Below are 134878 nucleotides of genomic sequence, written 5' to 3'. Positions count from 1 at the left end.
TCCTTCCTCTCTTGTGGAGCATTGCTCAGCCCCTCAGGCAGCTCTGGCCTCCTTTCTGCCTGCAGAGCACTTCCAGTTAAAGGTTGTGTAACTGAGCTGCTGCTCTGCCATCTCAAACTAAATTTAACCCCGCTTCACTTCCAAGATATTTATAAACGCTTTTCTGCTTCGTGTTATCCCAGTGCTTCTCTTCAGTGCAGGAGCCTTGGCTTTCCCTGCTCCACAGCTATTGTGACTCACTGATAGGTAATTAGTAATTTGTAATTATGCAACTGTCTCTTCTGGAATATGGAACAGTGACAGCTCCGAGCAGCTTTTCTTCTTTCTATGGGAAGCAAAAAGAACTAATTGGTGGCTAATTGGTGAAAGCACAAGTTCCAACTCATTAGTGCTCTGGAATGCTTGGAGCCATGGGCCCTAGGTAGGGTGAATGGGACTTTTTACTTCTTAATTCAGTCACAGGCATTAACCTCAAGTCTTGGGATTGTTACCATAAGCCTTTAATATCACTCTAACTGAACTGTTAGACCTTTGAGGATTGTCGTTGTGTAGCCACTCTCACTTTTGGAAAATTGGTGGCCTGACGTGGAGAAGAAAGGCCTCTTTCACTTCTTAATGCACATATGGAAACTTGCTATAGATCCTTAGAAGTTAAGAAACGAAAATCACCACTTAGGTACAATGTTCTGGGGTGTAGAGTGAGCATTAGATCTTAAATTGCCTTTGCCCCTCCTGGTAGGAGTTCCTGTTGTGTCCTTTGTGTAGGAACAGCAGTCCAGTCCACCAGCAGCAGAAAGGAGCTCTGCTATTCCTGTGTTCATCAGCAAACATCTGATTTGCCACCTCTGTGAAAATTATTCAGTACTTAGACACTGTTAACTTTTGTATGTCAGCCTTAATCCATATTCAACATGGCATAATAGAATTGAATTATTTTTATCTTTATGAAACTCAGCTGCTCATCCTTTCCTTCATTCCTGATGAAATTATCCCAGAACTGGATGTCCAGGACACAAATAGTTGTGCTTGCTGTTTTAGGCACCTACTTGGGTGGAATTCAAGAATCTAAAGCCAGGAGACTTGACTTCCTCTAGTATACAGCTTTCTCAGTATGATTCAGAATCATAAGGCAAATGCTTAAAATAAGCAGAGACTTTGCAAAAGCAGTCTCATTGTGGGGTGGGAGAGACCTGTGGAAACAAAAGGAAATGGTTAAATTAAGGGAGAAGGAGGCTGAATATGGCTAATATTTGTTCTCATGTATTCTCCAGCTGTGTGAAATCACCTTTACTTTGAGAGAGACTGATGGGGGTTTTTTTGCCTCCATCTTTGAAATCAATCTTACCTTTCCTGTTTCATAAAGGTTCTCCCAGATTAGGTCAGAAACCTGCATGAGGCACACAGCACATAGGTTCAGAATCTTGTGCTTAGTAACTAAGGCAAGGATTCAAGGGAACTTCAGGCCAGATTTATGTAGGACTCACAATAATCACCTTTTTCCTCTGTTTCACTTTGCAACACTGACAATCCACTAGGCAGCTTCCGTGTTCAGGTCTTGGGTTCCATGTCCTATTGCTGAAGAAGCTTTTCAAAAAGGAAAACCTGAGCTCTGGATTTAAATATGCTTCAGTAAGTCCTGGTACTGATGTATTTTATGGAGTGAACCAACTCTTCAAAACTCTTGGCTCCTTTGTTTTGCTTGCCCACCCCAGGTGCTGCCATTGGTGCCTCTGCTCTTTCCACCCACTCAGCTGACTTGAGACAAAAAGATTGGATGCTCTTGGCTGTCAAAGCTTCACTAATGCCAGGCACTGTAGGTAAAATGCCACTTTGGAGTTTTATTATTTTCAAATTCTACTTATTGGAAACAAATGAAAGGCTTCTAATTTGCCTGGGCTAACACACATGCACTTTTAAGGTTACTTAGCAAGCAGAGCATGTCTCACCACTTTTCAATCCAGGTGTGTGGTTTTAAGTCACAGCTAATCTCTCCTTGTCAGTGACACCCGTGGTTTTCCTCTGATAAATATTTGATTTGGAAAGAAATGCATGCAAGGTAACTCCCACTCTGGTGACTCTAATTGAAAACCAAGTCCATCCATTTTTAATAGGAATGTGCTGCACTTAGCCCATTAAGTCCCCTTTGGATAGAGCAGCTGCTGCTTTGCTGCTTCCTGCATTTCAGGAGTCCAAACAGCAGGAAATGTGACTTGAAATTCCATGGGACATGAGGTGGCTGAAGATACTGTAGGGATACTTCTACTCTGTGAAGGCTTTTTTGTAGCAGTCCTCTGGTTAGAGAGACAGAGAGCAGTTCCATGTTTGCAAGTGTTAAGTGGTCTCCCTGTTTTATCAGTCTCTGCCATGACTGCAGGGGAAGTACTGATAGGAGTTAACCTGTTGGTAGAAAATACTGGTTTTGTCTGAATTAATGAGCTGAAATATTTTTAATATGGCTTGGTAAAAAGAGGAATGCTCTGAAAACTCAGAGACACAGAATATGGAAGCAATTGGTGATTTTCTCCTTAAAGGTTGTCCTAACACCTATCAAATAACTTTGCTTCTAATTAGAAATGAACTTTTTAAACTTAGTGCAAAAACATCTGCCAATTCTTCATGGCACTTCTTGTTTTTCTTCATTTCAAACTCATGCAGTCTTGCCACTTTAGCCATCCTGGTGGAAACTTGGGGGTTTTGCTTTCTGTCTTGTTTAAATGTTGTTATCCTGGGAGCCAGAATGATCAGCATTGCTGTCATGAAAGCTGAATGAACAACTTGGAAAAAGAAGCTCCTCTCACTTGCGGGAGCTTTCCAGGTGCTTGGCATGCAAGTTTAGCAATGAACCCTTTTCTGGCAGTCTTCTTTTGGGGTTAAGCTGGGAGTGTGGTGGCATGGTAAGATAACTTTCATGAAGGAGCCATCTCTTCAGGCACTTCAGAGCCAGAAAAACTCTGGAGTGTTTTTCCACTTTCCAAGTGCAAAGCCAGTGACACCTGCACACTCCCAGTAACACCCTCATAATCCTGAGGGGTTGTTGCCACCGCACTGAAATGTTTTTTGCATTTGCTGTCATAAAGCTGTTGAAACATGACAAGTGAAGATGATGACTTGCATCCCGAGGGATGATGAAAGCATGAAATCTTTGTGCAGGTCACCTTTCTCTTGATTCCTCTCCCCACCTATGCCACATGGGCTGGCTCCTGCATTGAGATCACTTTGTTATTTTTAGAAGCCCGGGTGGGAGAGTTTAGAGCAGGTAATTATTAGCAGGTGGTGCTGCCAAAAGACACAGGTGTTGCACAGTAACTGCCTGGGGCTTTAGAGCAGAGCCAGGAGGAGTTCAGCTGTGCCTCAAGTGATGCTGAAGGAAGGGCTGCCACCACCTGAAACTGAGGGTTCCTGCTGCCAGCCCTGCTGCCCAGGGTGTCTCCTGTTCCATTCTGGGCTTTTGGGAGCTGGTGGCTGCTGCATCTTCTCAGAAAGTGCTGCTGCATCTTCTCAGAAAGTGCTGCTGGTTCCCTTCAGCAGCAGCAGCAGTTTCACAGGATCCTGTAGGAAGTCAGGCAGAGATGGAGATGGACACAGAATGCAGGTGGGAGATGCTGGAAGATGGGAGGAAAAATTTCAGCCTTTTTGCAGAAATTGCTGCTTGAGGCTTGTCTAAAGCCTTCTGCCCTGGTGCCTTATGATAGCAAGAAACACTTGTGCTTAAAGGAATGGGACAGTGCCAAAAAAGTGTCTGATTTTATACAACTGCATTAAATGAAGCTTGCAGGGTTTGTTGGGAGTATTTGCATCTGGCTGAAAGAAGAATGGAAAATGAAAGTTAAAAAAGAAGGTAGATGGTAAATCGCTGCTCTTAAAATCTTTTTACTGCTGTCCTTTTCTTTAGGGTGGAAATTGTAACTGCCTTCGAGATTGTGGTTGGGAAGTAAACACTTTAATGAACTATTGCAAACACTGATCTTTGCTCCTGCAGGAATTGGTTTTAGTTAAATGTAAAATTGCTGTGGGGTGATGTCTCAGGCTGTTGAATTCTCTTCTGCCAAAATTAACTATCTGGGGGAAGATAAAAAGCACAAAGGCTGTGAGTGAAATTTGATTGTATTGCAGGTTTTGAACAACAGACTCCTGGCCACTGTCTGGGATGTCTTTGGGCTAAAATAATTTGAATACACGTGATGTGGGTTGTTAGGCTCTGCTTGGATTTCAGTGCACTAACATTTGGAGCTGTTTATTAAGCTTTGAGCATTTATTAAGCTTACTAGAAAAGCAATATTCACTATTCTAAGGAAGTGACATGCAATTACCCTTGATATGCACTCAGACTGTAGCATCATCAGAGCAGATTTTCTGACACTGCTGTGCTTTCACTTCTTTTTTCTTGGAGAAGAACGACTGAAGAACAGTTGTTTGTTGGGAACTGAGAAGCAGAGCCCAGGTCAGTCTCACCTGGTAATTAACTTCTTAAGCAGAGTTTTGCCTCAGGGGGCTGTTTGTAAGTGCTGCCTGCTACCAGTGTTGTGCTTTAAAAGTACGTGAGAAAACAATCTATACAGGCAATAATTTTCACACTCATTGAAGTTTAACAGTTTGCAGACTACATGATACATTGTGATATTTAGCCTGTAATAAAATTAAATATTTTCTAACTCATTGTTAAATAGCAGATTAAAATGCTAGTGCCAACTTCCAGATAAAAACCATCCCCTCTAAATTACATCATTTGCTCTTTTCTGGGTGTAAGTTCCACAAGCATATATGTGTACACGCATACATACATATATATATATATATATATATATATATATACACACATACACAAATGTATGAGTGTTTCCAATGGCCATCTTTGTAGCAAAAGCTTAAATTTCTAAATTTCACCTTTAAAGCACAAGCAGTGCAAGGTGAACAAGAGGATTTGCACTGCTCCAAGAAGCTGGAAGGTTTTTCATCTCCATTTCACCCTTACCAGGTGGACTGAATGCACTTTGGAGCCTTACAGCCCTGGTCTGCTTTAGTTACTAACAGCATGAGTTGTCAATAAGTTCTGCTCCAGGGCAATTGAGTTGTGAATAGAAAGGATTAGCAAAGAGTGTGAAAAACTACGCCATAAGAGCTATTTTTGTGGCTCCAGTAAGAGGTGTGCGCTGTAGTTTCTTTCCTGTTGGGGCTGAAAGCTTGGAAAATTGGAAAGTGATTTTGCTGAGAGAGGCAATGTCAGAGCTTGAAAGTGCTTTTTGCCCATGCTTGAGCAGGTAGCAAGAAATGGAGAGGTGAAAGTACAGGAGTAGCTTCAGTTGCATTGCACGACAGGCACTCTCCTCCTGCCAGTTAATGAAAACAGCCTGGGACCTTGTAACTGCACACATTGGAGGGCACAAAAAAGTCTTTTAGTTTCCCTTTTCCCACAGCTCTGCTCTAGAGTTAATTTTTAAAGCCAGCTGGAATGCAGAGCTAAGCAGCGGTCGAGGGAATGTGCTGGTACCCTGTTCACAGGAGTATTGCAGATGCTGTTGCTGTGGTGTGGTTTTTTTTGGAGTGACAACTCACTGGCACGGGGAGGATGAGCCAAAAGAGGAGGTGTCCCCACGGTGGGCAGAGCTTTGGGTGAGCAGTGATGGGCAGGGAGCTCTGCTGGTGGTAGCTGCTCCTGGAAACTGAATTATTATTATTATTATTATTATTATTATTATTATTATTATTATTATTATTATTATTATTAGCGTGAGGGAAGCAGTAAAGGGGATCTCCTGTGGGAACACATGTTGTGCCAAGGGGAATTTGAATGGCAAAACCAACTCCTGCCACTGACTCAAGGCCGGGCTGGATGGACCTTTGAGCAAATTGGTGGAGTGGGATCATCCCTGAGCTCCCTCTCCATCCAAACCTTTCTTTCACCCTTGTGAACTGCTACATTCCACATTTTGTTGGGTATGAGGAGCGTTCTGGTTAAAGGGAAGTTTCCTGAAAGGAAAAAAAGGTGTCTAAACAGGCAAACCACCCAGCTCAGCTGCCATTTGAGGCTGGCCAATTAAAGCTACACAGCAGCAGATGATTTAATTTAGGCTTTAATTCCAAAAGCTGCACTTTTTGCTCATAAGTTCACTATAGGAGAGAACTTTGCACGAGTGAAGTCTGCAGAGCTTGCTGGAATGTCTGAGTGCCCACAGCAATCAAATTATGGCAAAATGGAGCTTCCTCTGGTCTCATTGCCCTGGCCAAGAAGTCAAGATCATTGAGCCTCAGCTGGACTTCTCAAACTCCTGTGTAACTCCTCTGTAGCACCTCAGCTGCAGTTGTACTTACTGAAGTTTTTGAGTGTCCAGATGGCCAAAAATATCCGTAAAACACGCAACAGAAGAGTGGCATCTCAGGGGTTCTGAACTGATTTTTTTTGTTTGTTTGTCTTTCTTGTTTTTAATTATTTCAGCCTTTCTGCTATTCTAACCTTTGCAGCGGCCACTCATGCACCACTAAGTGATGCAAAATCCTAGTTTTGCTTATTTAATTGTATCACTTTAATAACAGAATCTTGTATGGGGGATTTCAGAGCGAGGAACAAATGAGTATAATGAAAAAAAAATAAAGTTTCAAGTTTGAGAAGTTTTAAGCTAAAGTTAAATTAGCTAAAAGTTAAAACCCAAATTCTTTAGTCGAGGTTTATCCACTTTCATTAAGTCCAGACAGTTGCTCTGTGTGTGTCAATTTTATGTTTAACTCAATCAGGGCAGGAGAACCTTGCCTGGACGCAGCACACAAGTGACAAAAGCTCAGAAAATCAGGCTGCAACCAGAATCTTCCTGAGCTCAGTGGTGAATCCCGGCCTGTGGCAGGGCTCTGGGGCCCTGCAGCCTGTGACTGACTCTGCTGTTTGAAAAGTGACTCACACCGAGCACACCTAGGCAGTAACCACTCCTTTCCTGCCTCCTCTCTCCTGCTGTCACAGTGGCAATATTGGAGATTAACTCCTCACAGTTCTGAGCTCAGCATCCTTTTCCTGCAGGCTCAGAGGGGCTCTGAAGCTGCAGGAATGTTTGGCTTGGCTCTCCTGCTGCCAAAGACCCTGCTAAGCCCACAGAGAACATCTAGCATTGCAGGTAGAAATATTGGAGTGTGAAAATTTGAATTTTTTTTTTCTTTTTTTTTTTTTTTTTCCTGTGGTAGATTACTCTGGAGGAAAGGATGTGCCTCACTGAAGTTTGCTGTGCTGTTTTTCTATCCTACCCCATTTCCACTCATCCACCTGCCCAGACACAAATGTACCAACTCAAGCTTTCTGTGCTGAGGCTTTTGGTTTGGTTTGGTTGCTTGTTTGTTTGGTTTTTTTGCATGAAAAGATACCAAAAACTACAGTTTACCCCTGACCCTTGCTCTAGAGAAAGTAGAGAGTTCCTAAACCATGAATTAGTGATGGAACCCCATACATATTACATTAGGGCAAGGAACAGGGCAGAAAGTGGTGTGTGCTAATTCAATATAAACCAGCACAGAGTGGCACAAAATTCTGCACTATTTGTGAGCTGCAGTTCTGAGGGCTTGACATGGCACTTTCCTGCATAAAAAGGGTTGCATTGTGCACAAAGTTGTGAAAGAAACGCTGCTGTTCAGTGTGTTTCAGCTGTTTTTTCTGCAGGGAGTTAGTATTTGCTGTCTACTTTGTTGTGTGGCTGTTTTTTTGGGGCTTTTTGATTTTTTTCAGAACTGGCCAAAGCTCTTGCACCATCAGCACAGGGCAGTTCACCACCCCCATGGCCACAAAGTCTTGAGCTTGCGCAGAATTTGTAGTGGTGCGATTCTGTCTCCTGTTGACACCAAACTGAGAGCAAAGCTTGTCCAGTTTACCTGAACACCGTGCCTGCCTTGGTGGAACTCACCTTGGTGTTTTTGGGCCAGGAATAAACGTGGTGGCCAAATCTCCCTGTGCCGCTCTGGCAGGAATGGGTGTCCCCAAGAAAGAGGGCTGGCATTGGAGCTCACCTGCCTGCCTTGGGAGGAATCCATTGCAAAGAATCTGATGGTTTCAGCTGCTGCTGATGGTGTGAATGCCTCACATCTGCTGGTGAGAGGCCAAAGCCTTCCTGTCTCTGAGCACGGTGTGGTTTCTGTGGTGCTCTGTGACGCTCCTCAGAGGCCTGCAGCTCTTGGCTGGATTGCTCAAGAGACTCAAGCAGTGGCACAGTTCACTTTTCCACCCACTGCAGTTTCACCCTGGAACTCCTTTGGCTTCATCTTCTTTAAGCTTTTAAGACTCTTCTGTGGTGGTTTTGTTGCAACGTGCAGCAGGGGCCTGGCTCTGCCCTGTCCCTGCAGGCCTGACAGGAGGAACCTGCACCCTAAAGCTCTCCCAGCTTTGCCAAATATTGCTGAGACAGCTGAAATTCATCCCTTCCAAGGCAGGCGTGTGCTGGGATGGCTGCACATCCACGACTCTGCTTCACAGCTTGCATGATCACATTTCTTACAGACAATCCAAGGGTGTTTCAGGGTTTTTTTGTAGCTCCACTATTCAGCATTTTTGCTATTGCTTTTTGCCTCTTCCCTTCCCAATTCTTTTTTCAGTCATGCTTGCACATTCAAAGTACTGAATATTTTTAAGGCAGAGTTCTCATTTCCTCCTCATTATTTACAGCTACACCGACGGTTGCAGAGACAGGGAATCCCCTTGGCTTCAAGACCAACATTTTCTACTTCCCCTTGCTCGTCCTGCTGTGGCATTTACTGCAGCACAAAGTCTGTTCCCTAAAGGAAAAAAACAGAGTTTCATTGCTGGTAATACCTGAGCCACAAGTCTCCTGTGGCAGAAGCTGCTTATGATCAGGAGTCTGGTGATGAAAATGAAAAAATAGGAATATGGATCCAGCTAGACAATTCTAAGTCAGCTTAAACCCAGATGACTTTGTGTCAGTGCATTCCACAAGGGTGAATCCTGCTCAGGTTTGCTGTGGGACAGAAAGGGTTTGAAATTCCTGCCCCTCGTACCCTCACCTCATTGAGAATGGCCACAAAATGGGCAAAACCAGGCAAAACCAAAACCCCTGCAGCCAGATGTGTGCTGGCTGTGTATCACTGATGTGCCTCATGTGGCTCCTCATTATGGTCAGAGAACTTTGCAGGTGCCTCAGCTTTCCTTGAGCTTTCTCTGCAACCACGAAAACCAGGCTGAAATGAATTTCTACAGAGCCTTGAAAGGAGGGTGAACCAAACCTCCTGACATGGCTTTAAACATCTCACTGTGTTTGAATGAGTTTTGCCTTGCAGTGCCAAGGGAAATGATACATTTTTATCAAAAATATTTATTTTAATGGGAAACGATCAATTTTTATGTTGATTTTTACAGCAGGCTGTTACTGAAGCAGACCATGGGAAGTTAATCCACCCACCTCGGTGCTGTTCTGCCATCTGATGGCAGAGCTGGGACAGAACAGGGCTCCTGCCTTTCCCAGTGCTGGTTACTGAGGGTGTATCCCACCAGCAGGACACATGTCAGCGCAGGAGATCCTGCTGCTGCCTGTATTTTAATTGGAAATGAGGAAATAGCCCATCCTTGCTCATTTATCCTGTCTGGCCTGGCTTTCCCCATCTCTCTGGAATGGCTTGCTCCTTGTGCTTCCCACAGTCTCACATCACCCTGGGAGCATCAGGAGCAGGAGACAAAGTTCTGATTTTAACTTTTTTGCCGTTCCCCCCTCTGTCTCTCTTGTTCTGTGTCTCCATCTCCATGTTTAAAACTGGGAACTGTGTATCTGGAAGTCTTTTACAATCCCAACCCACTCCCTAGATTTCAGCCTGAAAATACCCCAAATTTGAAGAGTTTTAAATCCACCTTTCCACAGTTTTGGCACAACATAAATAACTTTATGAGCATTATACTTCTTGACTTTGTTCTTTCCTCCTTTCTGGCTTCATCTCCCAGCAGCTGAGGGCTGTGAACCTGCTCTTGGTTGCATTTGATTGTGTGATTGAAAATGAGTGGTTTAGCCATGGAGACCCAGCATGGAATAGAGCAAAACAGAATCCTGTAAAAGGGGAAGCTGCTCTCGCTTGGCTGATCAGCAGCAAATACATGGATTACTCCTGGACTTCCTTCTCATGGACTTTAAAGCTTGTTTGACAGATCATCCATCTCTTTCTACTCTTTGGGCTCAGTACTATCTCCCAGCAAGGCAGGGAGATGTGAACCAGGCTGGGCAGGGATACCTGGAGCCACCTGCAGTTCTCTCCTTTCACCTCCTGGTCTTGATCTGATGTGAAGTGCGGACACAACTGACAGCATAGCCAGGCTGATGTAATACTTTTTTTATTTTATTTTTTTTTTTTTTTTATTTCCTATTTTTTCATTTTTATTTTATATATTTTATTTTATTTTAGTATGTTTCTGAAAAAATCTGCAAGGATTCATCTCACTGCTGCCTGCCTGAGATGGCGTATTTCTGTATTTTGAGCATATTCTGTCATACTGTAAATCTTTACCCATGTTAAAAGCATTGAAATGTATCCACTGTGCTCTCCAAAAATCAGGTGATGCACTGGATTTTTTTTTTTTTTTTTGTTTCTATTTACCTTGAGCAGCTGCCACTGTGCTGTTTAGAGTTTTGCATTTCACAAAACATTCCCAAGGGGACTAAGCTGGGAGTTAAGTGACCAACCTGCTTCTGACTGCTGCTGATTTGTTTAATCCATATGCCAAATATTAGCTGAAAAGCATTAGTATTGATCTCTCCTTACAAAGCATTTTGAGACATTCAGGGCAAATACTTAAGCTAAGCACAATTTTGTTCCCTCTCTCTTCCTTCATTTGTCCTTTCCTAATTAATCAGTGTAAGGCTGGGCTCCACCCAAGGGAAGCTTTGGCTGATATCAATGCATTGTGCTCTCCATAGCCTGCAGTAGTTCTGCATTTGTTGGCCTTGTTTGGTTTTGGTCTTGTTTGCTTTGAAAGGTAAAAATTCTGTCTGGGAGGAGACTTAGCTGCAAAAAGGAAAATTGCTCATCACAGGTGTAAGTAACTGAGCCTGTATCTGTAATTCTCATTTGCTGGAAAATGGAAAAATGCAGCTGCAGTGAAAAGTGGGAAAAGGCCAGAAGCTGCTGTTTCTTTTAATTCCTGGTCACCAGTGACTTTGGCTGGTACGTCAACTATCGAGCATTGCAGGACGTAAAAATGCATTTTGTGTTAAAATTGTGGTCCTTTTTTATTGCCCAGGAGACTCAAATAGATCTTGACGCATATCCAAAATCCTGAATTAAAGAACAAATGTTCTGGAGGGGTTTCTGTGGGTTCTTCTTGCCACAAGCTCTCCTTTGAGCATTCTTGCCATTGTGCACTTTGTTCTGTGCCCTGATGGGCCAGCTGGAGAATTTAGGAGAGTGAAGTCAAAACATTATCAAGATCCAACCCTTCAGCTTTACTACTCCGAGTCCTTGCTGGAGCTGATTGGAGGCAATAAAACACCACTCAGGGTCTCTCTGAGGCAAGAACCCTCATCCTTTTCAGTTTGGGGTGGCAGAGATGGGAACAGTGAGGGAGGAAGTTTTCAGTGCCTCCCCTCTGCATCCAGGGCAGCCTGAGCTGTGGGGCTCACTCACACTTGGGAGGATGTAGAGCACACCCAAGCTGTGCAGGGCTGGCAGCAACTTTTCCTCTTCAAACCCCAGAGCTACTGGGTGACTTTTAACTCCTGCTGTGCTGCTGAAAGCCTACAAAGCTACTCTGCCCTTTGGGGATCTTCAGCCCTGGGGAAAACGGGGATTTCATCATGCCTGGAGTGTGATAGGGTGGTACCTCAACATTTCAGGATACTTGGCTGAGACTCATTCACCAGGAGCAGGAGCTTGGAGCACAAGCTTGGAGCAGAACTGGAAATTCTGGATCTGCTCTGAGGACAGGGCTGTGTCTAGAACAGCCCAGCTGAATTTCATGATGGGTTTTGATGCTTTAAATTGTGACTGGGGGCGCTACATGTGGAAGGAACAGGCTGGGTTCTGTCTAGGGCATGTATTCATTCCTTGGCATCGGCACTGGCATTCAATTTTTGGTAAAAAGCTTTGGTCAAGAAACCAATCCAGCTGCAAGAGCAAATCCAGCTCCATAAAACCAGCTCGGGTCTCCACAGAGCCTGGCCAGGGCTGAGCGTGGCATGAGGAGAATGAGCAGAATGCCCTCTTGGTAGCAGCCTAATTTTGGTGTGCTTTAAAGCCATCAGGGATCAGCAAGCACTGCCAGGACCCTCATCAGACGTTTTGGATCACTTGGGAGGGATTTGCCTGGTGGTTTTTGGCTGTCAGTTTGTCTTTGGTAGAGAAACAGGCACCTGTCAGCACTGTTTTTATTAATAGATGGAATCACATAGGTTCAAAATTATACTGGCTTTTAGCTTTTGTCTCTGACCTTTTTATAAATACTTATTTTCTAAATTTTCAGACAAACAATCTGCTCCCCAAAAAAGGCTTGGTTGGGTGACTGAAAAATTGTGGATATGATTTTTTTCTGGAAAATGAATTGATAGCACAGCGAGCATTGCAAACTTTTTGTTTGTAGGTCTTTTTTTGCAGTTTTTACCCCAAACTAGCTATAATCCTAAACTAGAAGACCAGATTAACTAGGATTCACGTGGGAATACTGAACTGAAATCTTGTAGTTTGTCTTTTGCTAGTCAGGTATATTTATCAGTGATCTCTGATGGTCCAAAAAAAGTACATGAATCCCAAACCCACGAATCCCAAGTGAAGGTGTAGCATGGTTTGGCTTTGATATGTGACTTTATTTGCACAGAGGGAGAGAGAAAAAACATGGCTGGGAATTGCAGAGGTACTTAATGTTGTGATTTTAAGAACTGAGAATCCCTAATTCCCTCAGCTTTTCAACTTATTGGTCTTTGAAGTAACATGAAGGTTCTGATTAAAAAAGGTGAATGCCAAGCTCCCCTCCCTCAATGTGAGGGTAGATGGTGGCTTTTAAAGCATAATAAAACTGAGGTGAGTGTTTTGCTGGTGCCATTCAGGATCTTTCATAAGCTTTTGGGGAAAAGGCAGGCAATAATGGTCTTACCTTGAGAATTAGATTTGATTTTTTTGTTGTTGTTGTTACAGCAAACTTGGAGTAATTGGAATTATAATAGATTAAAACTGCTGAAAAATAAGTTTGTTGGAAAATCAAAATTCCTGCTCAACTATCCAAATATAAATGCATTAATTTCATGTTAAAACTAATCTGTTTTCAGTTAAGAACAATTGGATCCAGAAGAATAGTACATGAATTATAAGATTTACGAAGTTTCATATTTCAAGACATTATATCTTGTTTAGAATATGACACCATGAATTTTATTGAGCTTAGAGATTTTCCAGTTTTCCTGTAGTGACCTAGCAAACTGTTAGGATGTGACCCTCGAAAGCACAGCTCATTGTATTTAAAAAAACCAAAGCACAAAAAAAAAAAAAAAGCAAACCCCAAAAAACCAATCCCATTTAAATTTTGGTTTTTTCTACTGATTTCTACAGCACTGAGCACACTTTGGTTTACGAGCATTTCATTCTCCCAGTGCACAGCAAAAGCAGGGGCAGCCCAGGCCGACTAACATTGATTAATGCCATCATTTTGGGGTCAGCAGGAACAGGCTCTGCCTGCTAAAACAGTTTGGGACAGTTAGTGATTCCATGGCTTTGTTTTTCTCGCTACAAAGCTTTGGGACACAGAGCCAGCTCTGCATTGGGATTCAGAGCAAAGGAGATCAGTGGTGCTGTGGTGGATTTGACCTTGGCCTGTGGTCTGTTGGAAGCTGGGTTGGTAATTTTGCTGCTGGTTGTCTTCATCGTTTTGTGTCTCCCCTGTCTGCTTGGATTTTGGCAAGGGCCCTGCAAAGTCCTTTGCAGTTGTGTTTGTGGCTAAAATACAAAAAAAAGGGGAATTGTGGAGGAGGTTTTACAGTGACTGCTGTGAGCCAGAGAGAAGTTTGATAAGAGGATTCATGTTTACTCCAAAAGAATTTCCTACCAAGGTCATTGACAAAGAAACCAAGAAAGAAGGATAAATAGAGAAACCTGCAACTGCCTATTCCAATGAGCACTTTGATTGTTTCTTGTGACTGAACTGTAAACTTAGGAGTTTTGTGAGAAAGTATACAATTTGGATTGTTTTTCCATCTGCCCATTGTTTCTCCATCTTCTATTCCACATCAGTGGCTCGTGTATCATCACTCATAACCAGAGGGATTGTTTATTCTTGTTTTTATGCCCTCCTGTTATGGTGGGTGAGCTCAGAGCTCTGCTGTACATGGAACTGGTTTAGGGGTCTGGAGGGTTTGTTTTGTCCCTGTAAAATACAAATGAATCCCAGAAGAAAAGCAGCTTTAAAAAGTTTTTGATTAGTGCTGGAATCATGTTGGTCATACGGGTTTCAGAAGTGGCAGAAATGGAGATTACCTCAGGACTAGTAGGAAAACTCCACTCAATAATTTCTGCATCTATGCCAGAAAAAAAACCAAAGCAACTGCAATTCAAAGTTTCTAGGACAGGGTTTATATTCAATTCTTATAAAACTGCATATTCAGAATAAAAGCTGGGGTTTGTTATCCTTTGACTGGCAGGGGAAAAATGAAAAACTAGAATTGCATAAATACATAAATGATTGTTGTGGTGGTCACTGATAGCGGATTGGGGGGGTAGTTATTGGGAAGCCTTTGGCCAAAAAATAAAACACTGAGCATGCTGCCAACAACATTATAAACTTGTGCGTTTCTCAGGTCTGTAATATTGGCTAAGTATAAAGTTTGCAGGAAGTATAAAGTTTTGCCTCCTCAAAAAGCTGTAGAAATTGTTGGGGTAAATAGCAACTGATATTCACTCCATGTGAGCTCTATTTCCATGTGTAGATCTGCCTGGGTAAGTTGCTAGCAAAGCATGCCGTGGTAAATTCATTTTGCCTCAAAAAAAAAAAGTTCCAGAGAGGTTTCAGTATTTTACAGCAAAGACTTCAGTGACGGCGTGTGGAAGAACCATGCTCTATTAAATTTGGTGTGTTAGGCTGGAAACAGGGGTGTGTATTCTATTCCCACCTGTCCGAGGTGGGGCAGTTCTCTGCTGTTCATGGGGAAGTTTTTTCTTTATCTCTCCCACAGCCAACCCTCCCTCCAGGAGATCTCTGCTGTCCATGGCCACTGAGTGTCCCTGCATGGCTGATCCAATTCCACCATCCCATGGGGAGCTGCTCCACCCAGGGGAGGAGCCAAGCATTCCTACCTGGATCCAATCTGAGCTTTGGGACATTCCTGCCTGGATACAATCTGAGGTTTGGGACATTCCTACCTGGATCCAGTCTGAGCTTTGGGACACCCCAGCAGCCTTTGCCCCCTGCATTCCCAGAGGAGCAGCTTTCTGCTGCCCTGCATGGCCAGAGAGAGCCCAGGCCCATCTCCAGCAGCCCTGGAGCTGCAGAGGAAAACTCCCCCCTTGTGCAGGATCCACAGAACCACAGCTGGCACTGTAAACAAAGTAAACAAATTCACTCTAAACTGGGAGGTTTGGATGTAGGAATTCTTTCAAAAGTCCCCTATGGGGCAACGCACTTAATGACATGATTCCTTTTTAATTATTGTATGGGTTGTAGGACAGGTTCCTGAGAGCAATTTTGCAATGTACCCCAGTGCAATAATGCTTAGGGCTTTCTAACTTAAGAACACTTGATAAATTAATTAATGTTGGAAAGAACTGGATTACAGGAAGGAAAAAAAGTGGGATAAAGATTAAGTGATTGTTCCTCACTCCTTTTTTACATGCTCAAGCACATCAGAGATGAACCCATGAGGAAATTATTCTGTCTCTCCCCTTCTTGACAATCCTGACTGAACACCCCAAAAATGAGTGTGTCTTTTAAAACCCACTGTCCCCAGTGTTGCAGGTTCTCAGTAAGGCACAAAAGAGACCCCAACAAGCTCTTTAAGGCTTCCTCAGCCGTACAAGGGCTGGCTCCTGGGATTTTGCTGGGCTTGTTTTCTAGGGAGACCCCTTTTGTGTCAAGGCAAGCCTGGGGGCTGGACTGGAGCCTTGCTGGTGTCATCTCCTGGGGATGGGATGTGCCTGCAGCTGGAGAGGGAATGAGAAGAACAAACATTACAACAGAGGATCCCTGGGAATGTTCCCAGACCTCAGCATGCTGCTGTGCTGGTAATGCAGTCCCCGCAGTAATGCTTGTGGCAAATCCTCTCTCTTGGAGCATTTTATTTAATTTTATCTTTTCTCAGGATACAGCACTTACATGATTTCCTGTCAAAGCACTGCAGCATTTCACAGTCCCTTGGAGTGTTACTGACAGGCAGCTGTCAAAACCAAATTGAGAGCACTGTAAATGCACTTTACCTCCTACTTGGACTTTTTTTTTTTTTTTTTTTTTTTTAAGAATGATCCTTTTATGCAGCTAGCCAGTTAGCATGTTTATTGGAACTTTTTTTTTTTAAGTGGAAATTCACCAGTTGAAAGTATCAGAGATTCATATGCACTTCTTTGAAGCCACTTGCCATTTTTCTCAACTAAAACATGTTGGATCACTCATCTGACAACAACATGGGGACAAGTCATGCTCAGAAGTGCTTTTGTTTGCTTTTCCCAAAAGGCCATGAATTCCCTCTGTGGTGAGTAACAGTGTGTGACCATCCGACACCACTGCCAAAGTCATGGAGCTGGAGATATAAATGGCAGGGGTGAGCTTTACTTAGAGTTATGAGAAACTGAATTGACATTTTCTTCTAATTTGGGCTAATTTCCTCAAAGGGATTTGAAGACTGTGTTAAAACTTAAACAGAGAATTGAAAAACTGAGGGAGGGTTATTTACGAGGTTTAGTCAATGGGAAGAGAAGCAAATGGGAGGAGAAAAATAAAATTTCCTATTAGAAGCCATCTTCAATTGATGATTCAAAGAAGGAACCCCCATAATGTCAGAGAAAAATGAAAAGGGTTTAGCTTCTGAAAAAGTGCTGCTCAGACTGAGTGGTGGCCTGTCAAAGCATGGTTCCTTCTGGTAGTGGCTACTCCAGAAATGTTTATTTCAATGTCAGCATTCCCTGAACTTGCAAATTTGTTTTGATTCCAAGCCCTAGTTTATTGTAGGGCTGGGATTATTTATTTATTGTAGCACTGGGTGTTGCCTCAGTGCCATTTCACATGGACAAAAGTAAATTGTGAATATGAAACTGCAGTAATTTATTCTTCTTTTTCCTCCCCCTTCCCTATCCCTCCTTCATTAGATCTGAAAGTGAACAGCTGCACAGAAGAGTACATTACTTTCCCCCAATATCTTTTATTTGTGTTAAAGCATAAAAAGCCCGCCCCAAAATAGCTGGAATTCATAAAGGAAGAAACCTTTTTGAAAACATTTTTACCAGCTTTTGTTGGTCTTCTCAGGATGCTGCAGGTGCAATAATCTAATAAGTACTTGACTCCTTAAATTTGTTTGTGTTTACAGAGTTGTTGATAAATGCTGCTCTCACTGGGTTACCTTGCAAGGAGAAGGAAGGGCAAGAGGAGATGATTTTTGTGGTGTTGAGTTTCTGCTGACACTTGACCAAAGAGGAAAGCTTCTGCTTCCTTTATTAAAGTAATTTTTTACAGCACATTGAACTGTTGCAAAAGTCTCCTGCTGTAACATAACCAAGGGCATTATTTCACATGGGCTGCCATGAACACTTTTGTTATGCTCTGGGGTATCCATTTTTCCTCGCTGAAAATTATTTCTACTGAAATCTTCATGTTGCCAAGAGTTTCTTTAAGGTAAGAAATAAGCACTGCCATTTACAAAAGAAATGAGAGTCCATTGGCAGGGCTTTATTCTTGCTCCCAGATGATGGGGTTTAAAGCTGATTTACCAGAATTCCAAATAAAAGAGTGAAAGGAGAAAACACAGCATCAGTCTGCCAGCAGAAACAAAGTGCAACTCAGCAACCCTGTCTCACAATATCCTTCAGGTGTGAGATTTTTGTGGAACAGCTGATTGCATATGTGTCAAACCTAATTCCTTCCATTATGATTTAACTCACAGCGTTTTGTAGTGTTCAGGATGGAAAACACTGCAGTAATGAAGGGGAATTACATTTTCCTGGAAGGCCTGAACAGTTCTATCAAAACCATCAGTAAGCAGAAAAAACAGTGTCTTCCCCCAGAGAATATTCCCCATGCAAGTGTAGGTTTTGGTTGCATTTTTATGAATGGGAACTGATTTCTTATTCCAGATTGTGTGTATGGACTCTATTTGTAATTCCAGAAGGGAATTACACATGGCTTTGTTTCTCCCCCTTTTTCTGTGACTATGATTCTTTATCAGTCTGTTCAAAGGATGACAGACTTGTGGGTGAGTTTTTGTCCCCTTGTTTTTTGAAGCAGTCATCCAGGCTGGAAAAGACCTTTGAGCTCTATAACCTGTCAGAGCACTCCTTATTCCAACAGCAAGGGCACCCAGTGAGGTGGTGGCTGATTGTTTCACTTGCTTTATCATTGAGATGTAGGATCTGAAATAAAAGAAAAAGAGTGTGGGAGCAGAAGAGGCTGGAAAGTGCCTGGTAGGGAACTGCATCACATTTCTGGTGTCAATGATTTTCAATTTTTAATAGTGTGAATCTATCTGGGTTAACGGATTAATAAGGAAAGTAGAAGGATGAATAGGAAACTTCTCTTTAATCCTAAAATTTGATAGCTAAGTATTAAAAATGGTACATGCAAGTTTTCTCAAGTAACTGAAGGCTTTGAACAGTGATTATTCTCTAATGTTATGTTTCAGGGAAATTCTGTGGAGGAGATCTTGCATTACCTCTTTTGATTGGCTTCAATAGCATCAGGCTGAAATTTGTTCCTAATGATGAGGATTATGGAACTAGATTTTCCATTACCTACAAAGCTCTTACACCAGATATTCTTCCTGGTAAGTTTAAGCCAAATAATGTGCAAGATCAAGCAACATGAGCATGAATGATGCTGCTGGATGCAGTAAAGAGGAATCACTATCCACCCCAGATAAGTTTGGATTTGTCCTTTAGGTTAAGGTAAAATAGGATTTCCTGGGTTAAATTTCATCATGACAGATTCTTCTAGAAAATTTAATATTTATGTATCATCTGTGAGAGGTCTGAATGTCCGAACCTTGCAGGAATCACTCACAATCCTAAAGACCCTGCACATCTTTGAATTTTTTCCATATGACTTTCAAAACAAGGTTCACTCTTTCATTTTTAAATTTAAAGCTTACATACCAGCCTTTTGAAGTAGAAGAGAGTGAAGATTGGTCCTATGATGCCATGACTGTGTATGAAGATGTGGGAAAAGAAGAGAAAATTGGTTTGACTTTTGATTTTTTATTTTGGGGATGTTCTATTTATTTTATGACTTTCACTAGCCCTGTTGACCAAGGTAAACTTGCTTGTAGAGTCTGAGGTAATATTATGGTACTAGTTTCAGTACCTTGAAAAATGCTTGCAGGTATTGCTAATTCTTCTCAGCTTAGAGAGGCAAAGCCACATTGAAGTGAACAATTGAGTGTTTAAATTCTGTGTGAAATGCAGTTCTGAATTGGTTCCAGTGAAGAAAATACATAGCACAGTAATTTGGGTCTATAGGAATGATCACACATAAAGCACCCAAGACATCTTCTTTTCAGAGTCTGTTCATCACTCCAGAGCATTATTCATGTAATTTTAAATTTTTTTCCCACTTGGCTTATAGTGAATGAGAGGAAATCCTATCCCAAAAAACTGTTCTCAGCACTTGCTTGAAGCTGGTGCTCAGATTAGGGAAAATCAGATAGCTGGGGTGTTTCATTTGTAAGGAAGTTTGTGGGTGCTGGAACAGACTGTTGTGAAATGATGCCAGAGACTCCTTGTTCTGATGAGGAAACTTCTGAACAGGCTGCCAGGAACAGGTCAGCCCTTCAGCCTCAGCCTGCCTATCTCTTGGTCATGGTTGCTTTTTACCTTCCTGTCTGGAATACACAGAAAAAATTGTGCACCCACTGTTGAAAGAGAGAAGGGTTAAAAAGCACCTGTTAATTATTTAGTGAGCCTTTGCTTCCTCATTTTTAGTTGAGTCTTGTGGATTTGCCCTACCAGCATGTGCTCCAAGCTTCCTCCACTGTGATGCTGGTTGTCTTCCACCCTGATGAGACAGAGACCTTTGCAGGATTCAGAGCTACAGTCTCCTTTGTTCATCTAACAGGGAACAGAAAACTAAATAGAAACTTGGGAAAATGCCTCCTTGGGGCAGCACAAAGGCCTCTTCAGTGGACTGGATATTCAGAATTATTTTGCTCTAGGAGATTCTCATCTAACAAATTATTTCAGTGAAAAAAAAAGGATTGTGAACCTCTTCAGGTATTAAACAAAGACCTAATGAATGGTGAAGACAAACAATGAATCTGGCTAAAAGCTGGAAGTTGTGTTTGTGGCACATTTTAAATAGCACTTTAATGCTGTAATAGCACACATCCCTACAAGAGAAATCTGCTTCTTCTACAAAAATAAATAAGGAAATAAAAGTTATTCTATAATACAAATATTACTCAAGACATCCTGCTAACACACTGACCACCCTCATTTGCTAGATTCAAATATTTTGAATTCAACTAAAGACTAAGATTTTGAAAATATGAATGTTACTAAAGAAGAAATAAAGGTTATAACAGGTAAGACAACCTCAGTTATGCTTCCTTCATGGGAATAGAGAGTACCTTTTGGACTATAAATTCTCAAAATACCTAATGGTTGCAGTTGGGCCAGACTTTTTTAGGAAGATATTTTGAGGAAATAAAAATATGCACAGTGACATTTACATGCTTTGACTTTAGCAGAACCTAATTTTTCTTGTTTCCCTCAGATTGCTAAGTGATGTACAGCTATTCAATAACATTTCAGCTTTTATGTCAGTTTATACCTACTTCCCTTGGTGAAAACAATTGCAAAGACTACAGAGTAATTGAAAATAACAATCAGCATTTTAGAGCTGCCCTTTCCCCCTCTAGTAGTCTATAGAAAACTGGATGAGTCCCTGTTCATTGTAGGTTTGAGGCTAAAACTTCTGAAGGTAAATGCTAGCTTTCATCTTGGTGAAGCTCTGTTTTTGCTAGGATCATCTCCTCGTGGTGGTCTAAACATTTGGATCCTATTAAATGAGAGAAATTGGAAGATTTAGTAAAAAAGGCAGCTTGAAACACTGTGGGGTTGCCCTTAACTGGAATGTTCTTTACTTCTCCCAGTGTTAACCCAACCTCTAAAGACTCCTTGGAACATCAGTGCTTTCTGTTTCAGAGGATGCTTGTGGAATGCCTTCAAATCAGCACAGGTTCCTCTTCAGGAGGAAAACTGGAGGTGAAGAAGCTGTGCCCTCCTCGTGGCCTTTGCACACTTTACAATTTGCAGCCCAGTGTGCAAACTGCAGATGAGCACATCTGTGGAGGAGCAGTCCTTGCCCAAGGATGGGCTGTCACAGCTGCTCGCTTTTTCAAAATAGTTTTTAATGTAAATGCGATTCCCAAATCCCCCGTGATGAAGCAATCCAGCAGCCTGATCCTAATCTGCATTTACACAACAGCTTTTGTGTGCCTGTCAGCACAGATCTGTGCCTTCACTGAGTTCCAGAGCTCAGAATTCCAGAGGATGTGAATGAGAGGTGCATTGTCTCTGTGCTCACTGGTCACTGTCACCAAGACAGAAAGATTAGGGCACAAGTTGCCACTTGGCTCGCACTGGATAAATGTTTTTTCCAAGGCTCTCCTCCTACCCTTGCTGGATAGAATTTTCTGCATGTTCCCTGTTCCATGTCACAGATGCAAAATCTTGACTTGTTAATATCAGAAAGCTGGTGGTTTCTGGAGCTGCTTTTAAATGTGTTCCCTTCTTAAGGCATCTTGGAAATTTATAAAACCAAAGTTACTTAAAGCCTCACACTCCCAAGTCTTTCAGAAAATGTCAATGTCTTTGGTTTCCTAGAAAAGGTCCATCAAGCAGAATTTTATACACTCAAACTTTAACTCTGACACTGCAGCCCTGCTGCAACTGGCTGAGCTCTTGGAATTCACCCCCTGTGTGAATTGGAATTCACCCCCATCCAGGGAGGAGGTGCTGGAGCCCTCGAGGATGTGTGTGGTCACAGGGTGGGGTCACCTGAAGCAGGTATGCAGTCTTTGCTGCTTGGGCATGTTGTGGCTGTGTTTTAAATACCACATTCTGTGCTGGAACAGTCCTTTTGTCTATATGTTAGCTTTTGGAGAACAGACATGTTAAAAAGTTTTCACTCTCTAGCTCAGTTTTATGAAGATCCTCTAGCAGAAATATGGGCTTTGGAGGGAAATACTCAGTTGCCAGGCTGTCCATTCAAATTTTAGATTTGTTCAACAGAAATAAATGGCTGCACATATCCCGATCTAGACAACAACAACAACAACAAAAAAAACTTTCCAGGAAAAACCAACAGGGCGAAAAAGGAGGGAGAAAGAAATCTGAAATGAAGAAAACCATAAGGGGAAAAAAGTGAAACCCACTTACACTAGAAATATTTTTCTGCTTGAACAACAGATGTTGGAGTGATATGGCATGTTAATCCTGCTTTCAGTTCATTAAAAAAAGTACTGAATTTCTTTATTTTTCAACCTGTAGCTCAAGGCAATTACTTCTCATATACTGCAGGGGAAATTTAGAGCTGGTCTTTAATACTGCATTATTTTAAACTACTTTGTAATATAAAGGTGTGTATTTATAAATACACACATATGAGGATGTGATTCTTATTTTCTTGTGTTTCTCTCAAGAAACATGAATTCCTTCTCTATCTGCCGTAGAACGTTAGATTTCATTTTACGTATGTTTCCCACTCCGGATACAATTTTCCAGGTACTTTGTCTAAAAGTTAATATTATTGATATTTTTTGCTTCCAGGAATTTTTTTTTTCTTTTGTAACTATGTCAGCAACCAAAGAACACATTTGTACAGGCTAATGGACAGCACAGCTGTATCTATTGCAAAATAGATATATGGGTGGGAGGAGAGAAATCAGGTAATTTAGATTGAGACCATTTGACAAGGAGAGGGGTAAAGCTTCCTTCTGGAACCACTAATTCATGCCTCTACTGGATGATGGCTTTTAACTCAAGACAGAGAAAAGGGGAAAAAACTGCAGCAGCTGGAAGTCCCCATCCTGGGGCCTGACATATTACATAAACCTTCCCAGGAAAGTGACCCTGGGCATGATCTGTGCAGGATTCCCTCTGCAGGAAGGCAAGGACCAAGTTAGCCCTGGGCCAGGTGAGTTCCAGAAAGGGAAGCGTAAAACCTCCCGAAACTGTTTTCTTGCAAACAGGCTGTGGTGATTTACAGTGAAAGACTCCTTAGCAGTCAAATATTAATTACCCATATTGCAAAAAGAGTTACTTCCCTTCAACAAAGGTTGTACCTTTCTTTGTCTTTTAAAAATGGAAAACCCCAAGCACGTTAGCAGCTGGGATCTCTCCTTGCTGAACTGAGATTTTAAAAACAGCAGGAGTGATGGTGGCTCAGGACAAGGTTCCTTTGTCCTTGTGCAGGGTTGTAAAAAATATGTATTTTATGACTGGCTTTTTGCAAATATTAAAATGAATATTATAGATGTTATGTTAGACAGTTATGCTGTATTGATTATCTTAAGTAGTGTGTTAAATATAGTTTTAGGTTATAACAAAATGTTAAAATAGAAATTATTCTGTGCAAGATACATTTTTTTAAAGAGAGGACTCGCACTGAGATAGCAGCCACAGGACACCTGAATCTTTAAGAAAAAAGAATTTATTGCTCCCTTATCAGAAGAAATGAACTTCTTCCTGCTTTGCTCAGCCCTGAAGATGCCATCAGGATTCAGAAGCTGACACTGCCCAGACAGAATCCTGTGTTTGAATGGAATTTATGCATCATGCATGAGGTGTATGAATATGCAGCAGGCTGTTGCTGTTAAGGGTTAATCCTCTGTTAATGTGGGTCCCTTTTCTGGGCTTATTTTGCCCAGAAAAAGGTATCTGGCCTGTCCCTAACTCTTTGTTTCTATTGTCTCATATTGTCCTAATCCAAATTGTCCAAATTATTATTACTCTAATTATATTGCTATTTTTATAACCATTTTCTTGTTTTTATTAAACTTTAAAAATTTTAAAAACAAGTGATTGGCATTTTTCACGGGGTGATTGTGGAGGCCCATTAGCTTGTCCTTCAGGAGACAACTCGGGGTTTTACACTCTCCATGGAATCACTGGCTGGGGCTTGGCATGTGGAAGGAAGAACTACCCAGGAGAATACACCAATGTTTTTTTTTGACTGGGTCAAGAAGAATATTAATAGTAGTGGTATGTATGAAAAAAAAAAAAAAACAACAAAAACAACCATTAAATGAATCCTTTAGCTATTGTTAGATGATTAATTTGAGGTCTTTTCCAGGGTGTCATTTTTATATTTGGGTGTCCAGCACTCCCTGAGATCTTGGCTGTTTAAAATATCCCCAGCTGAATGCCCAAAAAAGAAACAAACTTAAATCAGCAGTAACTTCTGAAAATAATATTTCTTCCAGTTGTATTATTGTTATTATCCCACTCTCTAATGCATTTCATGTGTGGATGAATGTTTTCCCTGCTGTGGCTTTGCAGCTTCATTTCTCAGGGTTGGGAGGAAGCAGAGGAGCAGGAACTGACACGTGGTGGCAGCTGAGTCCACTTTGACAAGTTTATAGCCTGTCTTCATTGATGGTCTTTGCAGAGTTTACCCTGTTTTATTCTGTTTTTTTCAGAGCTCCTCATTTTCATTGTGTGACTGCAAAAAGAACAGCTCTGATGGATCCCATTGTAAAACATTCCCAAAGCACAAATATCATTAAAAACAAAATTTGGTGGGAGCATGCAGGTTTCTTGGACTGATGAACAGATCCCAGAGTAGCTGATACTTACTCTGGGGAATTTACTGCTGATTTACCTGAACTGAGACTCTGGCTTTTCACATGTGTGTTGGAGCAGTCACGAGTTACCTGCAGCCTTCTGACACTCTGTTAATCCATTTTCAAAAGGAAAAGAGGGAAAATGAGCCACATGAGCCAAGCATGTTCTTGAATGTAGTGCTGGAGACTCGAAAAATACTGCAGCATATTTTTAAGACAGTTTCTGGTTTTACAAATTGTTTGGTGTTTAAACAAAAGTGTTTGAAAAGACAGGTGTTACAGGCCAAGGGAGCACACAAGAACTGATAGCTATCCTAATTAATCTATGCATTAACTTGTAACTAGCAGTTTAATTAATGTCCAAAAGGCTGCTTATGCAGAAATCTGTGGTGACAGGCTCCAATTAGCTTTGCAGACCCTTCTGCTCTCAGCTGTAGTGTTTAAAACTAGATTAGTAGGATAGTACACCAGGTAGCAAAAGAATAATCCTTCTTTGACTCAATGGTCCAGATAATAACTAGATATCTCACTTGGTTTTTGTTGATATTAGTGGGAAAACTAATATTGTTGATATTTAGAGAGTTTTTCCCATACAAGCATTTGATACCAGCAAACATCCCTTTTTTATTTTATTAGTTTTGAACTTTAGTTCTTTAGGTTTTTTAAACTTTCAGTTTTATTCTGTAGCTGGGAAAACAATAATCTCACTGATTTTATTCTCCAATGAATAAGGTAAACATATTTCTCCACTTTCTTCTCTTCACCGTAAAGTTTGAGGCAAAAGCCCACAAAATCTTGAGCATGAGGTTTTTTGTGAAGCTATGAAAATACTTAACAGTGGAAGGATTATGGGGAAATTGAGATTCAGTGACTCAGATTAACCGCTGTGTTACATTATTGATAGAGTATGTGTGCTCTATCTTTGCTAAGCTCTCTGAAAAGATCTTTAGAGAGAAATAGAGGGAAAATATCCTTTGTAAATTTTTATCATAGAAGCCTGTTAATGTTTGGTTGTGGTGGAAATTGCCATTAGCTGACTGTATCAGTTTATGCTGGGAGCAGATGTGGATTATCTCTTGGCTGCTGTTCTGTTTTGCATGACAGGAACACAGTGACTTTCATCTGTTTATTAATTTAAGACAAGGATTTCAAGTGGATGTGTTCAGAATAGAAAAAATTGTGTGGGAAGAACTACAGGTGATGTCAGCTGTGATGATATTGAATGCAGCAATAAATTGGTACCTCTTATGAAAATTCTTATCTTAAATTCTATCTTAAAATGTCTGCTTTTGATTCGATTGTTATGGCACTAACTTTTTGCTTGGCGGCTTGTTGTTGGCCTTTTGTGTTTTTCCTAGTAAAAAAAAAAACCCAAACATTACTTTCAACAGGGTTCATATTTCTTTCCTGATCCTTGTCCCACTGTGGGTCTGCCCAAGAGAACAAAAAAAACCCCATTCTCATTGGATCTTCCCTGTATTCTTTTATCCTCACTTTACTTCCCTTGCACTTTTCCAGAAGTGGCACGAGGGCAGGTTTATTTCTCATTTAGGAATCCATTAATTGCCACGTGTTGGGTGCACAGAAATGCTGCTATTTCTTCATCTGAACTGACCAGCTCGACTTTGTTGCCCTCTGTGAAAAACGCCAATCACTTGTTTTTAAAATTTTAAAAGTTTAATAGTAATAAAATGCTTATAAAAATAGTAATACAATTAGAGTAATAACAATTTGGACAAATTGAATTAGGACAATACCAGACAATAAATACAAAGAGTTTTGGACATACGGGTACCTTTTTCTGGGCAGCATGAGCCCGAAAAAGGACCCACGTCAACAGAGGATTAACCCTTAAAAACAATAACCTGTTGCATATTCATACACCTCATACATGATGCATAAATTCCATTCAAACACAGGATTCTGTCTGGTCTTCATCAACTTCCTCTGAATCCTAACAAGCACCTTCAAGGCGGGCGGGAAGAAGTTCATTTCTTCTGATAAAGGAGCAATAAATTCTCTTTCTCTGAGAGATTCAGGTGTCCTGTGGCTTCTATCTCACTGCAAGTCCTCTCTTTAGAAAAAAGTATCTTACTTAACATAGTTTCTATTTTAACATTATGTTATAACCTAAAACTATATTTAACACAGTACTTAAGAGCCTTAATACAGCATTACTTTCTACGACAACACATATAATATTCATTTTAATATTTGCGAAAAGCCAATCATAAAACACATGCATTTTTCACACCCTCCTTTTCTATTTCTTGGTAGAAAGAACTGTGAAGCACTGGAAGGGGCTGCCCGCGGGGTCCCTGTCCCCGCAGGTGTTTAAGGAAAGGCCAGACATGGCACTCAGTGCCACGGGCTGCTTGACACGGCGGTGTCCGGTCACACTTTGGCCTCGGTGGTCCCAGAGCTCTTTCCCAATCTCATCGATTCTGTGACACCAAGAACGCGGCTCCCGGGGCAGCCTGACCCGCCCGGGCTGAGGGCGGAGCGGGGCTCCCCTCACGGCCCGGGCTCGGCCCCGCCCGGCCCCAGGCGGGACACGAGGAGGAACCGGGAGGAGGAACCCGAGGAAGGATCAGGAGGCGGAACCGGGAGGAGGAACCCGAGGGAGGATCAGGAGGCGGAACCGGGAGGAGGAACCCGAGGAAGGATCAGGAGGCGGAATCTGAGCGGGCCCGGCGCCGCGGGAGCTGCGGGCGAGGCCGCCATGGAGGCATTTGCGGTAAGGGCTGGGCTGGGGCTGGGGAGAGCCGTGCCGTGCCGTGCCCCTCAGGGCCGTGCCGTGCCCCTCACAGCCGCCGTGCCCTCACCGCCTGCCCTTCTTCTCCTGCCAGGGAGCGCCTGTGGCCATCGCCGTGGCCGTGGTGGCGGCGTCGGCGCTGCTGCTGCTGCTGCTCCGAGGGACGGCGCGGAGGCCGAGCGGCCCCGTCACCCTGCAGGACCCGCTGGCCAAGTACCCGCTGCGGCTGCTGGACAAGGAGGTGCCCGGGGCTCTGGGGACATGGGGCGTCGGGGCTCCGAGGGCAGTGGATGCGCTGGTCTGGGAGGCTCTTGGCCCTGGGCTACCCCAGGGATCGAATCCCCAGAGCAGGGCGCGGAGCCGTCCGAGGATGGCTGTGCCCCCCGCAGCCACGCTGTGATGCCCCCAGGGTAGAGCAGGGTGTGTAAAAGCGTTTATGGCGTGCTGCGAGCTCCTGTTTCCCGCTGCTTTGCATGTTCGCATGCTGGCTGTGTTCCTCCCTCGGATCCTGGCCTGGGTGCACCGTGAGAAGCGAGCCCGGAGCTGCTGCACGGCTGTGTTGCCTGATCTTTGTCCGCAAATATGCAATGTGCTCACTTGCCTTGGGCACAGAGTTTCCTGGTTTTATCTATGTAAAGAGGCTGTAGGGATTGTGCAGGCAGGCAAAAGTCACTCCTTGTGGAAGTAAGGACTGCTTCTGAGACTCCTGGTTATTTCTACTTTGTTTTTCAAAGCTGTTTCTGTGTTCTTTCCCAGCGTTTGGCTTGCATGCTAACAAAGAGCAGGCTTGCTGAAGCATATTGTGTTGAGTAGAGTTTGAAATTCAAAGTAGTGGTGATACTGACCTTATTCTAACCTTGGATTTTTTAGGAAATCAGTCACGATACTAAGAAATTCAGATTCGGGCTACCCTCAACAAATCATGTATTAGGATTACCTGTAGGTAAGTACTGTAAACAATTACTTTTATTTCTGGTTTCTCACAGTTCTTGGACTTCTGACTGTGAATTTAAGGCTCAGCAAAGCAGAGAGTTGAAAGCTGCATCTGAATGCTGCTGTCTCAGAGAGAAATGTCAGGTTTCCTAGAGGGCTTGTATTTCTGATCTTTTGTGGGTGCTTTGTCCAATTGTGTGGTGTAGGCTGGAAACAGAGCAGTGAGATGGAACTGAGCCTGATGGAATTTGTCACCAGTCAGGATATAAGCAGGAGTAGTAGTAAATGTCAAAGTTTTTTCATATTTCTTATTTGCATTTTACTTCCATCTGGTCCCCTCAGTCTATTGGCAATTGCCCTCATGGTTTTGGCAAATACAGATACTTGTAAAGGAGAAAGGGGGCAACTCTGGAATATTCAGAGCCTTTCCTGTGCATGCATTTCCCTTTGAATTACACACATTTCCATGCACCTTTATCTGGAGTTCTGTAGCATGAATTTCAGCCTAGGATTGGCCTTCTTTCCTGTACCCTGGAACACTGATAGCACTGAACCTTGGACCTTGAATCAGTGAAAATCTTTGTGGGGGAAAGTCTCTCTCTGATCTGCAGATGTGGCTCTGTTTGTTCTGCACTGTTTGGCAGTTCCCTGAGCTGGATGGCAGGTGTCAGGGTCATCCCATTCCATGCTCTGAGCATGTCCTTGCATGCTGCCTGTTTTTCTCCAAACTCTCTTCTGGCTTGTATGGAAAAGAGTAATGGAATCAGCTAGAGAAATGGTAAACCAGCTGAGATGTGCTCTGCAGTGCATGTGTTTATCCAGGTTCATTCTTAAGAATTTATGAATAAGATCCTGAAACTGCATTACTTCCTGGGAGATTCCTGCTCTGTGCTGAAAAAGGAAAAGAAACTGAATGATTGGTGCAGCATTTGTATGGCAAAGATTTTCTCTGTCATTGCATGTGTTACACAAGCAGGTTACAATACCTGCCTGTCTCTCTTGTCCTCCAGGGGTGAAAAAGATAATCAGATTGTAATTCTTTCTCCCCAGGCCAGCATGTTTACCTTTCTGCAAAAATTGATGGGAATCTGGTGGTTCGAGCCTATACCCCTGTTTCCAGTGATGAGGCAAAAGGTTATGTTGATTTAATTATAAAGGTAAATTTTGGTTTCCTTTATGAGAGATGAGTTGCTAACTGGAAGGAGAGCAAGCACTTCATTTTAGTGAAATAGTTGGTTTTGATTTAGTAATCAAATTTCGTTGTCTTTAATTCAAATTTTATTAAATTTCGTTTTCATCAAATCTCCTATTTTTCAAATAGGGTGACTGCATGGCAAACACCTCATTGCCCTTGAATAGTAAGTTGTGTCCTGTGTATCTGCTGTGTGGCACTGAGGGATGGCAGAGGAAGAGTAGAGGGAGGAGAGAATTGCTTCCCTGGCAATACTTTGGGAGTTTCCCTAATATCTTTTACTAAGCAGTGCATGGATACTGATCTCTCTCCCTCTAGATGCCTGTGCTGCTGCTACTGCTTAATGCAAACAGCTCTAAGCAGAAAACAAGTCACACAAGGGAAATCCTTTAAGCCAGGGGATGCAGGATTATCTGATCCCAGCACTTCTGGATTTCCTAATTCTCTTCTATGATAGCATTTGTCCTTAGGCAAAAATCCAGGCTTTTTTAAAATTATTTTTTGCATGTTCTCTTCTTTGTGTTACAAGGGTGGTGAATTGTTATGAGCTGCTTAATGCTTCTTACATGCTTTGAAAGCTGAAAAAGCTGTTGTATGGCTTGTTGTGTGGCTGACTAGGAAAGGTTTAGAAGGAAAAGATGCAGCAGTGCTGTTTTCAGAAGGAACAGCCACAAAAATGGGGTGGCATAATAGTGAAATGAGAGCAGCAGTGCATAATCTGCCTGCCACCCATCCCTGTTATCCCTGTTTGCGGGGAGCAGAGGGACACGTGCCCAATAGCACATTTTACTTTTTTTGGCTGCTTCCTGTTGCAAGGCTCAAGAGATAACTGAGAGCAAAGAATTGCCTGGATTTATTTCTCAGGTGTTGAATTTCAGACTTGCAGAATTATGTTCTACAGATAACTGTCTGCAGCAAAGGTAGTGGTTGATAATGTGCAAATAATTGTTCTTACAGATCTACCACAAAAATGTGAACCCCAAGTTTCCAGAAGGTGGGAAGATGTCCCAGTATCTAGATAACATGAAGATTGGAGATACCATTGATTTCAGAGGGCCAAATGGACTCCTGGTCTATAAGGGGACAGGTACTGTGACACAAAGGTGGGAGAGCAAAAGGGAGGTATTGGTTATTTTCAGAGGTGTTTTTTAAAACTTGACAGCTGTAGAGAATATTGTTTTAAGTGGAAAAGAGGAAAAATCACCTTTCCTAGACTTGACCATGAGCCTGTGCCGAGTTGGTATGATGGGAAATAGTACTTTGTGTATGGAATACTGATGAGTGTCTCACTCCTGGGACTATAAATCTGAAAAAAAATTGCTATTGCATTATGTGACTGAGAAGTCTGCACTGGAAATAAAATACTTCAGCTTTACATATGGAGGGAGATGCTCCAGATGCTTCTTAGCAAGTGGGGTTGTGGCCTAAAATGTCCTCTGAGAATCTCTGTGCTGTTACTGAATAACCAGCTGACTGAGAGCCAGCTCCATTTCATAATTAAAATCAAGTCTGAGTTGACTGTGAGGAAATAAGCTCAGAGAAGTAATCCTCTTGTAGGATACACATGAAAGATTTTGCACTGATCTTGACTGAGAGGAGCTGTGCACTTCAGTCTCACCTCAGAATGCTCAGCACTTCTCTGGATGCTGACCTCTCTCCTGGTGACTCTTATCTCAGCAGAAGGGAGGGATTTCCAGAATATTTTTTTTTTATTAATTGATCACCTGTGGTAATTTATTCCCATGGAATTTGTGTCCATGTTTGTTTGGAAGCTTATGTACCTATAGGTTTGGAATATGTCTTCTAGGTACCTTTCTTATCAAGCCTAATAAGAAGTCTGAAGCAGAGAAGTTGTTTGCAAAGCACCTTGGGATGATAGCTGGAGGAACAGGTAAAACTAATCCCATCATGTGGGGTGTCTAGAGAATGAAAATGTCTTTTGGGTGTATGTGAGGACTACCAGAGTATTTACACCTGCATTTCTTTTCATTAATTTCTTTTCATGGTGGCAACACTGAGGCATTCCAGTGGTTTGAGCTCAGTCCTGGGGAGTGGCAACCTGAGGGTTTGAATCCTAATTTACCTTGTGACCTCAGAGAACTCACTTCATCAGTGACAAAAAGAATTTTAAGAGAATGTCTTGAGGGGTAAAATTATGTGATGGAGAATCCTGAAGAGAAAAGCACTGCGTACAAGAATTCTGGGCTTGTGCTGGAACTGTTTGTCAGAATAGAAACCCCCAATCTCTGCACTCCATGTGGATAAGAAATCCTGAGGTGTTTAACCTTGTGCAGACTGAGATCCCATTGAAGACTGAAAAGAGGCAGGATTAACAGTGAAACTGGAGCCATGGACAGAAATACCCACTTTAACATTTTGGTTTTTAACAGGAATAACTCCTATGTTGCAGCTGATCCGTCAGATCACAAATGATCCTAGGGACTCCACAAAATGTTACCTCCTTTTTGCTAATCAGGTGAGTGTCCTGAGCCATCTGTTTGTTCTTCTTTAGTAGCCTACTTGGTTTTGCTGGCCTCTGAGCTTTTTAAACTGATGGCCCATGTTTCATACTCCTTCACACTTAGCTGTCTCCTCACAGTTTCACTGAATTCCTACATTAGGGAGTAAATATAGCAACCAGATCCTCATCCCTCTGCTCATCTTAGTCCTTCACTGATTTCAAGGAAACAGGATTTGTTTCCACTAATCTTTTTGTACAGCTAACCTTCACCAACCTTCACCATGCTGGTCCAGGGACATTTGCCAGGGTCAGGAACAAATCCAGCTCGTGATTTTAGCCTGGATTAAAAAGTTGTTCTAATTGCCATCTTTAGGACTGTGTTTAGGTAGCTGTAAGTCTCACATTTGTTGTTCTTTACAGAAGCCTGTATTGATGATAGCTGCCATGGAGGGGACAAAATACCAATTACTTTATTGATTTACATAGTTTTTATCATTGCATTTGTCGTGAGCTCCCAGCAGAGGGCTCCTGGGATGGTTTGGACCTAACCAGCACTCTCATTTTGCAGACAGAAAATGATATATTGCTGAGAGCTGAGCTGGAAGACATTGCCAAGAGGCATCCTGAGCAGTTTGTGCTGTGGTACACCCTGGACAGACCTCCAAAAGGTAGGGACACATGGACATGCCTTTGCTTATCCCTGTCAGAGCTTCACTTGTGCTCAAGGGGACAGCAGAGTAATGTCAAGTGTTCTTGTCTTACACTTTGAAACTCCTCCTTTGAAACAAACCTTACCCCACACCCTGTTTTAAAAAGGGATCTAAGCCAGGTGGGATTTAAAAAGTAGGAGCTCATAATTAACCTCATTTGGGTCAGATGTGTTACTCAGTGCATCTTTTCATGTATTCAGTTTCTAGGGGTTTTCATCCAAAGTTCAGCTCTGATTTGGGCTGTCTCCCAAATGAAGTTATGTTAGCATGCTGTTGGCACTAAATTGTTTAATACCTGTAAATATTATGTTCATATCTTTGTTTTGTAGCAGCTCCAGATTAGATTCTGGTGAAACAGCTGCCATGTGTATGGATGAAGCATCATTTTCCTTCTTGGCTCACTTCAAATGGCAAATGCATTCAATAATACTACTGCTTGAAATAGTTTAGCATTTCCTCTTTTAATTTGTTTTCTCTTATCACTAAACGACATGGCAGAGCTTTTGTTGACATTAAACTTTGTCACCTCACCACTCTATCTCAAAAAAAAAAAAAGTACAGGTCTCAATACCTCTCCCTGCCACTGGGTGACCCCTCTTCACTAGAAAAGCTGATTCACTCTTCCTTTTTATTGCTACCTGCTCATTTCTTTTAAATTTTATAATTTATTATTTTAAGATCTCCGTATCTTATCAATCAAATCCTTGTTATCCTGTGGAAGGGGATCACTAGGTTTGAGCTGAGTGAGAGATTTAACCCTTTCCTGGCTTGCAGTGATGGTGCCATAACTTGATTCTCCAGCTACTTAATGAGGTTTAAAGAGGTTTCAGCCTGTACAGAGATTCGGAGTAACTGAATTAATTTCTTTGTTGCAGACTGGAAGTACAGCTCTGGCTTTGTCACTGCAGACATGCTGAAAGCCCACCTGCCTCCCCCTGGCAGTGAGACGCTCATTCTCATGTGTGGGCCCCCACCAATGATTCAGTTTGCCTGTCAGCCCAACCTGGACAAGCTGGGCTATCCCAAGAGCAGCACATTTGCTTACTAACACTGATGGCACCTGGTACCATTTTTGGAAGTACTGCATCTTTTTCTACAGGAACAGTTGATGTGCAAACTGTGTAGCAATTGTGTGTGTGTGTGTGTGTGTGTGTTTTTTAACACCTTGATATAACTTCTATGGTTTATAACTTCATAATTACATTGTGTGTTTTAATACTAAGAAGTTGAGAAGTCATCTTGAATTGTATGGGAGTTACTTAGTCTTACCTCTGGAATTAGTATAAAGTATTAATTCTGAGGGGGGAAAAAATAAAGATGAAATGTCATCCACATGGATTTGTGTTAACTCATTCCACAGTCAGCAAAAGAGAGGGGAACATTCAGAATTTATTCATAACAGTCAAAAATAAGCATTTATACCAGCGTTATGCTAATTAGGATTTCTTACTACGTATATTTAAAAGAAGAATCAACTGTTTTGTGGATTGACTATTCACAGCCAAGTTAGCACAACAACACACTGAGTTGCAAATACAGCATTGAAAGAAAATAGGAAGTATTGTGTTTGGAATATCCCAGGGCAGCTGGAGCAGCCAATCCCATTTGCAGTGCTGTAATAAGTCTGTTGGCTGATTGACCTGACAAAGTATTTTAAATGACCACGGTACCTGAGCTGGTCACTAGCACTGACTGCATTGCCAGACTGGTACATTTCATAGCTTTTATTAAACATCAGTAATTTAAAAGACATCAGTAATTTGAAAGATTTAAAGACTTCTCATTTTTCTGAATATTCCTTTTTTTCAGTTGGCAGTGATTGAAAAGAATTTGCCTTGATTTTACCCCTGTGGACAATCAAATCGTGTTTATCTTCTTCCACCTGACCATACAGTGCAAGGTCTGCCATGAGAGGCTGGTGAAGTGAGGACAGGGTGGCTCATGTGTAAAAACCACCCCAGGCAGTTCTCAAAGAGCCCTTGCTGCATCCTGTGGCCAGCCCTGGAGTTTCCCTCTTTCTTTGGGAGGGTTGTGGCTGGCAGTGACTGCCCTGAGGCTACACTGCAATCTACAGCAGCACCTGCAGCCAGCAAGGAGAAAGTAATGCAAACCAGCCCTGTACAAAGTACTTTTCCTTACAATTAAGGAGATTTTTTTTCCTGGCATACATGTGTTTACTAAGAGAGCTTGTTAATGGCTTATTAGTACAGGAGATGTCCATGTAAATAAATGCCACAAGTAATTGGTGCTGTAGAGGGGACAACTTCACCCTGGGCCCCTCAGAAAGTGAGAGGCCATACTTCCCTCTGATGCAGTCTTGTCTAGCTCAGTACAGCAGTAAAAGATTTATTTTGTCAGGTGTTTTAAAGAAATAAATCTTTGTTTTGTTCTGGTAATTTCCTGGTAGTCTCAGAGTTACAATTTCCTGCTGCAGTTGTTTTTGCCTTAGGTAAAGATATGTGAACAAGGCAGCTTGTCATCCTAATAAAAGCAAGGGCTGGATGCACAGTACTATGTTCCATTCTTCCCATCCTACAGTGCACTGACTTGGATAAAGAGAGGGCAGGACAGGTGCCAGTGACAGGGAGGAGAGATTGAAATCCTTTCTGGGGACCAGTCTGGCACGACCACAGAAGTGGTGAGTGAGCCATTTCTGCTGCTCTCACCAACATTCAGCTCTGATTAGCCCCAGTGGTACAATTATGTGTTAATGATTCCTGCACTACAAGTTAATTAGAAAAATAAAAAATTACAAAAGGTCTTTCACGTAACAGTACATCAACATAGCATGTAAAAGTCAAGTGAATGAAAGGACGAAGCATTGCCAAGTCTTGGCTTTCCAGACTCTGGATCTGAGTCCCCCTCCTCTCCCAACTCCTGTTTCCTGTTACATGATGTGGGAAAACAGCACAGAGGAGAGTTACCTGTAAGCTGTGGCTACACTGACAGTAGGAAATGCTAGGTGGGAGGTGGCAGTGGCAGAAAAAGGCAAAGCTTTCCTGCTCCACGGCATCCAGCTGCTCCTGGCCACTCCTGCAGGCGTGAGGTACCAGCAGTGATCTTGGTCCTGCTGAAGCATCATCTCCAGTCTTCAAAGGTGGGTGTTAAAAACCTGCTGTCATTCAGCATTTCATCCTGGCTCAGCAATGTCTGAAAGAGCAAGATGGGAAGGACTGAGGGGGTTTCATGAGAGGCCTGTGCTCCCAGAGACCCAGTTGCCAAGAGCTCAGGCTCACAACACCAGAGGTGAGAGCCACACACAGTCAAAAGGAATTTCTTCAATACAGCTTTAAATAAACTTTTTTTGTGTGGGGAAACTTGTAGAGATTATGTGTCTGGCATGCAACTCAACTATATTTCATAATTCTTCATTATGTCTTCCAATCACTTATTTTTTTTAATACATTGGCTTCTGTGGAATGAAGAAGCAAAAGTGAGGTGTTTGGTTTTGCACAGAGTTTTAGCTGATGTAAATTTTCAAAAGTCTGTACCTCGTTCCTAGCTGCTGTGACTGAGGTGGTGGTTACCTGTAAAATCTTTGAAGAATTGTTTTCATGTAAGGGGATGAATATCTGTCATTTTGTCAAAGAGACATCAGAGTTCATGAAAACTTAGGAGGCCTAAATAAAGCTTAATTTCTAGAGCAATTTAAAAGCAGGGATTGTTTTTTTTGACTGAATGTGTCACCAGACTGCAAAGAGATACTTAAGAAGAACAGAGACCCACTTGCTGTTCATTACCACCAGCAATGACCAACTTTCAGTGAGTTTTAGCAGAGCACAAGGGTGACTTTGGAGCAAGAGAGGAACTGGTACTCACCGTGAGGTGGGTTATGCCTTGGGAAAGAGCCCCTATTTGCATTACTGTGCCTTCTGAGTGTTCCATCTGTAAAAGCAGTCAGCAACTAGTTCAAATCAGACAGCATGTGCAATTTTATTCACTCTACATGCAGCTTTGGGAGGGATCTGTGCCTGGACAAATGAAGTTGGGGTAAGTTGAATAGCTCTTTAACAAAAATGCCTCTCTGCTACAAGGTATGTGAAAATGCATTTAATGATAGGAAGACTGGATCCTGATTAAGAGACATTGATTCCATTAAACTTGTCCTTTAATTCATGGAAAAAAGAAAAAGCTTAATTGATACTATCAGTCAAAAATAATTTCTAAATGGTCTGACACTACTTATTTCTGGTAGGCTTTCACAGGCAAGAAGTCCTTGATACAATCCTACCTCTTTTTTCATAGGAATGTCACCAGTTCTAGGGCATTGTGATTTCCTGCTCAGAAGTCATGCTCAATAGACAGACCATGCTCCTAGAGAAAAATTCAGTCTTTCTGTCACACTTGAACAACTGCACAGTGCAATTCTTGGCTCAAAGTTAATGCTTTCCCTCACAACTCCTAGCTGAGCAAGTGGACATCCACACTCATAGTCAGGGTTTGGTATTCTCCTGTTTAGAAGCAGTACATGGAAAAAGACCACGGTTAGCCAGTGAACACAAATGGGATGTTAGATGCACTGAACCATGCAAATGAAAAGATTACCTGCACAATTAGTCTTTTCAAGGTTGTGACCATTCTCTTATTAGGCTTAAACTGTTTTTATGTCACTGGAGAAAGGCCAGTTTACTCCAGCTGCCTCTGTGTGGCTCTTGTGTGTTGCCGAAGTTCACACAAGGCTCCAGGAGCGCTCCGTTTTTCAGGGTTTACATCTCTTTACACAACAGCAAAGTTGAAATAAAATTTGATGGGTTTTATCATCATTTCTTTGTATGATGTCTGGACAGTTTCATTCACAAGTTCACTACTACATTACAAAAGTGAATTAACTATTGGTTTATTAATAATTTGTTCATTGTTGATGCATTGTCTTCATGTATATTATCTAAGCAGAACTACTCCCCACTGTACACCATGAAAGAAAAATTCAGTTGGATTCTCTGATTACTGTCTGTTAAAAAATACAATCCAGTTGTACTTTAATATAACTCAATAGCTTTGTACAAGTTTGTCCAAATGAATTTATTACATTAAAAACCACCCATAAAGATAATGAAAAAAAATAGCGTGCCATACTAAAATTATGAAAGCTAAAAGTACAAAAGTCTTATGTTTCCTGCAACCACACCCTTGATTGACAAAATACCTCGATCTTCAGAGTGTAAAGGTGTCATAGTCCTGAAAAAGGGCTTGAGGGTGGATGAGCTTATTATGATGTTGATTAAAAAAACCCCAACATTCTTAGTCTGGAACTCTTTCCAGTGTCCACAGCCAATACTTTTCTCTGTGAGTTCATGCGGATGTAGCAAAGAGTTTGTTATAGGGGAACATTTGGTTATTTGCAAGCTTTGGAATGCATGGAGAGGATGAGATGAGCATGGCATCAGTCTGTCTGTCCCACCTGATCCAGTTCCCTGTCAGTGAAAGGACTAAGTCCTTTGTAGCCACCGTAGTTTTTCGAAGTACCATTTGTAGCAGCTGGGCTTGTATCCATAGGACAAACGTAGTCTGTTGATTCATCAAACTTCTTTTTCCTTAAGTTTCCAAAATGCGAAAATCCAAGTTTCTTTGGCTAAAATAAGGAGTCAACACAAGTAGTTTGAGTAAAATAAGTCAAGTTGCTCTGTAAACATTTAAAATCCTCCCCTTTTTCAATTACTGCTATACCCTGGTCATTCAAGAATGTAGATTCTGAATTAACTACATTTGTTCTCAAATTGGAGTTCCAGTGGATGTTAAATGCATTTGCATGATGCTCCTTCTAAGGAAAGGCAGAACAGATTGCTTGGTTGTTTTCAGGACCTGATTGAAACAGGTACATAGCAAAAGGTCTGGTATCTAAAATTAAGGGAAATGTAGCACTTCTAGAATTCACCTCTCCCTGTCCACCTTTGTTCCTTACTTTCTTTGTAATTCAGAGTGGAGAAGTCTGACACTGACATCTCCTTTTTGACAGCAGTACCTACCCGAACTTTGGCAGTGGTGGTCAGAGGTGTGTATGCTGTTGACTCCATGGTTTCTCTTTTTTCTTGCTGTGCCTCTGGCCCAATTAACACGTTAAAGTTGGTGGTGAGGTGGCGGCGCAGGAGGGTCTTTTGGGGTGGGATGTTCAGGAGCATGGCCAGCGTGTCTCCGTTGAAGCGAGGTTCCAGGATCTGGAAAAAAGGCAGGATGTTTACTTTTTATATAAATATTTGCAATAAAAAACCACTACAGTGCTTAGCAGGGGATTTCTCACTAAGTACCTGCTCACATTAGACCTTTTATAGCTCACTCATGATACTGGGGTTTGAATGGGAAATACCTGAAAGGAGCCAAGAAAAAAATGCTGAGCGCGATCAGGCAAATATGTGTTTATATTTATTATCAAACCCATCAATATGTGTTTATATTTATCATCAAACCATACCTTTGTTTGGGTTGAACATGTTTCTTTTCAGAATTTTCTGCTCTGCTCAGGGTAAAAACTTAATCTTAGTAGGATTTCTACCATTGCATTTTTGCAAAAATTCTACAGCAGTAGAATCATGGTATTTCAGAACCCTGACATTACTCACCTGCAAATAGTTCTGAATGTTTTGAATTAAAAAAATGTCGTTCCTGACTGCTGTGATTTCAGGGTGGTTCAGAGTTCTGGTAAATCACTCAAAGAAACACCCAGGGATGCTTTATCAAAAAGCAACTTTTGCACAGCACAGTTGAGGTTTCCTTTTCTGTGCTGCTGTCACACACTTGTGCAGAGCTCAGCTTTGATTACAGAAAGTGTTTTAGCTGCTCCTTTTTTATTTTAGCTTTCCTTTGTGGAATGAAGATGCGTGGATCAGTCAAAGAGGCTCCTTAGAAGGCCCGATCACACTGCCACATTGCAGATGTGCCTGCTTCTTTCAGCTTGATGAACATCAGACAAAGGATGGTTTATATTACAGCCTGAATTTTCAACATTACAGTCAATTTTTTAGTAGTGAAATGGTAAATTCTTACGATCAGGCCCCCGTGCACTCCGCTGCCTCGAAGGTTGGGTGCATATTCTGCCAGATCCACTGATCTGAGCCATTCCATCACCCTGTGGTTGGACCACTGCACCACGTCGGAAGGAGAGACGTTGTTCTGTGGGAGGAACCACAGAAGGTGATGACACCACAGCCTGCACTGATTGTGCACAGCTCAGAGCTCAGCTCAGCTAAAAACAGCCTCCCTCCTCTTCCTCCAAGGGCATTGTTCTTCCCTGGCTGAGGGATTGTTTCTCTGCAGGCCCCTTTCAAGCAGTCTCTGATGAGATGGCAGACCTGGTCTCATACTGATGAAACCCCCACGTGTTGCATCAGGAAGTACAACAGCAGAGATTGCAGATTACAGGGATAAAAAGGGAATGTTTGACAACAGGAAGTACAACAGCAGGGATTGCAGGTTACAGGGATAAAAAGGGAATGTTTGACAACAGGGCTATTGACAGCGTTTAATGCTAAGAAAAAACTGTGCTGATCGAGTAAAACCTTACAGATTTTAAATATTAGGTCAGGTGAAGACAAATCATTCCAAATCATTCTCTTGGAAGATTAATTAACTTTTTTCCCACTATGCAAGTAACTTCTGAAGATACACACATGAGATTCAACTAATAAGTGGCATAACTGCTGCTTTTGGTGCAAGTCCCTAGAAACAACGATTCTGCTGTATCATTGTACACTGCTGACTTTCTATCCCTTTTGGCTGGGTCCAGGTAATTTGTACTTGCTTAAATTAATTTATTTCAACATTCTTTTACCTCCTCAACGGGCCTCCTGCGCAGACAGTGGGGATTGAAGCTGTTGACGTGCAGCACGTGAATGGCACATTTAATACTCAGGTGATGCAGCTGACTGGTGACTTTCAGGAAGAGAAGGTCATTCTGTGAAGGAGAATGCCGTCACATTTAGCTGCCACAGAACACACACCAAAACAAATATTCTCGCCAAGAAGAAAGAGTTTAAATTTGCTGTGTAGTTTTATATAACACTGCAGTAACTGTGGTTTAGGGAAGATGAAAGTTTATACTTTAAAGAAGGTTTGGGTTTTGTTAGGGTGGAAGTTTGGAGGGGGTTCTGTTGTTGGTTGGTTTTTTGGGGTTTTTTTTAAACATTGCACCCCATCATGACCTGGCTAAAAAAATGAAGGTAGAAGTGTAGCCTGTTAAGGCAAATCCAGGCCTTAATTATCCAGATTTAGACAGGAGAATGGGAAGAAAACGGTGGCTGTGTGTGGCTCATGGTGTGCTGTGAATGTGGTCAGGGCTGTACAAATCACTGGATTTTCTACTATTACTTTGCTGAATACTGTTGCCAACTTGGTGTGGAGAACAACGGGCTCCAGAGGTTACACATAAAACAGGTAATTTTACTTTTAATTGTGGTGGGCTACATGACATTGAAAGAAGGACTTTGCAGAAGTTAGCCCTAACATGTGACTTTTTTTTATGGACCTTAGGAACAAATTCCATGCACTAGGCAGCACAAAGGAGATTTCTATCTCTGTCTTGCAAAAAATTTTTAACTGCTCACATTCAAAGGAAAAATTTAAAAGTTTTTGCTTATTCGGAAAACTGAGGAAAAGGGACTGTACTTACCACAGTTAAGTACTGCAACATCCTCCCATCTACTCTGGATTCATGAAACTGGTCTTTGTACTGAGGCAAGCCAATGTCATCAAGCCACCCTGCAGATATGAGAACAATGGGGAACCAAATCCAGATTGGTGAGGATAAAGCCCTTCTCCCCTCTTGCCTGGCTTCTTTTGAGGCATTCAGGTGACTCATGCTACCTGTTCCCTTTCCTGAGGGAAGCCTCTTGCCAGCAGCCTGAAAGCAATTCCCACCAACCAGCTTTGTCCACAGCAGCAGTCCTGTGATATTTGATTTTACAACACCTGATGGAGCACATCCTCTGCAGTACAGTGGAGCTCTCCCCAGCCTGAGCCCACCCATTTGATTTCCTGATGTCTGACAGGGCTCCCCATGGAAGAACACACCACAAGCTGTATGTCTGGATGTCAAGAACAACACAGAAATCCTCAGTTCTTCTTTGGGGAAACTTGGTGCTTTTTCAAAGGTGCTTGCTAAGTGTTTAGACATGAATCAGGCTGTCCTGTCATAGAGGTGGGAGAAATTCCCTCCCAACAAATCCGGGAGAGTCCAAACACTTACGTGTCACCCAGATATGATCAAGTTGTGCAGACTTCTCATCTTGCTTTGCATTTATAGCTTTAATGGCCAAAACCAATTTCTTCCTGTGCAGTGGATGCTTTATTCCCATTTCCTGGAACAACAAAAGAAAAAAAACATTAACAAAAAGTTTGCCCTGCCTCTGGCTCCTTTCCTCACGTGAGGTAACTCTGAAAATTGACACTGTGGATTTCAGAAAGGTAGAGCCAATGGTTTGGAGGGGCCTGGTGGGACAGAATCAGCCGTGATTACCTTTTCCATGTCCTGAGGAGTGGCAGTTAACAGCGTGTGGCCTGATGTCACCCACTGCCGGGCAAAAATCACGTACTGGCCCAGGCCAAAGTCCTCCAGCCAGTTACAAACTCTTTCAGTGCTCCACTGAGCAAAGGGGGCATTGTGGTCGCTGAAAAGCACAAGAAACATTGGGAAAACCTTAAAGGAAAGAAGGAATGTCCATATTGGAAAGCTCAGGGTGTGCCAGGGGCAGCACAGCAGCAGATCTGTTGGTGTGCTGTGTTCTGAGGCCTCCTGGGAATTTTTGCAGCCCAGCCACAACGTGTGAACAGCTGCAGGGCAAATAAGAATTCTCCATCTTCTGCTTGAAAAGAGGGAAAAGAGGATAGCTGAATCCTCATCATTATGCAGATGAGGAGGTAATTATTATCCTTGCTCTTTAATAAGGTGAAATTTCTGACACTCCACCAAGCAGCTGCAACTTGCAGCTGGAGGAGCGCAGGCTGGGGATGGATTTTTGCTACCAGGGAAAATTCTTTCCAGCTGCTGTGGAATTCTACGCGGACCTTGGGCAAAGCCCCCAAGAGGAGGGATTGGCTGTTGGGCACATTGAACAGCAGCAGGGAGGGGAGGAGGAGCTGTTACCTCTTCTGGCCTTTGGTGTCCTTGGATCGGGATAAGCGCGGTCCAGCTGTTGCCCGCAGACCTCCCCTCCGGAACTCGGCCAGCCCCAGGTCGTCTGCAGGGAAGTTACCTGACTGAGTCCTTCGAATTCTTGCAAGACAAGAGTGCCACGACAGGACTGTTAGCTGCTGACAGAGGATTTGTTTGTTCTGCATGGAAACTACAGTGACAGCTGACAGCTCGGGGGATCTCCCTGGGAACTGCAATTGCCAAATTCCAGAGGCAGCTGAAGGAGTTCTAGGAAATTCAGCCTGGATCTAACTCTGGGGGAAAATAAAGGAGCTCCACAGAGCACTTTGATCCAATTAATAATGCAGACTTGGAAATGGCTGCTGTTGCTGAAGCAGATCAACACAGTGACACAGTGCTCCTTCTGTTTCCCCCCTTTTTTTTACCTAGTGTCATTCATAATAAGCAAATTGCTACAATTTAATTTTTCATGGCTAATAAAACTGCTGGCATGCTAAATTAATAGCATTAAGATGACAGCAGTGCCTTATTTCTTTCACCAGCATGATGCTGTGAACACTCCCAACATTTTTTCCACCCCCCTGTGTACAAAAGGACACGCCTGTGCAATCCCAGAGCTGTTTTTGCTCCCCAAATTTTATTTTATTCTTGCTATAGATAATTGTAGATAATTCTCAGCTGAAATGCTTTGACAGTGAATAATAATAACAATAAAAAAAGACCTTACTTTCCCCAGATTTTCTTGATCCCTTTTGGACTCTTTCTGTTTTCTGGAGCCCATGGAGATTGTGGACCTGAATCTGTTCCCGAAGGTGAGAGGTCATCCGAGACCACTGTACCATCCATGTTCTCTGTTTCCCCTGGGTTAAGAACAACATTATAGTCACATTTTATACTCATTATTGATAAAGCTGTTGTCTGGGAGGCTGATGTTTAAATGCAGGACATGACAAGAAAGTAGAGATACCTATAAAATCATTCTTTTTTTAAAAAAAGCCAAACATGCTCAGAAGGTGAAAAAACAGCTGGACATTTGATTAGAATTAAAAAAAAATAATAAAACATTGGGTAAAATAATTCTGTTATTTCAGTCTTTTCTATTTAACTACGTTATTTAAATTAATTGAAAGTCTTCCTGCCTGCTCTTAATACCTCAGCTCCTCCATCAAAATCAGTGGGAATTTTTCAAAATTCAGTGAAAATAGAATGAAACCAGGAATAAGTGCCATAAAAAAGAAACCCCATGTGAATGCCACACAGCAGGAGCTATTACTTCATTTCAGTACTTCATGTAAGGAGTTCAGTCTAGAGGGCCCAGCTGGGATTAGTATTTCACAGGGACAGGGAGAGGGAAAGGAATAAAACCAAAGTAAGCAGCAAACTGAGTGTTAAAATTGCATCTTGTTTGGGTACAGTACCTAGCACGGGTGCACTGACACTCCTGCCGCGATCTTCAGTCATCCCAAGAAGCAGAAAGCCAGATGGAGAAGCAAAGAAGATACAAAACACCAGCAAAATAAAGTTACAGAAGGGCAAAGTAGTTAAGCTAAGCACTTAGAGCAGAAACAAAAAGCAAAAGAAGCAGTTATACATGGAAGTGAATATGCATTGGTGTGCACAAGCCCCAAGAACTCTGTACAGATCATCTGAAACAGGTAGGGATGGAAATGGATCTGTTTGGGCTTTCCTAACTATTCTTGGAAAGTTTCAGCTCTTTAAGCAAAGTCTACAGAGCTCTACAAAGCTGCAGAGTATCTGAAATGAAGCAGTGGCTGAGATTGCATCAAAAAATTGTTCTGAAATACAGAATTGGAGGTGGAATGAATTCACTGCACATGCAAGAGACAAACCAGCCTGCAGAAAAAAATTCTCTTAACTTGGTGTATTTAAGAAGCCATTGCTTGTTTCTAGAAAAAGAACATTTTCTTTTTCAAGCTCACCCACCCTTGGATAATCCTGCAGTTAAAGACACTTCAGCATGGCTCATGCGTTGCCTGCAAAGTTGCTCTTTAAAATCCCCTAAACAACCAAAACCTATTGCAACCTTGAAACTGCAGTGTGCCAGCAGCTTTAGGGACCACAAGGCCTTAAAATTTACCAACCCCCATCAAAGAAAAAAACCACTACAGCCAAACAAAAAAACCCTACTGTAACTTTTAAAGTGCAGGAAGACTTCAGAATCACAAGGGTTACTCTTGTGCTCCTTCAGTCCTAAAAATACCTGGTGCTGTGCCTCACTCTTAACACCTTTCTGTCAACAAATCTGTGCTTAAGGTGCCACTGGAAAGAAATTAATTCAGGATTCCACAGGGCTGTGGCATGGAAATATATTTGTAGTTCCAGAGTCCACAGATGTTTTTCTGCATGTAGTAAATTAAATTTTCACTAGTGTTAAATTTTCCCCCACAGCTAAGCAACCAACAGTGCTGATAGAGAGATTTTTACCCAAAATTTGCATGTTTTTGATGGTTGTACTATGAAGTTTCAAGTGGTATTGTCAGGTGCAACAGAAAAAAAAACCACCCTCAAAATTAAACCCATCCCTCATTCTGCCATGAGTTATGGGAGAAGGAAAGGAAAGGAGAGGAAAGGAGAAAGGAGAGGAAAAGAGAAAGGAGAGGAAAGGAGAAAGGAGAAAGGAGAAAGGAGAAAGGAGAAAGGAGAAAGGAGAAAGGAGAAAGGAGAAAGGAGAAAGGAGAAAGGAGAAAGGAGAAAGGAGAAAGGAGAGGAAAGGAGAAAGGAGAGGAAAGGAGAAAGGAGAGGAAAGGAGAAAGGAGAGGAAAGGAGAAAGGAGAGGAAAGGAGAAAGGAGAGGAAAGGAGAAAGGAGAGGAAAGGAGAAAGGAGAGGAAAGGAGAAAGGAGAGGAAAGGAGAAAGGAGAGGAAAGGAGAAAGGAGAGGAAAGGAGAAAGGAGAGGAAAGGAGAAAGGAGAAAGGAGAGGAGGGGGGAAAAGGAAAGGGGGGAAAAACGAAAGGGGGAAAAAGGAAAAGGAAAGGGAAAAGGGAAAAGGAAAGGGAAAAGGGAAAAGGAAAAGGGAAAGGAAAAAGAAAAAGAAGTAGCAGGACATTTCCTAAGTGAACCACGCGAACATCGCAGTGCAATGTTCTGGCACAGCAGATCCCATCCCACGCCATCCCAGCCCCTCAAACAGTTTGGGTGCTCCCTCTGGGGAGGCACAGGTACATACTCAGGCCAGGGACGCTGCTGTCATCGTTGTCACTGGTGCCACATCCCTCTGGGGAGCTGTACATTCCCTGCTCCCCGTTCTGCAGGGCTCGGGGCAGCTTTCCTGGCAGCGTCTGGTACTTGCTGCCTTTCCCCACTGGCTTACTCTGTTGTTTTTAAAAGAGGGAAAGATAAAATAAGTACAAAATTCAAACTGCTCACAGCGTCTGCAATCTGCTACACAATGTTCTTAAAGGTGAGAAAAAAGTATGGTACAAAATGACTCCACTCCCTGCATGTTCCTGCTTACAGACAACTCAATTTAAACCCATCCAGCAGCTGACAGTTTCCTAGCTAAGACACAGCCCTGCCTTCCCTCATCTGCTCCTCCCACTTCATCCACTCTGCATTGCTTTAAAATATATGTTAAATATTACCTGGTTTTGCCATAAGAATTTTTCTAGCTGTCTTCCTTTCCTCCAGGACCCTGTCACTAATTAATTGTTTGATCTTTCCAAGGTCAACTTTGATAATACCAAAAATGTGTTTAGTTACTTCTCAGATAATTTTTTCTCCCCCATTTTCCACCAGACTTTCTCTGTTTCTGCCTCACAATTTTATCTCACTGGAATTCAACCCAAAAGTAATTGTACACCTCAAATTTCCACAAATGTATTTCCTACCACCGTTAATAACAGTATAAGAATCAAAGCCAAAGTTAGGGTACAGAAATTTAACTTTTGTAAGGACAAAAATCTCTTTGCATAGACAGAATTGTAAATGTGTTTTTTTTTTTTTTTTAAGAATTACAGCTAAATATAATTGCCAGTTCTATCACAGAACCTAATTTTCCTTGCATTCAAGTGATATCTACTTGGGCACCTTGCTCCTTTTACAAGGGTAGATGAAATGTTCCCATAAATCTGATGGCTTTGAGCCTAATAAGTTAATTTTCCAGGCAGAGCACATGTTTCAGGGGAGTACTTTTGCCTACAGTTTTGGAAATGGTCTGTTGAAATTTCTTTAACACTGAATCCAGAGGAAAAGATGGACAAAACAACCCTGTGGGTGAAAGCTGCAGGACAGGGATGCTTTTTGAGACATCAGTGAACCTGCAGCTCCAGCTGCCATTATTAGGGGGAGAGGTGTACATCCAATATGTGTTTTGGAATAAACTCCCATCGGGAAAGGTTTCAGTGTCAGAATGGAGGTTTCACAGGAAAACTTTGCACTGGAAATAGGCAAACCATATTTAGCACGCAGGAAAGTACAGCGTGCTTCTATTCAGTATCCCCACTCCAACAAAATTTTTTCAAAACATTGTCTGTGAAGGATGATACATTAAAAATTCTATGAGATAACCACTGCTTTATCTGTTCTGATTCCAAGGCCTAGAGGATTCTTTGGATACTACAAATGCAGGCCAGATTGCTCAGGTCTTCAACTCCTGCTCCTTTTTGGCAGCTGCAGGAGCACATCCTGAGTACATCCAAAAAGAGTAGAGAAATTGTGTCTTACATCAGCAGTGTCTATTCTGAGACTGACTGACCTCAGCTTCATGTAACAAGCTTCTAGATAAAAAAACCCAAAACATTTCCCTCTCAAATCTTTACCCCTTGTGTTGTTTGTCAGCACTGGAACTATGCAAACATTTTGAAGAGAAAAGGAATATAAAATGCAAACCAGCCATACGATCACAGCACATCACACCACACCAGAGAATTGTTAGGGAAGGATGCAGTTAATATACCTCTTGTTCTACAACAGGCTGTGCTGGTTTTCCATCTACATACTATGGAGTTTCAGGGAGGGCAATTTCAAAGTTTTGTGGAAAAAAGCAACAGACAAATGTTAGTATTAACATACATACATGGAACATCAAATGTAGTCTTATTGCTATAGAAATGGTGCTTAATGTAGGGACAATATATTACAAGGACCTCTTAATTTCATCTCAATCCAATATTTAATACTAATTGTGTTTGTTCATTCCCCACTCTACAAAATTCCTGTTTACATTCTGTTGTGATCAAAGGAATTTTGCTATTTTCAGGTTTCTGGGTGGTCCCTTTAGAGTTGCTTTGAGCTGGGAACACAGCAGCTGTTTAACAGACCAATATGAAAACAAGTGACATTAAATAATACACACAATCCTGTATGGATCCAGCTGAAATCATAAAGAGCTCTGACAGAAACCAAGCGATAAAAATTCCACCACAGTTAGGTCAGGGACACTGATGTGGTTTATTATTTTATTATTATTATTATTGCTGGAAGCATGGGGACTTTGAGCTTTGAGCAAGGCAGAATAACTCCAGCACAAATGTGTAGGTCCAGCCTTATCACAGCACATCACAGAGACAAATTCAGATTTTTGGTTTAAGACAAGAAAATAACTAAAATTTATGACAGGAAAACCTTCATCAGTTCTCCATGGAATGAAATGCGAGTTCTGATTTGTCACATGTGTGACTACAATCAAATCAATGCAGCACAAATTTCACAGAATTCCTTCTACTTGGTCACTACCCTGTCCAACAATTCAAGAAATATATGAAAGCATTTAAGAAATTTTTTTTAAAATGTAAAAACTGGAACAATCATTTGACTGGTATCTGGTTTCAATGGCATTACTGGGTCTAATATTAAGCTGATATTAGGCCTAATTTGGGTACAGAAAAAAACAACAGTCTCACAAAGCAGAATTTAAAAAGTGTAGAAAAATGTCAGTGTACATAATGACAAAACAAGACTGTGGACCACAATGTAACAAGACTTTGCAAACTGGGAAGATTTATTCTGGAGTGGAATTAAAGCCCTTGAGGTGTTCCTGCTGCTGCCAATTTCAGGAATGCCTTTTGTATCAGAAAGCTCAGGGAAAACACTGCTACATGCACACACCCAAAAAGGAATCCTGTGTGGAAATACCCAGTCCCAACATTTAGCTACTTCCAGGATTAGCAGCCTAAATATTTTTGGTGATTTGGAAGTAAAATAAATTAAAAAAAAAAAAACCCTATAAACAAAATAATACTGCAGTTTAACAAAATGACTCCTCATTATTTCTTGTATTTCACTTAAATATTTTTCTCTCAGGGCAAAAACTGAATTTGAAGGTGTGTCCACATGGGTGTGTCAACCAGCTTAGAAATGGCAGGGGGGGGAAAGAACCTGAGCTGTTTTAGGGCTCTTTCCTCACATACAGAGTTAGTGATGGTTAAAGTTACTGTGTGCATAACAAAAAAAATATGTTTATACTTGATCTTTGTCTTTTAGTTGTGACATTAAACACCAGAAGCTGTGATTACAAATGAACCAACCTTTTCCAAGGATTCACTCTGCAAGTCTTCCAAACTACTGGATTTTTTTTTCTGTGGAGCCCTTAAAAAAGGCACAGGCAAAGAAGCAGCAGTCAATAAAACACGGTTTGTTTGCATCTCACCCCTGTCTTGTGCAAAAGTCACACAGTGTCCACATGAAACATAGCTCAGAATTAATATACTTGTTTATTTTATAGTGCTTTTAGTCTGAAAATCATGGCACTGAGAACAGCAATGGATGAAGGCAGAAAGAGCAACAAGGCATCCTCTGGCCAGCAGTGAAAGGCAGCCAGGCCCAGTGGGCAGCTGCAGCCTTGTTACTCTAGATGATTTTAGAAACTCTTAACAAGCACAGCAGTAACTCTCTGTGAGCAATGTGCAACCTTTAGGGATTTTAGAAAGGGAGATTGTTTCACATTTTGATGAAAGTTACTTATTCTTACCTATTTGTGACTTCCAAAGAGTCTTCCTGCTGAGAGGTTAAATTACTTGAAGGTACTGGACTGCTTCCACTTTAAATAGAAATAAATTTATATATAAATATATTAAAATATTTTATATAGACATACATATAAAACATATTTTATATAAATAAATATAAACATAAATATATAGCATAACATAATAGAACATATAGTATATATATTTTCATAAATATTATATATTTATAATATTAATATATTCATTCTATATAATATTAATATACTACTATATTCATTATAAGAAGAATATATTAATTCATATTCAAAATATATATTATATAAATATATAACGTATGAGATATAAAAATGCTGAATTATTCCTATAATTTAAAACTTAAACATCCAAGCATTGCCAACCTCCACAACAAGCAGAGCTTTCAGAAGTGCCCCAAACTGCAGCAAAGCCAAGAACAGTCCAGAGAAGATGCCAACAGTTAAACAGTGTAAATAATACAATTTAGCACCACAGGAGAGAGAAAGGTCTTGCCTGATTTCCATGTTTTTGTGTGGCACTGGAGGGAGCACAGCTGGTGACAACTCTCCTGCAGAGGCCTGGGGAAGACACAAGAGTTTCAATACTGTGGCTTTGGTGTCTTCTGCTGAATCTACTGTGCCCATGCCAATGAAAACAAAAATTCTGCCAGGGCTGAACCCTCACCCACATTACTACAGAGAAACCAACAGCAAAAAATCATCTGTGCAGCAGAACCTGCTTGTAAAACATCTGTACCTCTGTTTTCAGTAATTCCCCTTGAGAGTTATTCAGAAGATTCCACTTCATTAAAGTTGCCTCTAGTTCCTCTTCACAGCCACCAGAGACAGGGGAGCCTGAAAGCATTGGAGAGTAGAAAGGGAGAGGAACAGGTAAAGCTTGCTCTCTGCAGTATCAGCTCAGCAATCCAGAGCATCATGGCTTGCTCCTTGCTTCTTTTTATTTATTTACTTAATGAATGTTCACAGAGAGATTTACTCTCATTCTCTATTTTGTGTGTTAATTACATTCAGTCTCATTCCTAATGTTTGTGTGTTAAACACAAGTTCCCATTCTGCCATGCAAGGCCTAAAAATATTGTTATTGCTTGTTAATGTGATGGTGTGCATGGAACAAAACTGTCCTTTCAGAAGGTCAAGTGTCCCAGATTCAATCCAGTGCTGAAAATTGTGGTGGCAACTTAAAATGAGATAATCCTAAAACCCATTCAACTTCCTACACTGTATAGGAGAAATGGGACACAGATTTATTTCCCCCCTCCTCAGATTTTGAAGTTAAAACCACAGAACTGTGTGCAGCAAAGCAATGTGGGTTTTCAGTTTTGCCTTTTGTCAGTTGTCAGGGTTTTCCTCAGTGGAAGGAAAATGAGTTCTCCCTCTTTAGGATCATTTTATGCTGTGAAACATGGCTGGTGGTCACAGGTCAAAATGGTCACAGGACACACCACATAAACTAAAAATAAAAGCAGGAAATTATTCCCAAGCCATTTTACCATGAGCTGCAATCATGATGTCCTTGACCCTCCTGTACTGGCTTAGCAGTAGTGTCAGCTCCTCTATCCGACGGTCCTGTGGAAAACATGAAATAAATTAAATTACATTTTAAATCCTTCATTTTTAACTGCAGAAACACTGAACTACATCTCTGTGATTTTAATGAAAACAGGCTCAGTCCTTCACACACCTTGTAAGGAATGTTTTTTGCCTTTGTGCACAATATTTGCTGGACAATGTGAAATAACAGTTGTAAGGAAACCAGAGGAGTTTGACATTACAGCTTTTTTTGAGAAATAAATGTTATGAGCTACATTAATGTTCTCCAGAACTAGTGTTTCCCTGTCTGGATTCCCTACTTGCTAAAGGAACTTTTCAGGGATGTAAATTATTGTCTATGTGATCATATATGGGCATGCCACCATCCAGAAAAATCCCATGGCTTGATTTGTTACCACAAAAATGACAATCTCCTGAAGAATGAATCCCCTTTCTCATTTAGTCCTTACAGAAAGTGTGTTATTTGGAACATTTCAGAGATTCAAAACCATAGTTTCATTCTTAGCACATAGAACGAGGATTATTTTCTCACCTTTTCTTCATTTGCAGCCAATAATGTCTCCATTCCTATCTTCAACCTCTGAACTTCTTGGTCTGAAAATGTTTTAAAATGTTGTAAGAGAAATAAGGCTTGTTCTGTTTACTGTAAATAGATGTTTTGTGATACTTTCCCTGTGTTCTTACTAATAACCAAAACCATGTCAGTGGGGTGGCCATATCTACATTTAGTGTAGATTTTTACAGAAGCTGAACTATAAAAAGTACAACACAAACATCCTGGTTTTGCTTACAAAAGATTGCATAAAACTATTTTTAACTATGACAATCAAGCAATGGAAAAGAAAAAACCACAGAAGCTCATTTTGCAAAAAAGATGAGAGTGTGTTTGCTGTTATGTTCTTAAGGAAATAATTTAAAGTAGGATTGAAAATGTATTCCATCTGAGAAGTAGCTAAAGTACATTCAAGAATTTGGGAATGAAAAATAACAAAAACCTGCTTTGATAGAAGGAAATTCTGTAAAATGTTATTTACTTAAATGTGTCAGTATGGGCACCTTGGTTTAAATCTACATCGGGAGCTAATGGAGAATTTCCTCACACACAACTTAGTGATAGAGGCTATCCAGTGATGTTAAAATCAAGTCAATTAAAACACCCTCTCTGAAACTGATGAGGTTGTCAATCACATCCTAACTTTGCTGAACCAACTCTCTCATTTTCCCCTACAACAATAGTCCCAGCAAACCTTCCTGAGCAAACCAAGTGCGATGGAGACAGAAACTGAGATAGTTCCTGTGTTGTAACTCCCACCTCCAGATATTCATGCTTTGACATTACACCAGACACAACTGTTCCCAAAAAACCATGAAAACAGATGCAGGAAGGGAGAGAGGGGAAAGAAAATCAACATTGCCAAAGAGCATCTGTGAATAAAGGTTTTACAAATGAAAGTTGAAAACACAATGTCATAGCTAAACTATTTGAAAAAGCTGTAATTAGTTTTTATTGCAGGGATTCTGGAAAAGTGCACGCCTTGCAATGAGTAAGTTTAAAAGATGTACATGAACCTCACAGGTGGTTTCTCAAAGAAGAGACACAGGACATGCACAGGCACAGCCAAATCAAAAACTAAAGCCAGCAGGCAGTGGGCAAGCAACTGGGAGACTTTTTTAAAAAAATCACAGTCCTACTAATTTCTTTTTATAAATGTTAGACTTCAAAAAGGACTGGTGTCAAGGTACATTTAGGCACACTAAAGCAAATTTTACTGACAGTATTCATTAACATCATCAAGTATGGGGACATTTATTCAGACTTTTAAAAAAATGCAATGATTTTTTTTGATGCAACGATTTAAAAAATAAAAAAGCCTAAATCCTCCCCTCCAAAGAGAAAGGCTTTCAATTAAAGCTGTCTTTTCTGTTATTAAATGGGGTTTACATACGTGCAAATAAAAGCGAGCAATTGTTACGTTTTGGCTCTGTTAACCTTGACAACATCCCTTTGAAGCCCAACAATTTGATTTGTGCACCTCTGACCTTTATTTCTGCAGTGAAATCTCCCTGAGCAGGGAAAGGAGCTGTCTGCTTGCTGCAGGCAGTGAAAGCAGCGTCTCGTGTGTGTTACAATTAGACAGCCAAATCTAAACAAACACGGAATTATTGCTGCAGGAGGCATCTGAGTTAACATTGGTGTGAAAGGAACAGTGAGGTAAAGCCAAAAAGGGAATTGCAAGGCTTACGTTTTTCTTTTAGCCTTCTCCTATAAACTTCCTCTACGATGGGAAGTGGTGAGAGTCAAGTAAAGTATGTAGAAAAAGCACACATTAGATCAATCCTGCAATTTAATTAGGATATGCATTCTAGCATTCTACAAGTACATTCACATCATTTTTCAACTTTATTTGAGAAGACCCCCTAAAATTCCGATCGATCAGTAATTTTTGTTTGGTTGGTTGTTTTCAGAAGTATTGTTACTGTTTCCAATACAGTCTAAGTGCTTTCCTTGAACATAGCCCACAAATTTTGTAGAGGGTTTGATTCTTCTGCCACTGGAATCAAGGACAGTTTCACCACACTGCTGAAACCTGAGTGCTGCTGAGCTCTAGGTTGACTGTCATACCACTATCTTTCCTTTGAAATATCCTAAATTATTTGGGAATCTCGCAGAAGATACATATTTCCATTAGTAGAAGGGTTCCTCTACCAAGCACTGCTGTTAGACAAACTAATTTTCTGGTTAGACATGCAGCTCTCTACATGCACAAGCTCTGCAGCTGGGTGAGATCACCACAAGGAGATGTTAAGTCACTCTGTTGGAATGAACCAGAGGAGGTTCCTGGGGAGCCCTGGTCAGGGGGAAGCACAGCACATGGAAATTCACATCCCAGCCAGGGCAGTCTTGGGAAGCACCAGTTAACACCCACAGAAGCTGTTAGAGCAGCAAAGCTGATGCCCTGTGCTGAACTGCACACAAACACTCCTGCATGGCTGAGTGCTGGTGCTGCAGAGGAAAAATTCCATATTCTAATTCCCTAATTCCATATTCCATTCCCTAATTCCATATTCTCCTGGCCCAGCAGTTGGCAGGAGCCCCGGGGAGTGAATATTTCAGAGCTGTGGCACCACTGGTTGAGACCAAAGGCTAAACAAATTGGTTTGTTATGCCATTGACCTGTGTCAACAGAGACAAACAGAAACCTGCAATATCACCTGCCCAGGCAGGCAGGGACACTGAAAATGCAAACTTTCATGGGACAGGGAGCCTGAATGAGACACAGCCATGAAGAAAGGAAGCAATGACTCTTTTAGGATGTTTGGTCATTGAAACATTAGGCTTAGCTACTACCATGACCCTTTTTTCCCCTTGTAAACCAGAAACTGGTTTCAAAGAAATTTTCAAGGTATACCTGAAAAATAAACTACTATCAGTCTTTACAATTACAAATAAAACACCAACAGAAAAAGTTTCAGGGTCCTGAGGATACTTATTTCAATTTGTGCTGCCTCTAGACTGGAATGGAATTTCATACATTAAAGGCCTCTACTCTACCAGAACATAGAATGAATTGACATTGCTTACATTGCTTTTCCTCTCATAGTAAACTTTAAGTCCATTCTTGCATTTCTTTGTATCTCTTTGCAATCCAGTGTCCAAGCTGCTACCAAAGCAAACTTAAAGTAGGGTTCTGAATTTTTAATTTTGTTTTCCCTCCTCTTACCTCTTTCTGCCACTTCAGTGTATGAGGAGGTCCTGGAGAGCTGACTCTGCAAACGTTCTATCTCTGCATCTTTGAGAGCCAGCTGCTCCTGGAGCTGGGCTATCTCAGCCTGGAAAAGAACACAGCAAAGTCAGGATAACTTCCCCACCCATTGTCTGTGAGTCTTTCCCAGGAAGGAGGAGATGTCTGAGTGAGGCTGTGATTGAGGTCAGTCATCAGCTTAGGATATTTCACAAACACCAGGACAACTGTACATATTTATGCTGCTATTGCAATTAGAGAAGCTCAATTTTCCCCATGCAATTAGCTCTTGGAGAAGGCAGACAAACATTTCCAAGGCTATTTATGAAGGTAAGGAAACTCTGGAAAGCTCTCAATGCTACAAAGTTAGTACAACAACAACAACCAACAACAACCAACAAACACCCAACAACCACCAACAATCACCCAACAAACACCAACAACAACCACCAACAACTACTACTACTATTATAGGGAACTCAAACTTTGCATGGAGACCTCTAAAAGATAGCAAAGAATTTTTAAACAGATACTGGTGGTTTATTTTATTTTATTTATTATTTATTTTATTATTTATTTTGATTTTTAATCCTAGTTACTACCTATTAGTATAGCTGAGAATCTATTAATACTGAGCCTTCTCTGCAAGATAAAAAAGTTATTTTTTCTCAAAACAGCAAATAGGGTTGAAGGAAAGCATGGCCTGGAAAACCACCACACACATGCAACAGAATACCATATTCATTTACATTTACTGGAGTTTTAGGGCTGCCACCCGATTTGCATGGAAAATCCCACATGAAAAAGCTCAACAAGACAGAGGGAGAAGAATTCTGTGATTGTTCAGCTTGAAATGCTGTGATTCTAATCCGGTTTTTGTGTTTTTGAGAAAAACTGCCGGCAGCATATTTTGGTAAGTCAGCGGTTTGATAAGGTTTTCTTCAGAGGTCTCAAAATCATTGTGTGTCAACATTCTACATTTCCCCTGCAAAGGCACACAAAGCCTCCTTGCAGATGAAGGACAAAAGAAATAAAAGGGGTGGGGAAAAAGGGAAGAAAAAAGCAAAGAAAAAGGACAAAAAACCCCATGACCAGTTTCTCAAAATAAAATAAAGCAGGAAAGATGCAAACCACCAAAGGACATGATCCAAACAGGGAGAAACATGGATTAATTAACACATAAACTTATTTTCACCAGGAAGCAAGCAGTTGGATTGCAGGATAACATCACTGCTCTGCCTAAAATTCCATGTGGAATAGAAGAATCTGCCTTGCTGCATCTCTGAACGGCTCCTACACTTCCCAATGACTAATATGCTTTTTATATCCAGCCATGGATTTATTCCAATCTCTCATCTAAGAAGCTGGAACAACAGGAAGACAAAAGCCTGCAGACCTCTTAATACCACATCTGGATTTGCCTCCCCTGGTCTACTCAGCCTCAGAGTTCTTTCAAAGGCTTTCTTTTCCCTTAATATCTAATTCCTGTCATCTCTAATTATTTCTATGCTTCCTCTCTCTTTTCTTGCACTTCTCTTCCTTTCCAGTCCTGCACCTTCTCTCTCTCAGTGGGTCTTATGATTCTTCTTTCCTATTTTCCTTCTGCTCCTACTTTTTCCATAATTTCTGTCTTGGCAGCTGGCGACACACTGCTTGAGAAAATATTTTCCCAAAGGCTGTTCATCTCCACCACATCAGAGAAAACATTTTCACGGATTGAAGAACTATTATCTTAACGAGAAAAAAAGACATGGCAGCAACTTTCTGTTATTCATCCAAGAATTCTCAAAATAAAGAAATGCTAATACAAATAATAGCTGTTTGTCATGTCTGGATCAAGCTATCAAGCACTGAATAGAAAATTCAGTTTAATAATTTTGAAATGTTTCTCCAAGACTCAACCACAAGTCAAGAGTCAGCCATTCATATCAACAGGGATTATTACACAAATGAAAGGAGATGTGATTGCAGCACAAGAAGGAAAAATTGTAGGGTGCTTTTTAATCCAGTGGAAAAGGGCTAAAAATTCAAACTAGAAATAACAGTAAGAATGTTCCATTAGAAAAATTATTTACTGGGGAAAATTATTAAATGTTTGACATGTCAAGTTTCTCCAGATTATGATCCAACAGCTATGCAGGACTTAAGGTCACCAAAAGTGTAAGGCAGCTGTGCAGTGTGATATATACAAAGTCAAAGCAGATGATCTAATGGTGTATTTTGGGCTTAATGTCTGTGAAAACAAATTCCATAGTAAGCAAACACCCAACAAACTTTGCATGCCTCTTCAGAAAAGTATATCCCACAGAGGCTTGTCACCATTACACAAATCACAGCTAGGAGGCCTTCAGAGAGGCATTTTCTCTGAGCAGCTCTTTGCAAGTCAAAATGCCTTTTGCGGTTTCCTAAAGTAAGAATTGCAAGAAGTACCAGACTGAAAACTGCATGGAGGGAGCAAAAGGCACAAAGAAAGCTACACCACCTTCAAACTAAGATATTGATTCCAAAGGTGGTTAAAGAAAACTTGACTTCACAGCTACCCTTCTCAAGGTAAATGCCAGATAAGTAGATATTGATGAGAAATGGAGCATATCCCCTCCCAGCTGATACATGCCTGTCATTGGAAAATGCCAGGGATTGTGCTTACTTTGGTTGCTTTCAATTTCCACTCATACTGATTTCTTTCGTTTTCCAGTTCTTCCACTTTAATTTTGAGGTGTCTGAGTTCCTGTAACAAACCCTGCAGAGGAAGAAGGAAATTAAAGGCAAGGTTTTTCTGGCAGATATTATTTTTTCCCAATCCTGAGTTACAGATCATGCATGAACCACACAGTATTCAACATTGAACTGCCACACTAAAAACTGTGACCTGCTCTAGGAAGCTGTCCCTTAAATGTCACTTCTCCCAGTCCTTGATAGAATTGTATCTTACTCACTAAAGAACAATATTATTAAAATCTTGATGGAGCTCTAACAAGACAAAATGTCTTAAAATGAACTGAGGAAAGGAACAGTTTGGAGGAGTAACCCAATTTTAGACTCCTGTGCAGTACATACATTAAGCACCACACTAACATCTTGGATTACATGAAGATTTATTTGGAATGACTTCTAGATTTGATTCTTAGATTATTTCTCTAACCTAAAGCCTGTAGTTCCAATAGTCCATTAAGCAGGTCTGCACAAAAACAAGCCCAGAAACAACAGCACTATTTTCAAAATATGTGTAACACATAGAATGGTTATTTTTATAATATAAACCTATGAGAGAAATTACTGAAAAACTCCCTCAAAATACAAGAAGATTACTTATGAGTTCTGGGCATGCAAATTTTAACCAAAGAAATGTGGCAACAACCTGATTTGAAATCAAGTATTAAAATGTTTCTTTCTAGGTGTACTAGCATCATTCCACCTTCAGTGATATGAAGCCATTTATGCAAAGTACCTTTTGTTTTGCCATGTGACACATTTTTCATCAAACACAACCAGGATCTGCTATGTAAATTCTGGTACCTGCTAATGGCAGGGAATAAACAAAACTGCGATGGATTTTCTATTTTAAAAGTACCAGCAGATGATTTTTTATTATGTCTCTTTTAATTAGAAAACGAAAGGGTACATACCAGAGAATCTTAGCTGAGATTATTTGATACCTGTGTTAAGCTTTTAAGATACCCAGGAATCAATAATCTGTGTTCACAGGATTGGTTAGGCCACACCATCAAGCACAGCTGGGGTGGCATCATCATGAGGAAAAGCAGCAAACTACAAACCATGCCAGCATGCTGCACAAAATCAGACAAATCTCAACCGCTAAATCCAAAAAAACCCACACCACACCAGCACTGCAGACTTACAAGTGAAATGGAAACTGTGAAAAATCTGAAAGGGGTTTTACAGATTTCTGTGCTTTAGCAGATCAATGGTGACCAAATTTGTCCCAGTAATTGGGGTGGAGAGCCTGGGGTGAGATTTATTTTTTTTTTTTTCTGGTCATTTTTTAATGGCACTCTCACTCTTTGCTAATGAAAGCCACAAAGATTAATGCCAAAACATTCCCAAGGCAGCTCTGGTTAGTGGAATTTAGTTTCTGCAGGAGGGAGAAGAGGCAATACAGAGGCTTCTGCCAAGGGGAGCTTCTCGTACTTCACACCGAGAGCAATTCTTCTGGCCCAGGGGCTCTACTGATCTTGCACCACTTTGAGCACCATTAGGGGTCAAGTCTGCTTTCCTATCTTGAGACTTTCTTTCTTGGATCCTACTATTAATTTCCAGCTGCAGTCTACACATCTGCTCCTGTAGGTCACTGATCAGGTTCACTACTGACTAAAAACAGGGGAGGAAAGGGAGAAAAAAAAAAAGACAAAAAAAATACAGGTGAGAAAAAAAAATGATGCAAAGAATATGTTTCTACAGTTGCAGCACAAAGAAATATGTGAAGCACATCAAAGGCAAACTAAAAAAAGACAGATTATGTGTTTCCTTTCTGATAAATTTGATGTAAATGAGTATAAACCTGGAATATTGCACAAAGCCACAGTTTACATGGAACAGAATCTACATTCCAGACTAATTCATGATTCTGACTCTGAAGTTAAGATCAGAAACTTTTTTTGGAAAGTTTCACAGATCATTTGGAACACATTATAATATGCTGGCTCAGAGGTACACTTTTGCTGAAATGGGACTTGATTGCATTAATTTACCCTTCTAAATCCCCCAGTAGGAAGAAACTGCAAAGTGCTCAGATGGGGCCATAGCCTGCTCTTTGATAATTTATACACAGAATAATAATATACCAGCAAAGTAATTCTGTTTCCAGGTCTAGCACGAGGCAGAAAAATAATTCCATTACCTCTCTCTCTATCTGGGCAGGATCTTGAGTTGGGGGAGTTAAGCAATAGAATCAGGAGAAATCAGGAGAATAACACAGAAGAAAAAGTAATTATTTGAAAGTGCACCAGTCTGCTGGTCAGCTTCTTGGATTTGTGTGTATCAGTGATACACACACACAAAAATCCAGCTTAGAAAGCAAACCAAAGTATGAAAATCTATGTGATATTTCACCTAAATTCCCCAACTCTGTAGCAAATAGCACTGAGAATTTTTTCAGGCATCATGAGTCTGAAGTGCCTTTCTCTTAGCTTTCATGGACACTAGTAACATAAGTTTTGTGGTTTCTCAATCTTCTCAGATGGAACAAATTTGAGGAGCTTAATCCATCTTCCAAAGGAGAGAAAAAGATTTCAACGGACAGAACAACAGATGACGTGGCAAATAATTTTTTTTATTATTTTCTTTATCAGAGTTGCCAGCAATCCTCCTGTAACCTCAACTCTGCAGTAAAATCAGGAGTCTTAGAGCTAGGGAACAGCAAGGACAGGGCAGTAATAGCATCCACAGTCAACTTTAAACATCCACAAAGATTCACCTAACTCATACAAAAGAGTTCCACACATTTGAGTATTTCCTAGCTCACTTTAAGATGAAATTCAGAAAAGCCCCATTACATACATTTTACTTTATCCATATTATGCTCTATCAGGGTCATAATGTCTGATGCTCATCCTCTTTCACCCAGCAAACTTTTAATGGACATAAATGAGCATTAGGTTTGTTTTTTGTTTTTTACCATCCTCTCCACAATCAGGTACCTCCCAGAGCAGCACCAGCTGGGGATGGGGACTGGCAGGACACACACATCCAAATCCCTTGTTCTCTTCACAGACAAAAGCAAGGCACAATTATTCCCAAAGATTTCTGAGATTCACATTCTCTGAACCTCAGAAAAAGAGAAAACACAATTCCTATCACTCACTGTACCTGTGCTGTACCAAAGTAGAATGCAATATAGAGATTGTTTGTCCAAAGTGAAGATGTTTTGTTTCCTCAGGGCCAACTCTGTGTGTGTGTGTCAGCTGAGAGTCACAAGGTTCAGTACAGAGTGAGCAGTTGTGTGCAGAGTGAATGCTTAACAGATTCAGTTTAGATAAGATGTATAGAGAATAGTATAATAAAGTCATTAATTAACCTTCTAGTATCCATAGAGTCCTCCTCATCATTCTCTCCCTGTTGGAGTCGCCTTTGATTTGCAATAGAAACCCTTATCCCAGGGGAACTCCAGCTGTGACTTCCCAATTGTTTCAGTTTCAAGGTAGAACAGGCCTTTTTGAGTTGCTTTCCCAGCATGAACATCCATCAACACTAACTACACCACCTTGATTCAGATGAGACAGCACACCAGGCTCCCCAGAGGGAGTCAGTGCCTCACTGACTCAGGTTTCTTTGGAATTGCAAGTAGCTTTGCACTAGATATTTAATTCAGAAGCTGCAAGAGCCACAAAATACTTGCCAGCAGCTTACAGCCAAACCCAAAGACTTATCCCATGCTACAAAAGGAAGAAGCAGGACAGACAGAAAGTCTCTTCTGTCCACGTTCAGGTAGAGCAGACATTTGGGCAGCCACAAATCTTATGGCAATGCTGCTTCCTCATACCTTGGTCCATTAAGAAAAACACATTTTCAAAATTTCTGAGGCTTCTCAGGTAAGAGAAAAGCCACACAACCTCTTCAGGTGAGAGTCCAGAAACCTTCACAGCATTACTGTGTCAAAAGTAGGACTTTATTCCCCAGAAAAGGAATTATAGTGACAAAGCCAGGAGTGAGATAGTTCATGTACAAGCAGCTATTCTCCTGGCCCACCTGTAATATATACCTAAATAAATGGCACTTTATATTTAGTATGTACTTTTGAAGAGCCAGAGACAAGTGGCATTCAGTGTGAAATCAATACCTGTGAGAGGAGGCTAGAGATGCTTGATGAACTCTTTGTTGCTCAGTAAAACCAAACCTAAATGACAGCTGCACAAGATAAAGTGAAACCAATCTTACACATTAAAACTCACACACATTTGGATGGATGTCTTCATTTGCTTTCTTTCCTCCCAGCCCAACCAGAAAAATAATTCTATAGATAAATTCTACTTGACTGGAAACAGCTGCTGTGAAATAAGCCGACACAAAATTAGAAGAGAGAGAAAACATGGTTCAGCTGAATGATCCTGCAATGCCACATTTAATTTAAAACTTTTAAAGCCCCATTATTATATTTAGAAATATCAGGGTCAGCCAGGAAGTATCTGAACAAGCTATTTAAAATGGTTTAACTACCAGATGCCAAAACCAAGAGCAAACAACAGGTAGACTGTTTTTGTCAAAGTGGTTTCTTCATTAGTTAGGCAGTGGAGGCAAAGAGTACAGGAAAACACTCAAAATATGACCAAATTTAAGCAGCTGTAATCTAATAATGTAAAGAACATTAATAAATTTCATTCTGATGTTTGAAATCGTGTCTGTATTGAAAAATTAGTATAATTTACAGGAAAAGGAGCAGAAATAGGGTTAAAGCATTAGAATTCAACTAAGCATCTAATTTGATTGAAAGCAACTTGTGATGAATGGGATTAAGGCTTATTCAGGAGAATCTGAAATAAATACACAAGTAACTCAACCAGCAAACCAAAAATGCTGTTTGTGTCCCACACCTTTCCTTACTTTGCACACACAAAGGTTTGCAACTTTCAACATGCCAGAAACCCAATCACACTTTGGGGTAGTAAATAATTCAGCCCACACTCCACACAAGGATTCTCAACTTTTCCATCAGATTAGAATCCTTTTTTCCATCTCAGCAGGAACGTGTCCTATCACTTTGCACCACCAGCACCACCAAAGGCATCCAGGCTGCTGGAGCTCACCTTTCCCACCCAAGGGGGCACACACCTCACTGCAGCAGCAGAATTGCACAGCTCACAGCACCAGACCTCCCAGACACTCAAAAAATCCTGACCATAAAAATGCACCCAAAAATCCTGACCATAAAAATGCACCCAAAAATCTTTGCTGCTTTCCAAGAGCCAGGCTGGCTCTGCAATAATTTAGGCATCCTCAGCCCTGTATTCTACATTCCTGGGAGGCACTGGGAGGCTGCCATCTGTAGCTGCTCAGACCTGCTCAGATTTTCAGGTAGCTTGAGAGTGCTCAGGCCTTCTCTGTACACAAGGCATTGGCAATTATGTCTGAAAGAGCACCAGGAGGGCCACAGGTGGTAAAAACAGCAGCTGGTGCCTCTCTGGCTTGAAAGCTCTGCCCAAAATTGCTCTCTTTCTGTTATCTTTGAATCTCTAAAGAAAACTTCAGAGAATAAATAAGTTGAAAGAAAACACACCCCAAACTAGCTACGTCACTGCAGGCAAAGTACTGATGCATAGTAATCAAGTTATCACCTATTCCACTAGCAGAGTTGTGGAGAGCAAACAGTTCCTAATGCTGCCTGGAATTCAAATCCTCCTAAGTCAATGTGGAACAAAGTTTGGTGTGTTTTTTTTTTTTTTTTTTTTTTTTGTTTTTCCAGTCAGCAATGTGTAAATCTCAGACTCAGCAATCCTTCCTTTCCAGGCAGTCCTCTCCTGCTGGCTGGTCCTCTTACAGGACCACTGAGTCGAGCAACACATTTGTATGAATTTCTCTCTTCCATGATTGCTTTCCTCCTCAGCTCCCACCTGTTGCTCACCACCATGATATGGATGTTGCTCAGATGAATTTCCTGTTTTATATTCTCTTTCTTAACCAATATAGCAAAACCCAAAGCTCCTTTGATGTCCAGAGCTCTCCACATCTGAAAGGGAGTAAGGGCTGAAATTGCCTCCAGCCCATGATATATTTTTGTCCTATTTATTATGCAGCCACAAGGGGAAAGACACATTTGAGGCAAATGCCCTCCCAAGTGCCACAAATACATTAAAATCCCTGATCTCAGTGCTTGTGACACCTCTGACACTACTGAGCTGACAGTCTTTTCTGCCACAAAAATGATGGAAGGGCTGGCACAGCCATGTCAGTGCAGCTCCCAGTGAAAGGAACGGGTTAAGTGAACACCCACTGCAATAAATGCTTCTGGAAAGGAGTCTTGCCTTGATGAAAGCCAAACAGCAACCTCTGAAGTATAATGAGAGAGAGGAAAAGAAACCGCATCCTGAAAATGCATAATCCTGAATTCATGGGATCTGTGACACAGGCTGTGCTGCAGGCATGGGAAATCCCAATCCCTGCTGATTTCAGCCCAAAAGCTCAGGTGTGTGACAACACACCACAGACATGGAAAAAAAAATATCAAACAACTAATCAACGAAACTCACCTCAGCTTTGTTCTGTTTCTCTTCATATTCACTCTGCTCCTTTTCCATACCAACCAACTTAATCTTCAGGTCTGAAACTTCAGCCATCAGATCTAATTTCTGAGTCTCGAGCGATGTGCGACTTAGCAGCTCCTGAAAGCAAAGCAGAAAGGTTTCCCCAGTTATTTCTGTGAGCACTGACAGACTGCCGTGTGTTTTATTGGCAGGCCCATATTAAACCCTCAGTTTGAACCTCAGTGTGTTTCTCAAGTGCTGCAGTTATTTTCATCTAAACGTTCTGCGTTAATCACCAAACCACCGTGTCCCACTCCTTATTTCAGGCAAATGTGTGGCAAAGTTAATCCCTGGGCTAGACATGAGATCAAAAACAATACTGAGGCTGAACAAACCCAAACCTATAATGGCACATTACAAAAGAGCTGACGTCTTCCTGAATCACTCATCAGCCAAAGTTATGCCTCAGGATTACCTTGTAGACCTTCCTGTCAAGTGTTATCCAATAAAGGATGGACTGCAGAATGAGCACCTTAACCCAAACTGAGTAGCAAATGCAAGCAATACCTCTACACCAATAAATAGCAACTCACACCATGTAGCACCTGATGGCTTTTGAGGGCTGCCCAGTGTGGAAGGAACGGCAGTGAAAGAAATGTCCCAGGTGGAGTCTAAAAGGCAGTGTCCAAACTAAGAAACACTGTAAAGGAGAAATAACTGCTCGTGGCTTTTGCTTGTGTGCCCCAAGTTTGTTTTGCAGATTGCAGAGTACGCATGCTTTGGATGGAGTCGTATCAGTGTGTTTGGAGAATGGTCAACATTCACACCTTCACTGAATGTTTCATTTCTCAGGAAAGCCAAGGCATGAAACCACCCAAAATTTAACAGTGTATTACATACATCAAATGCCTCTGTCACCTCTGTTTTCAAAAATAAAAAAGTCCCATCAGGAGTTTAAGCCTTATTGAAAAATTCACGATTCATTTCCCAAGCTTGAAATAATTTTTAACAAAAGAATGTAGGCTTCCAAATGGTTAGAAGATTTTTTGATAATTCATAAATCTCATTAGTGTGTTGATCACATGAATCACACTGAGGAGTCACAGCACACTGTGCTTTGATTTACATGGCAGCAATTTAACTGAAGTTGCCACAGTTAATCTGTACTGATGTTACTGAGGGATCAGAAATCACCACGTCCAGCAGCCTTTTCTCATCTCTTCCTCTGCCCCAAACTGCACAGTACATTGTAGGCCATGGCTTAGAGAAACCACAAAGGTTATTTCAAAGATTACAGAGTCAAGGTTCATTTCAAAATCTGCTCTACATGTAAGTTATTTTAGTCTGGTGGGGAATATTGCACAAATTAAAAATAGTACTAAACTTGCATCTGTATTGCAACACCAATTATCTAAGCCACTCACTATTCCCAATGCCATGCCCATTCCTGCTGACATTGCCAATGATATTTGTGGATGGATGGGAAAATAAATGGAAATGTAGCCTTGTGGTTTTGCCTTTTTTCTTTTTTTTGTTTTCTCCGAATGAAATAAATCAAGCCCTAATCAGGAAAAGATATTGCACGGACTTTTTTAAATTGAAAAACTCTAAGAGACAGTCACTTTATGAAATTCCAGGAGGAGCTGCTTTCTACACAGGTGATTACAAATTACAATTGTAATTACAAATAACTCCTCTGTCTTCCAGAAAAACACGAATTTGCAGGAGTTTCAGAGGCACATCTCAGTCCATACTGGAACAGGCTCTGCACAGCTGTTAAGACAGCAGACTGCTGCAGGTTAAGGCGGAGTTAAAAATGGGAGCTTTGATATGAAATAAAGCCACTGAACATCAGAAAGAAGAGCAGGATGAGGCAACCCTGGCCCCAGAGACAGACTCTATACACTCTTGAGCTAAAACAACATTTAGAATTTTTTTGGACACTGACACGGCGCTCCATGATATGGGAGGAATATTTCTTAATAAGGCAAGGAGCCGCAGCATCCCTCTAGGGATTTTAAACAAAAGATCTGTCCTTTGAGTGCACCATCTGGCATTACTTCTTATTTTTCCTACAGACCCCTAAATTACCCTCAGTTATGCAGTGGAGAGCAACCCACACTCGCACTCCTCTCATCCCAAGTTCAGGAGCTCTGCGTGAACGTGGAGGCACTACCTGCTCCAAGCAAGCACTAAAGCAGCTGCTTGGGTTTGCTTTGCTTTTAATCAGCTCAAACACAATTTTACAATTCGCGCTGAAGCCGGGGAATCAGATTCTCAGCTGGAGTAAACTGGCTTTAATCTCGTGACTTAAAACAGGCAAAGCAGCTAACTATCCTAGTTTGTTTTCAATGGAGCTCCACTGATTTAAAACAGCTGACAATTGCTCTTGCATCCAGAGGACCTAACTTGTGCTTTGAAAGCAAGTGCCGTTTAAAGTAAATGTCTCCTCTCCAAACGGGAACATCTGGAAGCAATTATTCTCATCTTCAAGCAGATGCTCACAGTGAACAGCTCATTAAGAATGTGAACCATTTTGTTACAGAGAAATTATAGTGTATTTCAGAGGTATGATGCAACTTGAATTCAGCCAGAATAAATATGCAATTGTAAGAAAAGAAAATACAAATTTATGTTATTGGTTTGAAAGCAAAAAGAAAATATAAGGCAGGCAAAATGATAATTTAGGCTGCAGCAGCTTTAGGAGGATCTTAGCTGAAAAATAGAACAGACATAGAACATATACTAGGGAGTCTTCTTTAGAAACAAGATATTTGTGTTTAGTTTTCAAATGTACTAAACATTATACAATGTAAGTGTAATTTTTCTTCTTAAAGATCTTTTTCTAAACTAAACTTTTAACTTTAAAAATTGAGGAGGCATGCAGAAGTGGTGATATATGTGTACCAGACAGATCAAAGAGTAGCAAACTATTTCCAAACACAACACACTTTTAAAAACTCACTGTATACTACTAAAGTACTTAATCAACCTTTCCAATATTCCCAATGAAGCTGTAGCCAGTGCTGCATATCTCACTCTCACATTTAGTTGTCTTGGAAATACACAATTCTTATAAAGCAGTTTATAAAATGTAACACGACAGAAATAGCTTGACAAGAAGACACTATAATTTTTCAGGCTCTCAGCTGCAAGTACAGAACATTCCAGGATATTTAGCTCTCCACAAAACTGAGGAAACAGGCATGCCATACACTGATTGAGAAACCATAAGTAAGATTTTAGTCAAGTGAGGAGAGGAAAGAAAACACCTCTAAGATCCCATTTTGCTATTGCACACCCTACAAACAACATTTGAAGAAAACCTTACTTTTCACCCTTATTAAAAACCTTGAGACAGACAGACAGACAGACAGACCAATCTACCTACCTGGGAAGCCAAACGCAGCCAGGAGCCCCCCTAATGAGGGCTGCACTTCTCCAGAGCTGTGTGTCAGCTGTGGCAGAAATAAGATATTTGCTTAGCTGGAAGCACAGCTGAGAGCGATGTACGTGTGCAATCACCATGAAATGGTGCAAGGCAGCAGCAGGCAGGGAATTACAGCCCTCCAATTCATCATTTGCCCATTATATGGTTAAGGCAGGGAGAGGACAGAGCTTCCCATAGCCCTGCCAACTTGACCAGCCCTTGGATCTGCTCTCCCTTGGATCCTGCCCACGTTAACTCCAAAAGAGCAAAGTGGAGTGCTCACCTGGAGAGATAAAGCTGCACAGCTTGAGAGCATGCTCTGAAAACCTCAGAGCTCAACCAGAGCAGCACAGAGCACACTTCAAAATCTGAAACACTAAGCCAGCTGCTGGCAAGAAGCTCCTGCATGCTATAAACAAGTGCTGAAATTCATCTAAGATCAGATAACTCAGGCAACTGAAAGTTGAAGGAATGGTCTTTGCCAGCCAGCAAAGTTCCTGAGGAGCAAACAGATACACGCCAGATTTATACCCTGCAAGCAAGGCAGGATTCTGGCTCCCCTGAGCATGAGACAGCTGCAGAACCAGAGCAGGTACACACTGAACAGGGCTGGATTCAAGTTCCTGCTCTGACACAGCTCCTCCCTGCATACTTTTAATCCAGTTTTTTAAAAAGGTTCTCCACTGTCTGGCACACCTTCCTCTGGCCCTTGCACCCAGACAGGAGTGGGCCATAAACTGACACAAGAACAGAGATCCACTCTTGTTTACACCCAAGCATTTCAGGTTTTATGTGTATTTTTTCATAAGGCACAAAGAATCCTAAAACCAAATCCTTTGTACTTTTCAAGAGAATTCACTTGATTGAAGACACAATCGTGCTCACACAACAAAACTCTCCAACAAGAGTCCCCTAGAATGTGTCAGGAATTATTTGGAAGGCAAAAGGACATGGTCAGACCACATCTAGGATTTGGGATTTGGTTCAGGTCAGGTACAGGAAAGACTCTGCCCCTCAGACCAGAATTGTCCTTTATAGAGCAAAAATTACTTCTGTTTCCAACTCTACAACACGTTGATAGGACATTCCCCCAAGGCTCTCTCTCTTCTCCAAAAAAAAGAAAAAAACTATTCTTTCTTAAAATTGACTGGAAGAAAGTACTTAGTAATGCCACAAAGTAACTTACAACAAGACACACACAAATTTGAGCAAGACATTGCTCAAATTTGCTGTAACTTTACAATTTAAAGCAGCTGATATACTGGAAATGGGCTGTCACAGCATAAATTGTTTTCCTAGGATAATTCTAGGAAGTTTTTTTTAAATTTTACTTCTAGACATCTCCTTTACAATGTGCCAAGGGGAAAGGCAGGTAGATGTTCACACAGGCCAGCCTTTCCATATCCTTCACACATTCAGCAGCGGCACAGACACCCCACTGGGAGATAATTCCATGAAATTAAACTTGTGCCTTGCTGCCAGCCGTGTTCCAGAACATTTTCTGTTACCAAAGATGACCTTGTTTCTTGGCCCAAACCTGAATTACACTTCAGGACTGAATTAAGGTTTTGCCATTGACTTTCATGAGTTTTGAAAAGGCCTGATTTGTTTTCTTGAAGGAAGAAAACCCAGACACCTTTAAGGTGGAAAAACACTTTTCTTCATTACGACCTGTGGTGGAAAAAGTGTCCTTACAAAAGTGAAACACTGAGTTTGATGCTTTAAGCATCACATTATCTGTGCACACCAGGGCATCTCTGCCACACACAGGATCCTCTCAGTGAGGACAAAGCACATCTCTCCATTGCCCTTCTGCCACACCTGGACCTTTCCTGTGAGCTGTTTGGCTCAGCCATCACAAAAACAGCCCCTTCCTCCCAAACCCCAGGCCAGATTTCTCCCAGTCGTGGAGGAGAAGGTTTGCTGTGCACGGCAGGCTCAAATCAGTGGCAGGAGCAGCACGGTCAGGAGGAGGGAGAAGGATGAAAGGAGAATCTTTCCTCCCTTCTCCTCTGCTGCTGCTACTCCACATTCAAGATACCCACCCAAAATGCTGAACAGCCACTTCATGTTATTTGTGTAACTTTTATTCCAGTTGCTGTTTCAGAAGTGGTTCCACGATCGCTTTGTAGCAGGGTTCAAAACAACGGGGCATAAATCATAAGCCAGAAGAATTTTTTTGCCAGTAACCCCACCCTGACAAGTCTCTGCTAGCACAGATTCAGCAAAAACTACTTTGCAGGGTGGCATTAGATACCCTTTCTGCTGTGGAACTTCCAGATACCATCATTAGGTTATCTTAAAGTTTATAGGTTTTTTTATTGAAGCATTTTTTTTTTGCACAGAATTAATTATGAGTCACTCTTCTTATAGTTCTTGAAATTAAAAAGACAGGGCTTTATCTTTATTGTTCCATTTTCCACTCAGAGGAAGCAGCTGACTTAAGTTCACAAAGGAAAAATCAGTGGAGTTCAAATATATTGTAAATAAGGAAGCAGAACCATGAAATAAATCTGAATTTAGACTACACTGCCTCTCAAGAGGGTAACAGAAAGCATTCTGAAAAGCAGGACACCAGCAGCAGCTGCTGACTGAGAAGATCTGAACCCAAATCTTCCTAAAATCTGACTAATTAATCTATTGAAACTCCTGAAACCACACACTCGCTCTACTTTTGACAAATTATCTGCAGAAACATCCACTGGCCACATATCTGACATGGATGTCATGATCACCACATCATCAGGTTATTCTCTTCTGCCCAAATCTCAGCTCAAACCCCACTGAGGATAATCTTTTCAACAAAAGATGGAATGGAGAAGTGAATGGAGAAGAGAACCTTCAAAATAAATGATATTAAAAAGGATCCTCTGCTGAGACATTGAATGTACAACTTCTCTGACTGCTGAGAGATCCCACTTGGGTTTTCCAAATCCCACTGTCTACTGGGAGAAACAACAACTCCAGCTGCTCAAAAGTTATCCCAAAATTTAGATTTAAGGTTTATTTTAGGCATATCTGGAGATTCTCTGACTTCTTTAGCTTTGGTACAGCCTTTTGCAGTTTATCACTTTAGGATCAGCTTTGTAAGCGATTTGTGCATGTGCCTGAGGCCAGACAAGCAGATGCAAACATTTTCACTGAAATGGCAATGTTCCTGCAGCATTATATTCTAATTTCAGACACCTCAGTGTTCTGGTAAATAAGGCTTTAAGTTCACAGTTTCCTCAGAAGACTATCTGGGCAAAACATTTTAAATCAGAGAAAGAACAAGCAGTTTTAGCAGAAGTCACAGAACAATGATCCAGCTTTAGACTGGAACAGGGAGCTTCTGCACTCTGTTGGGAATGCCTTCCTGGAGACTGAAAACAGATTTTCATAACTTAAATAATCACTGTTCTTTGAGTTCTAGAAAATACATGCACTCACTGCATTTTTAAAGCTGTCCCCTCAGAATACAACCTTGCCCAGCTGGAAGCACTTTGGACTGTGTGAGATGGAAGGTTTTTTCAAGAAGCTCAGAGAATTATAATTTAAAATGTTTAGAATACAATTTTATCGTATAGAAACTGCTGCTGTTTACATACCTATACACAAGGATCCTTATCATCATTCAAAGCTATGATTAGCTCATAAAAAGCTTGTGTATCTCACATGGACTAAAACAGCAAATTTATAACACACAATATTTGTGTGGGGAGAAAAACGAAGCTCATAGAGAACAGTATCTATCCTAAAAATTTCTGGCATAGATTTTTGAGGCTTATTTACAGTTTCAAATTAATTTTTGGTATCTATGTACTGCATTAGCAATGCATAATTTGCATCTACAACAACAGAAAATTGCACAGGGAAAGAACTTCGGCATCAATAGACCTGCAAGTTCTGTAAGGCATTTAATTTATCATTTGCTCTGCTCCCTCATCAAAGGACATCAAAGAGCACAAATTAAATCACATGGCCTGAAACTGTTGATTCAAATAAAGAAAAAATGTCCTTATATATTGATTTTCTCATCTCAAACTAAGGGGAAAGCTCCAAAGTTTAGCAGAAATGGTTATAGAGCAGAAGTTGATACAGAAATTCATTCCAAATTGCTGCTTGTTCAACTTCAAAGCCATAGAAAACAGAAGGCATTTAAATAAAACCTCTTAATTCTAGAACTCCTACATGTATTAGATACATTTAACCTGTCTAACCAGTTACTCAGCCATGTCCAAATAAGCACAGCTCAAATAAGACACAATAGTTTCATTTTACATGCTGCCACGTACAGCATTATGCAACCAGCCAGTAAAACTTTTCTGCAACAGGAAAACAAAGAAACATTTCTAGGAGGGGAGAGCGCAAAGCAGGAGGAGAACAATGAAAAAATCGTTTTTTCCTTCCCTGTTTTATCCTGTTGCCAAAGGCAGTCACACATGCAGAGAAGCTGACCATGTGTGCTCACCTGACCTCTGGAGAAGGTCTGCAATCCAGATTTTTACCTGTTGGAGCATTTCTTCTGTAGCATTCAGCTTCAACTGGTGCCCCTCCAGACAGATTTCTAAGTCCCGGATTTTCTCTCCTTGAGCTTCCACCTGGTCTGTGAGAACACTCACCTGCAATTTGAGAGGAGAAGCACAGTGCTACTGAACTGACTGGAAATAAGCTTCAATTACCTTATGCATATAACATCCAAACGCACGTTTTGACAAGAAGTTCCCTTTTAAAGCCCTCAAATGCTTTAATATTCTTGTGCACTGCAGCAACCTGCTCTACCAAGAGAGAAGTTTTGCAGTCTTACCTCTATTTCACTCCAACCCCGCCCTCTCATCTCCCCTCCCCTGCAACTGTTTTGTTTTGATATAAAAAAAGAAAGGGCATTTCAAGGAGAGGTGGAATGCTACCTATAGGTAGCCTGGGTCCCTTCATGCAAAACTCTGGAGAACTGGAAAGGAGCAAGCAAGAGCAGAGCACACTGGAAATGTTTTATGTGGTTTTGGAGAGTGCATCGCCATTTCTGGTTCTGCTGGCATTTCACTCCCTAAAACAGATAAATAGGAAAACTGTTCCTTCCCAACCCAACCAATTACTTTCCTTCTTTGTTCTTTACAAGAACAAAACTTTATTGATAGAGTACCTATCAATAAAGAGTTGTGAAGCTATGAAGAATGCAATGAGTGAAAGGAAATTTTTAGCTGTGGCAAAGTTCTATTCCAACAAAGAATCCCAGGCTTTGGCAAGCCAAAACATGAAAGCAAAAGCAGGGAGACACAGACAATGAACCCCAACAAAAGAAACAATAAGCAATCCTGGTAAAGGAGCTGTGGGTATGGTGGTACAGAGAAGTGAGTGTGCAATAAAAAAAAGCCCAGCAGCTGAACCCAAATCTTGCAAAGCAAAAAAAAAACCTGCACCCAGGCTAATGTTAGAAAGATATGGAAAAATCTCAGGGATAAATCTTAATGTTATGGAGACTATACACTCTGTATATTCATTGTGATTATTTATTTATAAAAAAGCCTTCATTATTCTAGAAAAATATTATCTAAAACAAACAAAGGAGCCTAAGGTGTTTAAACTCCATTTTGAAGAAAATGCATTAATAAAAACTTATATCTGCTCTCACATCTGACCCTGTAACACCTTTATTAATAAAACAAAACAAAAATGTACAGTATGTGGAAGTGACACTTTTAAGATATATCCACTACACAGCATGTCTAAAACCCAATGAACAATTGAGTTCACTTCAGGGAAGCTGCAAAGGGAGATGTCTGTCTTTCTTTTACCTGCTGACACAATGCCAAGCATGCCTGGGAAAAAAAAAATCACAGAAAAAAGAAAGAAAAGGAAAAGACTATTATTTTTTCTATTAAAGGAGTTATCTGTAGCTTAGGGTACAGCTGAGCTCAGGATGAGAGGTGATAGGAAGGAGTGGGTGGAGGCAGATGGCAGGGGGACACATCCAAGCTGGGGCAGGAGAACTCCCTCTGAGGAGATCTTTTGCTCATCTACTTTGTTTTGTTCCCATGAAATGAAGGATGATACACAAAAATCCCCATGTGAGGCCAGAAGGCATGAAGAGACAAACTGAATTCTCTGCTTCAGTGTGATGCAAGTTCCAGAGAAAGAAAACCAGCTTTACTTAGAGCTTCAGGTTAGGTTTAAATACCATTGTAACATGGAAAGAAAGCTCTGGATGTTAAATGTGACCTGCAAAGCAATTTAGTGAAAGCTTAGCAGTTTTGGAAGCATGTGTTGAGTGTTCCAGCAGCTGGGCTGAGAGGCACATCAGCCACTTGGAGCTCATATTTTCCCCTCTTTCCAGGATCATATCTGCCAGGCTCTTCAAGGAACCCAGAACAAAATCCCAGTTTATGCTAAGCTGGCAATTCCATCTTGCCTTAGGAGTCTTGCAACATCTGCAAGACTCGGCCTGCAGGCAATATATTTTCTGTAAAAGTGAGGGGCATCGAGCACTTAGCTAAAAATGGAGCGTTAGGAAGGTTTGAAAGTCTGAGGCCAGGCTGGAGTGCTCCCAGCCTCATATTCCCTCCAGATCACGAAATTTCAAGGAAATGAAAGGAAATGAAAGGAAAGTAAATTTCAAGGAAAGGAAATTTCAAGGAAAGGAAAAAGGAAATTTCAAGGAAAGGAAAAAGCAAAGGAAAAAGGAAAGGAAAAAGGAAAGGAAAGGAAAGAGGAAAGAGGAAAGGAAAGAGGAAAGGAAAAAGGAAAGGAAAGGAAAAAGGAAAGGAGAAAGGAAAAAGGAAAGGAGAAAGGGAAATTTCAAGGAAATTTCAAGGGAAGGGAAGGGAAGGGAAGGAAAAAGGAAAGGAAAAAGGAAAGGAAAAAGGAAAATGCATAAATAATGTTTGATGGGGTTTGGAAGGGGGGTATTGTTTGGGGTTTGATGGGGGGTGGAAGTGATGGGAGTAAAATGCAAGAGAGACATTTTCTAGTTCTGATTTTAGTCAATTCCTTCAAAGAAAAACTCTAGGCAGGTCCCAAAAGGTGTCATAAACCCCTGTGCTTTGTGCATTGGGCTGGCTACTCCCCTGGGTACCTGTTTGTGTGGATAAAGAAATGGTTCCTGAAAACCTGCAGGACAAAGAGAAGAGAAGCAGAGCCTGGGACAGTCGGCAGGGTCCTGTCAGCACTGGGCCTGTCAGACCCACAAAAGCTGATGCACAGATCACAGGACTGCCCAGAAATGTGGGGAACAAAGGAGACCCTCACAGGGGCACCAGGCCCACCCTCAGCTCTGGATGGAACACCTGGATGTGGTCCCCTCACTGTCCCTCCACTCGTGAGCTGACCATGCATCCAAAACATGAATGTGCAGTGTGAGAAGCTGTTTGCTTTTACTAATGGAATCAAATTTTTAGTGTTAACAACCACTTGATTAATAAATGGTGTTCTAAATAAAAAGATATTCTAATAAATGTCAGTTGTAAAGAGAATTTGTAGCACACACCTAAATTCCAACCAGAAGATTGTTTTTCAGTCAGGTGGGTATTTTTCCCCTAAATTTGGTAATAGCAATTTAGTTTAACAGCAATGGAGAAAAAAAAAAATCCTACCAAGCCAAAGCTTGTGTCTCAAAGCATTTATTGTTTATTTAACAACAGCAGTGAGGTTTCTGCTCAGTAAATGAACACAAGTGTGAGCAGAACATACAGGACAAGACATGTTTACAGAAACTTGTGACTGAAAGCAGGGAGAACACCTACCCAACACACTTCAACTTTGTTTGATATAAATATAACGTGCTTATAATATGCATTTGAAAGCATGAAGGGAAAGGATGTGCAAAGGCCATTTAAATTATCTCCAGCTTCAGGTTTTTAAAAAGCATGGAATGTACAGTTCAGTACCAGCAAAAATACACAGAAAAATAATTTGCTTTGAAGTTGTGCAACATGTGTTTTCTCAGGGGGAGAACTTACATGGGACACAGGATCTGATTGAAAAAAGGCTTGGTAAACTGAGAAACAGGAAACCTGGAAGAGCTTAGGCATGCATTTTACTGTCAAATTTTCTCTGTCCCTGTTCCCTCCCCCTTAAGCTTTTAGAAGATGTAAACAATTTTGGTGCAGCATATAAACAGGAAAAAAATGCCAATTCCATCTACCTACCTTTTAATGATCTTCTGCTTCATTTAAAAAAAACAGTGGCATACAGAACCTAGAAAATTGGCACAAGCTAGCAAACCTAGAATGAGAACCACCATCCCAGCTGTAGCCTGGGACAGAATTATTTTTAATCCCTTTGCCACTCCCCCCCACTTTTACTGCTTTTACACCCCTCTCCTCTACCAGGTTACCCCCACCATGGAATCATTTAGAGGGATTATACAGATTACAAATTAATTCCTGGTTAAATATCAGCTACATTTGGTGAGCTGCTAACATTTGTTTGACAGAAAATATTCTGCCACTTCCGCTTTTATGTGCTGGATATCAATTATGCAGACAAAATTCTTCTCTCTTTTGGACATACCTGAAGGATGAGGGACTCTTTATCACCTTCTAATCGTGCCAGCCTTTCTTGATAAGTTTCATTATTGGATGAATGATGGTTCACCTGTGACCGGGAGGGAAAAAAAAGTGCTGTGAGAATTTTTACAGTTAAAGTTTCAAGAAACAATTAATAAAAGTTTTGTATATTATAAGCAGTATAAGCAGTTCTTACAAGACAAAAAAAAAATGAAAAAATGTGTGCATAGATCAGAACTGTTTATTTCATGTGTATTAAGCCTGTAATGTACATTAAAAAATAATGTACATTAAGAATGTACCTTTTTTAAGCTGTATTCTGAATACTCTCTCATTTACAGCATTCAAAAGTGGTAAATGAATATGACTGATATTTTCTAGAAAATTGTAGTTTCAATGGAAAATACCATCTTACCAAAACAAAACCCATTTAATTTGAAATATCTATTCTCCACAGTAATGAATCTTGTATTTATTGTCAAGTGGTAAAAATTGCTATAGGTGTATTATTCCTAGAAATGACTGAAAGAAAATTACAAGTTTTTTGTTGGCAACTAAAAATTTATTTAAAGGATCAAATTCTTATCAGGAGCTACTTTAGCCACCCAATTACTTAGGGACTTCTAAAAGGCTCTAGGGAGCAAAACCTTTTAAAATATGGCCTGTCCTTAACTATTATACCCCATTTCCCATGAATTTTATTACTTCACATAGAAACGCCACCATTAAAAAAAAATATCTGTGGATTTCTTTAAGTTTAGAAGAGTCTCCTCAGTTCATCCTGCAACATTGTGGGAAAGGAGCTGCTTGCTCAGAGCATCAAAAGTAACCTGAGCTCCCAGAAGTTGATTTCCCAGCTCCACTGCAGGCACTGCATTTCTGCCAGGGAACTCAACACTCAGCCTGGATTTTCAGCTCACACAGGAATCCAAGGAGCTCCCATCCACTGCAGCTGACTGCTCATTTATAGTTTCTTGCACAATGGCACCAATACAATTATAATCCTCCTCCCCAGATGCCTTTTTTTTTTTCAACTCAACATTTTCAACAGATTTTTTTTTTAATTAAATATATTTATAGCTTCTTAATCTATACTGAGGCCAACAGGCCCAAACATAAAACAAAAGCTGAAAATAAACATGGTGCTAGTTAAATCAAATCAAGAAACCAAATTTTTATCCTATCAAAAGATGCTTTTCAAGCCATAAAGTGCTGAACTAGATATAAGTGTGGCAATGAATACAAGTGTGGCACCTTTGTAAGCTGAGAGAAACCAAGCACCCTTGTCTCTGATTATTTGAAAGAAATTGAGAAGATCACTATGGCACCAACACACAGGGGCTGAAAGATGTCTGAAGACATCTTCTGGTTCACTATTCCGTCCTAGGGCTAATGAATATTTGGAATATTCTTGTTTTGTCTTCTTCTAAAGACACCCAGGGATGGAACTCACAGCTCCTCCATCTACTTCCTCCCTACCCATCATGAGAGCATTTTTCTTTGTGATCAATCTGATCACATCAGATCATCTCTTCAACTTCATGGTTATCATACCACCATAAACTAAAATATAGGTCCTTCCATTCACTTCAGAGGTTTTTGATATATATGAAGATTATCTCTACATCTCTAATTAGCAGGTCCCTCTTCATGCTGTGAAAGAAAATATGAGTTTTTCTGTCTTTTCCTCAGAGATTAATTTTTCAAGATTCATTTTGTTGCTTTCTTTTTGTTCCTCTTCAGTGACTATTTCCCAACTTCTTCTGAAATTAAAGGCTTAAGAGGAGACACAGGACTCCAGCTGAAACTGGCTTGAGTGGCAAAACCTTTTCACAGACTCCTGGGCCATATTTATTTCCATATTAAACATACAGTAAAATTCATATATTTTCAGCCTAGGACCTATAACTTCCAGATCCTTTTAAAATGCTTTTATTTAGCTGCCAGCCCATTCTTCATTCTGCTTTTACTCTTTGTTTCTGCTTAAATGTATAACTTTGAGCAAGTCTGTGCTGACTTGCATTCTATTTTTTATACTCTTTTCCCGTGCATCTGGCTCTTATGTTTTAACCATAGCTGCAAGGCCCTTAACTAGAATCACCTCTAAATTCAATAATCTTGGTCTTTTGTGCCTGTTTAAGGGGCCAACAGGGACACCGAAAACAGAATGTGCAGGTGCTCACTCCACACCTCACTTACCAGCACTCATCATCAAAAGAGGAACGTGTAAACTCTACTCAAAATATACTTTTGTCACAAGGTTTTGACCAAGTTTTAGGGATCAAGACCTCACAGAAGTGGCTCTAAATATGCAGGTGTGAGGTCAGCCAGAAAGGCCTCAGATAAGCACAGGAAGGTACAGTAGACAGAAAAATGACCTGCTAAATAAAAGTGTCTGATTGATGTACAACAGTTGTTTGAGCCTCGGTGATTCTTTGTGGCACGTATAAAGACAAGATAAAACAGTGTAACATGAACCAAGGCCATCTGTGGATGGCTGGGGAGCATTCTGCAGTTGTGAGAGCCAGGACTGAGAGGAAACTGAGCAAGATGTCACATGTAGCAGCAGAAAATAAATACAGGACCCACAGCACAAAAAACACGAGACCACAGCTTGCTCTAAGAGCTCCCAAACAATAAATGAACACTGGTCATGTGGTCACACAGGTCTAAAAGGCTGAATTTGCAGGATTTCCTATAAAGTTGTTACTTCAGAAGATCTAGTATTACTGACCGAACTGTTGCATGGGCTAGACAAATTATAAGGCAAATATGTTAACTATGCCTCCTCCAATGAAAGAATGAGAGAGATTGCACAAAACACATAAAAAAGTTTATGATAACAAAGTAGAAGGGGAGATATGCTAAGGCAAGGTAGCTAAAAATATGCTGATGGCAGTATTACTGCAGATAAAAAATCAGCTGCATGCCATAAATACTTTGCCTACAGGAATCATAGAATTCTTAAGACTGCAAAAGAGTTTTAAGATTATCAAGTCCAAGCAGCGCCACCACCATTTTCACCATAAAACAATGTCCTCAAGTACCACATCTACACATTTTTTAAACTCTTCCAGCAATGGTGTCTCCGACATTTCCCTGGGCAGTCTGTCCCCATGTTCTACAACCCTTTTTGTGATGAAATTTTTCCTAGCATCCAATCTGAACCTCTCATGGCACTATTTCAGCCATTTCTCTCATCCCGTCCCTGGTTGCCTGGGAGGAGAGGCCGATCCCCACCTGGCTCCACCCTCCTGTCAGGCACTTCCAGAGAGTGACAAAGTCACCCCTGAGCCTCCTTTGCTCCAGGCTGAACATCCCCAGCTCCCTCAACTGCTTCTCACAGGGCTTTTACCCTCCAGACCCTCCCAGCTCCACTGCAGCCCCTCAATGTCCTTCCAGAACTGAGGGGCCCAGAGCTGGGCACAGCACTCGAGGCCTGGCCTCAGCAGTGCCCAGCACAGGGGACAGCCACTGCCCTGGCCTGCTGGGGACAATATTTCAGGTGCCATTGGCCTGCTGGGACAATATTTCTGTGTTGTTGGCCTGCTGGGGACAATATTTCAGGTGCCATTGGCCCTCTTGGCCCCCTGGGCACAGCTGGCTCATGTTCAGTCCTTCTCAGCCAGTACCCCCAGGTCCTTTTGTCTTCCCAGCCATTCTGTCCCCAGCCTGTAGTGCTCCACAGGGTTGTTGTGAGCCAAGGACAGCATCCAGAACCTGGCCTCGTTGAATCTCACACCATTGGCCTCGGCCCATCTCTCCAGCCTGTTCAGATCCCTCTGCGGGGCCTTCCTGCCCTCCGGCAGATCAACACTCCTCAGTGCTATCTTTGTCCTTACTGTGTGTGCACTCCATCCCCCATCTAGATCATCAATAAAGGCACCAAACAGGGCTGGGTCCAACACTGATCCCTGGGGAACACCCCTGGTGACAGTCCTCAGCTGGATATGGCACTATCCACCACCACTCTGTGCCAGGACATCCCACTGAAGTGTGGTTTTACCCACTGAAGAGTGACCTGTCCCAGCCATGGGAAGCCAGGAGCTGCGAAGAATTTCTTGGAGCACCTGTATTACAGTCTTCTCAGAAATTCTGTATTTTGGATATACTTTACTGCCCATCAGATGGCAAGAGATATTAACCTAAAAAGTTTCCAGGAACAATTCCAAATCAGCTGTAACTTCCAGTTCTAGAGAAAGAAAAGAAAAAGAAAGCTTTCCTTTTTTTTTTGTTTTCTGGGGGGGGGGGGGTCAAAATGCATTCTATCACCTGCTTTAGCTTCTTCATTTTTATTTTCCTAATCTCTCTTTGGCTCACTGATTTAATATGAAAATAATATTGGAAAGTTGCTAGGAAGGTCTAAGTATCACTTACATGATCCAGTCATTACTGAGTCCTCTTCCAAGAAAAGGGCTTGAATTTTCCTTCTCATGTGACACACAAAATTTCAGACTTTGGAGAACAATTCAATAGCTTTGATTTAAAACGGGGATAACCCGCAAAAGTACCAAAGGATCTGGCAAGAAATGTTGGTCAGTTGATGTTCTCCTCAGGTGTGCCTTTTCAGCACCAAGAATCTTCAGCACAGCTCATTTTAACCCTAACCCCTCCAACTTCTGAAGCTGGTCAGCAAGTTGTGACTCAGAAATTTGTCCCCAACACCATGGATCTCACCCTGGGCTGTAGAGAGGGGAGGAGCTGGGAAAAGAAACCTGGCAGTCACTTAAAGTGCTGATTTGTGAGCTTTTTCAACACGTCACCCGCCTCTGTGAGGAGACAGATTATGTCATAACCCTCTTCTCTTCCTCAGCCACAGGGATCACCTTCTGCTCCACTGATACTTGCATAGGATGCCTGTGGTAATGATAATACTTGTATTAATGTATTAATTAAGATTAGGGACATGCTTGATGTGCTGCTTTTTGTTGTAGTTTAGAAGCTGAAAACAAGGAGGATGGCCAGCAGAGTCCAGGCAGTCAGCTTTACCACAAAAAATGCACTGCATTCCAACACCAGAAAATGCACACTGCATTCTCTCCCCAGCCTGTTTGGAGTTGACAATGTTTACAAGTGCATGGTTTTTCCACCTCTGTAGCAGTCTTTTTGGTCACTAGAATTATGGTCTGAGTCACAAGGAGTTGTGTTATGATGAGTGATGAGTGAGCAGCTTACACAGTAAACATTTTTATTTGCCTCTGAGTGTCGAAGCAAAAATTTAATCTCTTGGCATGTTAGTGCTACCTCAGACACACACCCATCTCAATGTATGTGCATTCCCTCAGTTACCTCAAAGGAGGAGGAGAGGGCTGGAACACAATTTCTGGATCTATAACTCTTGCCTTTCATCTGAAGGCAATTAGTAAATCAACAGCAGGATTTTTTATTTGCCATTGTTGCTGGTTGCTTAAATGAAAGTAGCAGTCACTTGAAAAAGGCTGACAGTGCATAGTCTGAAACTAAGCAAAGACAGAGCTAGGTAAATTTTGGTAGTCCTTAAACCAAATGAATTTTTAAACAAATATTTTTATTTTATCTGGATAATTTTTCTAAATACCTATTTTTTTCCTCCAGACAGTTACATGTCTTAAAAGAAAATATCCTTACAGAAGCCACAAGATTCACCCTCAATATCTTGAATTTAATGGCTACATCATGGGTTTGATCACCCCACCTCTTGCTAGTACAGGTTAAGAATCTCATCCAGAAAAAAAAGAAAGGCATAAAACCAATGTACACCAATTTCAGGCCAGTCATCAGCTCTGTGCCACACAGCTTGCAGTTAATATTAGCATTTATGTTAATAATTTTGGGCTATAAATACTTGTCTATGTACCAAAATATAGGTTGCATGGTGTTTATCTGGAATGGTGTCTTCTAATTAAGGTTGGGTGGAGAGATAAGAATAAAGCAACAGAAGGACACAAAATTGTATGTGAGCCCTCTAAGCCAAGTCCATTGGGAGAACAAAAGAATCTTTGTTAAAAACCAGACACTTCCAGGTAGTGAGGGTATCTCAAGTCCCTTAGTTTGCAAATGAAACTTTTAACAGATCCACACTCAGGCCCTGTGGAAGAACCCTGTATTAATTACCTGCAAAACCCTTCCCCCAGACTACCCAGCACTGCTCTATGACTGTGCTGCTGGCCAAGCTGTGAATTTAAAAGCACGATGTTTATACACAAGGGATTTGTGAATTTAAAAGCACAATGTTTATACACAAGGGATTTGTGAATTTAAAAGCACAATGTTTATACACAAGGGATTTGTGAATTTAAAAGCACGATGTTTATACACAAGGAACATCCACTGCCCTCCCTCCTTGTCCACATGCTCTCAGGTTTTCCTGCCACCACTTTCTCAATCCCTCTGGCCCCTCTTGGCCCAGCATTTCCACAGGTCATGTGGACACCAATAAAGTCCAGTGGAAAGAGCTGGAGAGTGGTGACACATTATTTCAGTTTGATCTAAATAATATTTTTTCCCCTGCTGCCGTTGCAAGATGCCACTGTACACATTATCTTACAAGAATTCTGCTTAAAACCAGACTCTCCATTATAAGCATTTGAAAATAGCAGTTGTAGCTGTTGTTTTGCCTGCCTGGATCTCGTGGTTTTGGTTTTTGTTTGCTGCCCTAACCCAGTCCAAGCCACAGATTCCACACAAACCCAGCCTAGCCAACCCCTGCAACATCAAAACCCATCTGGGTCTCTGAAGTGATTTCTGCTAATGATGAAATTTGAGCCAGCTCTGGCATACTTCACCAAGGCTTTATGGAAGTCTGCTGCAGTTATTCTCTGTTAAATGCCACATGTTACTCTGAAAGCAACCCACAATTTTATTATCAGCCAAAAAGCAACAGTTTATGATTGCAGAAACTGAAATCTTTATGTGCTGTAACAGTCAGTGCCAGACTCTGTGAGACACTGGGATTCTTGGACGGGAGGACTGATCAAGCAGCTCAGATTGTTTCAACTCTTTTGGTTTCTAAATCACTTGTCAAAGGAATTTGGGAGCAGACTGCTTAAAGTCCTCCTGGGAACAATGCAGGATCAGTCTCAGTCCTCCTCCTTTCCCTCCCATGTGCTCACCCCTTTAAAGGGCTTGCAAGGAAAAGCAGCAGTATTGATATTCTCCTTTATGTACCTGACATAAAGGGAATTACATGCAGCAACAGCAGGAGCATTGTTAATTCCTGTAAAACCTCGTGCTCCATTTGAACACCGTGTCCTTTCTGAGCACAGCCCTCAAGCTGAGGGCAGCAGACCTCATTAACCTTTTTGTTAGCAAACATGTCTTCACAGAAATGAAATTTCTGGAAGCAGGAGTGGCAGACACGCTGTATCCATAACCTCATTTAAATAGTAAATTAATATGTGAGCTCAAAATACGTGTTTTAAAATAAATAATTAGCTTTAACTGCACAGAGCACAGGTTAAACTAAGAGTATAATGTTACCAGCAGCTACTTCCTGTTGCCTCTTCACTGTCCACTCACTTCCCATTTAATCCCCTCCACAAATGTGAAGTTTCCAGAATCTGATGCAAATATTTGGTAAATTAACTTCAGGATGCTCAAGCTCTTATAAAAGACCAACACATCGTTGATATTTTACACTCATTCATGAAACTACCCAAAAGAAATGCTCCTAATCACATTTCACATTAGAATTGACAGATATTTTGTGTTTATACAGCTAGTAAAAAACCAAGAGAGCAGTTGTATTTATGTGTGCATATATATAGACAGGCAAGGATTTGCAGGAAAAGTACACACAGGTTAAAACAGATTTTTAAAGAATAAGGAGAGAATGTGCTTCTTTCATGACACACAAATCCATATTCTAATTTAAAAAAACAGCCTATTCTGAGGGATCTAGTCATATCCCATTCATGGATTTTTCTAACACTGAAAAATAAATACTCAGATCATAAGAAACTGTAAAAGCTGAGAAAAACAAAGTGATTTTTTCAACGTGATGAGAGAACTGCACAAACCTACTCTTAAAAAAAGAAGACAAAGACAATTTCATGCAGTCAATCCATGTCTGGGCAGTTCATCAACAAAATTTACAAAATTAACAGCCTTGCCTTTAAAAAAACAAACCCCATCTTTTTAGCAGAGTAACAGGCACAGAAGAAAACCACCACCATTTTTACCCGAGACAAAGGCATCCCGAGAGGTCTCTCACACAGCTACCCCGATGAAGAATCACTTAAGTGGAGATCTGGTGCAGAAAACTTTTCCCTTTAAAGCACAACATGGTAAACAAGAGCCTCTCCTCTCTTTTGCTATATGTTGTTACCATGCAGGATTTGTTTTGCTGCACTGCAATCCCCGGAAGGCACGAGCACTTGCCAGAATCTATTGCCATTTGCTCAAAGTTTGATCCTAGAGTTTCATTTTTAAAGACAAAGACAGCTGATTTTCTCCCCCCTCCCTAAGCCTCCTCCTCCTACACCAAGGCACGTCTTTGATTCACCTCTCATGAAGAAACTCACACCATTTAAAGTCTGAGGCACTGTATGAGTTTCTTTTCGCCAAGCAGAGAATCCTCACTGAGATTTTGCTAAATGTGCATTTAGAAAGAGCAAACAAAGCCCAGCAAATCACTTACCCTCTTTAGCCACGTGAAGTGCTTGTAAATATCAATCTCACCATCCATGCTTTGGGCCCATCTCAGCAGTCACATTCCCAGGGTTAAAAGAAAATTTTGGAAGCAAGCGCTCTGCTTTGTTCTACAGGATGTAGCTGTGATTTCTTCCCCTTTCAACCCTCAACTTCTGAAATTTTCAGTGCCTGGTCATATTTGAAGCAGAAATCCCCTGCCCCTGTCCCACAAGGCTTATCCCAAAGGCTTCTCACAGATGTATATATAACACACAACTGTATAAACTTCAGGCTCCCCCCCCAAACATCTGGTTTTTTTAAACAGCAGATCGGTTTGCAGCAAGAACAATGCAAGCCTAAAAACTTTAAAAAGATAACTTGCTAAATGATCTTTAAAAAAGGATCTTTCGAGAACAGCATCAATCTGCAGGAACTGTTCCCCTTTAATGCTGAATAACAAGCTAAAAATTATTAAGCTGTCACTGAGAAACTATTCTCAAGTAGTGCTTTCTCTGGCTTTCTGTTTCAAGAGTGGCTGGAACTCATTACCAAAGACCCCCTATTTCCTGTCTCTGTTCTGCTCCCTGTTTATCGCAACACTACTCAGCCTTCTCAATTTATTTCAGGCTCAGACTAAACCTAAAAATAAGTTCTGCTTTTTGAATTACTTGCCTGTACTCTCAAAAGATATTATAAAAGGGGAGGAATTCAAGGACGATCCTGTGAATAAGATAATGATCCCATAAACACTACTATTGCCAAAGAGGCGATTTTCCATCCTAACAGAAGATGATGATACCCTTCCAAGATATTTGCCTGCTCCTGCTGAAGCTGAAATCTCACAGCATGGCAACTTTTCAAACTTGCAACACCAAGATAAATACGTGTGCAACACAGCGCTCTGGCAAGAAGGGAAGTTTAAAGCGTTGCCTGTTATTGCGGTGTCCTCTAGTGCCTCCACACAGCAGTTATCCATAACTCCTCATTTTTCCCAATAAAACTCCAGTTTCCAGTGTTGTTTCTCCCCCTAGTTCAAAGTGGCTTTGGCCTTAAACCAGGCAGCTGATTGTTACACACACAAGGACAGCTGCTTGGGCAATGCCTCCTCAGGCCCAAAGGCAGCTGCCCCCACGGAACCTCTGTGATCATCTCAGAACATTTGCTTATCTCCTCACTGCCTTCAGCTCCTACAGCCAGACTGCCCCCTGGGCTTAGGGAGCCACCAACCAGCAGCTGGGAAGAACCAGTGCCAAAGCTGCCTGTGGTACTTATGTTATACACAAAGGACTCAAAGCCTGAAGCTGTAGAAGGCCTTTCCTACAGGGACCAGCCTCACTCGGGCACCCACCCACACTCCAGACTGGGAAAGTCACAAATATGTGACAAAATTTCTTCAAGGGGATGTGGGTTTTTAATATTTCTACCATTTCTTGGTGCTTTTAACCTGATGGGGCTCTTCTGAGAGCCTCCTGCAACACAAGGCAAGAGAGAAGAATATAAACCTGGACTTTCAGTTCCCTTCATATACTTATTATCTGTTCTTACCTAAAGTTACATGACAAGAAAAACATGACAATTTTTTCTGTCACTGCTACAAGGCTTCTAAAGGTGCTGGGATACCTAAAATCACCAGCAAATGTGAGGACAAAAGACCTGCCTGTTTCCAAAAACAATGCTACAAGACAGATCTGACTTGGGTTGCCCTGAGCATAGAATATACTTATTTTATGCTGTCTGAAAATGGATGAGAGGAGTTATTCTTGAATAGCTAATACTAGCTGGAAGAAAATCTTAATGCATCATCAACAGTGCATTAAAAAAAAAAAAATACTTAATAGAGTACGTTTCCCTGTGCATGACAGCTGACATGTCATGGCTGACAAGCTGGAGACTGAATAGGGGTTGTCTTGACATTAAACAAGAATGCCCAACAGTATAAAGCATTTTTTCCCCCCCAAAACCTTGTTATCTAATTATGGAGACTAGAAAATACATTCAGCTTTATCTCACAGCTTGCATATCCCATAATACCACCACTACGGTACCTTAAAGTTCCACATTTCATCCATTTCAAAGCATGGCCTCCAAGACTCCCATTTCAGTCTTATTCAGGGAAGAAGGAAATGCCTCTCTTAAAACATTCCACCACACTTTATCAGCTAATGATTTTGTTTTTAATTTTTAAAACTACAGAAAAACTGTGTTACTGAACTATCTAGTGCCCCAGTGTGGCACCTGCATCCTTTTCCCCTTTGAAAAATATTAAAAATGACAACATACCTTACTTCTACCTTGTCACTTGTGCTGGAGATCATGAGAAGGAGCCTTGGTTTCTGTGAGTCATTCTTCCTGATTAAAAGGTGTCTGAATTTTCTGCATCTTATCAGCCAGAATGTTGACAGCATACATTCCAGATAGTCACATGCTCTCTGGGAGCCTGTCACCTGCATTCTGAACTTTACATCCTGTTTGAGCTTTGGCCTGAAACTCTTAGAAACCAGCTGAATGCAAATCTATTGCCCTGGATTTGCTTAGAATGCTTTTCCATTTCACTGGGAAAGCAGGTTAGCTTCTCTCGGCAATGGGAAAATAAGGAAAATACATTGCACTCTCACCATTGCTTCATCAGGTTACCACTGTATGTTTTTCTTATTTTCAGGAAATTCAGGTCTGTGTGTAGCTCTTCACTGAGCACCAGTTTCTGGCTCAGTGGAGAGCTAAAAACAAAGAAAAACAAAGTTCCACTACAGAGCCACCACCCTCAAGTGTTACCCTAGAGAGAGGCTGATCCAGCTTTTGCTCTCTTGCACCCATCAAATTGTCTGTTTTCTCCAGGGCTGTCCCCAAAAGTAAAAGAACACACACATTATGGCAATACAATGTAGGGCACTAAAATATTTCAAGTTAGCAAAGTTTACGTGCTCCATTAGCTGTATGATAACCCATCAGGGTTTATTTGCCAGTTCCCTACTTCCATAGCAAACTGCTGACTGCTGCCAGACTTGATCGGACTAAAAACTCCATTTGCAGGACACCAAAGGTGCCAGCCCAAGAACTTTTAGCAATTTCACATTTTTGTGCTGTAAAGTCAAAAACAAAGCCCACTCAGCTAAGTGAGACATTGCTTTTAGCCAGCACGTCAAACACTTCAAACAAGGCTTGCAGTCTCTTAAATAGCAAACAAACGTGCTGCAAGAGCTTTGAAACTGAGAGCAAAAACGCTTTAAGTGATCAGCTACACTGATGTCCCTCCATTCCACTATGAAGAGACAAGAAAACACCCAGAAATCCTCCTAGAGCTGTGGAGGGAAAGGCACTGTCTGGTGTTTTCCCTCTTCTACCAACACTGAGCTGAAGAAGCACACAGCTTTTCCACCACTTTTCCTCCTCTTTCTCCCACCCAGCAAGGGCCCTAGGGACACAAAAATTATATTTAGTAGCCCTGTTTTAGCAATTTTACATTTTATTTGTGGTAAAATGTAGATTTTGGTGCAGCACAGATGCAAATGGTCAATCTTGTTCTTCTATTGTCTCTGAATCTCCTGGGAAATTAAAGGGCAAAGGAATAGGAGGAGTCAGAGCAGCCCTCCAGGTCTTCCTTTTCATCAATAATTTCTAGATTGTTCTGGTTTCAATTTTAAAATCCCATCAGCCCCTGAAAACACTAAAAGAACTTACACTTGCTCTCTTAGAAATGAAGTGTCCAGGTTTGCACCCTCCCAGCCTCGTCAGGGGAGCCCAGTGAGCATGGCCATGCTAAAAAAATTTACTAATTCCCAAGAATTATTATGTTAATTGTTAATAATGGATTCAATATTATTAAATTAATAATATCAATATTATTAAATTAATAATATTAATACTAGTAAATTAATATTATTAAGCAATAATGAATTAATAGCAATATAAATTAACAAAAATATTATTTAGGTAATAATAATAACTAAAACATTATTATTATTATTATTATTATTATTATTATTATTATTATTATTATTATTATTATTATTATTATCAACTTTTCCTACATATCTTCCTCTGCATATGTTTTTTTTTTAATTTTGTTTTTCCCCCCAGTCCTAGTGCCTGGGCTGCTTTGGAAACAAAGGGATTATGACCAGATTTTAAATGGGAAAATGTTTTCACTATGCCAATTCACATGTGTTATTCTCATGGTTCAGAATAATGAGAGGGCTTCAGAGTGAAAAAAGAGAGAGAAAATATGGGAATACTTGTGTATAGAGAAACTCAGGCCATTTATGTAGAAGACAATGGAGGAAGAAATCCCTTTTTCATGGCAAAAATGGCTTCAGGAATCTAGATGAAATATTTCCTGCAAGAAAAATTGTCTTAGAGTATTAATTGTGACTGACTGATAATGTCTACGTGACAGAGAAAGGAGAAACTCTTGGAACAAAATTTAAAAAAATACACTGCATTCTGTAGATGAGCATGCTTGCTTTGCTTATGCTTGTGATAATTTAAAAATAATAAACAGTATCCTGGGAATGAGACAAGAAATAACATTTTGCAGATGCACAAATAATTCTTTCCCAGCATAAGACACACTCAATCCTAAGGCCTTATACTTGTTGATGAAAATCAAGAATCAGACTTGGCTCAGGGTTAGACAGGCTTTTTTAATGTAAGAAACCTGATTTCTGTTTTCACACAAAATATAAAAGATATTTCCTACTTAACAGAGCATCAACATCACTACGAGCTCTTCCCCAGTTATTTGCAGAGTACACTGGTATGTAAAGAAAATAATTAAAGATATTTAATTTCATCCTACCACGCAACACATTACAATGTCAGGTTTAGTTTCCTGTCTCAAATACTTCAAAGCACTGCTGAAACTACTAAAGCTGCAATAAATGAGGATGTGAGACACTTGAAACAGGATATTTACCAAATATTTGGATACACACCAATACAATACCAGGTAACAGTTTGCCTCTCCTCTCTATGATGTACATCAGATTTTTCTTTTCTAAATTTCAGATTGGAAAAAATAGTAAAAAAAAAAAAAAAAAACAAAAAACCACAAAAATAGAATAAACTGCAGATAGACCTTTAAAAGTCCTTATTTCTGATAAGGAATAGACAAATATTCTTTTCCCTTTTTTTCTTAAGCATTTTATTACTGAGGAAAATTAAGCCTGTTGTTCCCAACTTCTGGAAAAGAACAGGATGTCAACATGTTTAGAAAATTTGGCCAAAATAAGTGGGTTTTTTTCTCATTTTAGAATGGTCACAAAAGCTGAAAAAATATTTAGTTTCCTGTTATTAGCATACTAATCCAAAAGAGAATGAAATAACTTTGTTGTGGATACAATATTGCTATGTTTCTCATAACCAATAAAATTTAGCAAGTTTCAATCGGTTAGCCTATCCATCCAGATTGTGTGAAATGTGAATAGGGTTTATACAGAGAAATACTTCAAAGTTATGCCCTTCTTCTATTGTGCAAATAATGCCTCCAAATCAATACAGGGACTTTTTAAAATGAAATGTTGTCTTCAGTTTCTCTATGTAACCTCTACACCTTTTCTGTCAACACCATTGTTTAAGGAAACGATTCCCGCTCACCAATCCCTCTGTTAATTACTTTATGAATAACATTTTCCAATGTTTCCTGTAACTCCACTTGAAAAATGCATTTATACACCTATGTTTGTTAAATGAATACTGTGTGTAACATTTAAATCAGTGAAAAGTATGCAGCTGGAGATTGTAGTGAGATCAGAAGGTAAGATGGAAAAAGGACTCCATGAATAGCATCAGACACAAAAGGAAAGATGAATTAGTGAGATATTCAGCCACTTAGTGCAAAGGAAGGCACTGAAGCCAAGAGCTGAATGAGACTTGTACAAATGGAACTGAAGAAAGTGTATTTTTGAAGGATAACTTGCAATTTCTGCACAAAATCCTGGCTTCATACAGAGTATTTCACTGACAGCATCAAGGTGTGGGTAGGCCACATAGCTGAGGATTGCACTTCATAGATGTCAGGACAGTACCTTGAATCTTGGAAAACTAACATAAAATACAGTTATTTTATAATATTTATGATATTCCTGTTATAGCAGGAGTACCACCTGTCTTCCATGAGTGCTCTCAGCCTCAGGCCACCACTCAATCCTGTTTAAGCACTTCTGCTCACTGTAGTTTGAGGTGGCTCTGTTAAACACTACTGATCCTTACAAAGGTGAAAGAAAATGACATTTTAAGAAAGAGATCTAAATCAGTCCTATCCACTGCAAAACTCTTTTAAAAACTTCTATCAGTTCTTCACATAGAGGAGACCTTACTTCTTCTGAGAGCAGTCAGAGGTGAGGGGGTTGGTTCCCAGACAAAGCAACCACAGAACTTTGGAAAAATCAGGCCTGGTTTAGAAAAGTCCCATGCAGGCTCTGTGCACCAGCAGTTCCACTGTCTCCAAGGCATTCTCTGGTTTTCCTAAATTTCTGAACCCATGAAGAGCACCTCTCTGCTGGCTCTGGTGTCCTGCACATTGCTCTGAAACACCTGGGGAGCCCTGAGAGGAGCAGATTTTCCAGGCCTGGACTGGAAAATCTTGGACCTTGCATCATTCAGTTCACCAAGAGGGAGGACTGGGATATTCAGCTTTCAGCTCTGAGTCCTTCTCAGAAAACAGAGCCCATCTAATGTTTCAAGCTGGCAAAAATAAACACGCATGCTTATGGAGTGACTGCTTTTCCACACTGTCCCAAGCAGGCCCTGCTGCTCCCTTTTCAATCCAACATGTGCTGGCATCTCTTGGCAGGGGGGAGATGCAGCTATAAATAACTCCATCAGGACTCCCAGCAGCTGAGTTGTGCAGCCAGATCTCCCAGCAGATAAATGACTGTAACTGGTGTTGCTCAGAATACATTCCCTTCCCACTCAGCTGTTGCTGAAAAATGCTATTGATACTTTTATAAAAGCCTGTTTTCAAGTGCCTGGAAGTGCCCTGAATTCAGTCATTTTCTGCCTCTCCTCTGGAAGGGTGATCCTGTGAAATGAATCTTGGACAAAAGTGAAATAGAGAGGCCAGTGATTATGTTTCAGCAGAGCACTTTAACACATGCTTAAAGTAAAACTCTGAAGTGACTTCCAAACTCCACAAGCTCCATCGAGTCAGAATTCTGAACTGGGCTTGACTGTTTTCACTCAAGTCTTTGTTAAGATACTGGGGAAAAATATTCCTTGATTTTAACCCACAGTGGAAACAATCTCTTTTGAACATTAATTATGAGCTATTAGCAACTAATACTGTAAAGAATTTGTCCTGTTTCTTGCTAAAAAGTCTCTGGTTTTACCACTAAAGAACAGATCCTCAAAAGAAACAAAGCACAGCACATATCATAAGGCAAACCACATTTATTAAAAATTGCTTCTACAGCATGCTCCTCTACTATTTCTTCTGCACTTCTCTCCATTCCCTCAAATTGAGAATATTTAGAAATATTTTCAGAGTCAGGCTTCCAAAAAACCTTTGAATAATCAGGAAAATACTAATGAGTTTTCAAGCATTGGCATTTTAAGGGTCATTCTATAAAGCTACAAGATGGAGTGGTTTGCTTTAAGTATAGATGTTCCACTAGGAGGAAGATCATGTTTTGCAATCCTCAAAATGAGGCTTAAGGTCCATTGTAAGAACACAAGTGTTCCTCTTTACTCAAGAAAGGATTGCATAAAGGTAGATAGAATAAAACCCAGAATGAACAGTGTGGAAATTCATTTAGAGTTATGAAACTGTAACTAAATACATCCTCTTGTGGCTCACAAAGCCAAATTGTCACTGCAGCAGTTAATTTTTAATGATGAAATTACTATCTGCTTTGTGACGGGTCACATGGCCACTGCCAATACTGAAATATTTAACAAGAAACATGGATACTACCCGTGAATTTGTTTTGTACAAACTCTCCCAGATAATCCCTAGGTCTTTGTGTCGTTTTTAAGGCCAAAGAATTTACAATCATAAAGCCATGTAAAACACTTCAGACATTCTCTTCAAGGTGAAAGTTTTTAATACAATTCTTAAGTACTTAAAAGTCTATAATTAATCACGTTTTCTGCCATTTTAGGTATGCCAAAAGATTTGTGCAACTACAGCAACTATAACACGCTCATTCCACAAGACAAAGAATATTTCTAAATTCAGTGCTAACTTTGTCAAACCTATTTCATCTATCTCAAAGCAGGGACGGAACAGTTACTGTGTCCAGTTATTCTGTAAACTCAGGAATCTGAATTTTTTATATATCCCAGACCCCAGAAACAGGGAAAAAACCAAAAAAAAGGCCTTTTCAAAAAGAACAGCTTTAGTTAAACAGATGCTGTGCCTTGATTTTAGAGGAAACACCAAATCATTGTTGGCTACATAAGAAAAGGGAATTCAGCAGCTAGTCTCCAAAGAGTTAACAGGGAAGGTAATATCAGGTATGAAACATGAGGATTAAGTTTTCCTATTCTAGACATCTCTAAATTTTTCCACATCTTTGGTACTCACACCTAGAGCAGACCAGACAAAGAATATTAAAGTTACCACTGGTTTAAAAAAAAAATAGAATAAAAATTAAATTAATCTGAAACATCACTTGGCGACATTTGATGCCTGATAAATTCCAGAGTTTGGTGCTATGGCCCTGAAGGCAGGTGAGACCAGGTGTAGTATCTATAAACAGCAAAGAAACTATTTGTTTCTTTGTACAAGAAACAAACAGTTTGTACAAGAATACTGTTTGTATTCTTGATTAGCCATGGCAGCTGAAATGATTTTTTGATACAAATTTTGACCACACACTGAAGTGAAGGAAAACAACACACTTTCCTTGAAAGAAGCATACTTATTTGCTTTTAAGAACATGCAATGGCTTTTTGTATCTTTAGTTTCTAATGGGTGCCTAATCAGGATAAGTTGGGAATATTTTTGGTGCCCATTTGAGTAAAATATTAGAAACAGAGCAATTGCTGTAGTCTCTGAAGCTATTCAGTGACATGCTAGAGCAGCTCTCCAGCTGCAAAGGAAGGTGCATGGACCCCAAAAGTAAACAGATGTGCAATTAATCACTCACAAAAGAAAATCCCTCTCCGTTTACAGCTGCTATTTAACCTGTAACAGCTCAAAACAATACAATCTCAAAGGAATTATTTCACCATCCACTGTTTGCTGCATACATTTCCCATACAATGTTGGTTGCAATTCAAATACTGCTACTGATATTAGGCAATCTTTTATGTAACTTTTCAGTTGAATACAACAATTAAAATACACTATTTTAATGGGCAGAATGCTTAGATGAGACAGTGGAGAATGTGCCACATCAGAGTGGTTTTTTTTTATGATATTCCAGCATTTCATAGAGTAATGATCACCAGACTGCCTTTGAGGCTCCCAGTGTGGATGGATTCACTGAGATGCAGAGATCTCATTGTTTAGAACTCACTACCTCAGCTATCCTGGCATACGACACATATTAAGTGCTACGTTTCATAGCTCTGAAATGGGCTGGAATGAAGGAAATTTCAGTGTGGGACACCACTATGAAATACATCTTTCATTTCATTTAATGAGCTGAATTTTATCAGTTTTCTTCCACAGCAATTACATGCATGCTTGCAAATTTTATTGGCATTTAAAAAAAAAATTCAAGAAAGTTCTTCAAATATATAAGATTACTATCCATTTTCAAATAACAGTCACAGCAGCTGTGCACTACCCTCCCTCGATGCAGAGCAGTGCAGAATATTTGAAATGCAGTTACCTCTCCATGCTGCACTAGAGATACTCCAAACAGCACCTTCCCTGTTTTCTTGATTCTGAGTCCAGACTGCCCAATTGCTCTGTCAAATGAATACTACTCTTGATACTGGTCCAATTTTACTGTGAACAACTCTGAAAAATCTGTCTTTTATGGACTAAACTCATCTCTTAGCTATCATAAAGATTAGAAAAACCATTAAAATTTCTGCTGTGGCAAGCATTTGGTAAGAGCTGGCCTAAGGATATCTAAATCCAAAATCCAACACTGTAAATGCAAATTAAACATTGCCTACACCTTTAGCTTTCAAAACTGGGACCAAATTCTCATTCCTTTCTCTCACGTGGGCCCAAACAGGATTTTCTAGCCACAGACCTGTACTTATTTGCTTTTAAGAACATGGAATGGCTTTTTTTGCTTTTAGTTTCTAATGGGTGCCTAATCAGGATAAGTTGGGAATATTTTTGGTGCCCATTTGAGTAAAATGTTAGAAACAGAGCAATTGCTGTAGTCTCTGAAGCTATTCAGTGACATGCTAGAGCAGCTCTCCAGCTGCAAAGGAAGGTGCATGGACCCCAAAAGTAAACAGATGTGCAATTAATCACTCACAAAAGAAAATCCCTCTCCATTTACAGCTGCTATTTAACCTGTAACAGCTCAAAACAATACAATCTCAAAGGAATTATTTCACCATCCACTGTTTGCTGCATACATTTCCCATACAATGTTGGTTGCAATTCAAATACTGCTACTGATATTAGGCAATCTTTTATGTAACTTTTCAGTTGAATACAACAATTAAAATACACTAAAATACACTTTAGGCAGAATGCTGGCAGTGGCAGGTTTGGGGAAGGGGAATCTTGTGTTTCTCTTCCTTTACACCCAGGGAGTCTCTACTTTTGAGGTCTATCTCTTCACCTGGTAAACCTCAGCCTTTTCCAGTGTAGTCAGAGGTTTATTCCCCATCTATCCCAAGAGGAATGTGTCCCCTTCAGAATCAAAGGCTTTCCTGCTTTTACCCCCCTGCCTGGTGTACAGGATGGTTTGGAGATTTGTAATACTGATTACAAGGGCAATGCAGCAAGGAAAAGGAAATGAGGATCATCCAGTCTGGATCTGTCCCTTCAACAGACAATGCCACTCTATTCTAAACTGACAGTTTACAAGTTAGAAGTTTTGTAAATAGTTATAAATTTGTTATCTCCAGCAAAAAGTGAAATAAAGTGAACAAAATAAAAAAAATAAAAAAACAACCACAGAAATGGCAACTTTTTTTGTACTTCATTTTTACTATCTCTGCTCCGCCCAAAAGACAAAATAAGGTCTTTTATCTACTTATTCTACTCCTATATCTGCATTGCTTTAGAAATCAGTACTTAAAGCAGTTATATCCTCAGCTGTTATTGCTCACCACCCCCTGCAGTTCTCTAAGTATGCAGATTTCAGTTTTTATGGAAATGATTTAAGCATGGGAATACTTGACCCAATCCTGTTTGCAGACAAAATGGAAAAGCTGAAATAGCAACTCACCAGGTTCTCCTCAAACCACTCCCTCAGACACAGTGCTGTGGCCCCTGGGATTTGGTTCCTCAGAGCTTCTTTCTCCTGAGGGTCCTCCAGCATCTCCAGGGCCATCTTCAGATCTTCCAGGAGGTGCAGAATTTGAAATGTGCCTAGGTACACTGATGGAGCAGGTGACACAATATCATAACCACCATTAGCATACTCTGTGGCTGACTTTGTGCCTAAAGAAAAACAAAGTGAGGAGAGACAATAATGTCATATAATTGCTTTGTGGGTGGCAAATTAATAGGTACTGCATGCTGCAATATTTGGACTTGAGAGTGAAAAGTTTCACTCCAGGCTGAAAACCTTCATTTCAGGCTTAGAAATACCTGAATTAGTCTCTAGAGAAGTCATGAAATCTGGAGAACCAAATGCAAGATGTTTGTACATGCATATCAAAAAAAGATTTTTGACCTAGATCATGTTTGCAATGTCCAAATTATAAATCCCAAAGCTTATCCCAAATCACCTGTAGTTTTCCACAGCTGCCATGAGATGTCACTAACTTCTCAGCTACACCACTGAAAGTCCCCACACTTCAAAGAAATGAATCACAGATGCAGCTCTCTGAAAGGAAACTGGGATCAAAATAGATCATGTTACCAGATCTAGAAAAACATAAATGACCATTGCTGGTCTGAACATATTTTTTGTATTTGATATGGTGCAATATTACACGGCCCCATGTAATATAGCATGGGGCCATGTGATATGGCATAATGTTACATGGGGCCATGTGATATGGCATAATATTACATGGGGACATGTGATATGGCTTAATATTACATGCCCCATGTGATGTAACATGGCCCCATGTGATATGGCGCAATATTACATGGCCCCATGTAATATTACATGGGGCTACGTAATATGGCGTAATATTACATGGGGCGATGAAATATTACATGGGGCCATATGATATGGCATAATATTTCATGGGGCCATGTAATATAGCATGGCCCCATGTGATATGGCGTAATATTACATGGCCCCATGTAATATAGCATGGATGCATGTGATATGGCGTAATATTACATGGCCCCATGTAATATAGCATGGCCCCCTGTGATCTGGTGTAATATTACATGGGGCCATGTAATATAGCATGGCCTTATGTGATATGGCATAATATTAAATAGGCCCATGTAATATTATATGGGTCCATGTGATATGGCGTAATATTACATGGGGCTATGTGATACAGCATGGCCCCATGTAATATGGCGTAATATTATATGGCCCCATGTAATATAGCATCGCCACATGTGATATGGTGTAATATTACATGGGGCCATGTAATATTACATGGGGCCATGTGATATGGCATAATATTACGTGGCCCTATTTAATATTTCATGGTGCCATGTGATATCGTGTAATATTACATGGGGCCACGTAATATAATATGGGGCCATGTGATATGGTATAATATCACATGGGGCCATGTGATATTACATGGCCCCGTGTAAGATGGTGTAATACCAGCTTGAAAGTTACAGGCTGTACCCATTGATAGGTAATGACTTGGTTGCTCCTTGATACAGAAAAAAAAAATCCTTGCTTCAGCTGTTGACTGATTAAAACATTCTGACCAGACACCTGATGGGATCCTACCATAAATGGAGTCTCCAAATTCACTTTTGTGTGCCTCTCACCAGGTAAATCAACCTTCAGTTGTTTCTCAGCCACAGGACAGCAGAGCAATGTGTGCAACTGCTCTAAAAGAGCCCTTCACAATCTCAAACAAGAAAATGTAATTTAGTTCCCTAAAATTAAAAGCTAATAATATTTCTTAATAATCTTCCATGTCACCTTCAAATTTCACTCACATTAAATAAAGAAAAAAACCCAAAACAAAAAAAAGGCCTTGGTTTGCTCCTGAAATTTGTGTGCACAAGTGTATTTATGTGGTGAACACCATCTCTGTGTTAGCTGGCAAATATAAAACAGACTTCACCCATTTACATATTTCTGGTTCACACGATATTTAACTGAGACAGGATACAACAACCATGAATAACTGAGGCAAACCAAAACCATATCTGCATATTCAAAATCATAATTAAACACATTTCCATTGATACTTTTTGTTGATTTTTTTTACAGTGAGCAACTTAACAGACTGACAAAACTGTACCAGAGTAAGTTACCAATTTATTAATTTTTTTCAGGAAAACCCATCTGCTTGAGAAATATTAGAGACAAATTCTCTGGGTCATTTAGGGCTGGTAGAAAATTGACAGAGAGGGCCAGCAGCATTCATTTTGGTCTCCAGTGAGCAGCAATAGCAGAGAAACTGCCAAGGCTTCTTTCCTATGCCAGAAACACAAACCAGATCCTACTCATGGACCAGGAAAACTTAAGTCAGTGCTAAGAAGCAGTCAGGTAGAAAATTTCTATTTGCTCTACTTTTAGAACTTTTTATTTACAATTCATTTCCTCGTGTGTATAATAGATTGTACACATGTCTTCACTCATGTTCTCTCTGGCATAAAAAAAAAAAATAATCACAATTTCCCTTCCTATTTGATGTAATGGGAGATTTTTTTGCGTTTTTGATTATTCACATTGTACTGGCTCCACATAGCATTTAGTATTCATTAGTAGACTACATAATTGATGCACACAAGGGGATTTTAATAATCTTCTTGCTATCCTTCTTTTTACTCCTGTATTTAACATAGTTTATGTGTCAGTAATAAAGGGAACAAAAATCTTTGACAGTGACCTTCTAAATTTATTTTTCCCCTGAGCAGATGTATCTAACGTGATGTCAAAATGTATAAGGAATTCAGATTTTCTTCTCGAATGCACAGTACCTCACATTAATCAGTGTTAGTTTGCCTGCTCTGGTCATTTATCTCCCATGTTATGGGCATTGCAAACTGTGTTTGAACCCAGTGTTTCATTTTACCTGCAGCCTGATACACATCCCATGAATACACCAACACTGGAGGTCCTAGGACACAGAGTTAACTAAAGCAGCTTTTAATCAAACTGCTAATTGATAATTTAATATTAATAATATTAATATTAATAATTTAACATGGATATTAAATTATTAATGTAAATAATACTATTACTATTATTACTATTATTAATATTAATAATTTAATATTGTTCCCCATGTCAACCAGTTTTTTGAACAAAGACCATACTTGGTCTCTCATTTAATGAATGCCTAATTTTACTCACAGCTTTTGGGAAAATTAAAATAACCAGGTTTTCTTCCAGAAATCTTTCAATCACCCAAAGTAATCTGTCATGTCTTTGCAAAAAATTGTGTGGCTTGAATTCTACCATACAATCCATGTTTTGACAATTTTAAATAACGAAAATCTCTTCCCGGAAAATTTTCAAGGCTGTGTAGTAGGATTTTTCTTTTTTTATTTTGGTAAAGCAACAGTCATTTTCACTACTGGAGCACTCCGTATTACCTTAATCTCTTTTCTGTCTCAGAATATTCTGTTTGATCCTGTTGACCTCTGCTGCTTATGAGTTTATTTTAATACCTCAAGTGCAAGATCTCATCTTAATTTCTGGCCAAGACCATGTGCACGATAAAGTTTCTTCAATATCCGGTGCTCCAAGGCTGCCACAGGAGCCAACCTCACCCTGTAAACCAGCCTTGGCTTCCTGAATTACTTCCTTTTCAGGGGAGGATCAACTGTCTGCTCTGCAGCGCTTATTTTCTATAACCCCTAAATGACATTTTCTAATGTATTTCTATGCTCTCAGCGACTCAGGCAGGCTACAGCTTGTTTCTGTATCTCCTAATGCAGATTAATATTAAACTATTAAACTAAAAAGAGCAGATTTCCAAATTGAGAAAGAGGACATTTGGATCATATAACCAATGCCATCTTTTCATTCAGCACACACAAACTGATAATGTGACTCTGACTTCTTCAGTAGCATTGATTCCTTGGTTATTGTGCCATTTCTCACTCTTTTGGGAAACTCCATGCCAATATCTCCTTTTTGCTTAGCAAGCACTTTCCACCCTAGAAAATCAGGCAGGATTCAAAGCTATTTCATAATCAGCTGTGTTGGCTACCCCTTCAATGAACTGGCAATTTAGAATATTTATGGAATGGGAGAAATTGAAAGGAGCATTCTGCTATAGATTTTTTTCAAGATAGTTTCATGAATATTTTTTTATTTATAGACAAGAGAAAAAAACAACAACAAAAAAACCCACCCAAACCAGATAAACTTACAGACCCACAACAAATACTTCAGGAGTGAAAAAAAAAAAAAAAAAAAGCCAAGCTAAATACAATTTAAAACAGTTGTTCAGGAGTTCAGATGATTGTGCTAGGCAGATAAACACCTCCATCAAATGTACCACTGTGACTCACTGTGCATCACCTCTTGCCTCAATCCTTGCATTATCACAACTACAACACTCCTGGCAGCACCTGCTTTCCACGGCATACAATCCCAGGTGATGCAGGAAAATTCAGTTGATATTATATAAGTGATATTATATTAATTATGATAGTTTAATATTATGTGTTATGAGTGTTATTATATTAATTATATTATGTTAATTATATTATAATTGTACACTGTCAGTGATATTCACACATTTCATCATGCCCTCATTTGATTTACCTCTACCAAAATACCAGGGAAAACAACATGCACACACATAGATTGCCACGTTTAGGAAACTGATTTTATAAAGGGTAAAATTTCTAAAGTGCTGGAGCACAGGCAGAGCCAGCCAGGAATTCTGTGATTTCCTGAGACTGGGCATGCCTCATAGGCATCCTTGAGTTATCCCAAGCTCTTCAACTGACAGTTCAGACTGGCAGAATTCTCTGCATCCTCACATTTTGCAAAATGCCCAATTACTTTAAAACTGGTTTGCTATGGATTGCTAACGTGGTCCCTTTTATTCTCCTAGCTGCAATGGAAAATGGAGAACTCCTCTGAATGCAACGAATAATGCACTTGGTGCTAGGGACAGAAATGCAGAAATACAGAGCCCAACTCAGCATTTTAATTCAGAAAACTTCCTGATTTACTGCTAAAAATTCAAATGAATCACAGGCTTGCTTCTCTTATTTGCTTTCCATGTAGTTTCATATTAAGTAGGATTGCACTGCTCACCAAAAGAACACATGATGGAAAACAGAAGTGTGTAGGAGTAAATAATTGTATTTCTTTGCCTTGCTTTAAACCTTGGCATCATTGTGCTGCAAAGCAGATGAAGTTTTAGCACCAGACAGTAAGAATTTGGGTATTCTTGCAGATTAATGAAAATAAAAAGAAAAGAGATGCCACACAACATTATTTGTTACTAGCATTCTCCACCATTAACAGCTGTCTATATCTGTGTAGCTTTATTATAAATAACTGAAGAGGGGAAGAATGCAGTTCAAACACCAGAATTTTATCAATACTCAGGAAAAATTATTAAAGTTTCGAACTCTTGCCAAAGGACTGATTTTTTTTTCTTGAGCAAGTCACAGTCTTCCTGCACCTCACTTCTTTTTCCAGGGGCAAACAGGACACAGGGGAATCTTTTGTCATGAAGTTTATACAATACCCAACACCATGGTTTCCTCTAGTGTACTCCTGGAGCACAATTACTCATCATGAATGTTCACTTTAGAAGGGCAGGGAAAAAAAAAGAAAGGGAGAAAAAGTGTTGAAACCGAGACATTCCACGTAGCTCCCTCCTCTCCTCCCCACACAGTCAGTGAGTGAAGGAGGTTAAAGCACATTATATGCAGGCAGAAAGAATAAAATAAGTCATGAAACAAGCAAAACAACTTTTAAGTTACTAATTTCTCCCACCCTGACTGTGCAAGCACATTTTTCTCTCAGAGTTCCTTGCAATTAGCAGAATGGCTTCAAAGAAACATTCCTTTTGGGCAAATACATAACCTATTCAGAAAACAGCACTGCCAGTAGCTTCCAAAAATAAGTTACCAGGCACAAGTAAAGAGAGAGGTAAAAGCCCTGCCAGGTTGAAAACCCCTCTCCTCAGCCCATGTTGTGTGCATTCATCCATCACACAGCTTCCATCTCTCCTAGCAGTAGGTGTTGTGTCTGATTTCTCACTTTCCCTTGCGTCTTAACTTCTGATCCCCTGCATTCATTCTTCTCATCTCAACTTTTTTATTCTCAAACTGGCTGAGTTTGAAAAAAAAGAAAAAATTCCAGGTAATGTATAACTCAGCCATCAGTGGTTAAAAAGAGTTTTTCCTAAGAATGCTGGCTCCTTTAGATCACGAATCAGCAGAAAACAACAAAAGCCCCCCAGCAAACACCAAAACCTACATCTATGCTGGATAAGGATGACTTTATAGAAAGGTGAAAATATTCATCAGTAACAATATTGACATCTGACCAAGAGTGGTTAGAATAAAGTTATAAACATACTTTTCCTCTGGCCTTTCAGTCAATCATTACACTGCTAGAGAACACATTTTTTACCTGAATTTTTACTCAGTGATCATCTAGGTTGTCCAAGTTCTTCCTCCCTCCATCAAGATTACACAGTGCAATGTTCTTTGAAGCAGTTTTGTTTTCCTCATGAAGACAGCCAGAAAATGTGAATTTATGCAAACTGGCAGTAAGGGCTGGACAGGACATATTTCAGCCTCCTGGATCCTAAGCCTCCTGCAGAAGGAGTGAAGAGGGAGCTCACACAACCCTTTCTTCCCCTCCTGTGATGCAGAATACATCACACACGGTGTGTTTTGAATCACAGCTCATATTAACTTCTCCTCAAATCTCTGCTTTTAGATCTTTAACTACAGGGAAAAGTAACTATTAAGCTGGATTAGCAGGAAGCCCTGGGAAAAAATTTCCAAGCCTAAAAACACTAATGACCACATTCAGATGAGAGCTTCATGCAGCTCAGATAATTTTCAGCTGAGCTCTGCCTACAATCACACACGGAATCTTTCAGACAATTTCCAGGAACTGTCTATAATTTCTTATGCAAATTATAGGTGTAATTACTCAGAACTTCTTTCCTACAAGCTTCCAGACGCTGAGCTGTGATGTGCAGCACTTTTAGGGACTGCACACACAGCTACAACAAAGGAAGTCTCTCCTACCCAGAAACACAAGCTAAGCAGCCTGGTGGAAAAAAAAGGAGGATGGATTATGCAGCTGTGATGGAGGTTTGAGGCTAAGTCTCCATTGCACAGGAAAAGCAGGATCAACACATTTGTTAAAGAATAAAAAATACTTGCAAGAATTTTGTCTCTCTCTCTTTTTTTTTTTTTAAGATTACACATAAAAAAGAAGTGTATTTAGGGCCAGTGAAATCATTAGTCTAAGTAAAACAGTGGTTTTAGCACAAAATCTGTATTTGTTTGTAATAAGCAGTAGTAAGATCATTCAGTTTGTGAGGAAGTGAAGGAATCTTGTTTCATTAAGATCACACAGCTTTCACATTTAAAAAGACTCTCAAATCAATTTCATTAGCTTAAAGTAAGAAGTGGACAAGATACAATTTTGAATTTAATGATACCAAACTCCTTTAAATTTAAATCTTGGCAATCTGTCCACTTGCCTGTTAAAGAACTGACTCACTCATGTACTGAAGGACAGATCACATCATACAAACTACAAAAGGACCTTTGTGTCTCAGATTTTCAGTCCCATGGGCTTTTGGCCATCATGGTTTAACTGCCTTTCTTTGCCACATGTATCTGCAGCTATTTATGTTTCTTTTTCTTTTCAGTCCTTCCTCAAAACTCAGTAAAAACAGCATTGATGTGTGGAGTTTATTTGGTGTAATTGCAAAAGCATTGCTGCAGTTTGGTAAGTTGGTGTGTCTAGGACACTACAGCATTTCTGCTGTTCTATACTAGAAGAAGCCTATCTCTTGTCAGGAATAAAAAAATTAAAGTAGCTTTTTTAAACTGTAAGCATTTTGCCATTTTGAATTAGTTTTAACTCCCATTTTAAAAAAAAATTCTAATTTTGTCGTTTTGCTGGAAAAGCAGAAACACTTGCAAGGGAAGTTAAAGACCAAATAGATCAGTAAATCAGTTTGACTTGGACCTTCAAAGGACCCTACAGCAAACAATTTTAAACACCTATTTTTTAGATAATAATTAAGTATTTATAGGAAAGAATCTCTCAGTGCTATGAATTGAGTAAACAGAAAAACAATTAACCGCTCTATTTTTAAATGTTTAAAATATTTTTGCTATGAATAGGTTTTTGTTGATATCTGAGGAATTAACTAATCAGCTTTTCTGAAGTCAAGTATCTGAAAATAAATGTCAGCACCTTAAACAAATTTTAAGTGGCAAAAAAATAAAACCTCACAAATTATAAACCATAAATATTGTGCTCAGCTTTTTTGTTTCCTCCTTTAATATCCTGGCTATTTAGAGGTCACACACAATTCTTATCTTTCCTTCCCCCTCAAGCCCCCATCATTCTTGACACAAAGTTTTCTGGAACAGTTATGACAGGAATTTATGTATTCCCCTACCAAAGACCTTGTTTCAAGTAATTTTCTATGTAATTTCCTTTTTCATATCTCTCTTGCTATAAGATCTATGCATAAACACACTGTAGTTAATGGTTAAAAAACCCACAATATTATAACTTCACAAATGCTAATAATTATGTTAATGCATAGCAGTAACAAGGTACATAAGTGCTCTAGGTATATTATTTCTTTTGTTCAGGAAAAAATAGCCTAAATCATTGATTGAAAAATAACAGAAAATAAAAAGGAAATGCACTAATCATAACTGAAGCACAGCCTTTTAACACAATTGTAATTTATTTAGAAAATGCAAGAAAACCACTGCAACTGCTGTTTGTCCAATTACTTTGATCTACAATGAAGGAAATTCCTTATTATTTAAATTGTTCTGTTGTGCTTATCATTATTTTAAATAGTCAGTTCAATGCTCTGAAGTTGAAATTCCAAAGATTCCCATTATAAAGTTATGCCATAGAAATATGGTATAACTTTCTAATACGAATCTTTGGAAATACCAAACATTCCTATTAATAAGTTGTACCATACCTTTACTACAGAAACCAAACTTTGAGTTTGAAAGGGTCGTGAATCTTGAATAGGACTTAAGTGATAAAAAATACAAAACTGTTTGGAAGTGAACAAACTGAAAAGAACAAACAGAAACTATTTTCTAGCCATTCTGCACCGTCCCAGCTGTGCCCATCAGCTGCATGTCACCCAGCATGGACTTCAAATGAGACCCACCAGCACCTCCCCAACACACAAAGATAGGATTAAGTGCTCTCTGTCTGGTCTGAACAATTTCAATCCCTCCTGAAGCGGAACAGAGGTGTCCATCCTCCTCAGCTGAAGTGCTGTGAGACTGAATGAATGCTGTGATGACATGTGGCTATTCAGGGGTGAAGGATGAGGTCACCAGGAAATACTGTGATTGCCTTTTATTTATCTAGGAACTCGGTGAAAACTGTGTTCCACGGAACCTAAAGCCCATCCAAAGGAGTTCAAGTGAGTGGCAGTGCTCTTTTTTTTGTGTAGAAACCAAGTTCTAATCACTTATTAGAGGTGATTTAATATTCCCCACTAACAGCTCCTCCTGCAAATTCTGGCTGGTAAATCCCATGAGGAAAATACATTAAACTTGAACTAAAAGCCAGTTTATCTCTGAAGTACAATTTCCTCTGGAGGCCCCTTTTCCAGCAAGGCTGTGGGCAGTGCTGGGTTTCTAACACAGCAGCCAAAGCCACAAGCTGAACACCGACATTCTGCCAGCTCAGGAGAAGGGAATTCAAACATGAACACTCCTTGCTCAACTTTTCAATTGTATTGGCTTTTTAATCTTTCTGTGCTAATACGGAAGCATTTATACAGACCTATGTGATTACACACTTAGCTTTCTCATTATTTTCCAGTGAGCAATAATTGCAGGAGCTCTGGTTAAAAGGGAACTCAGTAATTACACTGATGACTTGGTGAATTTGAAGAGACTGTAGCAAGCTATATATTGTGATGGGAGTTTTTAGATTTTACAGTTAATTTTACATTAATCACAAAGGGAAATAATGGAATTACAAATTGATGGTGGCAAGAAGCAGTTTGATATAAAATATTAGTAAAATAAAAACTGTATTAATTTGTTATGATATATTGCAAAGAAAAATAACCAAAATCTACAGTCCTATAAAGAAACATACCTTAATAAAAGGGTACAAGCTGCATAAAAGGAGAAGTAATGACTTGGTTAAAGCTCAGAGGGAAACAATGCCAAAGTCACGCACCTTGAATGAAGAATGAGTAGATGGATCTGATAGATGGTGCTTTTTTTTAGAGGAAACCTCTGTTTGGAGTGCAAGTCACTCCAGCTAATGGCTAAGTGATGTGCATTGACAATCACATTAGCCCTTTTTGCTATTTTAGTCAAATAAGGCTAATCATTTAGCGTGCCTAATTTATATAGCCATGAGGGCGGGTTATCAGTACAGATGTACCGAGGCATAAAAGACTTGGGAGCACTGACCTATCTGTCAAATTTGATCAGGCCCAGTGAAATTCAATTTGTTAATCTTGCCTCACAATCCTCCCTCATGCTAATAGGTTTTGTGCTGCACTGAGAATGAGCACAGGCTGCAGTGAGACTTCTTGGCTGGATTCATCAGAATCACGCAGGAGAGATGTTACCTCCTGGAGCAAGAGCTGGTGCCACAGACATATTTCATGAAAAATCCTTTTGGTAGGATCTTTTCTCCTGAGAAGCTGGGAAGCTTCAGCTTCTCCATGTTTTGCTGCTTTGGAATGTGATCTGGAAAATTGCTTACCCAGCATGTGAATTGTTCTTACTTGATGACCAATGGCAGCCACCTGTGTGGAGGCTGTGAGCAGTCACAAGATTTTATTATCATTCCTTCTATTCCTTGATAACCTTCTGATTAAATCCTTTCTATTCTTTACTATAGTTTTAATATATCATTTTCTTTAATATAATATATCATAAAATAATAAACCAGCCTTCTGAAACATGGAGTCAAGATTCTCATCTCTTCCCTCATCCTGGGACCCCTGTGAACACCACCACAGGGTAGGACTTCTAGAATTGGAAGGCTAAAAGTGCAGATCTGTAAATACTTGTGATATGTATTTGCATATACCCAGTTCTTACCCTAAATGGCCACAATCCAATGTTTTATTGATAATAAGAATAATAATTTAGTTTTAATAAAAGAAACAAGGGCTGATTAAAGAGCTAGGATGCTCCCTTTTTGCATGTGTACATATACATTTATACTCAAGCTTCAAAAGTTAATATACATCTCTGGACTTCCCAATTCTCTAAAATGGGAGTAATGCTAACTTTGTGCCTAAAGATGAAGTTTCTGAGGCCAACACAAGTGTGTACTCACTCAGGCCTCATTGCAAAATAAAATGTCATTTTTATCAGCTACCTAAATTTACTTAGGTAAACTTAGGTCTTTGAATCCTGGAGATGTCCATAGATTCTGGATACAGTGAATTGAAACAGCACAAGCTCTTAAAAAAATGACTTTTTGCTTTTTTCTGTCAACTCTAAGAGCAGCTACATTTGTACAGATGATTTTTCCCATGTTTGAAGCTCTACCTGGATGGGATGTTTGACAACAAACCCAAATGTTTTCTGCATCAAAAACAATATTCAAATAATTTTAGCTTGGCAATTTGATCTTATCAATATGACAGCTGAACCTATTTTTAAAGTGAGCTTGGAGAATCATTATCTGGACACGATTTCCCAATTCTGCACTGATTGGAGGCTTATCAGCTGTTGCAGACTGTGGGATGACATACAGTGTTTTAATTCTTGATAATTGCCTAATTTCATATGTGTATTGTGTGATTGTGTATATTGTCTGAATAATTCCTAACTGCTGTCAGCTTCTTCTTTACTCCATGCACTGTTTTGCTCTCATGTTCCTCCATGCTTGTAACCAAAGGAAGTTAGAAAGTTTCAGCACAGCATGACAGTCATCCTTTCAAATGGGTTTTCTGCCTTGTATTTTCTCTCACCACCACACAGGACAAGAGACCATTCCTGTTTCCCAGTCCCTGCCCAAATTGCATACAGAAGCTTACTGGATTGAATTAGGGAGAGTCAAACTCAAAATTACCATTTTGTGCCTCAGTTTCAGACAAATTGGGATAACAGCTGTATCCAAGTATAGACTCCAGCAGATCTGCTTGGTCCTTCAGTCATGCCAGAATATTCAAGAAATTGTTCTGGAACACACAGAACATTGGCTAGAGGAGAATGACAACAGACTTAACCTGTCTTTAAAAGTTTTATCTATTCCTGGCAAGAGAAAATAATAAAGAAGTAGGTCAACAACCTTTCCAAACAACTGAGTTTTTCCCTAAGTATAGGAACAAATCAATATGTTTCTTTGTTAGTACAGGCAGATATAACACTGAAATAATATGGGAAGCATTCCATTAACATCCATGAGGCTTGACATATGCCCTGTCTGGGAAATTATTTTGCTTCTTCTCCCATTAGATATTTTATAAAAGCCTGTTCTCAATGTTATGATGCCTATCAGTGGACATCAGACTGAAAAGATAAGCAATGCAAAGTCACAAAGTCAACTCTCCTGGAAGGGTTGCTCATGACCAGTGTGGAAATAAACCCACTGGAGTTTATTTATGCCTGAATCTTTTTACTTTACCAGCACAGAACAGCTGTGATCAGCTGATTTCCAGGGAACAGTTCTTCCAGCATCTGCATTAGCGTTCTACACCACCAAGACAGCCAAGTGATGGGGGTAAAAGTGATGTCATCATTTGAAAGCCTGGGAAAATTTAATTTTATTCCTTATTTATCAAGATTAAACCCTGAAATGGTATGGCACAAACAAACAATGTGAAAAAGGAACAGGGAAAAAAATATTAAAATCAACCTACCTCTGAACCAAAAGAAAAGCTGTCTTCTGGCCTCCATTATTTTTCTGACACAAAACTTAGGAAAAAAATTTATTTTCTTAGGCTGTCACATATTGCTATTTAATCAGTTCTGCCACATATTAGGAGGTTAATCTTTCCATACCATGAAAAAACACCCAGCACTAAACACCTATTGCCATAGCCTCACAACTTACAGCTCCTGGTAAAAAACAAGGCTCTAATCTGAAAATCAATTTAAATAGAGTGACTCTTGGAAAAAGAGCCACTCTATTTAAATTGCTTTTTCTGAAGAGGGCAACCACCAGTGCATCCATGATGTCCCCAGTGAGTGCAGAGCTGGGTATAAATCACCTCACAAGAGAGACACTGAGTTCCATTTGTGTGCAGGAGATTTCTGAGCACAGCTCCCATGGCATCCCAGTGGCCAAAAAGTATTGCAGTTCTCTGGTTTATGAATTATGGTTTGGGACTTGCTTTTCTTATTCTTTCCTTATACATCTGAGGTAAGGTCAATGCTTCCCTGTCTATGGTGTCTTGTTAGGTGTGAGAAAATAAAATCCCAGTTAACTCCTGTTGGTTAAAATCTTGTTAGAACAAGGTTTTGCACTCAGGACAAGGAAATATATGTGTGATTTTTCCTCTTTGCCTAGAACTTTTTCCATCAGTGTGAAAAGTCACTTCAGTTATATCGATCCCCAATTCATATTTACAGTTCTGTGTATCTCCGCAGTCTTGCACATAGAGAATAAAGACTCATATGAAGATGCAAAAAACAAACCAAACCCTAGTGATTGTTTATGCTAAAAAAGCTGGGTAGTGATCTAGCCTGATGGTGGCATTTAAAGCCCCATATCAGTGTCTGGCCAGAAAGCTTTCCTAGAAGAGCAGGGAGAAGATCAAGGAGCAGCACAACTGCATTGTGCTGCATTGCCATTGTCAGTCAATGCCATTGACTCCATCACCAGGGAAGAAGGCGGAGCTTGGGTGAGCCCATAAATCCCTATTTAGATTCATAAAGCTTTAGTGGATTCTTCCCCATTGTGCACAAGTGAGATCATGGCCCTACCCTGACACTCCTTTAAGGAGCTCCTGCTGCATGGTGTGTGAGCACAAACCCCAGGGCATAATAGAAGTTATGGATATTTTTGTTTTTACATGTTTTTATATATCTCTTTGTGCAGGTGTTTGATGCAGTTACATATTATGCAGCTAGCCAGAAGACTTGGTGAAAACTTTTAAAACTCATATTGAAATACAAAACTAACATTTGGATGTTGCCACATGGCTGAGGATGTGTTTAAGTTAGCACAGAGCATTAAAGCAAAGTAAACCTCTCTTACTTCAATGTTCACCTGTCTGAGGGGAAATTTTGGGGTTTATTTTACTTCCTTTATTTTGCTTTCAGCTTTCTCCACACAGCTATTAAACCAGAGTGTAAATAGTGAAGTCTGCATGTCAGAGAACCTCATAAATTGGGAATAATTATTAAAAAGCAAACCAGACATAGTTAAATCTCAAGACAGTGTGGTGTAAAACAGTGTATTGTTGTACCTGCAATGATGTCATCCATTTGCTCCAAAGCTGCTTCCAGCATATGACTGGCATCAGAAGCCATCCTCTGGGATTTCTTCAGATCTTTCCTCCCTCTACTGAAAAGACAGAATAAACCATATGTGTTACACTAAATAGCCTGATGGCAAAATATATGTCACTGTCACATTATGCACTGGGCTACACAAACAAAATCCATGCTACAGCTCAGTAATATAGCCTAGTGACACAAAAATACAGCCCAATAATAAGAAAACTTAACCATTCCTGTTCTTGATAGATGACTTGGGAGTTCTGATTCATTTTTTTGGAAGAGATTTTACTAAAAGAGTCAAATGCAAATAAAAAAATCTCAAAGAGTTTCAAATACTGGAAGCCCAAGATTCTCCTGCTCCTCATTCTTAACAATGGTTTCCTAGATTCAAAGTTCAGTGCATTTCAGCCTTTTCCTATGTGGGGAAAAAAAGAGGATTGACTAAGGTTCAATGAAGGAATGAAGACATGGGGCAGAACATGCTTTCCTACAAGCAGAAATCTGTAGAAAGTCTGCTTTTTGATTTCTGAGAGTAAAGAAAATTCTGAAATAATTTTTACTCTTCCTTTCTATATTTCCATTCAGTCTTTTCATCATCTCCTCCATGACACCAAAAATCCCATTTTTTTCTGTTCAAATAACCAAAATGCCCCAGGTATGAATTCTCTGAATTTACTGCTGCTGCTATAAAACAGGATTAAATACATTCATGTTACCACCTGACACTGGGGACAACAAAATAAAAAAAGGAGAAAAAAACAAAAAAAGAAAAACCTTCCAGAATGAGTCCCTGCTTGTGAGCTGGTGTTGCTGGACTCTAATGGTGTAAATGCAATGGCCCCATGATTCCAATGCTACTGAAATGCCACAAATATGTGTTTATCATGGGATTACTCCTGGTAAGAATTCAAGTAGTTTGAATTGAAATAAATGTTACAATGAACATTTGTACCATCCAACCAAAATTATTTTCTTTTGAAAACTAAGAATCCTCAGACATGGGTTTTTCTCAAAGAAATGGGTTTCTTCTTCAAAGAAAGCTAATTTATTAAGAACCTCTGTGTTATCAGCATCCTATGTTGATTCCTGTTAATGCAGATAAGCCCAGGACCCAGAGAGACAGAAACAGGAATGAGTCAGGAGCTGCAGAATTCTCATTTGAACTCTGCCATTTACAGCTTGTCACAGTGGGTAAGCCACGATTTAACTTCACATCACATTGATCTGAAGAGCAATGTGAGAATGCCTCATCCTCACTGTCACCCAAGGCTCAGATTAATGGAAATGAATCCGTGGCTTTTGGTCCCTCAGGTTTTTTGTCAAAATAATCTCTTAAGTGCAAGCGATGCTAAATTTAACCAAAGTACATGTCACCCAAATATTTCGTTTAATGGCACTGGAAATAACACAAACTGTGCTCAGAATAATCTGGAAAGTCATTAAGCCAGCTGATATAAAGTTAAAATTTCAGAGTGATTTCTTTCACACATGAACTTTGCAGACACTCCTCCCGTTTGCTGGTTTTTGGGAGACCTCCATCTCCTGTTGCCACATCACAGGCCACCAAAGCCCTCCCAGCTGTTCCTGGCAGCATTTCCTCTAGTTCAAAGCAGCCATCCCACGGGGAATGATCACCTCAGTGTCAGGAAATCCACCTGCAGGTGGCCAGCAGGTGCCAGAGGGGCACCAAGGCTCCGGTGCCGCTGCCCCAGGAATGCGTGGCCACCAGCTGCGTGGGGAAACCAGGGCAGCAGATCTCTGGCTCAGAGTCAGGAGGCAGAAAAAGGCTGAAAAACGCTAAATGTAGCATAGAATTTGTATTTCTAGGTTGTGCTCCATGGTTTTATCTGTGATAAAAGCAGCACACCACCGGAGCAGCGTGTGGCTGTTCGAACATGGAATGCAGGGCTACATTTCTCGTTAACATCTGATGCAGTGTTTCATCACTCGTGGTGACAAAGGCACAGAAAATGCTGACACACTGCATTACAAACTTGAAAATTCACTGATGGAAAACGCCTTGGCAAAACCCAGAGAGTTTTGCTGAAAAACTCCACCAGAAGTGAATCTCCAATCTCCTCCACAGCCTGTTTTCTCACCTGTACCCACTGAGGCTTTGCTGCCTAACTGCATTAAGCCATAGCAAAACCTGCTGATCAAACAAGGATTTATTAATAAAAGCAATGTTCTTTGCTCCAGAGAGATAATGTAATATTACTTGCTTGACATCTTTTTCTAGACAGACCTGTTGTGTGTGCTCCAGGCAAGTCTCACTTTCCCAGACACTCCCTCCTTACAGTTTGGCTGCTCTGAGTATTATGAAAAGCGCTGGTTAGATCTCCTGGGATTTCAGCTACCATTTCTGATCTAATTCTATAGAAATATCTTTAACTATGGATTTAAAAAAAATACTATTAAATAACAAGACACTTGTAACAGCCCCTCAAAGAGGATCCATCTGTTTGCTGGTATTTTAATTACAAATATTTTTTACAGTTTTCATTCCTGAATGACATCAACATATGCAGAACACTGTGACTTATTTACTTATGTAAATATATACATATATTTAAAAGCAACCTCTCACATTACAGTACAAACTTCAATATTGGCAAATTCTAACCCTCAGGATTTATTAGATTAATTCATATGCCAGCAAAATACAAGAACCAGGCTACTCACCTTTTCAGGTCTCTAGGAAGAAAAGAATTTAATTTTTTTCCTGACCAGTGAAAATTCCTTGCTATTAATAGCTGAAGTTTTACTGTTAAGCAGATATAAGTCTAAATTATTATCATCCCTTCTAAGCCACATGCTCATATTAATTTAGAGCCCAGCCCACAGGGATATTGCAACCTTGTTTGTTATAATTGCCCAAGTAATGACATCTTCCAGGAAGTGCAGGCAGAGCAAACTGGTCTGAATTCCTGAAATTTATTTTGCTAAGATAGTTTTGCACTCTACATCCTAATCTGAGATTTGCATTCCAAATAAAATGAAAAATCTCTGGCAGAACTATTGTGCTCAGAGCCAATATGCCTTGCAAATTACTTAGCCTACATTCTCTATGTAAAACTACAACTTACTGTGTGCAAAGGAACATAATATTTAGCAGACATCTTCACTGTGAGCAAGATGTTCTTCAGAACGATGAGAAGCCTTAATTAAATTAGAATCTTTCATGGCTGGCTTGAACCAGCAGCTGCTCAGAGATAAGAATAGGAACAACATGAACTCCTGCAACTCAGATGTCTTCCCAAGGTTGCTCATATCAATGAGGTTATCAACTTTATCAATTACAAGGGGTGTGCTTTTTGGTAGAAACTCCAGAAATCCAGACCTTGTCTGTGGCCCACAAATCCCCCTCACATTTAGCTGACACATGTAACAATTAACCACCACCACCTTTTTACTCCTAGGATGAATAAGTACATGTTTGTAAACTCTTTAAACACTCAGATCTGAGTACTACATTGCTTTGCACTTAATGGTATAATGAAATATCAAGTGCCTTGGGTAAGCTCAGAAGTCCTCCAAACTTTCCTTGAGCTGCAAGATGACTCCTGCCCTGGAATGCAGAAACCTGTCCATCCTTTTTCCCTTTTCTTTTCCCCCAGCCACACTGTGTGCATCATCCAGACAGGAGCACAGCCATTGATTCATCCCTCCAACTCATGGCTCCATCGGGTACAAAAGTTATAAACCCACACAAAAAAAAAACAAAAAACAAAAAAACCCAAAAAAAAAACAAAAAAAAAAAAAAAAAAAAAAAAACCAAAAAAAAAAAAAAACCCAAAAAAAAAAAAAAACCCAAAAAAAAAAAAAAAAAAAAAAAAAACCAAAAAAAAAACCCAAAACAAGCTTATTTTGAACTGGAATGTGTGAAGTGCCCACAGGAAGGCAGAATGGGCAGCTCTAAAGAGAAATATCAATTAGCCAAAGTTGAACAAAGACCTGATAGAAAATCATTTCAGGTAGGTGTCAGAACTGCTAAAGTCTCCATTCAGCAGGTTGCTGGGGATCCTTATAGGAGGGGATATCCTGAAGTGAAGCACCTTGGCACTGTAAAAGCCATATTTGTGTGTTACTGATGAAAGTCAGAGCAACAAGCCAAAAGCAATAATGCTCTTGCACATGATGTGCTAAATAATTTGATTTAAAATACACAGCTAAACTCACTGCACGATGAAGTGGCCAAGTCAAAACCAAACATCTCTTTTCAAAAATAAACCCATCAAGTTTGCTAATACAAGCCTGAATTTCAATTCTGAGGGGGGAACAGAAGGCAAAGGAAAAAATAAAGCCCCCTTTTAAAAAAAATGCTAGATCTGACTGATACTTGATGCTTCAAAACACAGATCACCTCACAGCAACTCCTCCCCAGGGCTGATGGATATTGAGTTACAGCTCCTCCTGGTACCATAACCAAATTTCCTGACTCATGTTTGCACAAAGTCTCATCCTTACAATTAAGAGCTGACGCTGGCAGAATGGCATGTGCAAAGTGAGCTCTCTCCAGCCCCTCTCTGTAACACTTCCAGCCACTGCAGGAAGCCCTTCTGCCCTCAGTGCTGCTTTAAACCTTGTCCATAAAAGCTTAAAAAAGCCCTTCATCATTTAATTTCATGTTATCAGATATCTGAAGTTTTCTGTGTTACACGCAGTATAAAGGAAAAACGTTATACCTTTTGACTTTGCAAATCTTAAGATCAAAATTGCGTTAAATGTTACTGTATTAAGCCCAAAAAGTCGAATTATTTTAGTTAACTCTTCTGTCATCTGATTAGTTAAAATAAAAATAAAAAAAAAGGTAACACAATGAGCAAATAGTTTGGATATAAACTTCAACTAACAAAACACTATCTGATAAAATACACAAGAGGAAAGTCTCTGAGCCAAAATATGAAAAAGTCCAAAAAGTCTAATTACTTTAAATCACTTTTCTGTCACCTAATTCGTTTAAAATAAAAAAAAAAAAGCAACACAATGAATAAATAGTTTGGATATAAACTTCAGCTGAACCTGATAAAATACATGAGAGAAAAGCCAAAATATGAACATTTCCGCTCTTAAAATAAACACATACAAAAGTCAGATTTGGTACTGCAGTTCATATCTAGTTCAGAGAGTTTTACAACTAAGAAAAGTTAGATCCTCAAAATTTCAACATTTAAAATAAACTTTGGGGGTTTTTTATTATTTTTCCTTCCAGTCTCACTGGCCTCAAGGTCACAGCTCTGAATTTGCTTCCACGAAGGTCAAAATTTCAAGGAGATCTTTGAAGTTGCTGAAATCCAGCTCCAATGCCTGGGAAACTGCTCAGACCACACCTTCCCCCCACACCCCACATCATGTAAGTAAATTCATGCTCCGGTAAATTGGAAGGTGAGGAATTATAATAAAAGTAAACACAGAACTAATGCACAAATTAACTGTGCCCTGGAGTAAAGCAGAGGACAAATCCTTGACAGCAATGGAGAGAGATTAGGTAGATATGATAAGCAAAATTTTTTAAAGCTAGTCACTGCAAAAATCCTATAAATTTAGACAAACTAAACAGTGCTAACAGAGGGCCAGAAGATTTTGTATCTCAAAGAAATGCAGGAGGTCCAATTTTCAAATCTCTCAGGTATTTGGTTGTTAATTGGAGCCCCGAGATGTGCAGGATGTCTCTGCTCCGAAGAACGAGTCAGAGCTCTTCAGTTTTTGGTCTTGAAGTTGTTTATTAATTCTTATCTATTAAATTTTCTTTCTGCCCAGTCAAGATCTGCTCAGGCACTCTGACTGCCCCCAGGGCAGTGTTGTCTTTTTATACTACAAACTACGTATAACGTATTTACACTTAATTCCCAACACCTATCACCCATGTTAGACAGCGCACTTCTACTCTAAACCAATCCCCAAGGGCCAACATCACTGCAGAAAATGGAGAAGAACAAGAAGAAAAAGAAGAAAGGCTGGACATGCCCAGATTCCTCCATCTTGTCCCCATAACCACCATTCCAAAAATCCTAACATCTACATTACCACACTGTGATAATTTTGTTATTACGCTATTCAAACCTGTGTGACTTTCAGGCCCTCATACAAAGCTGGTAATTTGCTCCTAGGGGCATAATCAAATCTCCAGGTGTTCTGGGCTGTGTGCCAGGGTTTCTGAGCCCCTCGATGGGGTCCTGACAACTCTGGACACTCAGAGGGATGAACTGAGTTCTGACACCAATATTCTCTGTTTCTGTGGTTCCTTAGGATCATTGTAGAAATCAGCAGCCTTGCCAACAAGGAGCAAACACTGCTCAGGGAGCTGGCAGAGCCCATGGAGCCTCTGGAATGCCATGGGAATCTTTCAAGGTGCAGGGCATTTCTGACTTTCAGAAAGATGCAAAAGAATGACTGTGACGGTGTTCACAGGGGTCTCAGGTTGAGGGAAGAGACGGGGATTTGACTCCATGTTTCAGAAGGCTGATTTATTATTTTATGGTATATATTACATTAAAACTATACTAAAAGAATAGAAGAAAAGATTTCATCAGAAGGCTAGCTAAGAATAGAATAGGAAAGAATAACAAAGGTTTGTGGCTTGGCTCTCTGAGCCAGCTGGGCTGTGGTTGGCCATTAATTAGAAACAACCCCATGAGACCAATCACAGATGCACCTGTTGCATTCCACAGCAGCAGATAACCATTGCTTACATTTTGTTCCTGAGGCCTCTCAGCTTCTCAGGAGGAAAAATCCTAAGGAAAGGATTTTCCATAAAAGATGTTTGCGACAAGTGACATGATGTCACAGGTGGAGGTGTGGATGTTTCCGTGTAAAAGCCACGAATCTTTACAGAAATAACTCACTCGGGAGGTTTAGAAGAAGGGAGAGCACTAAATTCTCCTTAACATGGGCAGACAGTGGGAAGGGTGAGGATCAGGGAAGGAATCGGCACCAGTGGATGCAGAGGGACCCCTGTTGGGTTTTTCTGCAGCAGAACCTCAGAACAAAGGGCAGGGTTGGTGAGCTAGAAAACTGATTTCCTGCAATCCAGAGAGGCAATTCTCATCCACAAGATATCTAAGGTAAAAAAACCCCTGAGGTCTGGGTTAGACTGCACAGAAAAACAGTTCAACATAGACACACGGAAGAAAAATATTTCTTATGAATATCTATTATTTCAAAACTATCTACTCTTGGGTTACTCAGATGTTAAAGCTCTCTCCTGAATTTCCCTCAGCTTTACAAACATGACATGAAGGCTCTGGGGAAGTCTAAACTCAGCTTTAGACGCAAAGACTGAGAAGGTGTGCTGAAAAGTCAACTTTTTGACTTCGCAAAATTCATTTTCACATCAGTATTTTTCCCCCTTTGAAACATTCTGTGCAGCAATTTATAAATAACACTCACTAGGCTGCTCTGATACTACCCAACCTGCATCTGTGGATAAAAATATGTTGAATTTATCCTAACAGGAACTGACAGTATCAAGCACTTCTGTATAAATTGAAGCTTCAGTAGCTATTTTGAGGAAAGTGTCTGTGGGAAACAATGAGAAGAAAAACATACTTCTGCTAGAAACAGCAAATTCATCAAAATTGAATCCGCTTGGATTAAAAGCACTGAACAGCAAATGGATCACTATGAAAAGCTCCACATCCCACATTACTCAGCACATCAACAAAAATATAAATTTTAACAGCTGTGCCAGTTCAATGCCTGTGCTTATAAACAAAACATTCCTATATAGATTGCTTCCTGAAGATCATTGAAAATATCCTTGGGAAAAAAAGCTATATTTAAGTTTTTCCTCTTTCTCTGCCTCAAGAATAGGTATAACTGCTGTCCCCAAATAGGTTATTTCACCTGGTGGGCCAGAGACCAGGCCACACACAGAGCAGAGCTGCACCAGATGCTGAGCTGGCTTTGCTACTTTCTTCCTTATCTTGGGAATTGTGCCCAAAGTCCCTGTGGCCTGTAAATTCTGCATTCTTTGTGCCCACTCTCAGTGGTACATCCGTCTCCTCAAGCTTTGTTAAATTCTCCCTAAGTCTGAGATCATCGATCACATCAAGCCCTAAACTTTACCAAGACAACTCCACAGACAAGTAACTCATCATTCCAACACCTGGACACCATAACCAAGAGGCAAAAATTGTTCACAGCAAGTAAAACCTTGGTTTGAAATGACATATTTTGTTGATTTTGCTCCTCCATTATTCAGAATGTGGGACAATTTACTCCCTGCAGAACTGGCCAACACTAAGAAAGTATCTGTATCAAACCCTGTGCCACAGCTGAATTTTAAATCCCAGCCTCCTATCATAATTGCTTTCCATACTTAATGGAGTAACATGATTTTCTAATTTTGAAAAATAGGCTTTATATAGATAGGTAATGCTGCAAGACAGACAGTAGAGTGGCTCTGGACATCCAAGAGCAACATTTAATACTCTGAAGATTCACAGAGGTGAGAGGAACATAAAACATCTCCCAGCTGAAGAATCATTATTACAGGTGGCAAGAAGAATGCACCACCCTTTATCCTTGTTTTTCCAGTGAATCCTGCAGGAAGAGTGAATACCAAGGTGCCTGAAAACAGATCAGGCATGCACCGAAACCAGAATCTGACTTTAGAGGGAAAGGGAGCAGCCACAATTAATGTGTGACAAGATATCCAGGCCCCCTCAGTGACCTGTTTGATGGAGGCTGTATTTGCTCACAGAAACACATATTTACCCAGGGAAGGCTCCTAAGGGATTCCCCTCCCTGAAAACCCACCCAAGTACTCAGGTCTTTGTGATGGTGTTCACAGGGGTTCTTGGATGAGGAAAGAGATGAGGATCTGACTCCATGTTTTAGAAGGTTTGATTTATCATTTTATGATATATATTACATTAAAACTATACTAAAAGAAGAAAAGGTTTCACCAGAAGGCTAGCTAAGAATAGAAAAGAATGATAACAAAAGCTTCTTTCTCAGACAGAGATTCTGGGATAGCTCACTGTGATTGGCCATTAATTAGAAACAACCCCATGAGACCAATCACAGATGCACCTGTTGCATTCCACAGCAGCAGATAATCAATGTTTACATTTTGTTCCTGAGGCCTCCAAACTTCTCAGGAGGAAAAATCCTAAGGAAAGGATTTTTCCTAAAAGATGTCTGCGACAGCTCTTGTATCTCACACTCATCTTTGTGCACGGCTACTAGTTTGACTCTATCACAAGTAAAACAAGTAATAATAGAATAAAAAACAACTGTATATACAATTTTGAGTGCCTGGGGAAAAGATTTTATCAGCTTAAAAAGAGTCCTTTAGTGCTCACTGTGCTGCTTCCACAAAGGGGACACTCCTGTGGCACAGGATACAAAAGAGATCCCCAAATTGTCCTGTAAAATATTGCACCTTTTAGTACCAGCTGTGAGAGGTGTTCTCAAGTTCTTACCACCCACAGAGCCCATCGTGCAGTGTCTGCCAACCATTTCCAGGGATTCTTTCCAAGTTCTATACAAATGAAAAATGAATATGTTTCCATGTGAAATCATCTTAGCAAGGATAAGCCAAATCAATGTAAATTTCTCCTTATATGTTATACATGAGATGAGGGACTAAGAAGGAGATAAGAAAAAGCAAAGCCCCAGTTCCATGCAGCAGGAAGCCTTTTTGAATTTGCAAAACTCTGGAAGTACATGCCATTTCCAGATATCGACTGATTGCTCAGTAAACCGTTCAAGCCTCCCCTTCCAAGTCTCCAAAGTTTCCATATTCCAGGTCTGTCATTTTGGCTCACAGATTTTGCTAAGACACAGAAAGATTTTGGGAGTTTTGCAAATCAACTGAATGCAAAAGCTGAACCTAGGAACAGACCTGTTCATCAACTCAGTGCTCTCCTGGGTTTTCTATACATATTTACAGCTGAAGTTCAGGATGCTGTCAGCATCATCCATCACTGGGGTATGTTTAAAGGAAACCTTTTAGTCTCTGAATTCCCACTACTTTTAGGGCATGAAAAATCCACAAGTTAAACCATTATAATGAACACACAGAGGATGTCTCTACACTCCTTCCCAGATAAGTATTTTGATAAGTATTTAACAACTTGAACATGAACAATGACACAAAAGGATTTGCTAAAAAAATCAAACTCTAGCTAAAACTCTACTGCATGTTACTTCCAGTCCCAAGAACTCTTTCATATGGTTGAAATTTTAGGAACTATTTGAAAGTCCTACTATTCATATTTGGTCTGTGAATACACCTGTGGAGTTCCCTGAGATAATAAATTAATCATGAATTTTAATGCTTGATAGCAATGCCTTTATTTGACCTGCTTCTTAATACAGCCACAAAATGAAATTATTTCAGGATAATGACTTGCAAAGCCCTTTAATCCCTAACAGCTACCAGCTGATTTGACTGCATGAAAAGTTTGTCAGAAGTTTCTTGCATTTGGGGCCACTTGCATCAAAATAAAAACAAAATACAGACAAAAGACTAAAGTATTGAAATGACCATCTGTTGGATAACATTATCTTTTGCTTCTATTTCAGGAGAGAAAAAGGAATCAGAATTCACTATCTGTTTCTTCAGTTTATTTAATTTTCCAGAAAATGGATCAAAGTCTGCTTCCATATCTCTAATTGTGGCATCTTTGTACTCTTCTATTAAATTTGCAAGGAAAATTTGGTTTGCTATTATATAAGAGAGATTTAGTCTTTCTTTCAGTTGTTTTCAAACCTCCAAGTGGAAATATTCAAGACAATTTCATTAATTCCAAAATAATATAGATCCTATCCATCCCTACTTGAAAAGAAGAAAATGGTCATATTGGCAAACACTAAAATACAGCTTTGTCATCAAGACTTTTTTTTTTTTCCTTTATTATTGTTTATTGATAAGGGGTATTTTTGCTTCAATACTGTGCTGTAAACATGTAACAATTCTGTTTACTCATTAGTTAAGAAAAGCAAATAAAATTCATTTACAGTGAAATGATATTTATGAACATTCTGCTTGGTATGGCACTTTTATCAGTCTCTACTAATTTGGAAGCTCTTCCAAGTACCCAAATCTGGGTTTCCAAAGAGAGTGAGCAGCTGCTACTCCCATTTGCAATTAGTCCTGGATAATCAGAAGCTTTGATTAAATAAAAACTACAAATGGCTGGCGAATCCCAGCCACATTTTAGAGTTTGAATTCCTTTTATAACAAACTATTTACTCTGAACACAAACTCCTCGCCTCATGCTAAAAAAAATGTAAAAAAGCAGGTTTCTAAAATCTGCCTTTTGCCAGTTAAATGAGAACCAGCTGTGCTTCACAACCTGCAGAGGAAACTGAAGATGCTACCAAGTTTCCTAATTAACATGAAGAAGGCAATCAAGGCAAAACAGATTCGGACCACAATTCTTAAAATAGTTTTCCAATCTTTGTCTCATTTACAATTATTATGAAATGTTGCCCGCACTGCACTGGGCATAGTATGGGTAACTACTGATGGTTATTCAGTATTTTTCACAACAGAGCAGACCTCCTTCTTGCACAAAAGCTTGTTAGAATAGCTTTCTTTTAGTGACAAAAGTTCTAATTTGATTTTCTTTTTATACATACAAAGTCTGCCAGAGCAGATTGAGAATTGTACTTACAGTTTCAGGTAACATTTCTATTTTGTATGCATTTACCTTTCTAAATTGAAGAATGTTTTAATGCAATAACTAGTTAATTTATAATGCCCGTGACTCAAATTTCAAGTTTAAAATAATCTCTACTAACACTAAAATATTTTGCACATATACATCTATTTTATTTACAGAAGATTACTTCAAGAAAAGAAAACATTGACTTCACTAATTTTGATTTTTATTTTCTTCAGATGTAATGAACACTCTTTAAGAAAATAACATATCCTACTTTCATAAGTGGTATGTGCTTGTTTCCTACCTATCCACACAAAATGGGTTATCTCCCCAAGGTGTTTGCTAGAGATTCTTTTTTTTTTTTTTTTTGTGGAGTGAGACATCAGAATTCTTCTGTTTGGGAGCTGATTGGATTATGCTCATTATTTTATGATCATCCCAGAAACACACTCATAAATCTTACTGCAATGCCATTAGAATAAGATGTTCTGATTATGCTTTATTAAAGCAGATGCTACCATCTGCCCTGCAGAGGAATAAAAATATGATTCGCTACATTCAAGAGACTCTTGGCAAATATCTTCCCCTGTCCAAATAAGATTTCTGAAATAAACTTTGGGTGGAAAATAGGGCAAATTTGAAATAAATTTTTTTTTTTTTTTGTAGGAGCAGTACATAGAGAAGAAAGGAGGCAACCCCAGCAAAGTCACCTCTGAATGCAGAGACCAACCAGACTTGTTTTCAGAGGAGGATAAGGTAAAACAGGAGTTCCCATACTCTAAGTGATGGAAATCCAGATTAAAATGCAACAGCTTAGATTTATCTTCACTAATTACTTTAACTGGCACACAATCTGTTGATCTTAAAGACTATGAAGACCTAAGCAGGGAGTGAATCATTCCCTATGAATATTCACACACTCTCTGTGGCTCTAATGGCAACAACGCTCACAGTCAGCATTGGATAAGCAAGGGTTGGGACAGAGGCATCCTTTGGACCTGTATTTGCTTGACTTTGAGTGTTCAGTCTGATTTCAGCCCTCCAAACCAATGCAAGGCTTCATTGAAGGAGAATCAGCTGCTCTGTTTTCTCCAGATTCACATCTGCTTCAGGAAACCACCAACAATTTACCACCAGCTTATACTTGCAACTTTTTGGAAGTCAGATCCATTATTTACCATTCCTTGAATTACACTGTCTGGTCACATCAGGCTTCTTATCTTTACCCCTCTATAAAGTGCTCTATTTTAACCTGTATTCAATCCTCAACTTTTATCTTCAGCTACTTCTGATTTAACCTGGAAAATCTGACTAAACAGAGAAACACAGAATGTATTTTATATATCACATACACAGAGTTGAGAAAACCACTAATGGTTCCTCATTTGTGTGTTGATGATCTGACAGAGAAATAAAGCCCTGGTTTAGGCATTTGAGGATACCACATTTTCATTTTTGATCTCTATGAAAATATACAGCTCTTTCCCCTTGGCAAGTTTCAGTCACAGGTTTTGCAGAAATACTAGTGAACCACAAAACAGTAATAAAAATCTTGCTGTACAGGTTATTAAATTAGAGTTCAAAATCCAGGTTGTGCTTAAAATCCTCTAAACCACTACACTGGAACTTGACAGGTGCACATTATAAACACAAATTGACCTAGACTGGCAACAGTGCCACCAGGATTTACTTTTTATGTTGGCTTCAGAAAGAAATTATTTTTGTAATTTAACTGCTTTGTTCTCTGCATCAATGAATTACCAGATAAGAGCAAAGTGCTATTGAGAAGTGGTTTTATAGAAAAGAAACACGTGAAGATGGAAACAAAAAAGGTAACTGTAATGTTACAAGGTCAGAGAGATTTGAAATAAAAATGTCACACTAAAACACGTAGGCAGGGGCATCTAGCTACAAGAAAAAAGGCACCTATATTTTGTTGCTTAATGTGCATCTGGGTAAAAGAAGAACTAAAATGTTGTAAAGGTGGAAGAAAGAAGAAGGGAGGAAATTCAACCTGCCACAGGTTATCAAAGACATCACCTCAGAGCTGGTACCTAGACAAAGGCAAAGAACAGAATGAGCAAAGGGGAACTCTCAGCTTCTTCAGCTTCAAAGCAACAGGTGAGTTGATAGCACTGCACAGACAAAAGCAAACTGGGGATAATTTAAAGAACCTAATTCACTGCCCAGTCTTTCCAGTTCTCAGGGTATTGACTGAAGCAAAGTTATTTCATACATAACCCTGGTAACTGATCAAGTGTCCCTCCAGGGACATCCACTGCTGCTAAACCCTCCTGAGTAGCTTAGGAGATTTTCAAGGTTATATCCAGAGGGGTTGAAGTGATCTCTGGGAATGGGGTGGCAAAAGGAGTGAGAAACATCCCCAGAGACTGGAGTGATGCAATTTCACTGATAGAAAAGTGACTTCTGACAGTCCTAATCTACTGCCCTAAACATTGTCATCTTCTGCTGCATTGCTATTTCCACACCTTTGGGTATTTCTGGAAAACACAAACCCCTGTCTTTGTACAGCACGTCCAGTGATTTTGCACCTACGCTGAGCGATCATTATCATGAAACACATTTCCTTATTTGTCATTCCCTGCTTTGACAAACTAAATCATCACATTATAGACTTCTAAAGCAAGCAGGAGGTTTCCCCCTATTGCTGTAAATGTCTTTTCTGGGGAAGGGAGCAGGAGGAAGGTGGATTTTTTTGCTTTACCTGTGTGAACACAGTCCTTTGCTAATCTTACCAGGTCAAGGCTGCCTGGGCTCAAACAAATCCTTAGCTGCAGGGAAAACCAACTGAGTTTCTGGTCTGCCCCTGAGTGGCCTCACCAGAGTGAAAGCAGTGTCTGGGGATGAGTGCCTTGTGCAGATTTGTGGGAGTTTGTTTGTTTTGAGGAGAGAGACCAGAAAGAGGCAAAGAGGAAACAAGTGAGGTAAATGAGGGCTGGGAGCAGAGCTGCACACGGAATAACAAAGATGAGGCTCAGTGTCTCTTGTTCTGTTTTCATTTTCTCCTCTTTTGCACTCACAGGACATTGTCTCTCTGCCTTTCCTGCCTGTTTGCTGACACAATCAGCGTGTTGAGGAAGGTGATTATTGAGATCTCCATTCTACTCTTGTCCATCTGTCCCCGGCCCATGCTCCATTCCAACTCTCTCTGCCACATGGAGCCACATTTTGCTGCCTGCATGGTCTGTCTGGAGAAGCCCTGACCCAGTGTAACAAGCATGACAGGAAAATGGGAGAATGGATCCAAGAGCCCAGAGAGCCCTTCTGTGGTCTGTGCCTACACCCAAACATTCTCCCTTTGCTGGACACACACACACACACCCTGATCCCTTTTCCACACTGCTGATACCACATGAAGAAAGATGAAGTGAGATCAGATACAGGAGGAGTGAGGGGAAGATAACTCTTATTATCTCACCTTTCCTTTCCCACCTCCTTCCTGTCTCCCCTGTTTATCTGCATGTGGATAGGGGTGAAACAGGGATGGCAGCAGCAGAAAGTGCCCTCTGCACCATCCCTCTAATCCCTCTGCTTCCTGGGACAGGAGATGAAAGCAGCCAGGGAAGCTGGAATCAGGGAACAACACTCCCAGCTCAATTCCTACCACGTTCCAGCCACACAGTTCAACCCAGTCCCTACCCCTTCCTTTAATTTGGGCTTAACACAGGGCAGAGCCCCAGATGGGTGACAGATAAGCTGCTGCATGTTTTGTCAGGATGTTTGATTACTACCTGGCTCAGGTAAATAAAGTATTTAAGCTTTCAAAACCAATGCTAACATAAGTTCAGAAGAGTTACAGGCAAGTCATGTGTCTCTACAACAGAAAAAACTTCAGCAGTCAGTAGTGAGACCAGTCTTGAGTTATCCCTCAGCTTAAGTCTTGTTACTGGGGACTTGAAATTACTTTCTATATTATAAATGATATTATTATTACATTTTTTTTCCCTCATATTCTGGTACCAAGCTATACCTGTCCTCAAGACAAAATTGGGTGGTCTTGTGTTCTACCTCTCTGGGTTTCCTTCAGGCTCAAGAGGCCTTTACAATTGTTCTCAACTGGAATTAGAAGCAAGTGGATGGAAAACCCATATCATCTAAAAATCAACAACCCATATTTGCTTATGGTTGTCCCAGTCTGACCTTGCACTTTCCTGGTGTACTGAGTTTTATTCAAAGTATTTCTACATTAGAAAGATGGAGAGAAACTTAAAGATTCATTGGTTTAAAGTTCAAACAGCAGATGCAAGTAAAAAATCAGGAACACAGGCAAAGTCAATAAATAAACATGGAAAGCTAGAATTCTGCTTTCTTTGCCCTCCCACCTGCTCTTTGCACGTTTCCACAGCAGTTTCAGAAAGAAGTCTTTTATGCACTTGCTCATATACTCCTTTTAGTAAAAAACCCAACAAAATAACCCCAGAGAAGCACCCCTCAGTGAATCCCCTCCTTCCACAACCTTAAAATTAAAAATCAGAAATTGCAAATGACCTTTTCTGGCCGTGGAAATACGAAGCACGGTACACACAAATCTTCAAAAGCAGGCATTGCCCTACACCCACACACAGTCAGACCTGCCAAAATGATCTTCAGCATCTCCTCCCGCCCCATGCAAAGCTGAGCAGAGGACCATGCACGAAGCAGGGTGGTTCCTTATCCTTCTTGCAGATGTCAGGAGGAGGTGTTTTTATCAGAGCAGCGCTAGCCCACGGGACCGGGGAACCACTTGACATGCCCTTACCTTCCTTATCTCTGTGCTGCTTAAACAGACAGCTCCACCTTCCAGCTACTTTGTCCCGAACAGCCTCTAAACCACCTCTTTTCACCGCTTTTTTATAGTTGATTGTCAAAGCCTGGGGAGGGGAGGAAGGGGAGGGCTCCCACCTTAGAGAGCCGGGCTGCAGCTGGGTGTCATCAGCTCGCTGAACCCCCTGCCCTCCGCCAACAAAGCGCTTTATTTACCGACCTGCCAGTCCAACTGCAGCTCGGGAGGATAAATATTTACCTCGCAGGAGCCGCGGCTGTTTAAAAGGCCCGCTGCTTTTGGATGAGATGGGATGGAGTGGGGAGAGCAACAGGAGCGGCGGCAGCGCCGAGAGCGGCCGCGCTCGGACACCCCGGGCCCGCTGACCTGATCCTGATCCGTGTCCTTCTCCTGATTCTGGTCCTGCTTTTGGTCCTGGTCCTGGTCCTTATCCTGCTTCTGGTTCTGCTCCTGCTCTTGGTCCTGGTCCTTGTCCTGCTTCTGGTTCTGCTCCTACTCTTGGTCCTGGTCCTTGTCCTGCTTCTGGTCCCCTTAATCGTCCCCGGCGCTGCCTCCGCAGCTCCGGGACAGTCGCGATACTCGGGACAGCCGGGCTCGCTCTTTCCAGTCCCGATCCCTTTCTAGTCCCGGTCCCGATCCCGTTCCAGTCCCGATCTCTCTCCCTTTCCAGCGCCGGTCCCGCTGTTCCCGTTCCCGGCCGCGCTCGGGGCCGCCCCCGAGTGACGGCGCCCGGCGCTGCGCCCCCCCCGGCACGGGCAGGTGCTCCAGGGAATCCCAGCGCTCCGGGAATTCTCTGCACAGCTTCGCTATTGCTGGAATCGAAAGTATGTGGTTTATGTTGGTTTTTTGGTTTTTCTCTTTTTTTTTTTTTTTTTTTTTTTTTTTTTTTTTTTTTTTTTTTTTTTTTTTTTGTGCGTTTTCCCGTCCCCCGGGGGTTTTCCAGGTTCACACGGGCATTGACGGAGGAAAACACCGACTGCTCCAAAGATTTTTAAAAAAATCAGGTGTTTCTCTACTTAAAGCGCTTGTCGCCGGCTCTAATTCTCTTAGTGAAATAACAGCATGTTTATATTGTTATAGCTATTTCATATCAGCATTTACTTGCAAAAAAAAATAAATAAGCATTAGAGGCTGGTTTTTGAGCAGGAGTCAACGATCTAATGATTTTTTTTTTACTGAAAAAAAAATCTCAAGTGCAGGAAGGCTGCAAGTACACAAACGTTAAACAAAAACACGCTCGTGAAGTGTATCTCTAGAGATTCCAGGATCACTCCTGAAAATACTAAAAGTGCTGTGGGTTTTGGTCATTTGGAGCTCCCTGGTGATCATTGGGGCGCCTGGATGAGCAAAAGTCTGACAAAGGGTTTCTGTTGAGCAAAGGGGTCACCTGTGCTGCACTGGCTGGGATGTCAGTTTTCCGTGGAGCTGGCTAAACAAAAGTAACTGCTTAGCAGAAAGTGAGATAAAGAGATTCCAGACAGGTATACAATGCAATTAACACACGCTTTTCACTCTTTGTGGATTGGTTTTATTTCGACCACTATAGTTTGCTGTCTTTTTTTCTGGCATTATGGTATCTTTCACCTAAATAGTTTAGGCATGTCTAAAACACACGTGGTTTTTTTTAAGGTAGTTTTGTCACTTTGAACACTTCTCCTCAGTTTTAGAATCTCTTTTTGCCTAGAATAATCTTCCAGTGTATTTGGGGTGTTAAAACTTGTTCCCTGTTACCAGCTGAGCCATTCTCTGACCTTGGGAAGAATTGCATGTTATTTCAGTTTTGCTTTAAATTTACACAAAACACCAAGGCTATGAATCACATACCAGATATTCCAGATAGAGGATTGGACATAGAGAGCAGACATGCCCAAGGTGGGGGAGAGAGAGAAAATGGGAAGTGAAGTAGAATGCCTTTGAAACATCTCTGAACACGCCAAAGAATAATTTAACCTGGCAAGGATCCACGGGCTGTGTATTAATTTGGCTTTTGAATGTTTCTTGTCTTTTGGCTCAACTTTGAGGTAGCCCTCTTAAACAGGCCACATAGAGGAGGGGTGAAAACGACACAGGTTGATAACATTTGCATCTCTCATAACACCAATACCAAAAATTATTGGGCAGTGAGTATTGAGTCAGTGGAATTTAGAACAATCTGGGCAAAACTTGGCTGAAAGCAGCCCAGTTTCCCCTCCTTTTTCCCAGCTCACTGGACAGGTGTGTGGACAGCTTTGCCCATGAAGGAGCACCCGTGAGCCTCATTGACGCAGGGTTCCTCCTGTGTGGTTTATTCGTGCCCTGGAAGTGCCAAGCCCCTGCTGGCACATGCTGCTCTCCAGTTTCTCTGGGAGAAGCAGTGTCAGGCAGGGCTGGGAAGGCGAGCAGGGCCTTGCCCCAGTGCAGGGGAAGGGCCTGGAATGAGGAGGCAATTACTGCCACTCCCTTGGGAAGAGCAGGCAGGGGCAGAGGGAGGCTGAGCACGCAGCACAAGCCCCTGTCTGTTCATGGTTCGCGATTTTACAGCTTCTTTAGTGTTTGACACAACATTGCTGCACCACCAGAAAGCAGAGAGAACCTTGATTCTGCGCTCCCTTTAGCTCGTTGGTCCTGTCTGTCCTGTTTGTTGTCGTTGTAATAAGTGAGTCAGTTCTGCACCTCTGTCATTGCAGCGGGTTCCAGGAGCACTCCCTCAGCTGTGCTGGCCTCTTGGCTAATTACCATTCCAGAAGTGCCCCTTCCATGTGAGTGGTGTCTTTGCTGCAGCGGTGCAGACCCATGACTGTCACAAAGCTGGCATTGTGCTGAGTCTTTGCCTCTCTTGTGCAACAATGGGGTTTATTCAGGGAGAGCAGAATCATCCTTCTCGGAAAAGACCCACGAGAAAAACAAGTCAGGAGCCCCAAAGCAGAGCACTGGGGCTTTACCAACCATCTTCACTTTTTCCATCCCAAAAAACAAAGTTCTCTGTGAGATTTCCCAGAGTTTATCCCGATGAGATTTAATCACCAGGGTTTATTCTTATGTTCTTGAAAGTTACTGGGCAGACCTGACCGAGTTTCTCTTCCTCAGCGCCGCAGTCACATTTTGGGTCACTTTGGAAATGCTGTTTCAGTTCAGGCCAGGTTCCTGACCCTGCAATTGTGCCTGGATGGTGCTTAGGCTGGTGCATCCAGGGTTTCTTTCCTTGTGCTGCTTGCCCTGTTAGTGGATTGAGCAGAAAAGTGGCAAAATGGATCACAGTCCCTGAGGGGTAAGGGCCAAAACAGACTCTGAGATGAAGGCTCTAAATGGCTGTGCTCCCTGGATAGAAACTCGTGGTTCTAAGGCAGGAAATTTAAAAAAAAATCATCTTTTGATACATCACTTTTCAGTATGTTCCAAATTGCTGTTATATTTGCTGAAAGGTTTTTATGAAGCTATAAGTTTCCTGTTTATGAAGGAGAGTAAATTAGTTGCAGCTAAAGTAGTCTGAATTCGATCCCAACCACTCAGATATTTTAGTAGCAATTTGCTCAAGAATTCTCACAAGATTTCACATCCTTCTTTATGAAATCTTTTCTCCAAGACTACAACAAAAGTTAGCCACAGTATGGTTGCACTGCTTCCCCCAAAATCACAGCCCTCATAGGCTGCAGGCTGGGAAACACCAGCATTAAAACAACAAATAAACATCATGATGCAGGATGGTGAAAGCTGCAATACTGTGTAATCTCTTTTCTTTGAAAAAAATGACCCATTGAAACACTCAGGGGTTTCCCTTCCTGTAAATGGGGATAAATTAGCTGCAGACAGGGAATAATATGTTGGAGGATCCTTCCCCATGGACTCCATGCAGCTAATCCATTCTGTCTCACTAGAAAGTGCAGCCTGCTTCATCTTTAGCTGAGATTTGTGGCCAGTCACGTCACCAATTTCCTCTGGCACAACCTTCTCTTACCCTTAGAAAACATTTTTTTTTAACTGGTTAAGGTATGCCTGTGGCTTGTTCTGTTTGGTGGAATGACTTTGAAACATTCAAGTTGAGAGCTTGAATAGAGATGTTTTGCCCCTGCATAAAAGTAGAAATTCTGCATTTAGAAACTAGAATAATGAGATTTTGCACATTAGCTACAGCTCCTTGATACGAAACCAGAATTTTATTTTTCCTCTGTCATCATTTAGCAGAACACATGATAGAGAGGCCTTCTTACTAGGACAGATATGATACAGTTTAAAAAAATTCCTCAATATGTGGATGGTTTTGCCAGAGAGAACTATATTTGTTGAGCAGTTTGGGGCTTTTCCCCCAGTCTTCCCATTTTATCCCAGAATACTTCATTGACACGTGCAGTCCTTAAATAAAGCCTTTCAGCAGCCTGTTGCCTCTTTCATTCAGCATTTTAAAAAACATTTAAGCAAGCCATGAATGAGGTTGCTCGCTGTAACTGGAATTCCACCTGAGGCAGGTGGAATTATCCAAATTTAGGCGGTGCTGCTGCAAGGACTTGGCGCCATCTCGTGTTCAGCCTTTAGGAGATTTAAACCCTGAGAGGTTTTGGGGTGGAGCGTTCGTTCTTGCCTCCCCCCGCCCCAGGTGAACAAAATTTTATAAATTCTGGGGTTGGCAAACCTGCTTCAGTGAACCAAGAGCTGGTGGGGGGCAGCTGCAGGCTTTTCGGGCAGGCACAGCTGTTTCCAACATCTGCATTTGCTCTCACCATCAGGGGACACAGGATTTACACCCTGTGTGGCTGAGTGTATTGGTGTAGAGAACACAGCCCCATGCAAGCTGGTGTTCCGTGGTGATGTTCAGTCGTGGGATTTGTTTAGTCGCACCGCTGGGGGATTCAACAAATGCCTGAATTCGTTGTGGGGAATAGAAAGAAAAACATGCTAGAAAGGCTTGTGAGCTACAGAAGATGTTATTAAGCTGAAAAGATATCTATTGTCACATTATCTCTTCAGGAAATCTAGTCAGTTTTTTTTTTTTTCTCTTAAGGTATTTCTTATTTAAAAAAAAAAAAATCCACATGAAATCTTGTCCCTTCAAACATCAAGAGAGACCATAACAGCAGAAAAACTGAGTTCAGCTTACCTGCAAGCTTGGAGGCAGGGCACCAGCTGGGTCCCTTGCCCTGATGGCGTTGTTCCTTGCTCCCCTCTGTGTGTCAGGGGGGTGGTGGCTCTCTCTCAGCCCTTCTCCCACAGCCCCACACCCAGCTGCAGCAGCTCATGCCTTCTCTTTGGGTTTTGGGGCAGCCCTGGGGGCGGCCCTGGCTCAGCTGTGACGGGGCAGAACGCCCTGTGCTGGCCGAGCTGCAGGAATGAGCTGTGGGCTGGGACTTGTGCCGGCTCTCAGGAGGCAAGATTAGCCTAAGCCCCTTTCATCTAACCCCAACGGGAGCCAGAGCAGACAGGGTCAGCTCCTGGCGCTCAGCTGACGCTCAGGAGCTCTCTCACATGCCCAAGCTCAGCTCTGCTCTGCTGTTTTCTGCTGTTTGTTGAGGTGGGAATTCCCCTCACAGGGCAGATTAAAGAGTGGCCAGCTGCAGAGCTGAGTCTCTGCTGGTTCACATCCTAAGTGGCAGTCCCAGAGCAGTCATTAAGGTCCATTAAAGCAAAAATCCCACTGAAAACCCCAAACCCCAAGGCGAAGGTAGGGCAAAGCAGCAGGTCCTGATCTCCAGGGCTTGTCTTGGACCCAGCAGCTGATAATCCACATGGGTTATCCAGAGCTTGCATGGCCTGGAAATTGTGAGTAATTGACCCTGAGTTACACAGCAATGGGAGCTCCTGGATTTACAGGTTCCCTGGGGAAACGTGACCTGGTTTTTGCACAATGCAGGTTTCCTGTCAGGGAACCCTTCTTGCCTCTCTGAAATCTGAATTTTAGCCATTTTCCCATTTCCTTTGTTCCTCTCTCTATCCTCAGAGATAAACTTGGTGTTTTTCTGAGACTTGATTTAGCACCTAAGACCTGTTTTGTTTATCCAACAGATCACAGGTTTTCAGCAGTTCTTTGCTCTTAGAGTTTGTGGGGCTTTTTTTTTTTTTTTTTTTTTTTTTTTTTTTGTTTTGTTTTGTTTTGTTTTGTTTTGGGGTTTTTGTTTTGGGTTTTTGTTTGGGGTTTTTTTGGGGTTTTTTTTGTGTTTTTTTTTTTTTTGGTTTTTGTTTGGATTTTTTTGGGGTGTTTTTTGTGGTTGTTGTTGCTGTTTTTTGTCAAAAGAGCTCCTTTTCTTCTGCCCTGCCTTTGAGCTCCATGCATGTTTTGATGTTTTGTAGATGACTGCCCATACCCTGGTCACTATACTTTCATTACATTTTAGAAGCAACCAGGAAATTGCCTCCTGATTCGTTTTTACTTTCTTAAAATTAACTGGCCTTGAAACTGGACTACACCTTAAGGGTAGAAGCTGTACAGCCTTCATGCGCATTTTGCCACCTTGGGACTGGAGCTGGTGGGGAACCAAGTTTATTCCAGCATGAGCTCTCTCAGAAGGGTTGTTTTCAGCTTGATCTCAGTTCTGATTGACTGAGAAAACCTGTGTTTCACTGCCCATGACCTCTGAATCCTCTTGTGATTTCATGCTGATTGCAGCTACATAAGCCTCTAAATAAACTTGTCTCTGTTTGAAAACCGAAACTTTGCTTCTGTGCTTTGCCATGCTTTCTGTTAGCTCAAGGAAAAACACAATTAATCATAGAAAAAGATATTTATGAGTGCTGTAAATCCTGACATTTGGGCAGTGAACAAGTCTTTTCAGGTAATTTGCAGTTTAATTTTCTTTACACAGATCCAATCTAAAATTTGAGATGTATTTACCATAATGCATTATTTCATTCTTTGCAGCTTCTTAACGTACTCTGTCTTTGACTTGTAATATTATTAAATAGTTAGGGGGTCCTAGCTCCCACAAAATCCTTTCTGAACAGGAAAGAATGATGGTCGGTCTTCTTGATTGTGGTTCTCATATTTGTTGCAGTACATGTGCTCTGCTCTTGATATGGAACTAGAATTTTTTTGCATATTTTTAATCACCATTATTTTCTTCCTGATGTGAATTTATGTCCAGCCAAAGGAAGCACCTCAGTATCAAAAACTTGCTGGTATGACAACAGCTGCATTTCTGTCATAACTCTAGATTTAGACAGTGGTTTTCTGATCCACATCTGAATTGTGGCTCATGGATTCAGTCTTAGAAGTGTTTCATTTTTTTGCTATTGTAAATTATTTTTTTCCTGCTCTTAAGATCTTAAGTTTTCTTTGGGGACTTTTAGCTGAACTGTTTAGGAAGATGTTCACTTTTTTCAGGCTCATTTAAAAATCTCCTTGGTTCCTAAAGCCTAGTTCACCATAGGAGTGCCTAAACCACTGGCTTTATCCAGTGCACAGATGGAATATTTGTTTTCCTGAAGTAATGGAATGAATAAGGAATTTAGCTTCTGCTTTGCTTTTGCATCATCAGACATCCTCTTTCTGTGTACACATCACATTCCTTTTCAAAAAAGTATTCACATCTTGGTTTTGAGCATTCCTTGCTGTTTTTCTGGCTAGTCAGTCATGTGATGTTGTATGTCCTCACCAAACAGCCCCACAAACTCTTTTAGTTTGGACACAAACAGGGCTGAAATGAAAAGCAGTGTTTG

The 134878-nt window shown here is 40.5% G+C and overlaps 3 protein-coding genes across 3 annotated transcripts; 2 read left to right on the top strand and 1 right to left on the bottom strand.

Moving 5' to 3' along the window:
• The first annotated feature begins 14380 nt into the window (after positions 1 to 14380).
• On the top strand, positions 14381 to 24802 carry OVCH2 (ovochymase 2). The gene is given in 20 exon segments (XM_058806739.1): positions 14381 to 14434; positions 14874 to 14883; positions 15998 to 16059; positions 16061 to 16164; positions 16456 to 16475; positions 18033 to 18123; positions 18223 to 18341; positions 18768 to 18940; positions 19228 to 19321; positions 20062 to 20090; positions 20092 to 20192; positions 20578 to 20660; positions 21283 to 21386; positions 21388 to 21492; positions 21964 to 22132; positions 23125 to 23170; positions 23172 to 23265; positions 24179 to 24303; positions 24305 to 24342; positions 24780 to 24802. Coding segments are annotated over 20 exon segments (1644 nt in total).
• Positions 24803 to 27548: 2746 nt separating this feature from the next.
• LOC131559541 (NADH-cytochrome b5 reductase 2) lies at positions 27549 to 36415 on the top strand. The gene is made up of 9 exons (XM_058807950.1): positions 27549 to 27660; positions 27773 to 27919; positions 28549 to 28621; positions 29662 to 29768; positions 30761 to 30890; positions 31611 to 31694; positions 32194 to 32279; positions 32833 to 32932; positions 33850 to 36415. The coding sequence occupies exons 1-9, from the start codon at positions 27646 to 27648 to the stop codon at positions 34020 to 34022; spliced, it is 915 nt and encodes a 304-aa protein (XP_058663933.1). The 5' UTR covers positions 27549 to 27645; the 3' UTR covers positions 34023 to 36415.
• On the bottom strand, positions 34353 to 127849 carry PPFIBP2 (PPFIA binding protein 2). Its single transcript, XM_058807949.1, has 30 exons — positions 127622 to 127849; positions 110821 to 110918; positions 96336 to 96550; positions 76424 to 76507; positions 72424 to 72537; positions 64513 to 64644; positions 59462 to 59641; positions 57960 to 58052; positions 55292 to 55400; positions 53813 to 53845; positions 52102 to 52163; positions 51509 to 51584; positions 50755 to 50852; positions 50512 to 50576; positions 49986 to 50054; positions 49543 to 49603; positions 47973 to 48014; positions 46245 to 46389; positions 44477 to 44509; positions 43786 to 43918; positions 43050 to 43178; positions 42423 to 42573; positions 42153 to 42264; positions 41577 to 41665; positions 40740 to 40862; positions 39956 to 40081; positions 38941 to 39129; positions 38376 to 38546; positions 36794 to 36859; positions 34353 to 36124 (listed from the first exon to the last, which is right to left on the bottom strand). Exons 2-30 carry the CDS (start codon positions 110882 to 110884, stop codon positions 36053 to 36055), a joined length of 3036 nt encoding a protein of 1011 aa, XP_058663932.1. The 5' UTR covers positions 110885 to 110918; positions 127622 to 127849; the 3' UTR covers positions 34353 to 36052.
• Between the last annotated feature and the right edge of the window lie 7029 nt (positions 127850 to 134878).

The sequence above is a fragment of the Ammospiza caudacuta genome, chromosome 6, assembly GCF_027887145.1.
Source record: "Ammospiza caudacuta isolate bAmmCau1 chromosome 6, bAmmCau1.pri, whole genome shotgun sequence".
NCBI classification, from domain to species: domain Eukaryota; kingdom Metazoa; phylum Chordata; class Aves; order Passeriformes; family Passerellidae; genus Ammospiza; species Ammospiza caudacuta.
Note: the sequence above shows the minus strand (reverse complement) of the source record. Positions and strands in the feature narration are given on the sequence as shown.

What these genes read in the sequence shown, in the direction of transcription:
- LOC131559541 (XM_058807950.1), top strand. An exon ending in ATGTTGATTTAATTATAAAG is followed by an intron (nt 29,769 to 30,760) that starts GTAAATTTTGGT and finishes TTGTTCTTACAG; the next exon opens with ATCTACCACAAAAATGTGAA. An exon ending in CCTGGTCTATAAGGGGACAG is followed by an intron (nt 30,891 to 31,610) that starts GTACTGTGACAC and finishes TATGTCTTCTAG; the next exon opens with GTACCTTTCTTATCAAGCCT.
- PPFIBP2 (XM_058807949.1), bottom strand. Translation starts at nt 110,884, where the DNA reads ATGGCTTCTGATGCCAGTCATATGCTGGAAGCAGCTTTGGAGCAAATG. An exon ending in AGAAACAGAACAAAGCTGAG is followed by an intron (nt 59,642 to 64,512) that starts GTGAGTTTCGTT and finishes CCCTGTTTTTAG; the next exon opens with TCAGTAGTGAACCTGATCAG. An exon ending in CATCATGATTGCAGCTCATG is followed by an intron (nt 50,853 to 51,508) that starts GTAAAATGGCTT and finishes CAATGCTTTCAG; the next exon opens with GCTCCCCTGTCTCTGGTGGC.